This window comes from Scyliorhinus torazame, chromosome 29, assembly GCF_047496885.1.
Source record: "Scyliorhinus torazame isolate Kashiwa2021f chromosome 29, sScyTor2.1, whole genome shotgun sequence".
NCBI classification, from domain to species: domain Eukaryota; kingdom Metazoa; phylum Chordata; class Chondrichthyes; order Carcharhiniformes; family Scyliorhinidae; genus Scyliorhinus; species Scyliorhinus torazame.
In genome coordinates, this window is record NC_092735.1 from 11,722,492 (window position 1) to 11,865,752 (window position 143,261).

Below are 143,261 nucleotides of genomic sequence, written 5' to 3' on the forward strand. Positions count from 1 at the left end.
TACACTGAAGATTTGGGGACAGTGGAGACGGCATAGGGGAAAGACTGGAGCCTTGGGGGGGTCCCCGATAAGAAACAACCATAGGTTTGCCCCGGGGGGAATGGATGGGGGATATGGAATGTGGCAAAGAGCAGGAATAACGCAACTGAAAGATCTGTTTGTGGATGGGAAGTTCGCGAGTCTGGGAGCGCTGACCGAGAATATGGGTTGCCCCAAGAGAATGCATTCAGGTATATGCGACTGAGGGCTTTTACGAGGCAACAGGTGAGGGAATTCCCGCAGCTCCCGACACAAGAGGTGCAGGACAGAGTGATCTCAAAGACATGGGTGGGGGATGGTAAGGTGTCAGATATATATAGGGAAATGAGGGACGAAGGGGAGACTATGGTAGATGAACTAAAAGGGAAATGGGAAGAAGAGCTGGGGGAGGAGATCGAGGAGGGGCTGTGGGCAGATGCCCTAAGCAGGGTAAACTCGTCGTCCTCGTGTGCCAGGCTAAGCCTGATTCAGTTTAAGGTATTACACAGGGCGCATCTGACTGGAGCACGGCTCAGTAAATTTTTTGGGGTGGAGGATAGGTGTGCGAGGTGCTCGAGAAGCCCAGCGAATCATACCCATATGTTTTGGTCATGCCCGGCACTACAGGGGTTTTGGATGGGGGTGACAAAGGTGCTTTCAAAAGTAGTGGGGGTCCGGGTCAAACCAAGCTGGGGGTTGGCTATATTTGGGGTTGCACAAGAGCCGGGAGTGCAGGAGGCGAGAGAGGCCGGTGTTTTGGCCTTTGCGTCCCTAGTAGCCCGGCGCAGGATATTGTTAATGTGGAAAGAAGCCAAGCCCCCGGGGGTGGAGACCTGGATAAATGACATGGCAGGGTTTATAAAGCTAGAGCGGATTAAGTTCGTTCTAAGGGGGTCGGCTCAAGGGTTCACCAGGCGGTGGCAACCGTTCGTCGAATGGAAAAAAGAAGGCAGCAGCAGCAGCCCAGGATCGGGGGGGGGGGGGGGGGGGGGGGGGGGGGGGGAACCAGAAGGACTCTCAGGGTTGTTAATATATACTGTATAATATGTATAGGTCGTTGCGACAGATAATTATATATTGGACTGTTAAATTATATTTTTGGAGAGTGTTACTTGTGATAAGGCAGTTGCCAATTAGGGTTAGTTTTCATTTTTGTTATTTATTATTTATTCATTTTTTGTTTATAAAATAGGTCATTGTTATTTGTGTTGTTATAATATTGTGTAAAGGATGCACAATGTACTGTGTTGGTTGACCAAAACTTTTCAATAAAATATTTATTAAAAAAAAGAAATCCAGACTGAGGCGTTCAAAGGGACGGGAAGCCTTGATCAGGTGCGCACTATCCGGCCTGAAAAAATGCGGTTTGCACTCTGCACAGATGTGGCAGTTCCTTGTGACTGTACGGACCTCCTCCACGGAGTAGGGGAGGTTGCGGGACTTTATAAAATGGTAGAACCGAGTGACCCCCGGGTGGCAGAGGTCCTCGTGGAGGGTTTGGAGACGGTTAATTTGTGCGTTGGCACATGTGCCGCGGGATAGGGCATCGGACGGCTCGTTCAGCTTTCCGGGACGGTACAAGATCTCATAGTTGAAGGTGGAGAGCTCGATCCTCCACCTTAAGATCTTGTCATTTTTAATTTTGCCCCGCTGTGCATTATCGAACATGAAAGCTACCGACCGTTGGTCAGTGAGGAGAGTGAATCTCCTGCCGGCCAGGTAATGCCTCCAATGTCGCACAGCTTCCACTATGGCTTGGGCTTCCTTTTCCACTGAGGAGTGGCGGATTTCTGAGGCGTGGAGGGTTCGGGAGAAAAAGGCCATGGGTCTGCCCGCTTGGTTAAGGGTGGCCGCTAGAGCTACATCGGAGGCGTCGCTCTCGACCTGGAAGGGGAGGGACTCGTCGATGGCGCGCATCGTGGCCTTTGCGATATCCGCTTTGATGCGGCTGAAGGCCTGGCAAGCCTCTGTCGACAGAGGGAAGGTCGTGGTCTGTATTAGGGGGCGAGCCTTGTCTGCGTACTGGGGGACCCACTGGGCGTAATATGAAAAGAACCCCAGGCAGCGTTTTAGGGCTTTTGAGCAGTGAGGGAGGGGAAATTCCATGAGGGGGCGCATACGTTCGGGGTCGGGGCCTATTATCCCATTGCGCACTACATATCCCAAGATGGCTAGCCGGTTTGTGCTAAAAACGCACTTGTCCTCGTATGTGAGGTTCAAGGCTTTAGCGGAATGGAGGAATTTTTGGAGATTGGCGTCGTGGTCCTGCTGATCGTGGCCGCAGATGGTTACGTTGTCGAGATACGGGAACGTGGCCTGCAACCCGTGTTGATCAACCATTCGGTACATCTCCCGTTGGAAGACCGAGACCCCATTTGTGACGCCAAATGGGACCCTTAGGAAGTGGTATAATCGCCCGTCTGCCTTGAAGGCTGTGTACTTGCGGTCACTTGGGCGGATGGGGAGCTGATGGTAGGCGGACTTGAGGTCCACGGTGGAGAAGACCTTATATTGGGCAATCCGATTGACCATGTCGGATATGCGGGGGAGAGGGTACGCATCTAGCTGTGTGTACCTGTTGATGGTCTGGCTATAGTCTATGACCATCCTTTGTTTCTCCCCTGTCTTTACTACTACCACCTGTGCTCTCCAGGGACTATTGCTGGCCTGGATTATGCCTTCCTTCAGTAGCCGCTGGACTTCGGACCGAATAAATGTCCGGTCCTGGGCGCTGTACCGTCTGCTCCTAGTGGCGACGGGTTTGCAATCCGGGGTGAGGTTTGCAAACAAGGATGGGGGCTCAACCTTGAGGGTTGTGAGGCCGCAGATAGTGAGTGGGGGTATTGGGCCACCGAATTGGAAAGTTAGGCTCTGCAGATTGCACTGGAAGTCTAATCCCAGTAATGTGGGCGCGCAGAGTTGGGGAAGGACGTAGAGCCTGTAGTTTTTAAACTCCCTCCCTTGCACCGTTAGGGTCACTATGCAGAAGCCTTTGATCTGTACGGAGTGGGATCCTGCAGCTAGGGAAATCTTTTGCGCACTGGGACGGATGGTCAAAAAACAGCGTCTTACCGTGTCGGGGTGGATGAAGCTTTCTGTGCTCCCGGAGTCGACCAGGCATGGTGTCTCGTGTCCGTTGATCAGCACCGTTGTTATCGTCGTCTGGAGCGTCCGGGGCTGTGCTTGGTCCAGCGTCATTGAGGCCAGACGTGGTCGTAGTGCTTCAGCGTCTTCCTCGAACCCCGTGGAGCCGTCGATGCTGGGGTCCATTGTTGCCGTCCAAGATGGCGGCGGAGGTGAACAAAATGGCCGCCCCATGCATCGCACATGGCTGGGGGGTCACAAGATGGCGGCGGGGGTGGACAAAATGGCCACCCCCATGCGTCGCGCAGGGCTGGGGGGGTCCCAAGATGGCGGCGCCCCTCCTCCCCTCGTGGTGGCCGGGACCCAAAATGGCGGCACCTGCGGGTCGCACATGGGGCGCTGGGGGGGGGGGGGGGGGTTGGGGAGCATTTGGAACGCGCAGGACTCCTTCTTCTCCGGGGACAGCGGCAACCCCCCGGGACCAGCACACAGCCGCGAAATGGCCCTTTTTCCCGCAGCTCTTGCAAATCGCTGCGCGGGCCGGGCAGCGCTGCCGGGGGTGTTTCACCTGGCCGCAGAAATAGCAGCGGGCTCCCCCGGGACGACTTGGTGTCTGAACCGCGCAAGCCTGTGGGGGGGGGGGGGGGGTTTGTCGCGACGGGGGTCCACGGAGCGGTTGGGGCCGTAGGCGCGGGCGTTTCGCGCGGCCACATCTAGTGAGGCTGCAAGGGCCCGTGCCTCTGAGAGTCGTAGCGACTCTTTTTCTAAAAGTCTTTGGCGGATTTGGGGAGAGTTCACACCAGCCACAAATGCATCGCGAATTAACATGTCCGTGTGTTCAATCGCGTTTACCGGCGGGCAGCTGCAGGCCCGTCCCAAAATTAGCAGCGCGGCGTAGAATTCGTCTAGCGATTCTCCGGGACTTTGCCGTCTCGTTGCGAGTTGGTAGCGTGCGTAGATCTGGTTCACTGGGCGAACATAGATGCTCTTTAGTGCTGCGAACGCCGTCTGGAAATCCTCTGCGTCTTCTATGAGAGGGTAAATTTCCGGGCTTACCCTCGAGTGCAGGACCTGTAGTTTCTGGTCTTCTGTGACCCAGCCGGGGGCCGTTCGGAGGTAGGCTTCGAAACAAGTCTGCCAGTGTTTAAAAACTGCTGCTGAGTTCACTGCGTGGGGGCTGATCCTCAGGCATTCCGGGACGATCCTGAGCTCCATAGTCCTTTAAGCACGCTTAATAAATTGTAGCGCACAAAGACTCCCGAGAAACGAATAGAGGTGAAGTCGATGAGGCTTTATTAAGCGTGACTCGTTCCCCGCAGTTCAGCAACAGACTGGAGCTGCGGGGAGAATTCCTGGTTCTTATACTCCGCCTTCAGGGCGGAGCTAGAGATCAACAGCCAACCAGGACCCGGGATCTGTCAGCCAATGACATCACGGCTTCACAGTCCCACATGACCCCTAATGCATACTACCACATAGGTCAAGAGTTAATGTTCCCAATCTGATGAAAGAGCTTTCTCTATTAATTAAATCTAAGTTCCCACTCTTACATCCAGCCCATTGCCAGGTAAACACCAATTACCAATTGTTGCTAACTTTTGTTGGTTCCTAATTTGGCTCAGACACAGCAGTAAATGGTGCTCGTTGTATCTTTACTTAATTTGCTTTGTTTCTATAACCTTTGGTCTAGAGTTGCCAGGTATCTTTATACCGCCACGAGGTTCAAGTTCAAGTACTGATCAATAACTCAATACACTAGTTAGTAAGTTTCAAATCAAAACACATTTATTATACACAGTCAATCGCTACTCATGCATAAAACTCTACTTTCTAGACTATCTCTATACTATAGGCCTATCCTTAGCTTTGGAACTGGCCCACCAGGTCATGGGAACAAATGGCCTTTTGTTCAGGTCCTGAGTCTGCAGGCTTCAAAGCTGGTATGGACTGGTAGTTAGGAGCGCCTATCTCATAGCGAGCGTTGACTGGAGACTTACTTGGTTGATGTAGCAGCTAGGCAGGTCACTGTCAAGGGTCGGTTCGAGCTGCTGAGTGACCCTGCCAAGAAGAACGAATTGAACTTGGGGACTCTATTTTATAGTCCCCAGGGGCTTCACGCCCTTTTGGGCAGACCCCGTACCTGGTTCCAAGTGACTGGACTACGTTCCGATCACTTGGATCGATTTCTCCAATACTGGAGCTGTTCCCTGATCGCTGGGCGGTCCCTAAGTGTCCGTTGGCCTTCCTTTGTCTTGGCTCCTGCTGGCGCCGAGGAGTCTGGCTTGGCCTTGTTTACCTTAACTGTTTCCAATTGTTCCCGGGGATCGCTCATTAATATGCAGATGGCTGTTAGTTTCAGTGCTGTCTGGGTTTCTGCAAAGTTTAACATACAGGAAACTTTGCACTTGCTCGTTTTTGCCTGTGTCGGCTGAATTTCCCTGTAGTCTTTGCGGATCTCCATTTTAAGTCGGGAAGTGGCCAACCCAGGTGGCTACAGGCCCTCCTTGTGATCCCTAACGCGAAGCTTGAAGGATCACATAACTGCGTCGTCTTTATTCCCTGACCCAGCGAGCACTCTTCCATGGCCTCTACACTGACCATATCTATGTAAGAAAATTTTAACTGACAATTCTAAGAGGCACTATGTCACAACAGGGGCATGCATTACAACATTAAAAAACGGTACCTCTAACTATCTTCCATAAACTACACTCACTTAAACATCCAATCATACTAACTTCCTAACAATACAAAAATAATGGCAGCATTCACATTTTCCTCTGGCTTGGAGGTCAAACACAGAGTTGTACAATCTGTCTTTATTTACAATTGTAGATCCAGGGATTCGGGGGCCTGGTGAAAACCGAAAGTAGGGGATCTTATCCTGTATACCGGGGTGTGAGAGTGGTAGGCTCTCCTTCGCCATTTCCTCAAGTGGATAGTCTGCACGATGCTGCAGAATATCGCCAATGCTAGAAGGGATTCAATTACGTATGAAAGGGAGTACCACGTTATAAACCTATCACACCATGATGGTGTGTTGTTACTTGTCACTGGGCTCTGGGGAAGTGAATCATTGACGGTCAGGGGGTTTGGGGTCAGGGGGTTCGCGTTCGTGCGTAACCGAATACAAATTATAATGATAACGAAAAACACGTATGCAGTCTTCATTGTTCCCTTCTTTCTTCTCTTCTCTCCTTTTCGTCTCTTCTCTCTTCCTGGAGCTTCTGGAATTCTGTGGATCAAGCATAGTTTCTGTTACTCTCTTGTTTAATATCTTGTACGTTAGCATGTCTGTCTTTTAATGCCAATTTCCCTTTAAATTGGTCACCATGTTCATTTTAAAAAAAAAGCGAATATTTGGACTAGACATCTAAGAAAATACTGCCGCACTGCGAGCCGTCTCGCAGCCTGTGTGATTTACCATCCCAGTGTTTGAGGATGTAAATAGCATAGGGAAGCAACCAAAGGGTTGCCAGAACCAAAAAGAATTTTGAACGTAACGAGCCAAAAATGGGGTACGTATGGGCTGCGCGCGGGTAAGGTTTGGATGGAATCCCCGGGTAGGACGGTGATCAATGCCGTATGTGCTCTACCCAAGCGAAGCTGACCAGAGGGGGGTCCTCAGGCAGGGCGGAGACAAATGCGGTTTCTCCACTGCCTGAGCAACCGGCAAGAACGGGTAAGAATGTGGTCGTCGTGGGGGGCTGCCTCTCGTGATTACCTTCGAATCAGGAGAGTAGTTATGATTGTTGTCTGCCGACAGACTAGTTCCTCTGAACTATTGTCTGGGACATGCTTGTACCTTTACCAATTTTCTGTCAACAGACTAGTTCCTCTGAACTATTGTCTGCGACAAACTTGATCCTTTAACGATTTTCTGTCGTCAGACGAGTTCCTCTGAACTATTGTCTGGTACAAACTTGTTCTTTTAACAATCATTGGGCATCAAAGGGGTGGTGACGTGGGGCCGTGAAAATTTTTCCGATTTTACATACAACACTTAACAATAACACTAACAAACAAACATTCAACGAACATGGTGCAGGTTCCATCAGAAAGGACACCATTTCTCCAAAGCGGTTCCTTTTTTCAAACATCCTCTGGACACCTCAGTTATCAGTTGCGAACAGGGTCGCAAAGGGGTTCTCGTATAGGGAGTCAGACTCAATGTCAACATCTTCTCCCGGATGCCATACTCGTGAATGGATGAGGGTTGCCAAAGCTGCATGGTGTGACTTAGGGTCCAGCTCGTCGTTTCGGACGAGCCTGTACGAATTGTCACGGTGCCAAAAGGTGGTGTCTAATCCTGTGGGGACGGAGTCGGGGTTGTCATTGTAGGGCGGTGGTCTTTGGTTAGATCTGTCAAGGAATTTGATCAGGAAGGGATCACTCGAATCGTGTTCAGATTCGCTGGGTGTGGGGCCTGTTGCATGGGGATAGTAGGGAGATGTGCTGTGGCTATTGTCTGTGTCACAGTCGCTGTCTCTGCTGCAGCTGTCTGTGGGCGTTCCGGGGCGGAGTCTAGAGTTCGGGGGTGGAGTCGAGGTCCGTGGGTGGGGTGGATGTGTTGGGGGAGGTAGGGATACGTTGGCTGTGGGCGGGGCGTGGTCTGCTGCGTCGAGCATGACGTGGTGTACGTGGTTAGACTGCGAGCCATATGCCTTGAGTTGGTTAATATGAAACGACGCGGTCTTCCTGTTGGGGTACTTAATCTTATAAACGGAGGGGCTTACTTTGTCCGCAATGGAGTACGGACCCGAATACTTCGGTGACAGGAATGTGCTGGGGTTGCAAATGGAGAGCATGACCTGCTGTCCTACATCAAACTCAGTCGCATGCACTGTCTTATCGAAACAGGCCTTGCTCTGTTTCTTCCTGGTGCCTAATTTTACTGCGGCTGCTAGCTGAACCATTTTTACATTTTCAACCAATTGCTTGACTGCGTTCTCGTGTGTGAGGGCCGTCACTTCGGGGCTGGTCAAGTCAAGTCCTAATAAAAATTCTGTGCCTTTCATGGGGCGTCCGGTCATGAGAGTGTGTGGGGTGTATCCTGTGGATGTGGAAACAGTGTTTTTTTGTTTTTCTTTGTTGAAATCTTTTATTTAAAACAAATTTGTAACATTTACAGAGAAAAAAGGCCATATGCAAAAAGCCTTAACATATTGAAAACGAACAGTGGGAAAGAATAAACATATTAATAAGGCACTTCCCCTATCAGCTCTGTTTGTCCATGCCCCACGTGTTCAACTAAACTAATGTGGCTCTAACCCCCCCGCCGCCCCCCCCCCCCCCCCCCCCCCCTCCCCGGGTGCTGCTGCTGTCGGTTTCCTACGCTGTTCCCTGCAAGCGACTTTCTCCCCCGGGGGATCCCTGATCCCCCCCCTCTTGCCCACTTAAGTCTTCTCTGCTCTCCTTCCCGGCTGCCCCCCCCCCCCCCACAAACCCCCCCCTCCCCCGAGACTTGACCTGCCAGGTCCGCCCTGCGCTTGGCCCGAGCCCGCCCCTTCTCCTACTCTCCCTGGTGCCCCCTGACCTACGCTAGCTACGCTGACCCCTGCCCTTGGTGCCTGACTGTCTCCCGCCCGAGCACTCGGGCCCTCCCCCCACACACCAAGGACCCATTAACCTGATTGTATCTCCCCGAGCCCTTTCAAGTCCCTTAACCAACCCCTAGCCCATCCCCCCATCAGAGGCCCCGATCTCCCGCCAAAAGATATCAAGTGCAGGGCCCCCCTCTCTCTCTCTCTTGGCCAGCTCCGTTCCCAAATCCTGGTAGATGCGCACCTCGCAGTTCTCCCATCTGTTGCTCCTCTCCGCCTTGGCCCATCGCAGCACACGATCCCTGTCAGCAAGTCGGTGAATGCGGACCACCAAGGCCCTCGGTCGGTCGCCCGTCCTGGGCTTCCTTGCGGGGGCTCTATGCGCCCCATCTAACTCCAGGGGCCGAGGGAAGGCCTCCGGTCCCATCAGCGCCTCGAGCATACCCATCACGTATGCACCCGCATCCGATCCCTCGCAGCCCTCGGGGAGGCCAACGATCCTCAGGTTCTGCCTCCTGGCTCTATTCCCCAGCTCTTCCAGCTGCGCCTGCATCCTCCTCTGGCAGGAGTTCAGCTCCTCCACCTCGTGCGCCAGCTCCGTTACCGTGTCCGCCTGGCTGGAGAGCTTCACCTCGACCTCCCTGAGGGCCTTCCCTTGGACCGCCTGCGCCTCGACCATTCGGTCCATTACCGCCCTCATCGGGTCCAACGTGTCCCTCTTCAGTTCGGTGAAGCAATTCCTGAAAAACTCCATCTGCTGCTCCCTTGGCCAGTGAGCCTCCGCTCCCTGGTCCCTGCCGTCCGCCATGCTTCACCGCCCGGTCTGGGGTCCCCGCTGCTCCCTTGGCCAGTGAGCCTCCGCTCCCTGGTCCCTGCCGTCCGCCATGCTTCACCGCCCGGTCTGGGGTCCCCGCTGCTCCCGCTTCGATCCTTGCCGCTCCACTCGACCACTTCTGGTCCAACTGTCCATACCCCGGGGGGGGGGGGGGGGAAACTCTTCCCTTCATCTCCTCCACCGATTCAGGTCGCCAGGTCCCGAAAAAATCCTTTGAAACAGGTCCGTTTGCCCATCGTGGGCGGGAGCGATCCGACCTGCGACCTGCTTCCTCAAGGGCGCCACCGGAAGTGCCATGTGGAAACAGTGTTACGTAAAAACATTAGTGCAAAAGGGAGGACTGACTCCCAAGTGGTGCTGTTTTGTTCGACCATTTTCCTGAGGGTTGCTTTTAGGGTCCGATTCATTCGCTCCACGATACCACTTGACTGGGGGTGGTATACGATGTGGAATTTTTGGGTAATGCCAAATATTGTGAGGATGTTCTTCATGACACGTCCCGTAAAATGGGAACCTTGGTCAGATTCAATGCTGCGGGGGAGTCCCCATCTCGTAAAGATGTGGTGGGTTAAAATCTTTGCGGTAGTCTTTGCCGTGTTCATTCTAGGTGGGAATGCTTCTACCCATTTTGTGAATGTGTCTATAACGACGAAGACATACTTGTAACCATTCCTGGAAGGGGGCAATGATCCTATAATATCACTCTGGAGGTTAGTCCAGGGGCCATTAACGGGGCGGGTGTGGCTAAGCTGAGCTTTCTTTGCATATCTGTCCGGATTGTTTTGGGCACAGATAAGGCAATTTTCCACATAGTGCGTGACGTCTTCCTTTAAATTCGGCCACCAACAGAGCTGCCTGAGGTGGGCTGTAGTGGGGTCAATTCCCTGATGCCCATGACAATCATGGAACAAACAAATAAGCTGATTCCTGTCCTGTTCAGGAACCACATAAAGGGTGTCTTTTAGGATCACACCGTCATGTGTGGTCAGCGCATTTTTAAACCTATCGTATGGTTCTGGAAATTTTCCTTTTAGAATCTCCCTGAGATTACTGTCTTGCTTCTGGGCCTGCATTAAATCCTCGATATTAGTCTGTGAGACCTGAACTGCATTCACTGGGGCGCTTTCGGGGGGGTTCCAAAAATATCCATGTCTGGAACCTGCTTTAGCCAGTGCGACGGCTTTTACATTTCCCAGGGGGGAGGAACGGTGGTGACTGCGAACTTTAATAATGCCGAATATCCTGTCCTGGGCTTTGTCTAAAATGTGCTGGAGCAATGGGGCTGAAGGGAGGGGTTTTCCGTCCGTGGAAACAAATCGTCTTGCTTTCCACAGGGGTAGGAATTCTGTGAGGCTGTTACAGACATAGAGGCTGTCTGAGTATATGTCTGCTGGGCTGGGGGAGGAATCTGGGTGATCCACAATGTACCCTAGTTCTGCCACCTGCGCGCCTGAGTGGCCTGGTAGTTTTAACGAGATCTCTTCTAGGGCGTGTCCCTGCGCGTCCTCAACATATATGCTGCATCCTGTAATGCGCTTCCCGTCTAATACAGTAGAAGAACCATCCACATATATTCTCAAGGGTGCGCACGTGTCTGTGCGCTGGGGGCTCTGGGGTGAAATACCTATCTTTTTGGGGGGGGTTTTTGCAATAAAGGGGCCTGTGTTGTGGTGCGGTGAGATGATTACACATTCATGGGGGGTGCCTGGGTACTGAAGGTTGTCGGCTAGGAAAGTGTGGGTCTTGGTCCTTTTAACAGTGATGTCCCGTCCCTGCAAAAGAAGGGTCCATCTGGCTGCTCTAATCTGGCTTACTGTACCGTGCTTAAGTCGTCTGTCTAGTAAAAGTTGGGTGGGGAGGTGTTCCGTGAGGATTGTGATGGGGTTTAGTCCGGTGATGTATGAAAAGTATTGAACTGCCCAGAAAACTGCGAGCGGGTGCCTTTCACAGGCCGAAAATCCCTGCTCCACAGGATCTAAAACTCTGGAGGCGTAAGCTACCGGTCTTAACTGTTTGTGCTGTTCCTGGAGGAGCACGGCCGAAAGGGTACGATCTGTACTAGCTATCTATATAGTATAGGGGGAAAGCGGGTCTGGAACCTGTAGTGCGGGGGCTGCAATGAGTGCGCGCTTTAAAACATCTACAACATCTGTATGCCGCAGAAGCCATTCCCAAGGGGCTCCTTTCTTTAGGAGTTGCGAGAGGGGATCTGCTTTGGTGGCGAAACCGTCAATATGGTTTCGGCAGTAGCCAACCAGTCCTAAAAATGACCGGAGGGCTGAAACATTCTGGAGAAGAGGCAATTTGACAATCAAGTCAATTCTTTTATGCTCGATCTCGCGTTTACCATGCGCGATAATCGTTCCCAAATATACCACCTTGTTTTCCAAAATTTGGGCTTTTTGGGGGTTCACTTTGCATCCAATTTGCTGTAGGAGTTCCAGGAGTTCGGACAGAAGCTCGATGTGCTCTGCCTTAGTGTCTGTCTGCAGCAATAGGTCGTCTACATACTGGACCAGACATTCGGGGCGAGAACATTTCGATAAACCATTTGCCAGCTGTCGGTGGAAAATGGAGGGGGAGTTGTGGAATCCTTGTGGAAGGCATGTCCACGTGTACTGCTGATCTTTAAAAGTGAAGGCAAATTTGTACTGGCACGCTTTTGCCAATGGAATGGACCAGAATCCGTTACAGATGTCCAAAACCGTAAAATATCGTGAGTTGAGTCCCTGTTTGAGCATGGTCTCGGGACTGGTGGTTACCGTGGGGGCTGCTGCGGGGGTGACTTTGTTGAGTTCCCGGTAATCAATGGTCAGTCGCCATGATCCATCGGGCTTTCTCACTGGCCAAATCAGGGCATTATTAGTAGAGGCTGCCGATCTAAGTACTCCTTGTTCTAATAAGCTGTCAATAACCTTTGAGATTTCTCCCTCTGCCTCTTGGGGAAATCCGTACTGCTTCTGAGGTCTAGGGTCAGGTCCTGTTATTTGAACCGAACCAGCCATCCTGCCGCAGTCATGTTTATGGCTTACAAATGCGGTCCTGTTCTTTTGGAGAACTGCCCTAACCTGTTTGTCTGTGCTAATCGTGGTCGGGTCAAACCAAAATTCGCTGACTGCGCTAATCTTGTTTGCATACTCACCTACTGTGAGCGTTGCGGGGGCTCTTGCTGACTTTGTCATTTTCCAGACACATTGATTTACTGGGTCAAAAGAGTTCATGAAATCAATGCCCAAAATGTGTTCTGCTGTGTGGGGCAGATCGACCAAAACTATGGGGTGCCTTGTTGTAATGTTGCCAATTTGAATGGGTACACGGGCTGTGATGTGTCCCTGTTGTGAGTGGCCTGTGAAGCCGCTGAGGGTGATTGTGGCTGTAGTGGGCCACGTGTCTTTTTGGAACATGGTGGAGGAATTAATTGAGGTGCAGGACCCTCCTGTGTCCCAGAGAAATTTGATGGGCTGTCCCCGTATTTTCGCTGCAACTACTGGTCGGCCAGACCTATCCCAAAGGGTGTCGCAGACCCAGGTGGGGAAGCCCGAACACCGTCAGTCTGTTCCGTTCATGTCTGTCTGGTCTGAACGGGCGCTCACACAATGTATGGGCTTTGTCCTGTTATTATTCAGAGTGCCTGCCTGCTGGGCTTTCTGTGGCTTTCGTGGGGCATTGCACTCTCATGCAAAGTGACCTAATTGTCCACAGTTGTAACACTCCTGTTGTTTCTGTGGGGGGCTGTTCCTGCCTTCGTTCACCCATGCGGGGTTCTGGTGCGCTTTAACTGCTTGGATATCTGCCTCTGCCTGCTGTTCTTCGGGTTTCCTAATTGCGGGTTTGTTGTGGACAGATTGCCCTCAGGGACAACCTTATTAAAACCCACTTTTCGTTGTGCGCTTCTTCCGAGGGGTAATAGTTAGTACAAGCCTTTTGTCCTGCCTCTGTGGCATGGGAGATAAGGGTGCGGGTCCATTTGGCCATGTTGTCTGGGGACAAATGGGCGCGACTAAGTTGCCGAAAACGGCTGTAAAATGGATCCACAGGCGTCCAGCAAACGCTGTGGGGTGTTCTGTCTTCTTCTGCCTGCACTTATTCAGGCCTTCTACTGGGTCACCTCTGTTACAGGATCTCTGCAAGGGTGCCTCCTCCTACATTCTGTGGGTCGGGAAGGGCTGCTACAACCGAAGGGTCTAAGCTTAAAACTGTGAGCTTCACTTGCTCACGCTCATCCAGACCGTACATGGTCGCCTGCTGCTTCACTCTAGCAAAGAAGTGGTGGGGCTCTGAGGTGGGGAGGAACGGTGTGATCTTTTTGCACGCGTCCCGTAATTGGGTCACGGTTAAGGGGGTGGTGTAAAAGAATTCCGCATCTGGACTTCCGGTTGCGGCTATGCGGAGCTAAGTCGCACATTCGGCAGCTCCCGCAAAAAATGGACTTTTGAGCTCTTTTCAGGGCCCCCAGCGGCATTTTTACGACCTCTCCCGCTGTGGGAAGGAGAGTTCCCCGACAGTATATGGCTTTTACCAGGAGCGGGGCGACTAAAAAGGTGGTGGTGGACCCGAAGAAGGTGCGAGGGAAGAAGAACAAAATGGCCGCGGGCGGAGACCAGGCAGCGTGGAGGCAGTGGGCGGAGGAGCAGCAGGAGGTTATCCAGCGCTGCTTTAGGGAGATTAAAGTGGACCTGCTTGAGCCGATGAAGGCTTCCATCGATAAGCTGCTGGAGACACAGACGGCCCAGGGGGTGGCGATCCGCGAGGCCCGACAAAAGATCTCCGACAACGAGGACGAGACCTTAGGCCTGGCGGTAAAGGTGGAGGCCCACGAGGCGCTCCACAAGAAATGGCAGGAGCGGTTCGAGGATATGGAGAATCGATCGAGGCGGAAGAACTTGTGGATTCTGGGCCTCCCGGAGGGGCTGGAGGGGCCGGACGTGGGGGCCTATGTGGTCACCATGTTGAACTCGCTGATGGGAACGGGGTCCTTCCAGTGACCCCTGAAGCTGGAAGGGGCCCACAGAGTGCTGGCGAGGAGGCCCAAGGCTAACGAGCCTCCGCGGGCGGTGCTGGGGCGGTTTCATCGGTTCGTCGATCGGGAGTGTGTGCTCAGGTGGGCCAAGAAGGAGAGGAGCAGCAGGTGGGAGAACGCGGAGGTTCGAATATACCAGGAGTGGAGTGCGGAGGTGGCGAAGAGGAGGGCTGGGTACAATCGAGCGAAGGCGGTGCTGCACAGGAAGGGGGTGAAGTTTGGCATGTTGCAGCCGGCGCGACTGTGGGTCACCTCCAAGGACCGGCACCATTATTTTGAGTCTCCGGAGGAGGTGTGGGCCTTTGTTCAGGCCGAGATGTTGGACACAGATTGAGGGTCGGGATGGGCGATTGGGGACTGCGGTTGATATGTTACTTTTTGAGGGGGGGTCCTTTGCTCTTGTTTTTTTCTTTCTGGTTCGGTGAGGGTGGTTAGGGCGGGTTGGGCACTGTTTTGGTTGGGTTGGTCGGGGGGGCTCTTGGAGGGGGGTAAGCAAATGGAACAGGGGTGGATGGCCGGCAGTGTGATGGGGCCCCGCGGGGGAGGGGCAGGCCCGAGTCGGGGGTGAGGGGACTGGGCCTGTAAAAGGAGCTGCGTCAGAGGAGGGGGGGGCCGGGTAGGTGGTAAGCGTGGGCTTTTTCCCGCGCTGAAGACTGGAGGGGGCAGGGCCGGGAAGCGAGGGCTGTTTCCCGCGCTTGGGATGGAAGGGGAGGTGGAGAGCCTGCGGATGGGGAATGGAAGAGGAGGGTGTGTCACACAATGGGAGGAGTCGAAGGAGGGGCGGGAGTGGCTGGGGTCAGCAGGAGTCAGCTGACTTGCGGAAGTGCAATGGGGGTCCTAGCCGGAGGGGGGGGGGGGGGGGTGTAAACAGGCCGGGTGTGGGCGTGTGGTTGGCCAAGGAGGGGTTATGGCTAGTCGGCGGGGGAGGGGGCGGGTAGCCCCCTGATCCGGCTGATAACCTGGAATGTAAGGGGACTGAACGGGCCGGTCAAGCGGGCCCGCGTGTTCGCGCACCTGAAGGAGCTGAAGGCGGATGTGGTCGTTCTCAAGGAGACACACCTGAAGGTGGCAGACCAGGTAAGATTGAGGAAAGGGTGGGTAGGTCAGGTGTTTCATTTGGGGCTAGGTGCCAAAGATCGAGGGGTGGCGATCTTGGTGGGAAAGAAGGTGTCGTTCGAGGCGTCGAGCATTGTAGCAGACAATGGCGGTAGGTACGTAATGGTAAGTGGTAAGCTGCAGGGGGAGAGGGTGGTGCTGGTCAATGTGTATGCCCCGAACTGGGACGATACGGGTTTTATGCGGCGCATGTTGTGTCGGAACCCAGATATGGAAGTGGGGGGCCTGATAATGGGGGGAGACTTTAACACGGTGTTGGATCCGGCACTGGATCGCTCCAGGTCTAGGACGGGTAGGAAGCCGGCGGCGGCTAGAGTGCTGAGGGGGTTTATGGACCAGATGGGAGGGGTGGACCCTTGGAGATTTGCAAGGCCGGGGGCTAGGGAATTTTCATTCTTCTCACATGTCCATAAGGCTTATTCCTGAATCGACTTTTTTATTTTGAGAAGGGCGCTGACAGCGAGAGTAGAGGATACCGAGTGTTTGGCAATAACCGTTGTGGCACTTGGAGGTGGGGCTGTTGGCGGACGAGGAGGTGAGTGAGCAGGTCCGAGGAAGCATAGAGAGGTACCTGGAGGCCAACGATAACGGGGAGGTCCGAGTGGGGATGGTATGGGAGGTGCTGAAGGTGGTGGTGAGGGGAGAGCTGATCTCCATTAGGGCCCACAAGGAGAGGAGGGAGCAGAGGAAGAGGGAGAGGCTGGTGGGGGAGATGGTGAGGGTAGACAGGAGGTGCCTGAGGAAGGACTGTTGAGGAAGAGGCGCAGCCTCCAGGCCGAGTTCGACCTGGTGACCACCAGGAAGGCAGAGGTGCAGTGGAGGAAGGCCCAGGGGGCGATTTATGAGTATGGGGAAAAGGCAAGCCGGATGCTGGCACATCAGCTTCGGAAGCGGAACGCAGCTAGGGAGATCGGGGGAGTTAAGGACAGGGGAGGGAGTGTGGTGCAGAGTGGGGATGGCATTAATGGAGTCTTCAGGGAGTTTTATGAGGAATTGTATCGGTCCGAGCCCCCACTGGAGGAGGGAGGGATGGGCCGCTTTCTGGACCAATTGAGGTTTCCAAAGGTGGAGGAGGGACTGGTGGCGGAATTGGGGGCCCCAATTGGACTGGAGGAGCTGACCAAAGGGATAGGGAGCATGCAGGCGGGGAAGGCACCGGGGCCGGACGGTTTCCTGGTCGAATTCTACAAAAAATGTGGACATGTTGGGCCCGTTGCTAGTTAGGACCTTCAATGAGGCAAAGGAGGGGGGGGGCTTTGCCCCCGACAATGTCCCGGGCACTGATCTCCTTGATCCTGAAGCGAGACAAGGATCCCCTGCAGTGTGGGTCTTACAGGCCAATTTCGTTGTTAAACGTAGATGCCAAGGTGCTGGCAAAGGTCTTAGCCACGAGAATTGAGGAATGTGTGCCGCAGATGTTCCGCGAAGACCAGACGGGGTTCGTGAAGGGGAGGCAGTTGAACGCGAATGTGCGGAGGCTTCAGAACGTTATCATGATGCCGGCGAGGGTGGGGGAGGCGGAGACAGTGGTGGTGATGGACGCTGAGAAAGCCTTCGATAGGGTAGAGTGGGGGTACCTGTGGGAGGTGCTGAAGAGGTTCGGGTTTGGGGAGGGGTTTGTCAGGTGGGTCAGGCTGTTGTATGAGGTCCCGATGGCGAGTGTGGCCATGAACAGGAGGAGGTCTGAGTACTTTTGGTTGCACCGAGGGACGAGGCAGGGGTGTCCCTTGTCCCCCCTGCTCTTCGCACTGGCGATTGAACCCCTGGCTATGGCACTGAGGGAGTCGAGGAACTGGAAGGGGTTGGTGCGGGGTGGGGAGGAGCATAGGGTGTCGCTCTATGCGGACGACTTGCTGTCATATGTGGCAGACCCGGTGGGGGGAATGCCGGAGGTAATGAGGATCCTCAGGGAATTCGGGGACTTTTCGGGGTACAAGCTCAACATGGGGAAGAGCGAGCTGTTCGTGGTTCACCCAGGGGACCAGGAGAGGGGGATTGGCGAGCTCCCACTACAAAGGGCGGAGAGGAGCTTCAGGTATTTGGGGGTCCAGGTGGCCAGGAGCTGGGGGGCTCTGCATAGGCTTAATTTCACAAGGCTGGTGGAGCAAATGGAGGAGGAGTTCAAGAGGTGGGACGTGTTGCCGCTGTCCTTGGCGGGTAGGGTGCAGTCAGTCAAAATGACGGTGCTCCCAAGGTTTTTGTTCCTGTTCCAGTGCCTCCCTGTGTTTATCCCAAAGGCCTTTTTTAGGCGGGTCAACAGGAGCATAATGGGGTTTGTGTGGGCGCGAGGGACTCCGAGGGTGAGAAGGGTGTTCCTGGAGCGGGGTAGAGATGGGGGGGGGCTGGCGCTGCCCAACCTCTGTGGGTACTACTGAGCCACCAATGCGACGTTGATGCACAAGTGGGTGATAGAGGAGGAGGGGGCTGCATGGAAGAGGCTGGAGACGGCGTCCTGTGTGGGTATGAGTCTGGGGGCGCTGGCAATGGCGCCGCTGCCGCTCCCTCCAAGGAGGTATACCACGAGCCCGGTAGTGGCGGCTGCCCTCAAACTCTGGGGGCAGTGGAGGCGGCACAGGGGGGAAGTTGGGGCCTCGGTGTGGACCCCAATACAGGGGAACCACCGGTTCATCCCAGGGAGGACAGATGGAGGGTTTTCGGAGTGGCACAGGGCAGGGATACGAAGGTTGGGAGACCTGTTTGTGGACGGGAAGTTCACGAGCCTGGGGAAGCTGGAGGAGAAGTACGGGCTCCCCCCGGGGAACACCTTCAGATACTTACAGGTAAGGGCGTTTGCCAGACGGCAGGTGGTGGAATTCCCGCGGCTACGGCCACACACAGTACAGGACAGGGTGCTCTCGGGGGGGTGGGCGGGACTGGGGTAGATCTCGGAAGCTTACCAGGTGATGCAGGAGGAGGAGGAGGCCTTGGTGGTGGGGGTGAAAGGTAAGTGGGAGGAGGAGTTGGGAGAGGAGATTGAGGAAGGGATGTGGGCAGATGCCCTAGGGAGGGTGAACTCTTCATCTTTGTGCGCGAGGCTCAGCCTCATACAGTTTAAGGTGCTGCACAGGGCACACATGACCAGACAAGGATGAGCCGGTTTTTTGGGGGTGAGGACAGGTGTGTTAGGTGCTCAGGGAGCCCAGCAAATCACACCCATATGTTCTGGGCATGCCCAGCGCTGGAGGAATTTTGGAAGGGCGTAGCGAGGACGGTGCCGAGGGTGGTAGGATCCAGGGTCAAACCGGGCTGGGGACTCGCAATATTTGGGGTGGCAGAGGAGCCGGGAGTGCAGGAGGAGAAAGAGGCCGGAATTCTGGCCTTTGCGTCCCTGGTAGCCCGGCGGAGGATTCTTCTTCAGTGGAAGGATGCGAGGCCCCCAAGCGTGGAATCCTGGATCAACGATACGGCGGGGTTTATTAAGTTGGAGAGGGTGAAATTTGCCTTGAGAAGGTCGGTACAAAGGTTCTTCAGGCGGTGGGACCCGTTCTTAGACTTCCTGGCAGAACGGTAGACATTGGTCAATGGCAGCACCAACTCGGGGGGGGGTTACTTTATTTATGTTTATTTACACTGGGGGGTGTATATATTTGCTGTGTTGGCTTTGTGTTAAGTTGGGGTGTTAATTTATTATTTATGTATAGGGGGGAGGGGGGTATGGAGGGTTGTTTTTTGACTGTGTTTTGTATTTAACCCTGTTGGATTCCTTTTTCATTTTGTTATTGATATTCTGTGAAAACCTTAATAAAAATTATTTTTTTTAAAAAATAATTCCGCGTCTCCTTCCGATGTGACTGTGCGGTGGGTAGTTACTGGATTCATGAATGCCTGATCTATCTGTTCTGTGGGGGGTTGGGGTGCTTTTCTCTTTTGGGGCTTTCCTTGTGCACATGTTCCCTGTACATATCTCTGCGCGGTTTTGTTTAGTTCTTGCCACTCAGGGCCATCCTCTTCATCTAATTGGGATCCAAAGGTGCTCTGAAACCCATTTTGTACTGAAAGCAAAGACTGCAGTTCCGCAATCTGCTTCCTGCATTTTGAATGATCCACTGAGCTTTGTCTGTGCTCCGTGGTGGCAGCATGGAGTGCTCTTAACACTGCTTTTAAATCACTGCACTGCCTTTGCAATGCCTCTACCTGTTTCTCTGTCTCTTCTCTTACCAGGACTGCACGTTGCGTGTCCTGATAGGCCTTTTCATATTGGGTTTGGAAGCTGCTCAGATGCGCTAGACAAGACTGGTGTGCCCTCTTGGCATCATCCACCTCTCCGTCCTTTGCTGCCAACTTCCTTCTTAACTCTACGTTCTCTCTCTCGATCTCACTAACATCGACCTTGCTCATTCGATGTCTCTCTTCTATCTCTTTGCGGAGCATCCGAACGACCTCCTCTGTGCCTCGCAATTGTGCCAGACAGGACACGATTGCCATCGGCTTGCGAGCTTTCCCTAAGCTCTTCTTACGGATTTCGCTCAGGTTCTCCCACCAAGTATGTCCTATAATCCCGGGACCTGTTTCCTCATTGTCACAGAATTCACTCCAAAGGGGCCATCCTTTCCCTTTGAGATATTTCCTGATCTCTTCTTCTCAAACGGGACAGTGACCTACTCTGCTGCTGGTCGCTGCGACCACAAATTCTTGAGGGTTCATGAGGCGTTCCATTGCCTTCATTGCCATTTTTCCTATCTGAATGCTCTTTTAAATTCGGAACGAGGGGTGCTAAGGCGGTGCTGTAATCACGGGTACGGCGTTCGCTACTTTCCGGAATACAAACTCCCGACAGTTTTTCGCAACAAAAATCTATCAGTTTTACCTTATAGCCCTGTTAGTTACGCATGCATTAACACACTTCCGAATTACGAGGATTGATCAGAACTGCTTGAACACTTGTGACTGTTTTGTTCCCAATTGGATTCTCAATTCAAATTTTGGGTTCTCTCGGAGTGGTTAGGCCACTTCTCAGTCGACTCCCACCAGAGTCGCCACTTAATGTTGCTAACTTTTGGTTGGTTCTTAATTTGGCTCAGACACAGCAGTAAATGTTGCTCGTTGTATCTTTACTTAATTTTCTCTGTTTCTATAACCTTTGCTCTAGAGTCACCAGGTATCTTTATGATACCGCCATGAGGTTCAAGTTCAAGTACTGATCAATAACTCAATACACCAGTTAGTAAGTTTCAAATCAAAACACATTTATTATACACAATCGCTACTCATGCATAAAACTCTACTTTCTAGACTATCTCTATACTATAGGCCTATCCTTAGCTTTGGAACTGGCCCACCAGGTCATGGGAACAAATGGCCTTTTGTTTGGGTTCTAAGTCTGCAGGCTTCAAAGCTGGTATGGACTGGTAGCTAGGAGCGCCTATCTCGTAGCGAGCGTTGACTGGAGACTTACTTGGTTGATGTAGCAGCTAGGCAGGTCACTGTCAAGGGTCGGTTCGAGCTGCTGAGTGACCCTGCCAAGAAGAACAAATTGAACTTGGGGACTCTATTTTGTAGTCCCCAGGGCCTCACGCCCTTTTGGTCGGACCCCGTACCTGGTTCCAAGTGATTGGACTACGTTCCGATCACTTGGATCGATTTCTCCAATACTGGAGCTGTTCCCTGATCGCTGGGCAGTCCCTAAATGTCCGTTGGCCTTCCTTTGTCTTGGCTCCTGCTGGCGCCGAGGAGTCTGGCTTGGCCTTGTTTACCTTAACTGTTTCCAATTGTTCCTGGGGATCGCTCATCAATATGCAGATGGCTGTTAGTTTCAGTGCTGTCTGGGTTTCTGCAAAGTCTAATGCACAGGAAACTTTGCACCTGCTAGTTTTGCCGTTGTTGGCTGAATTTCCCTGTAGTCTTTGCGGTTCTCCATTTTAAGTCGGGAAGTGGCCAACCCAGGTAGCTACACAATACCCGAAGGTGTCTTACTTCAATGCTGTGTTGGTCACTTCAGATATCTGCTTTATCCGGAAATTGGAAATGTGCCATGTCCACAGGGACACAAAGTACCAACCTCTAGATAAAGGTGAAAAGAAAATGTACCCAATGTCACCCTCATTCTTAGTGTGTGGCTATATCAAGATGAGCCTATGCAAACACCTATTGTCTCTACATGTTGAGGTTCTACCTGTCCCTTGGGTTGCGAAGGTGGGTCTGGATTCATAGCTGTGGAACTCGCCAATTAATTGTACCCTGTCTTCGTGGAAAGGTCCTATGCAGAAAACACCTCTGGCCACAAGTCCATCGGGCAATGCTCTGCATTTAACCTCACGGCCCTGTGGGAAAAGAAGACGGTAGATCTTGTCGGATGCTTCCCAGGGCAGAGTGTCAAAGTCAATTGGCAGAATGACTCTTCACCAGATCTTTCCAACAAGCACCAAGAAATAGCTTGGCTGCTGGTGAGAGAGACCTTCCGTTAGATCCTTCCTGCATGCCCGGAGTCTCACTCCTTCGACATGTTGCCATCGAGACCGTTGTCCACCTTCTTGTGAACCTGGGTGTCCTTGTCCGTAAGTCGCTGAAGACAAACATGCAGGTGCAGCAGGAAGGTTAATGGAGCCGCATCTGGAGCAGAGAGAGCAGTTTTGTTCCCCTTACCTTAGGAAGGATATTATTGCCGTAGAGGGATTGCAATAAAGGTTTACCAGACTTGTTTTGGGGATGGCAGGACTGTCTTATGAAGAGAAGATTGGGGATTTTGCGTCTATTCTCTAGCGTTTTGAAGAAATAGAGGTGATCTCATTTAAACCTACAGAATACTTGAAAGAATAGACAGGATAGATGCAGGAAAGATGTTTTCCTTGGTTGGGGAGTCTAGAACCTTCCCGTCACTGGAAAGATTCTTTCTTTGAGTAATTACTCTTTCAAACCCCTTCATGATTTTGAACGCCTCTATAAAATCTCCTCCTTAGAAAATGTTCAATTTCTGAAGCTGTGCCTGATAAGGATACCTTCCCCCGCCAGGAATCTCCCAATAGATCATAGATCAAATAGGGTGATCACTCGCTCCTGCACTCCGACTTTGGCTGGGAACCATTGAAGTAGTCGAGTGTGGAAGTAACAAAGGCAGAAACGAGGTATTTTGTAGTAGATGGGCTGAGAGGGAGGGGTTGGGTAACATGCTCTTAAAGAGAAAGAAACTACCCAATCAGCTTCTGCTTAGCCCAGCAAAAAAAAAATCCTTTTCAAGTAGGCAACTAAAACCCCTTGGGAATTTTGAATAGCTCACCTGAGGAAGGAGCAGTGCTCAGAAAGCTAGTGATTCCAAACAATCCTGTTGGACTTTAACCTGGTGTTGTAAGACTTCTTACTGCGCCTACCCCAGTCCAACGCCGGCATCTCCACATCATTGATGGCAAAGGTTCTCACTTCGATCCTACCTCTGGAATTCTCTTTTGTCCACGTTTGGACCAAGCCTATAATGAGACCTGGAACTGAATGGTTTTCACAGAACCCAAACTGTGCATTAATGAGTAAGTTATTGCAGAGGGAATGCAATAACACCACCAGCTACTTTACTGATTGAGAATAGATTGATGGGGCAGGAATTGGATTTGTCCTTTTTTGTGGACGAGACACATGCCAGGACAATTTTCTGCTTTGTCAGGCAGGTGCCAATATTGGAACAGCTTGGCCAGTGGGCACGGTCTTCAGTCCTCCAGCTGAGATATTGTCTGTATCCTACGCTGCACCCACAGTGTGCTTGACGTTTTAAAAATTCAGCTTACGGGACGTGGCCATTGCTGGTTAGGCTAGCGTTTATTGCTCATCCCTAGTTGCCCTTTAGAAGGAAGTGCTGAGCTGCTTTCTTGAACCACTGCAGTCCCTGAGGTGTAGGTACACCCACTGTGCTGTTAGGTGGTGGTGGTGGGGGGGGTTCCAGGATCTTGCCCCAGCGACAGTGACGGAACGGACAATATATTTCCAAGTCTGGATGGCGAGCGACTTGGAGGGGAACCTCCATGTGGTGGGGTTTCCAGTCACTTCACATGGGAGTGCCTCGAATTGGCTGAAGGCGGGCTTCTGTGACTGTTGGGGACCTCGAGAGGAGGTCAAGACCGATCATCCACTTGGTACTTCTGGCTGAAAATGGGGGCGAACGTAATCGTCGAAAGCTTAGGGCCCAGAACTGGGTGAGGCACCAAGTGGAAGTGAAAATCCTTTGGCACTATTTCAACAAAAGTATCGCTTCTCGGCCTTTTGGCTAAGATGAGCGTGAGGTCAGGTGTAATGCCTGGATCTGGTATGTCTCTCTTGTGGGGACCATGAATTGGATTCAATTTGAATTGGTTTTTGGAGCAGGCAAGGAGCTGGATTAGGGGTTTTCCCCTGTCCACACTCTGTGCTCTGGCCTTGTAACGCTGATAAAGTAATAACAAAAAACAAAGGTAAATAATTCCGACGTACTGGATAAGAGTCCTCACTCAATCAACAACAGCAAGAAACTCCCATCCCCCTGGCCCCTTATCCAGCCCCATCGCTGCAAGACCCCTACACCACTATAAATTTGACCTTATTTCCAGTTCTCTTTAGTTTTCACAAAGAGTCATCCAGACTCGAAACGTCATCTCCGCTCTCTCCACAGATGCTGTCAGACCTGCTGAGGTGGTCCAGCATTTTCTGTTTTGTGTTTCAGACTCCAGCATCCGCAGTAATTTGCTTTTACCAGCAAAAAAGACAGATTAACTGACCAGTCATTTGGCGTGGTTGTCCATGCTCCCACCCCCCCATAGATAGTCCGCCATTGGCCAGCAGCGTGATCTTCAGGTCCCACCACTGTTAGCAGGGCATCCTTTTGTATACAACCACCCCCCCCCCCCCCCACCCCCCCGCACGATTGGAAGATCACACTGGTGGAACAGCTGTAACATTCTGGCCATTGTATCGGACGTTGAAGAGATATTGCCCAATGTGCTTCCTGCATTTGCTTCAAAAACCGTTCAGCCATAATTAATTGCCAGTTGTCACATTCTGAAACCTATTCAGAATCATCCACAGTTCAGAACTTCCCGAACAAAATGCTCAACTTATTAACTAATATATTAACCTCGCTGTTACAAGACAGGAGACAGACTCGGTCACAATCCATTCGACTAAGAATGTCTTATTTCTTGCTTGGAAACACAATGAAACTGGTGTATGCTGTTACAGGTAAGAAAAATAAATCAAATCTACAATTTAATAATGAATGACAAAAGTACACTTTCACCATGGCAATGAACTGCTTTAAGACATCCTACAGCAATGTAAACGGCAACTTAGCTCTTTCAGAGTAATCATGACTGAATAAGGCCATTCTCCCTCACAATCTTACCAAATTCTCCCGGTATGGCCGAGTGCCTCTTTTCCTCTCCCTCTCTGGAATGACAGAGGAGACACCCCTCTGGACTACTAAAGAACTACACACAGCAAGGCTGAGAAAACACCACCGTGGATCAGTTGGGGCGAATGGGCTGTTTCCGTCCTGTAAATTCGATGCAAACACACAAACGAATCCTCGATAGGATGAAGAGATTTACACTTTTAGACAAAAGCAAGGTGTTAGCATTAGTGCAATTAATCCAATGCAGCGGGCCCCTTGGAGGGGTATCGCTGAATTAGTTACAGTGCATTAGAACTTCGGGCAGTATGGCAAACCCAGCCCCCAAAGGAGGGGGGGGGGGGGGGGTGGTCTTGGACTGCCATGGCCAGAGGGGACCAATGACATTCGCCGTGGCTCAATCACACTATCGGCTTCAAGAATTTAATTTTCTGTGAACGAAGCAAAAAATCCAAATTTCCACACCCACTATATAGCCAGCAAGCTTTCACCATTTCGCAATTAATCTGCTGTCCATGTCTGTTATTTCAACAAACCACCAGCAAGGTAGCCAGCAAGCAAAATCATCTTGACATCTCAATTCAAGCCAGCAATTAATTTTACATGGCCATTAATGTTTCCCGTTAACAGATAGTTAAATTGGTTATTTACTGGTCAGACCCAGCTGTCTGCTTGTTTTGCTGCCGGTAACCGGGTGCTTCCCGCTCTTTAACCAGTGTCCGTGTTCCACCCTCATAGCTTGGAGGAGACCCCCATCCTGAGAAACTCGCTGATAATTCCTGCAACCCGGTCCGGCTGGTTCAGGTGGACGTGATGAGTCCCTTCGACTTTCTCCAATCGGAACTGCGGGAAAACGAAGAGGGAGGAATAGAGGATGAGATATTCGCGAGGAGAGTCAGGGTGGTAGAGTTTAACCAAGGAATAGTGAAAGAGTGAGAGAGCTACCCCTACCCCCCTTGGGAATAGGGGGAGAGGAGCAGAGCGTTGAGCTGGGGGGGGGGGGGGAGCGAGAGAGGGGCTGAATGGCCTTCTTCCGTGCTATAATTTTACGCAAGTTGCACACACAGTAGTTAGGGGAGAGTTGTAAACCATTAGGTTTGGTATTTTTATGATACAATATCTAGATGCTTTTAACTGCTATTTGTCAACACACTCTAACTGTGTGGCAGTGGTATCAGAATGACTAATGGAACTTTGTCCCATGGCAATAACCAACATTCAAAAGTAATTGAAAAACCCTAGCCCAGTAGTTCATAGAAACTCTACAGTGCAGGAGGACATTTGGCCCATTGAGTCCGTAATGACCCTTTAAAGAGTACCCCACCTAGGCCCTGGCGTTGAGAGGCAGCAGTGCTAACCATTGTGCCACCGTGCTCTGGCAACTTGTGGTTCTCCAATTTTTCTAAAAATCGGGGAGAATTATAGCTATCAGTCAGGAAAACACCAAACAACCTGTGGTTGATGGCACCCAGGGATTTGAGGAGAAGGATGCCCCACTCTCAACGGTGTGTGTCAGTTACCCATTTTGCTATCCTGCCGTCTGCTGTACCCGATTTAAGCCTGGATAATTTCCCCCCAAAATTCTGAACGTGCTGGTCCACACAACAAAGAGACTGTCACAGAAAACCCAGAGCTTGGAATTGACTAATAAAGCAAAAACCTAGGGACTAGGTTCCTTCACCCTCCTGAATGATTAGGTAGTTTCACAGTTACTTAAAACGTATTTTTAGATGTGGTCTTTTTTAAACATGGTTTGGCATCTTTTTTTTAAAATTTAGAGCACTCCATTTTTTTTCCAATTAAGGGGCAATTTAGCGCGGCCAATCCACCTGCCCTGCACACCTTTGGGTTGTGGGGGCGAAACCCACGCAATCACGGGGAGAATGTGCAAACTCCACACAGACAGTGACCTGGGCCGGGATCGAACCTGGAACCTCGGCGCCGTGAGGCAACAGTGCTAACCACTGCGCCGCCGTGCCGTCTCGTGTCTTTATGTTTTTTTAAAAAATGTATTTTATTACAAGAATGTATCAAAGCAGGTTACAGCAAGTAAACACCCCGGGAAACATACTTCCCAGCAATCAACTATACAGTCTGTACAGATTTTCCCCCTTTTTCACCCCCTCCTCTCCCCACCCCCCCACGACGAATAGCTCCTCAAACACTGTCACAAACATCCCCCACCTTTCTCAAACTCCCCTGCTGAGCCCCTTAACTCATACTTTATCTTCTCTTACCGCAGGAAGTGGTACAGGTCACCCATCCAAGCCGCTACCCCCGTGGCGATGCCGACTGCCACTCCAGCAAAATTCTCCGCCGTGCAATCAGAGCGACGAAGGCCATGACATCGGCCTTCCTCCTCTCCATGAGCTCCGGCTTCTCTGAAACCCCAAATATCGTCACCAAAGGGTCCGGGTCCACTTCCTTCACACTATCCTGGCTGAGACCGCGAACACTCCCGCCCAGAATCTTCCCAATTTTTCACAACCCCAAAACATGTGGGCGTGATTCGCTGGCCTCCGCCCACACCTCTCACACTCATCTGCTACCCCCTGAAAGAACCCATTCATTCTCGCCCGAGTCATATGCACCCTGTGCACCACCTTAAACTGTATCAGGCTCATCCTCGCACAAGAGGAGGTCCCGTTTATCCTTCACAGTGCCTCACTCCATACTCCCCAATTGATCTCCATTCCCAACTCTGCTTCCCATTTCTCCTTGATCTTCACCACCCGCTCGCCTACCTGCTCCCCCAGCCATTTATATATATCCCCAATTTTTCCCTCCCCTTCCACATCCAGATGCAGCAATCACTCCAGCAGGATGTATCCCGGCAACCCAGGGAATCCCCTCCAGACCTTTTGTGCAGATACCTGAACTCACGACCCCTCGGCAGCTCTACCCTCTCCCTTAGCTCCTCCAGACTGGCGAACCCTTCCTCCAAACACAAATCCCTCACCTTTACCAACCCCAGTTCCCTCCTCCTCCTGTATACACTGTCCATTCCCGCCCCCCCCCCCCCCCCCCCCCCGGCTCAAACCCATGATTCTCGCATAGTGGCGTTAGCACCAACATTCCTTCCACCCTAAAATGCCTCCTCAGCTGATTCCATCTCTTCACCGTGGGCTCCCTGAATACCTACTCGGAGCCATTAGCAATGCTGCCGTCACCATAGCCCTCAAACTAGACCCCTTACAAGATTCCTCCTCCATCCTAACCCACTCTACCCCTTCTCCTTCCCACCACCGCCGCACCTTGTCCGCATTCGCCGCCCAATAATAATGAAGCAAGTTCGGCAATGCCAAACCCCCCCTGCTGCCTCTGCCTCTGTAGCAGGGTCCTCCCCACCCTCGGCACCTTTCCCGCCCATACAAAGTCCTAGATGATCGTGTCCACTTTCCGAAAAAGGCCTTTGGTACAAAGATGGGGAGAGCCTGAAAGATAAACAAGAACCTCGGCAGAATATTCATTTTCACCACTTGGACGCTCCCCGCCAACGTTAAGTGCAGTGTATCCCACCTCCTAAGATCCTCCCTGGCCTCCTCCACCAGCTTCGTTAAGTTCCACTTATGGAGCCCCGTCCATTCCCTCGCTACCTGAATCCCCAAATACCTAAACCTATCCCTCGCTACCTTAAATGGCATCTCCCCTAAATTAGCCTGTTGTCCCAGCTCATTCACCGGGAACACCTCGCTTTTCCCTACATTCATGTCTTTACATGTTAAGCAGCAACTCTCTAATAAAGACAAGGTAGGGAGGAACTGCAGCGAGAGATCACAAAATGGCCAAGTTAAACCTGCTCATAATCCAGAAAGATGCAGCTACCAAAGATGATCTCAAAGCTGTTTACACAACAAAGCCCAAAGCGGTTAGAGACGCACTGATAATCCACACCTCAGTCAGAGTGTGAAAAGTCAGAGATGGTCACACACAGCGAGAGAAACAGTAACTGTGAGCACGGAAGCGTTGGAGTACAGACAACGCTCCATCAAGATGTGGTTTAGAAAGGAGCCATTGACAGTGTGCGCGTCGTATCGGACATAATCATAGATTATCATAGAATTTACAGTGCAGAAGGAGGCCATTCGGCCCATCGAGTCTGCACCGGCTCTTGGAAAGAGCACCCGACCCAAGGTCAACACCTCCACCCTATCCCCATAACCCAGTAACCCCACCCAACACTAAGGGCAATTTTGGACACTAAGGGCAATTTATCATGGCCAATCCACCTAACCTGCATAATCTTTGGACTGTGGGAGGAAACCGGAGCACCCGGAGGAAACCCACGCACACATGGGGAGGATGTGCAGACTCCGTACAGACAGTGGCCCAAGCCGGAATCGAACCTGGGATCCTGGAGCTGTGAAGCAATTGTGCTATCCACAATGCTACTGCGCTGCCCTAATGAGGCTGCTGAATGTCGACACTGACTGAGCAGTTTGATTGGGTAATTTATTGATCGCTAGATATCTGTGCACAGAAATCTGACGGAGAATGAACTCATCCATCTTTATGAGCAAATGAGCAAACAACTATCTCCTGGTCAATAAAGTGGGACAACAGGACACGGCCTCTCCAATGTCCTCGTGCACCGTTTAAAGTTATTGTCTGCTTTTAGAGTTCCACTTGGAGCATTCCTTGTTTTCTTATGCCATGATTACTGCAAGTTAACCTAAAGAGAAACTTTATAAAATAGCAGGAGAAATGAGAGGCGCAGAGGTGCGCTGTAATAGGAGGGAAGATAGGTCTTGCCCGTTTAAAGGTATTGGATTGTTCTCCAATTCAAAGCCTGTTCAGGTGGAATGACGTTTGTTCTTAAAGGGCCCGACTGCGGAGAGATGGGGTTTCAATCCTGACATCTGAGATGCCTCTTTTACCTGATTAGCCAGACTGTGGTATCCCTCCAGTATGAGACTAAATGGTGGCTTGTTCGGATTCCACTTCTCGTCCTTCAACAGTCCATCCTTGGCGCTGAAAACGAAAGAATGGCACAGGGTCACGGACATCAGGCTGCTGCTGTGGTGAGACCCGGGGGCTGAAGAATTACCCCCGTCAGCCCAGTAGAACCCCCTTTGTGCAGTGGAGACACCCATTGCTCCATCACCTGATTGGCTGCAGCACATTCTGTCTGAGGGAGGGATGACGGGGCCGGGGGAGGGGAGGGGGGGGGGGGGGGGGGGGTGAATTGTGGCCTGTCTCCCCTTTCCCAAGAGGCTAAATTATACTGGGGTTCACCTGCACAATCGTACTGAATGGCAGAGCAGGCTAGAGGGCGATATTGTCTTCTCCACCACATACTTCTTATGTTCTTATACTAACTCATCAACAGAAAGGTGGCAGGTCGCACAGTGCAGCACCGCAATGGAAGTGTTGGCTTAGATCGTGAGATTGGAATTCACAACCTCCTGATTCAGAGCCCAGGCCCCAGCCACCAGCTGGCCCCTTGGTAAACAGCCTGGGGGTGTCACGGACGGGCGATGTACGTACCCAATGAGGAGAACGGCCGCAGTGATATTCTTCTGAAGCTTCAGACACTGTTCGGTGGTGATCCTCAAAGGGGTGGGCTGGTGAGATTGAACAAAAACACAAGGAACCATTAATCTCAGCTTTTACCGACGGCGCTTTGTGTTTCCAGTCTGACAGGTCTGCTCAACAGGGCATTTGTGGATGAGGGTGGTTCAAGACAGATGAAAGAAGTTGTCTGGTGGCCTGGCTCATAATCAAAGGACCACAGGCACCCACAACGGTCTCTGAATCCCTTCCTGATCTTTGGCAGAGGAAGGCTGGGTCAAAGGAAAGCAATGAAGGCAGCTCCTGCCATCCTTAGTGCCAGGTACACAATGGTCGGAGGGGTGTGTGTGGAATGATCTGCCGACCCTGAACAGTCAGTGAAACACAGGAGAGGAGGCGACGGGGCCCTAGGGGAAGATGTCCACCACTATTGCTCCATTATTTAAGGGTAGGCGAGATAAACGAGGGAACTACAGACCCATTAGCCCAACGTCTGTTGTGGAAAAGTCACTGGAATCTGTTAAGGACAGAATGACTGAGCAGGGTAATGGGCAAGACATGTCTAATGGACTTAGATGATTAATTTTTTGAAGACTGCCAAAATGCACTTGATAGGGTTACACATAATACTTAAAAAAAGAATTGAGTAAACATGGAATTGGAGACAATCCGTTGGTTTGGATAGAGATTACATTAGGAGATAGGAGGCAGTTCTTAAAAAATCAATCACGGGATGTGTGGCCAGGCCCAGTATTTACTGCCCATCCCTGGTTGCCTGTCAGAAGGTGGTGGGTGAGCCGCATTCTTGAACCGCTACAGTCCGTGTGGTGTAGGTGCACCCTCAGTGCTGTTAGGAAGGGAGTTCCAGTGTCGTTATAAGCCATGTTGGTTGGGGTTTGTGTCTGGGGGGGGGGGGGTGGGGGGGGAATGATGGTTATTTTCATTGTGGGTTCTGTTGGATGTCATCGTTGAAAAGTGTTAAAATTATAAATGCCTCAATAAAATATGTTCTAAAAAAGGGAGTTCCAGGATTTTGACCCACCGACAGTGAAGGAGCAGCCGATTTATTTCCGAGTCAGGGTGATGAGTGACTTTGAGGGGAACCTCCAGACAGTGGGGTTCCCAGGTATCTGCTGCTCTTGTCCTTCTGGATGGTAGGGGTCGGGGGTTTGGAAGGAGCTACCTAAGGAACCTTGGCGAGTTACTGCAGTGCATCTTGTAGATGGTACACACGGCTGCCACTGAGCGTCGGTGGTGGAGGGTTTGAATGTTTGTGGAAGGGGGAGCAATCAAGCAGGGCTGCTTTGTCCTGGATAGTGTCAAGTTTCTTGAGTGTTTTTGGAGCTGCACTCATCCAGGCAAGTGGAGAGTATTCCATTACACTCCTGACTTGTGTCTTGTAGGTGATGGACAGGCTCTGGGGGGTCAGGAGGGGAGTTACTCTCCGCAGGATTCCTAGCCTTTGACTTGCCCTGGTCGCCACAGTACTAATTTGCCTAGTCCAGTTCAGTTTCTGATCAATGGTATCCTCAATGTGAAGGTGGGACTTTGTCTCCACAAGAACTATGTAGTGGTCACTCCAACCAACACTGTCATGGACAGATGCACCTGTGGCAAGCTGGTTGATGAGGATGAGGTCTAGTGTGGTTTTCCCTCTTGTTGGTTCCCTCACCACCTGCTGCAGTCCCAGTCTAGTAGGCATGACCTTTAGGACCCAGACAGCCCAGTCAGTAGTGGTGTTACCTCGCCACTCTTGGCGATGGACATTGAAGTCCCCCCCACTCAGAGTACATTCTGCACCCTTGCCACCCTCAGTGCTTCTTCCAAGTAGTATTCAACATGGAGGAGCACCGATTCATCAGCAGAGGGAGGATGGTATGTGGTAATCAGCAGGTTTCCTTGCCAGTGTTTGACCTGAAGCCATGAGACTTCATATGGTCCAGAGTCGATGTTGAGGACTCCCAGGGTAACTCCCTCCTGACTGAAGCCACCACCTCTGCTGGGTCTGTCCTGCTGGTGAGACAGAACATAGCCAGGGATGGGGGCGCCTGGGATATTGTCTGTAAGGTATGATTCCATGAGTATGACTATGTCAGGCTGTTGCTTGACTAGTCTGTGAGACAGCTCTACCAATTTTCGCACAAGCCCCCAGATGTTAGTGAGGAGAACTTTGCAGGGTTGAGAGGACTAGGTTTTCCGTTGTCGTTTCTGGTGCCTGTCGCTCGAGTATTACTGGGTGGTTTGCTAGACCATTCCAAAAGGCATTTAAGAGTCACCCACAATACTGTGGGTCTGGAGTCACCTGTAGGCCAGACCAGGTAAAGATGGCAGATTTCCTAAAGGTCTTAAATGAACCAGTTGCGTTTTTACAACAATCAACAATGTTTGGGGCCATCATTTGACTTTTAACGCCAGATATTTAAATTCCACCATCTGCCGTGGCGAGATTCAAACCCGGGGAGCATTAACCTGGGTCTCTGGATTGCTACTCCAGTGACAATACCACTGAGCCACCACCTCAGGTTGCCACAATGCAACAAGCGGTGAACCTCAACGGTTCATACAGGGCCTCCGGTCTTTCCACTATATGTATAAATGACTTAGATGAAGTAGTGAGCCAAACACCCAAGTTTGCTGACAATACTAATAGAACAAAGAACAAAGAACAAAGAAATGTACAGCACAGGAACAGGCCCTTCGGCCCTCCAAGCCCGTGCCGACCATGCTGCCCGACTAAACTACAATCTTCTACACTTCCTGGGTCCGTATCCCTCTATTCCCATCCTATTCATATATTTGTCAAGGTGCCCCTTAAATGTCACTATCGTCCCTGCTTCCACCACCTCCTCCGGTAGCGAGTTCCAGGCACCCACTACCCTCTGCGTAAAAAACTTGCCTCGTACATCTACTCTAAACCTTGCCCCTCTCACCTTAAACCTATGCCCCCTAGCAATTGACCCCTCTACCCTGGGGAAAAGCCTCTGACTATCCACTCTGTCTATGCCCCTCATAATTTTGTATACCTCTATCAGGTCTCCCCTCAACCTCCTTCGTTCCAGTGAGAACAAACCGAGTTTATTCAACCGCTCCTCATAGCTAATGCCCTCCATACCAGGCAATATTCTGGTAAATCTCTTCTGCACCCTCTCTAAAGCCTCCACATCCTTCTGGTAGTGTGGCGACCAGAATTGAACACTATACTCCAAGTGTGGCCTAACTAAGGTTCTATACAGCTGCAACATGACTTGCCAATTCTTATACTCAATGCCCCGGCCAATGAAGGCAAGCATGCCGTATGCCTTCTTGACTAACTTCTCCACCTGTGTTGCCCCTTTCAATGACCTGTGTACCTGTACTCCTAGATCTCTTTGACTTTCAATACTCTTGAGGGTTCTACCATTCACTGTATATTCCCTACCTGCATTAGACCTTCCAAAATGCATTACCTCACATTTGTCCGGATTAAACTCCATCTGCCATCTCTCTGCCCATGTCTCCAAACAATCTAAATCCTGCTGTAACCTCCGACAGTCCTCATCGCTATCCGCAATTCCACCAACCTTTGTGTCGTCTGCAAACTTACTAATCAGACCAGTTACATTTTCCTCCAAATCATTTATATATACTACAAAGAGCAAAGGTCCCAGCACTGATCCCTGTGGAACACTACTGGTCACAGCCCTCCAATGAGAAAAGCATCCTTCCATTGCTACTCTCTGCCTTCTATGGCCTAGCCAGTTCTGTATCCACCTTGCCAGCTCACCCCTGATCCCGTGTGACTTCACCTTTTGTACTAGTCTACCATGAGGGACCTTGTCAAAGGCCTTACTGAAGTCCATATAGACAACATCCACTGCCCCACCTGCATCAATCATCTTAGTGACCTCCTCGAAAAACTCTATCAAGTTAGTGAGACACGACCTCCCCTTCACAAAACCGTGCTGCCTCCCCAATATTAAATGAGTGGACAGAACTGTGGCAGATGGAGTTCACTGGGGGGAAAGTGAGATGTCATTCACCTCGGACCCAAGATAGTCCGATCTGGTGAGAAGCTCGGAAGTGTGGAGAATCTGAGAGAGTTTAGGGTCCCAAGTACAGAAATAACTAACAGCTGTTGAACAGGTATGCAAAAGATGTAAAAGGCTAATGGATCGTCAGCCTTTATTTTAAGGGGGGCGTGGAAGTAATGTTCCCCCATGCAGAGCTCTGGGTTAGACATAATGGTGGCATGGTAGTACAGTGGTTAGCACTCCAGGGTCTCAGGTTCGATTCCCGGCTTGGGTCACTGTCTGTGCGGAGTCCGCATGTTCTCCCCATGTCTGCATGGATTTCCTCCGGGTGCTCCGGTTTCCTCCCACAGTCCAAAGATGTGCAAGTTAGGTGGATTGGCTGTGCTAAATTGCCAAAAAGGGGTTGGGTGGAGTTGCTGGGTTACAGGGATGGGGTGGCGGTGTGGGCTTAAGAGGGGGTGCTCTTTCCAAGGCCCGGTGCAGACTCGATGGGCTGAATGGCCTCCTTCTGCACTGTAAATTCGATGATTCTATAATCCGGAGTAACTGTGTTCAAATCTGGGCACTCCCTCTCAGGAGAGGATGCAGTGCAGATTCACCAGATTGGGTGGCAATGATAAAAGTGTTAAATTACAGTTTACATAGGCTAGGTTAAGCTGCTAGCTAATGGAGGTGTTTAAGATAATATGCATACAGGTAGAGCAAGTAGTTACAAGAGCAAATGGAAGGTTGGTCTTTAATGGAAAGGATAATGGGGCATAAAAGTAGGTAAGTCTTGTACGGGACATTGATGAGACTGCACCTGGAGTACGGTGTACAGTTTTGGTCTCCTTATTTAAGGAGGTTGTTCAGCAAAGATTCACTCGGCTGATTCCTGGGGTGAAGGGGTCATCTCATGAAGAAGTATTGTGCAGATTGGGCCTACACTCATTGGGGCTTAGAACTAATGACCTGATTGAAACATATAAAGATTCTGAGGGAACACACGATGGTAGTGCATCTTCATCTTCTCAGGGTGATTAGGGGTGGGCAATAAATTATGGCCTAATATCCCCGTGAACAATTTTTTTTAAAGCATGATGTCAGCATTAAATTAGTCTTTGATTCAAACCACATCTCCCTCTCTCCAGTCTGATTATCATAGCTTAGCACGATCTGGGTTTGCCTTCGCTTTACAGTTTAATATCTTGGATCATTTCTGAGGCCGTTTCTCAGTCACTCTTTGGCCACAGAACAAATATTTGTATCTCTGATCCCTAGCGTACCCTGGTCTTTTGTGTGTATGTGGGGTGGGGGTGGGGGTGGGGGAGCAGTGGGTGCTTGTGAAGGGGAGTGAGGGGGTAGGGGTGGGTGGGTGGGTGGGTCGAGGGCAGCATGGTAGCATTGTGGATAGCACAATTGCTTCACAGCTCCAGGGTCCCAGGTTCGATTCCGGCTTGGGTCACTGTCTGTGCGGAGTCTGCACATCCTCCCCGTGTGTGCGTGGGTTTCCTCCGGGTGCTCCGGTTTCCTCCCACAGTCCAAAGATGTGCAGGTTAGGTGGATTGGCCAGGATAAATTGCCCTTAGTGTCCAAAATTGCCCTCAGTGTTGGGTGGGGTTACTGGGTTATGGGGATAGGGTGGAGGTGCTGACCTTGGGTCGGGAGCTCTTTCCAAGAGCCGGTGCAGACTCGATGGGCCAAATGGCCTCCTTCTGCACTGTAAATTCTATCTATTTAAAAGTGAAGTAATAGTTTGGCACCAGTGATGCACTTGCCAAAGTTAATGAGGGAACTCACCAGATTGATTCTTAAATCTCGGGTGAAGGCAAGACCTTAAAAGAATGACAACAACAATCAGAAGCAAATAAAATACAAATACAATTCTCAGTTTCTCTGGTAAATAAGTTAACATTTCTATGTTTCACTTTCAGAGAGCCTCACGCTTGTAAAAAGAACCACACCTGGGGATCTTTTAGAAAGGCCACACTCTAAAGGTTGTTTCGAAGGAAAGAGCTTGCATTCATCCAGCGCCTTTCCCACCCTCAGTACTTCCAAGTGTCGCCCAGTTAATGAAGTCCTTCTGAAGTGCAATAACTGTTGTAATGTCTGAAACCTGGCAAGCTCCCACAAGCGGCAATGAGATCAATGTTCCTCACTGGTTGATTTTGATGGCTAAGATTCTGGGCAGGAGATCGGAGAGAGAATTCATTCACGGGGTGTGGCCATCACTGAAAAATCCAGCATTTACTGCCCATCCCTAATTGCCCTCTAGGAGGCGGTGGCGAGTCACCCTCTTGAGTGGCTTGCTAAGCAGAGGGCAGAGGTTATATTCCCCATCTGCCATGGTGGGATTTGAACTCAATCTCTAGATCGTTAATACAGGCACCTGGATCACAAATCCAATACGATCATAAGACGTTGGAGCAGAAGTTAACCATTCGGCCCATCGAGTCTGGTCCTCCATTTAATGACATCATGACTGATCTGATGTGATAATCCTCAACTCCACTTTTCTGCCTTATCCCCGTAACTCTTGATTCCCTTACTGATTAGAAATCTGTCTGTCTCAGCCTCCACAGCTCTCTGAGGTAAAGAATTCCACAGATCCACTACCCGCAAGAGAAGAAATTCCTCATCTGTTTTTTAAAAAAAAAAATGTTTTATTCTTCTTTTTCACATTTTCTCCCAAATTTACACCCAACAATAAACAATAATCAGTAACAGATGTAATGTCAATCCCCAAATCAATAACAACGATCCCATCCTCCCACCAAACCCCAAACATTAGCTTGCAAGTTAACATAAACAAATGACAAAAAGGAATTTGGAATCACCCATAGTCACACATACAGTCCCCCCCCCACCCCCCTAATGTTCGATGTAATCCAATTCTCAAAAGTGCATAATGAATAATGTTCATGAATTGTAGAACTCCCCCATCCTTCTCCTCAGGTCAAATTTGACCTTTTCAGGTGTCAAGAATTCCAGCAGGTCCCCCCGCCACGCCAGGGCACAGGGTGGAGAGGTTAATCTCCACCCTAACAGGATCCGCCTTCGGGCGATCAACGAGGCGAAGGCTACAACATCTGCCTCCGCACCCGTTTCCAACCCCGGCTGGTCCGACGCCCCGAATATGGCCTCCACTGGGCCCAGGTCCAGTTTAGATCATAGAATTTACAGTGCAGAAGGAGGCCATTCGGCCCATCGAGTCTGCACCGGCTCTTGGAAAGAGCACCCTACCCAAGGTCAACACCTCCACCCTATCCCCACAACCCAGTAACCCCACTAAGGGCAATTTGGGACACTAAGGGCAATTTATCATGGCCAATCCACCTAACCCGCACATCTTTGGACTGTGGGAGGAAACCGGAGCACCCAGAGGAAACCCACGCACACACGGGGAGAACGTGCAGACTCCGCACAGACAGTGACCCAAGCCGGGAATCGAACCTGGGATCCTGGAGTTGTGAAGCAATTGTGCTATCCACAATGCTACCGTGCTGCCCACATGCACCACTTTAGAGATTACCCTAAACACCTCCTTCCAGTAACCCTGCAGCTTTGGACAGGACCAAAACATATGAACGTAGTCTGTGCGCCCCTCCCCCCGCAACGTTCACACACATCTTCTACCCCCTCAAAGAGCCAGCTCAACCTCCTCATCTGTCTTAAATGGGCAAGCCCTCACTCTGAGATTATGTCCTCTGGTCCTAGACTCTCACACAAGGGGAAACAACCTCTCCATCCACCCTGCTAAGCCCCCTGAGAATCTTCTAAGTCTCATAGGACCAATATAGTAACAGCGGATGTTGGATTTATTTTGCTACTCTCCTGAGAAGCCAAACAGGTTAAAATCTCATTGGGATTCTTTCAAGAAATAAAAATCGAGTTGCCACCACCGTTTGGCTTTGATTTTCAAAACACTTATGGCAAAGAGCGAGGATCTAGTTGAAAACAGAGTGAGACGACAGCGAGTGTAAGATGACGCTACAGAGGTTGGGAACAGACCACCAGCAGGACACCCAGAGACTGAAAAGCTGTTCCTACCGCTGATGGTCCAAGAAACCAGGGGGCACAGATTTACGATTTTTGGGCAGGAGATAGCAGGGGTTGTGAGGAATGAACTTTTTATTTTCAAAAAAGCAGTGAGCGGTAACCTGGCACTTGCTGCCCACAAGGCTGGCGGAAGCAATCAATGATTTCAATAGGAAATGTGGTGGACACTGGAGTTAAATAAACTCGCAGCGGCACAGGGATAGAGAAGGGCAATGGAACCGGCCCCACAGAGAGCCAACATGAACTCGGTGAGCCAATGGGCCTAGTTCTGCGCCGTTATGACTCCCAGGCGACACGTGGTTGGCACTGCTGCCTCAGTGCGTCAGGGACCTGGGTTCAATTCTGACCTTGCGTGACTATGTGGAGTTTGTACGTTCTCCCCGTGTCTGCGTGAGTTTCCTCCGGGTGCTCTGGCTTCCTCCCAGATAAGGTGGGGTTGGCCACGCTATATTGCCCCTTGGTGTCCAGGGATGTACAGGTTAGGTTACAGACACAGGGCGAGGGGGTGGGAGTGGGCCGAAGTAGAGTGCTCTTTCAGAGCGACGGTGCAGACTCAATGGGTCGAATGGCCTCCTTCTGCTCTGTAGGAATTCTATGATTCTATTCTATTCCTATCATGACTCCCCGGGGAAATTGTCCCAACAGTTTGGGGATAAAGCAAAAGTTCATTCCCATTCTGCCGAACCCTAACTGTACCTTCAGCCACCTCAGTAGATCCCCGTTGAAGCAGAATCTTGGCACTTTCCTCCGAAACCGATTCGTTCCCCTGCAGCAGCCTGAAGAAAGAGGGACGAGAGTCTGATTTTAAGAGAATCTTTAAGTTCAATACAACACACAATGGACAATATAAGCAGAGAGAGAGTGAACAGTTGTAATGTAATAGGTCTCGAGTCAGTGGGTCTTGTCACTTTTTAATCCCTTCATTCAGATCGATGTACCCATTCAAGCCTCATCTTGACATATCTTTCATTTCTTTACTACGAATACCGCTGAAAAGAGAGACCTGTCACTGAAGTTTTTGGTCTTGCACTCATCAGAGAAAGGACAGGATGCCGAACATCATTCGACCAAGGCAATTTATATCCCCAGAGAAAAATAATGTTGACTGGTTGGAAAGTAGATTCTGATTGGCCAAGGCGTTGCCATGGAGAAAGCAGTGGGGAACTATAGGCTCCACAAGTTCCCGGGTAACTCAAAAAAGGCGACGGCTTGAACATATTCCTTCTGTTTTCAGAGAAGGGGTCCCTGCGGACGAATTTTACGTTGCTTCTAGCAAACGTTCCTGAACCACGCTTTGAATTTGACTGATCATCTTTTTCTGCTGGGGTACCTATCAGCACACTTAGGATTGTTCAGTAGGTACTGCCCATTTGCAGAATCACATTTAATAGTAACCGTTTCGTTTGACGCACATTTACACTACCCCTCCCCCCACCTGCAGCTGGGTTAATACTAGCGCCCGTGGGATGATGCCTCTTAAGTGGCCTTGGATTGGCCACTCCAGCGCCTCAATCAAACACAGGGCAGGAAGGCCCCCCATGCACCTTTCCATCACGGACTTAATCAGGGTGGAGGTGGGAAATCCCTATTCCCCCAACCACCTGTCTGATGGAATGCCCCCTGCCCGCCACCAAACTTGCCACAGAGGAGGCAGAAGATTGTAGCCATGAAACTCTTTCTCCACAGGACTCCAGACCAGCTGAGTACTTCCAGCTTTTCCCCCCGGTTTTTCTCTACATTGCCAACACCCGAGAAATCAACCAGCAAGCTGCTTCCTAACTTGCAAGCCACTTTGTGGAATTCAGAGTTACGGGCAGCACGGTGGCTCCGGGTTCGATTCCTGGCTTGGGTCACTGTCTGTGTGGAGTCTGCATGTTCTCCCCGTGTCTGCGTCGGTTTCCTCCGGGTGCTCCGGTTTCCTCCCTCAAGTCCCAAAGACATACTTGTTCAGTGAATTGGACATTCTGAATTCTATCTCTGTACCTAAACAGGCGCCGGAATGTGGCAACTGGGGGATTTTCACTGTAACTTCATTGCAATGTTGATGTAGGTCTACTTGTGTTATTAATAAAGGTTCTAATTATTATAGTTAGTGCCGTATTGGCATTCTGCAATTGTCATCCAATTTCAACAGCAACTTCTCTACATTGCCTTCTTGGAGAAAAACACCCAAAGGACCTTCATTTAGGCATAATGATCAAAGAGGAAAATGCTGTGCCTGATTCGGGGCATTATATTTAGGAAGGATAGTAAGGCTTTGGAGAGGGTCATAGTGATTTACAGCACAGAAAGAGGCCCTTCGGCCCATCATGCCTGCACAGGTCATCAAGCACCTATCTATTCTAATCCCATTTTGCAGCATTCGGTCTTGAATGTTGTGGTGTTTCAACTGCTCACCTGGATGCTTGTGTGCACAGTAGCTAGCACTGTTGCATCACAGCGCCAGGGACCTGGGTTCGATACCCAGCTTGGGTCACTGCCTGTGTGGAGTCTGCACGTTCTCCCCGTGTCTGCGTGGGTTTCCTCCGGGTGCTCCGGTTTCCTCCCACAAGTGCAAAGATGTGCAGGCTAGGTGGATTGGTCACGTTAAATTGCCCTGTAATGTCCAAAGGTTAGGTGGGGTTATGGGTTACGGGGATAAGGTGGATGTGTGGGCTTAAGTGGGGTGCTCGCTGAAGGGCCGGTATATATTCGAGAGGCCGAATGGCCTCCTTCTGCACTGTAAATTCTATGCTTCTATGATTCTTAAAATGTTGAGGGTTCCCGCCTCTTTCAGGCAGCGAGTTCCAGATTCCCACCACCCTCTGGGTGAAATCATTTTCTTCCTAGCTGCCCTCTCATAGTTTTGTACACCTCAATCAGGTCCCCCCTCAGCCTTCTCTGCTCGAAAGAGAACAATCCAGTCGAACCAGCCTCTCTTCATAGCTTAAACGCTCGAGCCCAGGCAACATCCTGGTGAATCTCCTCCTCACCCTCTCTAGTGGGGAAGAGAATGGATACCAATTAGTTAAGTGAAATGAAATGAAAATCGCTTATTGTCACAAGTAGGCTTCAACTGAAGTTACTGTGAAAAGCCCCTAGTCGCCACATTCCGGCGCCTGGTATGGGAATTGAACCGTGCTGCTGGCCTGCCTTGGTCTGCTTTAAAAGCCAACGATTTAGCCCAGTGTGCTAAACCAGCCCCTACGTGGCAAGATTAGCAAGTCCTCTTTGGAACAGGGAAGTTTAAAGCGATATTCAACAGAGACATTCAAAATCATGAAGGTAATCAAGAGAATGAATCAGCTGAAATTAGCAGTCACTCGAGGACACAAATTTAAGCTGATTGGAAAAGAGCTCGAGGTGAATGGAGGAGATTTAAAAAAAAATTTTAAACACAGAAAATTGTGACTGAGATGTTTTACTTGAAGGCTGGTGGAGGCAGTCATTCAAATTTTAAAAAGAAAGGGGGATGTGATATTTAAAAAGGAAAAGAACTTTATCACATGTGACATATCACACATGTGACATATCACTGCCCACAATGGGCAGCATAATTGCTTCACAGCTCCAGGGTCCCAGGTTCGATTCCCGGCTTGGGTCACTGTCTGTGCGGAGTCTGCACGTTCTCCCCGTGTCTGCGTTGGTTTCCTCCGGGTGCTCCAGTTTCCTCCCACAGTCCAAAGATGTGCAGGTTAGGTGGATTGGCCATGCTAAATTGCCATTAGTGTCCAAAATTGCCCTTAGTGTTGGGTGTGGTTACTGGGTTATGGGGATAGGGTGGAGGTGTTGACCTTGGGTAGGGTGCTCTTTCCAAGAGCCGGTGCAGACCCGATGGGCCGAATGTCCTCCTTCTGCACTGTAAATTCTATATATGATATTGAACATTAAGTCTACTGGTGAATAATTCCCCCCCAACCCCCCACCGCCACCAAGCCCACAAAACCCAATTGCCTTAAATAGGCACAACCAGAGGACAATTAGAGCCTTATCTGGCTTGGCCGATTCCTGACGTGATTGCTCTCTAAAGATTATCAGATCTCTGGAAATCCCCTTCTCTTGCCCAAGGTTTCAAAATAAAATGCAGGCCAAGGCAAGATTTTTCTTTCCTTCCTCTTTGAAGGATGCTTGTTTCTCCGACACCCTAGAGTTTAAATCCCTTCATCGCCTGGCCTGCTTCCCAACCCTTCTTAAAAATCTACCATTTCGAACTATGGCGGTGATATTACAGAGGTGGAAGTCAGCGATCTCGTTGGGCAGGGTGGAGTATATGGTCGGAGGCTTCGCTCAGGGGTCAGAGAAGATGCCAAGACTGCAGAGGATCCTGGTTCAGTGGGTAGGAGAGGATTGGAAAGGTGGAAAGAGTTGGGAGATAGTGGTAGGGATCAAATTTCCCAGACAATTAAATGGTCCCACCTCTGCTGGTGGGATATAATAGATATCTGCCCAAGTCAAATGGTTGCCTTAATTGCCCGCGAGTAATTTGGGCTGGCATCTCAGCGTGGTACTGCGGGAGTACCGTATTGTCAGAGGTGTCGTCTTTTTGGCAGACAAGATGGCACGGACAAGATGGGCCGAATGGCCTCATTCTGTGTTGCAACTTTCCTATGATTTTACCTGCCTGCTCAAATGCAAGTAGAAATACCCCACAGCCACATTCAAAGATCGGGGAGATTTGGCCTTGTGTCCCAGTCAACATTCCCACCTATAGCACCGTCACCAAAACAGATGAACTGGTCAATCACCTCAGTTACTGCTGGTGGGCTAGGTGCACAGGAGAGTTAGGAGACAGGAGTGGGCCATTCAGCCCCACGAACCTGCTCCGCCATTCAATAAGATCATGGCTGAGGTCAAACTCCACTTTGCTGACTGCTCCTCATATCCCTCAACAGTCCAAAGATGTGCAGGTTAGGTGGATTGGCCATGATAAATTGCCCCTTAATGTCCAAAGGTTGATGGGGTTAAGGCAATAGGGTGGAGGATGGATTGGGCCTGGATAGAGTGCTCTTTCAGAGGGTCGGTGTAGGCCCAATGGGCCGAATGGCCTACAGTGTGGATTCTATGACACCCCCCACTGCTCTCTGGGGAAGGGGAATACCACAGACTAATGAGTCTCTGAGGAAAATAATGCCTCTTCATCACCATCTGAGTCAGTACACCACTTATTCTCAAATCCTGGTCCCAAATTCTAGTTTCTCCCACAAGTGGAAACATTCTCCCGGTACCCAACTTATCAAGTCTCCTCAGCATCTTTTTTTTAAATTTAGAGTACCCAATTCTTCTTTTTTTGAATTAAGGGACAAATTAATGTGGCCAATTCACCTATTCTGCACATCTTTGGGTTGTGGGGGTGAGAATGACAAGGGGAGAATGTACAAACTCCACATGGACAGTAACCCGGGGCCAAGATCATACCCGGGTTCTCGGCGCCGTGAGGCAGTAGTGCTAACCACTGCGCCACCGTGCTGCCCAAGTCTCCTCAGCATTTTGTGTGTTTTAAAAAGATCATCTCTCATTCTTCTAAATTTAGGAATGTAAGGATTTAGATGTCAGCAAATTGGCTGCCATGAGAACCTGTAGGACAACAGTACTTATAATAATAATCTTTATTAGTGTCACAAATAGGCCTATATTAACACTGCAATGAAGTTATTGTGAAAATCCCCCAGTCGCCACACTCCAGCGCCTGTTCGGATACACAGAGGGAGAATTCTGAATGTCCAATTCACCTAACAGCACGTCTTTTGGGACTTGTGGGAGGAAACCAGTGCACCCGGAGAAACCCACACGGACACAGGGAGAACGTGCAGACTCCGCACAAACAGTGACCCAAGCCGGGAATCAAACCTGGGATCCTGGAGCTGTGAAGCCACAGTGCTAACCACTGTGCTACAGTGCTGGCCAGAACTTCAGAAGTAAAGGGAAACTCTCAGAATGTCCTAACTATGACAGGTGCTATAAATGTGATTTCTCTCACTAGGTCGTGCCAGTTAACAATCTGACCCATTCCTAATTCCAGCCATACTACCAGTACCAACCTCTTTAGAGCTCCATCAGGCGTATACACTCTGGGAGAACCCGGCTCCTTCTCCAGCTTTAGAAGCTCATCGATTGCTTTCTGAAGTTGTTCTTGCACCGCATCCTGGTAATTAAAACAAAGTATTTCACAATGAAAGTTTAGCACAGGTACTCTCAACCTATCAAGAACCAGTTCCTCCCCAACTCCTTCCTGTATATAAAACAGCCCTTCGCTCCCTGTTCTCCCGACAGACGGCGAGTCAAGCAGCAAGAGAAGCCAGAATCATTGGCAATACCATTTCAATCTACACTGTCTCTTTGTAATTTTAAACACTTCTATCCAGTCACCCCACAATATCTCCTGCCCTAATGAAAACTGTCTCCATTCCACGCGATCAATTGGACAAAGACGAGAGTTGAATACAACTGAGGCTTTATTGCTCTGAGATGTGTGGCCTCCCACAGCAGCTGGCAAAATGGCTGCTGCACGGAGGACACACATAGTTATACTCCACCTACTGGGCGGAGCCAGCAGGCAGGACTACCGCCGTACCTGTAGTACAGGTCCTACCGTACATCACCTAATGTAGGCGCAACAGTGGTTTACCACAGCACCTGGGCTCACATTTGTTTTACTCATTGGGAAACACTTCAGGCAAAGGGTGGAACTCTCTTCTGCAAAGGACAACTGACGCGAGATCAACTGATAATTTTAAAACAGAGATTTGCCAAAAGCATTGAGGGATATGGGGCAAAGGTTTATGGGCTCAGATTACAGATCAGCCACTGAATGGCAGAACAGGCTCGATGGGCCTACTTCAGTTACTATTTTTTGGGATGTGGGTACGTATTTTCTAACCCATTCCCAATTGCTCTGGAGGCAGACCTTCTTAACAACCGAGGGGGGGCCTTGCTGGGACATTTCTGAGGGAAGTTAAGAGTAAATCGCATCACGGTAGGTTAGGCCTACTTATAGGCCAGACCAGATAAAGAATCTGAAGATCATCAGTGAACCAGCTGGGTTTTTACAATAATCCAGTCATTTCATGATCACCATTACGGACTTTTTATGCCAGAATGATTCAATTAATTGAATTTAAGTTCCCCAGGTGCTGTGGTGGGTGTTGAATTTAAGACCATATAGCAATAGTCTAGGCCTCTGGATTCCTAGTTCAGTAACATAACCACTCATCACTACACTACAGTACCTTATTTGAGGTTGGAGCAGAGTATTCACAACTTTGACATTGTGCTTGACCCCCCCCAGCTGAGCGTTAAACCCTGTTTCCCATACAGCCGTGAGACAATTTACATCCGTCGCTGTAACACAGCCTTCCTTCCCCAGCTTCCCGAGTGTTGGAACTTCTGTGGCCTCCAGACTCACCTCGGCCTCTGGAGGGTGTGACAAACACCAGCTTAAAACTCAGCGGCTTGCACCGTGTCCAGTGCTGAGTCTTGCTTGTGCACCAAACCCATCCCCTCAGCTCAGTCCGTGTGTCAGGATCTGGAGTGTGCACGGCTGGAAAGGGCGACAGAAGCAGTATCCTGAGTGCAGGACATGGTGGGGATGGACGTCAGAGACGCTACCACTTGCTGAGCGAGGGACCTGAAAGTCTACGAGGGGCGATACGGGCCTGTTCATGAACTTCCCGCTCTCGATTGCAGCACAGAGCAAGGATGCAGACGAAAACAGTGCATTCGCGAGCGGCAACCTTTCCAAGAAGCCTGACAGCACCGTCTGAATTTTGTTGTGTAACTCCGCCATTTTATTTTATTTATTCTTTCAGGGGGCATGGGCATTTGTTCCCTAACTGCCCTTGCTTGCTCGGCCACTGCAGAGGGCAGTTTAGCGTCAACCACATTGCTGTGGATCTGGAGTTACGAGTAGGCCAGATCGGGCTGGGTTGTCAGATTTCCTTCCCTGAAGGACATTAGTGAACCAGATGGGGTTTCATGACAATTCGTGATGGCGGGCGGCACAGTGGTTAGCACTGGTGCCTCACAGTTCCAGGGGCCCGGGTTCGATTCCGGCCTTGCGTCGCAGGGAGTTTGCACGTTCTCCCTGTGTCTGCGTGGGTTTCCTCCGGGTGCTCCAGCTTCCTCCCACCGTCCAAATATGTGCCGGTTAGGTGGATTGGCCACGGTCACTTGGCCAGGTGGGTGGGGTCACGGAGATCGGGTGGGGGAGTAGGACTAGGTAGGGTGCTTTTTTGAAGGGTCGGTGCAGACTCGATGGGCCAAATAGCCTCCTTCTGCATGTAGGGACTCATACCCTCAGGGGATTATCCTAGGTCTCCGAATTATTAGTCCAGTGACAGTCTACTGTGCAGCTGCCTTCCCCCATTGCAGGGAGATGGGTTGTTTCTGCTGGGGAGGAGAAAACAAGAAGTAGGGATCTATTGTGCAGACTGCCCTGGCCACCAGGCTGGATGTAGCCAGAGCATCAGGGCTGGAGGCAGCCATGTATGCAGCACTTTCAGCAAGCTCTTATTTTGTACGGAACATACCACCAGCTTGCTTTTACCCAGATTCCGGTCATATTTATTAAGGAAAGAGAATAAAACTTACAGCTGCAATTGGATAAAACCCGTATCCGTCCAGTATAATCAGCTTATCCACCAGCTTGGGGAAAATTGAACAGAACTACAAGCGAGAACACATGTTAGCGAATCAGAAAGAAAAAAGACACTGTTATAACTGTCACCAATGCACTATGGGGACTATCGCCTCATCTCACCCCGAGCTCTCTTGCTGACCATTGGTGACCCCTAGTCACTGACTTAGCAAATAGTGGAAACAGAGGGAGCAATTCCCGGGCCGCGTTGCGCTTGAGCGAGAGCACAACACGGCCGGGGAATAACGGAGAGCCCTCTCAGGAACTTCCCGGCAGCCTCTGCGCCTCCCGAGATTCAGCCAAGTCCCGTGAGGGGTTGGACTCGGAACTCCGCCAAAGGGGCATGACCAAACGGTGCTCCCGGAAGTAGGTCATAGACTTACTTCAGACCTCCCTACCCGGGGCCCACCAGGGAGGCTGCAGCTGAGCGTCGATCAGTGCTGGTTCACAAGAACATGGGCCACGCGGGATGGCACCCGGTGGGGGGGGAGGGGTCTCCCGGGCTATCGGAGACCTCTGGTCAGTGCTGTGTGAACCCCTGGATCTCCTCCGGAACGTGGGCACCTTGGTACTGCCCAGCTGACACCTTGGCACTACCAAGCTGGTTGGAGCACTCCCCAGGTGCCAGTGGAAGGGTGTCCAGCTGCCAGGGTGTCACTGCCAAGGGTCAGGGCATCGAGGGAGGCCATGCCCATGAAAGGAGGATGGAGGGGGCTTTGAAAGGCACGGGTGTGCAGGGCAGGCAAGTAGGGGCCTAAAGAGACACTCACGCCCCACGTGACCCCATTGCAGGGTGTCCTCACTTGGGAGATGTGGGGTAGTGGCCAGGTGGGTGTGGGGTGTGGAGTGTGGGGGACCCACAAGCTCACTTAGTTAGCGATCAGGGGCAAAATTCTCCTGTATCGGCGCGATGTCCGCCGACTGGCGCTCAAAACGGCGCAAATCAGTCGGGCATCGTGCCGCCCCAAAGGTGCGGAATGCTCCGCATCTTTGGGGGCCGAGCCCCAACCTTAAGGGGCTCGGTCAGCGCCGGACGAATTTCTGCCCCGCCAGCTGGCGGAAAAGGCCTTTGGTGCCCCGCCAGCTGGCGCGGAAATGACATCTCCAGGCGGCACATGCGCGGGAGCGTTAGCGGCCGCTGACGGCATTCCCGTGCATGCGCAGTGGAGGGAGCCTCTTCCGCCTCCGCCATGGTGGAGACCGTGGCGAAGGCGGAAGGAAAAGAGTGCCCCCACGGCACAGGCCCGCCCGCGGATCGGTGGGCCCCGATCGTGGGCCAGGCCACCGTGGGGGCACCCCCCGGGGCCAGATCGCCCCCCCCAGGAGCCCGGAGCCCGCCCGCGCCGCCTTGTCCCACCGGTAAGGTAGGTGGTTTAATCTACGCCGGCGGGACAGGCATTTTAGCGGCGGGACTTCGGCCCATCCGGGCCGGAGAATCACGGGGGTGGGGGGGCCCGCCAACCGGCGCGGCGCAATTCCCACCCCCGCCGAATATCCGGTGCCGGAGAATTCGGCAACCAGCGGGGCGGGATTCATGCCAGCCCCCGGGGATTCTCCGACCCGGCGGTGGGGTCGGAGAATCTCGCCCCAGGACACCCTTTCAAAATGGCGGCCCGATCTCTGGGTTCAGCTCCCCAGAGCTAAAAACAATTCTAAATGTGGGCTAAACAGGTGAGAAACTACCAAGGGTCCAGAAAAGTGACTAAGTGTCATTGAATAGCGGTGGGGAACTCGCCGGAAGAGCCGGCGGGAAACTCAAGCGCACTAGGAATTTTGAACACCTCAATAAGGTCACCTCTTAATATTCTCTGCTCTAAGGAGAAAAAGCCCAATATCTCTAATCTTTCCCTGTATTTAAAATTCTTCATTCCTGGTATCATTCCAGTAAATCTCCTCTGCACTCTCTCTCTCCAGGGCTTTAACATCCTTCCTTAAATAAGGTGCCCAGAACTGAACACAATACTCCAAACGTAGTCTGGCTAATGATTTGGAGAGGTGTAGTGTCACTTTACTCTATTTCTAAACCTATTAACCACATTAACAAATGTTTCAACTTGCCCGGCCACCTTCAGAGAATTATACACTTGAATCCCGGAGTCCCTCTGCTCCTGTACTCCCCTCAAAGTTGTACCATTGAGCCGATATTGTCTCCCCATCTTTCTTCTCCAAAAATGCATCACCTCACATTCCAGGGGAGACAGATGTGTGGCGGTATTGTCACTGGACTAGTTATCCAGAGACCCAGAGTAAAGCTCTGGGGTCCTAGGTTTGAATCCCACCATGGCAGAGGACAAAATATGAATTCAATAAAAATATAGAATTGAAACCCTAACGATGACCGTGAACCCATTGTCGAGTGTCGTAAAAACCCATCTGGTTCACTAATGTCCTTTAGGAAAGGACATCACCTGGTCTGGCCTACATGTGACTCCAGACCCATAGAAATGTGTTTGACTCTCAACTGCCCCTTCGAGGGCAATTAGGGATGGGCAATAAATGCTGCATTGAAATTCATCTGCCAGGGGCGGCACGGTGGCGCAGTGGTTAGCACTGCTGTCTTACGGTGGCGAGGACCCGGGTTCGATCCCGGCCCCGGGTCACTGTCTGTGTGGAGTTTACACATTCTGCCCGTGTCTGCGTGGGTCTCACCCCCACAAACCCAAAGATGTGCAGAGAGATCTTTGGGTCTATGTTCATATATCTTTGAAAGTTGCCACTCAAGTGGATAGAGCTGTGCAGAAGGCCTATGGTGTGCTAGCATTCATTAACAGAGGGATTGAATTTAAGAGCCATGAGGTGATGATGCAGCTGTACAAAACTTTGGTAAGGCCACATTTGGAGTACTGTGTACAGTTCTGGTCGCCTCATTTTAGGAAGGATGTGGAAGCTCTGGAAAAGGTGCAAAGGAGATTCACCAGGATGTTGCCTGGAATGGAGAGTAGGCCTTACGAGGAAAGGTTGAGGGTGCTAGGCCTTTTCTCATTAGAACGGAGAAGGATGAGGGGCGACTTGATAGAGGTTTATAAGATGATCAGGGGAATAGATAGAGTAGACAGTCAGAGACTTTTTCCCCGGGTGGAACAAACAAGGGGACATAAATTTAAGGTGAATGGTGGAAGATATAGGGGGGATGTCAGAGGTAGGTTCTTTACCCAGAGAGTAGTGGGGGCATGGAATGCACTGCCTGTAGAAGTAGTTGTGTCGGAAACATTAGGGACCTTCAAGCAGCTATTGGATAGATACATGGATTACGGTAAAATGATATAGTGTAGATGTATTTGTTCTTAAGGGCAGCACGGTAGCATTGTGGATAGCACAATTGCTTCACAGCTCCAGGGTCCCAGGTTCGATTCCGGCTTGGGTCACTGTCTGTGCGGAGTCTGCACATCCTCCCCGTGTGTGTGTGGGTTTCCTCCGGGTGCTCCGGTTTCCTCCCACAGTCCAAAAATGTGCAGGTTAGGTGGATTGGCTATGATAAATTGCCCGAAGTGTCCAAAATTGCCCTTAGTGTTGGGTGGGGTTACTGGGTCATGGGGATAGGGTGGAGGTGTTGACCTTGGGTAGGGTGCTCTTTCCAAGAGCCGGTGCAGACTCAATGGGCCGAATGGCCTCCTTCTGCACTGTAAATTCAATGATAATCTATGATTAATCTAGGACAAAGGTTCGGCACAACATCGTGGGCCGAAGTGCCTGTTCTGTGCTGTATTTTTATATGTTCTATGTTCTATGTGCAGTTGGGTAGTTGGATTGGCCATGCTAAATTGCCCCTTAAAAGGGCAGAGCGGTGACGCAGTGGGTTAGCACTCCTGCCTCACGGCGCCGAGGTTCCAGGTTCGATCCCGGCTCTAGGTCGCTGTCCGTGTGGAGTTTGCACATTCTCCCCGTGTTGGCGTGGGTATCGCCCCCACAACCCAAAGATGTGCAGGGTAAGTGGGTTGGCCACGCTAAATTGTCCCTTCATTGGAAAAAATTAATTGGGTTCACTAAATTTATAAAATTAATTAAATAATTAATTTATTAAATTGCCCCTTAATTGGAAAAAAAAGGAATTGGGTAATCTAAGTTTAAAAAGAAAGAAATTCATCTGCCAGGTGTCTGCCCATTTGGCCAATTTCCCCTTGACGTCGCTCAGCGTCATCCTCACAGTGGAGGCTCTTGCTCCATCAGGTTTGTTGCCACAGCTAGGTGGGCAGCTTGTTGGCATGCAGCCTTCACTTAAGACCTGGAGGAAATACTGAGGGCAAAGCAATACCCGCTGATGCAGCAGGTCACGTCAAGGGCACTGGCTCCCTCCTCACAGCTCCCTGGGCCACTCACAGCCCCCGACTCTGGGAAAAACAAAAAGCTGACTGATTTCGATAGTACATGACAGTGATTGCACCATGGGTACTGAAAGGGAAATTACACAATCAAACCACGGCTTTGTAATCCGCAGCACATTTTAAAACGGTTAAAATCTCAGCACTCACCAGGCCGCCAACATTCGCCCCTGAAAAAGAATGGCGGAGAAAAATTAATATCTGAACTAAAAGTGGCTAAAGTTTACAGCAGGGCAACGTTTGGCCCCACTGGCTCATGCTGGCATTTATATCCCACAAGAATCTCTTCCCACCCCTCTTCATCTAGGGCCGTCAGTATATCAGGAGAAACAGTCATTTGGTAATACAGAACTCGAACTGCTGGGGGGGAAAAAAAGACACGCTGCCAAAGCTTTTCATCTTGCACTGATCAGGACAGCTGGTAAGGAATTACCAATCGTAAACGATAATTCATATTGCATGAGAAGAGTCTGCTGATTGGTTGGCAAGCGGTCTCTGATTGGCGGAGACGTTACCATGGAGAATGCAGCACAGAACGGTTAATTGCCCAGCTTTGTTCAAAGTCACGTTTTTGTTTGCTGTCCGGTCTGAAAGACCCCGGACGCTGCGGCATTCCCTCAGTTCTGTACTGGGGGCGTCAGCATTAATTGTGTGCTCAAATCTGGAGTGGGGCTTGAACCTGCAATCTTCTGACTCACTTGTGTTAGGATACCGGACCAGACCCCAACTTTTGTTAGGATTCCAGACGAGAACCTCCAAAATTTTTCTTAATTTGTAAAGCTGTGAGGAAAGAATACTTCACCCCAGGAGTGATGGTGACTCTGACTAATAGGTATCTTTCATGTTCAAACAAACTTTAATTTAAACACAGAATTAACCACATTAGCTTGGTAATTTACTATCTACACTTGCCACTGATTCCAAATATACAATACAATACAGTTCAAATGCCACTTATAAATAAAGTTAACAAAACAGGTTACTTGCTTAGTTGTGTGGACTTTTGGAGAGGGTTCCTTTCTAGAGCAGATCCAGTGCACTTCTGCTCAACCCAACAGCTCAACATTTGGCAAAACCACTGTTCAATCTAAAATATTCTAATAAGACTGCAAAACAGACAGACAGACTTGGCTCCTTCTATTAATTATATCTGTATCCCACAAAATTCCGTGACCTGCTTTGCTAGGGCTAAACACCACTCCCCTCCTAAATTATCAATACTCCAGTGAATCTCCAGCAATCAAAACACAATTCCATTAGCCTTTTATCTGCAACTTAAGTAAGTGGTAGGAATCAATCACTACCTCACCTTTTACGACTCTTTAATTACAGCTTTAGTAGAGTAAGAAGTCTTCCTTATCTCTTCAGTCGCATGAGGAAGGAGCAGTGCTCCGAAAGCTAGTGATTTGAAACAAACCTGTTGGACTTTAACCTGGTGTTGTAAGACTTCTTACTGTGCCCACCCCAGTCCAACGCCGGCATCTCCACATCATAGCTCTAGTAGACACACTGCCTGTATGCATTTTAAACCAGGGTTTTTAAATAACATTACTGCCACAAAATGTGAAATAAAATATATGTCTATTTCTACATTTAGCAGACTTGACAATTACATATTACATTGGTCTCTAACCCCATTTCACCTGAAGACTACACCTGGTTTGGACATTGTATGTGCAGCGACAATAATGCCATTTTTGGATTAATTAGGCTGACCACTTACCCATGCTGTGGCTCAAAATGCTGAATCTATTCCAGTTCAAGGCTGTAATAAGAAAATGAAGAAAGATCAGAAGCACATTTGAAGCTTTAATTTCTCATCAATTTCCAGCCCTCCTCTCCTGCAAATGTCAACTCAACAGGGGCAAGTTCCATACATTTTTTAAAATTCATCTACGGCTTGTCGCTGGTTAGCCCAGCATTTATTGCCCATTCCTAGTTGCCCTTCAGAAGGTGGTGGTGAGCTGCCTTCTTGTACCGCTGAAGTACATCCACAGTGCTGTTACGGAGGGAGTACCAGGGTTTTCACCTGGCGGCAGTGAAGGTGCGGTCAATATATTTCCAAGTCGGGGTGGTGAGTGACTTGGAGGGGAACCTCCAGGTGGTGATGTTCCCAGGTGTCTGCTGCTCTTCTCCTTCGAGATGGTAGAGGTCATGGGTTTGGAAGGTGCTGCCGAAGGAACTTTGGTGAGTTCCTGCAGTGCATCTTGTAGATGGTACACACGGCTGACGACTAGGCGTCGGTGATGGAAGGATGGAATGTTTATGGAAGGAGGAGCAATCAAGCGGGGCTGATTTGTCCTGGATGGTGTTGGGCTTCGAGTGTTGTTGGAGCTGCACTCATCCAGGCAAGTGGATAGCATTCCATCACACCTGTCATGGGAGAGTACCTTTAAAAAATGGATGTTTAAGCAATGTACCTTTAAGAAAACAGTGATGTCAGAGAGTGGGTGGAGCTGAGCTCAGTTCAGCCATTTTGAAGTTTCAGTTTTGAGTAAAAGAGCTTGGGGTGTGTCTGTGTTTGCAGTGAGCTGGATTTGCTGTGATCTCTGCCATGAAAGACTATCTCTGGATCATTTGGGTGATTTAAACTCATAATAGTAAAGCCTTTAACCTGATGTGTTTTCTGTTTAAAGGTGTTAAGTCTTTCTTGGATTTTGAAAGGAATAACTGAAGGATTATTTCGTGTTGTAATGTTTTCGGGGTTATCTTTGAAGTAAGGGGTATTAAGAGAGCCAATGTATATTTAAGAGGTTAAATTGAGTTCATGGAATAAACATTGTGTTGTGTTTAAAAACCCACGTGTCCATAATTGAAATCCCACATCAAGGGGACAAGCCGTGTGCTCGGAAAAGCAACAAATCCATTAAAAGGAGAGGTTGGTTGAACTCCATGATACATTTTGGGGTTCTAAAAATGCCTCGCCCATAACAATTGGGGGCTCGTCCGGGATAAAAGTCTATCTATTGGATTGGCTTTTGTGAACTTAAAGACAGTGAAGGGTTGTTGCTTTTCCGGTGTGGTATTTTAGTTTAAGTGGGGAGAGTGTTGTGGACAATGGCTCTTTCAGAGGCTCAGAAGTTTTTGTGGGTGGAGAATGTCACACGTAGTACCTTACGGACAGAGACAAAAAGCAGACTGTTAGATTTGGCAAAAACATTGCAGTTAACATTACCTGACAAAATGCGAAAAGATGAGGTAATTATGGCGGTGGTTAAGCATTTAAAGTTGTCTGAGATAGAGTTTGACTCATGGGAAATGGCAAAAATTCAGTTGCAAATTAAACAAATGGAACATGAGAAAGAATTAAAGCGGCTTGAATACGAAAGAGAGAGAGCGGAAAAAGAGAGGGAAAGAGAGAGAGAGGAAAAAGAAAAGGAGAGAGAAGAAAGGAGAAAAGAAAGAATAGCCCAAGCAGAACAAAAAGAAAAAGGGAGATACAGATCAGGGAGAAAGATAAAGAGAGGGAGTTTGAACTTCAGACAATGGCCATAGTCAGTTAAAATTGGCAGACGTAAAGGGAAACGTACAGATGGATGATAGTGATGAGGATAGTGAGAAAGAGCGTCATAGTCGAAGGCTTGGTGGAATCTATTTAAATCTGTCCAAGCATTGCCAAGGTTTGACGAGAAGGAAGTGGAAGCCTTTTTCATTTCATTTGAGAAGGTAGCTAAACAAATTAAATGACCACAGGGCATGTGGGTGTTACTGATTCAAACAAAGCTGGTAGGTAGAGCTAGTGAAGTGTTTGCATCACTACCGGAGGAGGTATCTGGAATGTATGAGGAGGTGAAGAAATCCATCTGAAGTGCATATGAGCTAGTGCCTGAAGCTTACAGACAAAGGTTTAGAAATTTAAGGAAATAATTTGGTCAAACATACATGGAGTTTGAAAGGCTCAGAGTAATTTTGATAGGTGGATAAGGGCTTTGAAAATAGACCAAACGTATGAAGCTCTCAGAGAAATTATACTTTTGGAGAAGTTTAAAAATTCAATTCCTGATGTAGTGAGAACTCATGTGGAAGAACAGAGGGTTAAAACTGCAAGATTAGCAGCAGAAATGGCAGATGATTATGAATTAATTCATAAATCAAAGATTGGTTTCCAACATCAGTTTCAGCCGTTGAGGGATAGAAACTAGGGAAATACTCAAGTGGTAGCGGCAAAGGTGATCTGATGGGAGACAATAAAGAGAGTGTACCTCAGATTAAAAAAGAAATCCAGGAGGGTGGAAAAGAAATGAAAAGTTTCAAATGTTTTAATTGTAATAAACTAGGCCATGTAAAGTCACAGTGTTGGTGGTTGAAGAAAAGCACTGGGAAGGCTGATGTGGTAAAACAGGATAAGACAGTGGGATTTGTTAGAGTGGTAAAGGAAAGCCCAAGGGAAACGAAGGAGGTGCAAACGATTGTACAGCCTGTTCAAGAAGTAATTGTTAAGAAGGTGCCAGATGTCTTTAAAGAATTTACTTGTGTGGGTAAAGTTTATTCATGAGTATCAGGAGGAGCAGGTAAAGAAGTCACAATTTTAAGAGATACAGGGGCTAGTCAATCTTTAATGGTAAGAGATGAGGAACTATGTAGTTTGGGAAGAATGTTGCCAGAAAAGGTGGTGATATGTGGAATTCAGGGTGAGAGGAGTAGCATTCCATTATATAAGGTAAGGTTGGAAAGTCCAGTGAAGAGTGGTGAAGTGGTAGTAGGAGTAATAGATAAACTATCTTGTCCAGGAATACAGTTTATCTTGGGTAATGATATAGCTGGATCGCAGGTGGGAGTGATGCCTACAGTGGTTGATAAGCCAGTGGAAAATCAGTCAACTGAAGTGTTGAAGGACGAATATCCTGGGATTTTTCCGGATTGTGTAGTAACAAGGTCGCAAAATCACAGGTTAAGACAAGAGGTGAAGTCAAAGAGTTAAGATGAAGTTGAAGTGCAATTATCAGAAACGATTTTTGATCAGATGGTTGAAAAAGAACAAGAACAGGTAGAGGATGAGGTGGATATTTTTTGTTCAGGAAAATTGGCGGAGTTACAACAGAAATAAATAAATCAGATGTATCAGAAAGCATACACGGAAGAGGAATCTGCGTGTATACCAGAATGTTATGAAAATGAAATGAAAATCGCTTATTGTGTCACAAGTAGGCTTCAAATGAAGTTACTGTGAAAATCCCCTAGTCGCCAGATTCCGGCGCCTGTTCGGGGAGGCTGGTACGGGAATTGAACCGTGCTGCTGGCCTGCCTTGGTCTGCTTTAAAAGCCAGCGATTTAGCCCAGTGTGCTAAACCAGCCCCTGTATTACCGTAAAAGTGATGTCTTGATGAGAAAATGGAGATATATGCAGGCAGATGAAAAGTGGGCAGAGGTTCATCAAGTAGTATTGCTAGTAGGATATAGAAAGGAGGTGTTGCGAGTTGCACATGAGGTACCAGTCAGAGGTCATTTGGGAATAAGGAAAACTCAAGCTAAAATCCAGAAACATTTTTATTGGCCTGGACTACATAAAGATGTAGTTAAATGTTGTCAATCATGTCACACATGTCAAGTGTTCGGGAAACCTCAAGCAGTGATAAAACCAGCGTCCTTAATACCCATTCCAGCATTTGAGGAACCTTTTACAAGGGTCCTTATTGATTGTGTAGGACCGCTTCCTAAAACAAAAAGTGGGAATCAATATCTTTTGACTATAATGGATGTGTTTACTGGTTTCCAGAGGCCATTCCAGTACGTAATATTACAGCTAAAAGGATTGTGGAGGAGTTACTTAAATTCTTTACTAGATATAGACTACCCACAGAAGTTCAATCGGATCAAGTATCAAATTTTACTTCAAAGTTATTCAAAGAAGTTATGGATAGCTTAGGAATAATACAATTTAAATCAACTGCGTACCATCCAGAATCGCAGGGAGCGTTAGAAAGGTGACATCAGACATTAAAGACACTGTTGAGGGCGTGTTGTCAAGATTATCCAGAGGATTGGGATAAAGGAATCCCATTCGTATTGTTTGCAATTAGGGATGCACCTAATGAGTCTACCAAATTTTGTCCTTTTGAACTAATCTTTGGTTATGAGATAAGAGGACCACTTAAATTGATTAAGGAAAAATTGGTGGGTGAGAAATTGGAAATTACATTATTGGATTACGTGTCAAATTTTAGGGAATGATTAAATAGAGCAGGTGAATTGGCTAGACAGCATTTGAAAGTTGTACAAAATGTGATGAAATGGGTAGTGGACAAGAAATCCAAAGTTCGTAGTTTTGCCAGTGGGGATAAAGTTTTAGTGTTGTTACCAGTGGTAGGGGAGCCTTTAAAAGCTAGGTTTTGTGGACTGTATAAGATTGAAAGGAAATTAAGTGAGGTGAATTGTGTGGTAAAAACACCAGATAGAAGGAAGACTCACCGAGAGTGTCATGTGAATATGCTTAAAAGGTACTTTGAAAGGGAAGGAGAGAAAAAGGAGGTTTTAATGATTCTAACTCAAAGTGACGAACCAAATCCAGATGACTGTGAATTTGACATGCCTCAAATTAAATTGGAAAATGAGGATGTTCTCAAAAATTGGGATGAATTGTTAAGTTACCTTCCAGAGGAAAAATGAACTGACCTGAAAGAGTTATTGATATTACATGGGCAAGTTTGTAGAGATAAATTGGGAAGTACTAAAATGGCTATACATGAGGTAGATGTGGGAAATGCTGTTCCTATCAAACAACATCCATACAGACTTAATCCTTTAAAATTGGCACAGGTTAACAGAGAGATTGAGAGTATGCTGAAGAATGGCATAATTGAAGTGTGTTGCAGCCAATGGAGCTCACCCATAGTGATGGTACCTAAACCAGACGGTACCCAATGGTTGTGTGTGGACTATCGAAAGGTGAATGCAGTTACAAGAACGGACTCTTATCCTATCCTACGTTTGGAGGATTGCATTGGGAAAGTGGGACAATCTGCTTTTATTTCCAACTTCCAGACATGGAAAGAACATTTAAAACATTGTATGCAGTTCTTCGATCGACTTCAGGCGGCGGGTTTGGTGATGAACCTCGTCGAAAGTGAATTTGGAGAAGCCCGAATCACTTTCCTTGCGGAGTTTCCGATACCCTCAAGACAAAGGGAAATAATGCGATTTCTTAGCATGAGTGGATTTGATCGAACAGCTGTGCAAAGATTTTGTGGCGTGATTACTCCACTGATGGAATTGCTGAAGAAACGTAAAAAAATTCAATGGACAGCGGAATTTCAACAGGCATTTGACTGCCCGAAAGCTGTGATCACCAATGCTCCTGTATTGGAGAATTGCAAGGGACTCTGTGGTCAGATTGAACTAAAGTATCTGATTCTAAAGAGAAATGCCAAGGAGTAGAGGAATGGGTGGATCGTGCAGAGACTTTGTTCAAAGAGACTGTCAATCGAGAAGGATTTCGGATGGAGGAAGAAAAACAAAGAAAAATGCACTATATTATTATACCTGTTTGAGTGTGTTGTTATTTTTGGAAAACGGAAAAGTATTTTTACTGTGTACATTTCTTAGTGGATGGTACAAAAGTGAAATATGAAACCATCTTGAAGTTGATGGGTTTTTTTTCTTGGAGGGAGGGTGTCATGGGATTGTACCTTTAAGAAATGGATGTTTAAGCATGTACCTTTAAGAAAACAGTGATGTCAGAGAGAGTGTTGAGCTGAGCTCAGTTCAGCCATTTTGAAGTTTCAGTTTTGAGGAAAAGAGCTTGGGGTGTGTCTGTGTTTGCAGTGAGCTGGATTTGCTGTGATCTCTGCCATGAAAGACTATCTCTGGATCATTTGGGTGATTTAAACTCATAATAGTAAAGCCTTTAACCAGATGTGTTTCTGTTTAAAGGTGTTAAGTCTTTCTTGGATGTTGAAAGGAATAACTGAAGGATTATTTAGTGTTGTAATGTTTTCGGGGCTATCTTTGAAGTAAGGGGTGTTAAGAGATCCAATGTTTATTTAAGAGGTTAAGTTGAGTTCATGGAATAAACATTGTGTTGTGTTTAAACACCCACCTGTCCATAATTGTAATCCCACACCTAGGGAACATGCCATGTGCTCGGAGAAGCAACAATAGCATTAAAGGGAGAGGTTGGTTGAAATCCATGATACATTTTGGGGTTCTGAAAACGCCTCGCCCATAACACACCCCTGACTAGTGCCTTGTAGGTGATGGACAGGCTTTGTGGAGTCAGGAGGTGGGTTACTTTCTACAGGATTCCTAGCCTTTGATCTGCTCTGGTAACCACCGTATTTATATGGCTAGTCCAGTTCAGATTCTTGTTAATGGTAACCCCCCAGGACGTTAGTAGTTTAGCATTTTCTTCAAGCACCTTTGCTGGAGCCTGGGTGTCATGTGCTGCAGATTATGGGATGTTGTCACAGCTCTCCTCCCCCTCCCTCCCCACACACAGCCTGCAGTGGACATTAAGACTGTGATTGGAGGGGTCGGTTGAAATCTTCCCGCCAAAACCAAGTAATGCTGAAACATCTCTGTTCATATTTAAAGAGGAAAGAAATTGCATTTAGAATTTGGATCCTCGGACTTCCGGGTGCGGCTATGCAGAGCTAGGTCGCATATTCGGCAGCTCCTGCTTGGAACGGACTTTTGGGCTCTTTTACAGGGCCCCCACGGCATTTGTTTGACATTTCCTGGTGTGGGAAGAAGGCGGCAATATTCCCCCGACAGTGTCCCCCAGGAAGGGTATGTCTCTTGGTTGCCAGACACACGCAGAAACAGTGAAAGATTTGGCTGCAACTACAGGATAAACAGGGCCTCTTCCAGCATGCAGGCGGGGGAAGGGCAAGCTTAAAGCTGCAAGCTGACCTGAGGGCCTGTATCAAAGGTGAATTCTAGCAGCAGAGGGAACAACTGTGAAAAGACCTCATCAAGGCCACTGAAGGGACTTCCGGTTGCGGTGATGCCTAGCTAGCCGCACGCTTCGGCGGCTCCAGCTCCGACGGACCTTCGGGCTCTTTTAAGAGCCTCAACGGGGAATTTTTCGACGACGCAACCCGGTGTGGGGCGTGTGAGAAGGGAGTCCCCCCCAAACGAAGGAGGAAAAAACCGGCGGCGGCGGCTGCAGCGCGAGGAATCGTCGACCAAAGGGTCAGAAAGAGAGAAGTACAAGATGGCGGCGGAGAAAGCGCAGGCGACATGGGGGCCTGAGCATGAAATTGTGAGACGGTGCGTGGAGCTGCTGAAGAGGGAGGTGCTGACCCCGTTGCTACAGGCAATTGAGGGGCTCAAGGAGACATTAAAGACCCAGGAGACAGAGCTCCGTGTGGTGGAGCAGAAGGTGACAGATATTGAGGACGAGATCCTGGGCCTGGCGGTTAAGACACAGACGCACGAGGCACTTCATAAAAAGTGTACTGAAAGGATCGAAGCCCTAGAAAATGGAGCGCGAAGGAAGAACCTTCGGATACTGGGTCTCCCTGAGGGTGTGGAAGGAGTGGACTGTGGAGCGTACGCAAGTACGATGCTGAGCTCACTGATGGGTGCTGAGGCCCCTACGGGCCCCTTGGAGGTGGAGTGGGCAAATCGGATTCCGGCGAGAAGACCAAAAGCGGGAGAACCACCCAGGGCGATAATCGTGCGATTTTACCGCCTTAAGGATAGAGAAGAGGTCCTGAGATGGGCTAAAAAGGTGCGGAGTAGCAGATGGGAGAATGCAGTGGTACGGGTATACCAGGATTGGAGTGCGGAGGTGGCGAGAAGGAGGGCGAGCTTCAACCGAGCCAAAGAGGTGTTGCATAAAAGGAAGGTGAAGTTCGGGATGCTGCAGCCGGCAAGACTATGGGTCACGTATCAGGAGAGACACCATTATTTCGAGACGGCGGAGGAAGCATGGACCTTCATCAAAGAAGAGAAATTGGATCGGAACTGAGGGACTGATGCTGCAGGAAATGATATTGTTAATGTTACGGTGGAAGTTAATTGAGAAGTAAACAGGGAAGGGGGGAGACATTGGGGAAATGTGGGCGCCGGTGAGGGGGGAAAGACGGGACATAGTTGGAGAATGGTGAAGGGGAGGGGGAGGGGAAAGGGAGCTGCGCCATAAGAGGCGGGTCAGGTAAAGGGATGTTCCCGCACCAGAAAGAATAAGGCGGGAAGACAGGCGCAAGGCGGATGGGAGTTCCCCACATGGGGGGGGTCGAGGAGTGAGCAGGAGTAGCCGGGGTCAGTTGAAGTCAGCTGACTTACGGAAGTAATATGGGGGGAGCAATCAAGCTAGAAAGAGATCTAGCGGGGAGGGGAGGAGGGAGGGAGAAGGGGGGGGGGACAACTGGGTTGCTGCTGCGGAAATCCAAAAGGAAATGGCTAAAGAGTGGGTGGGCGGGGATGGTGTGCGACGCTGGGGGAGCGAGCGGGAGCGCGGAGGCGGGATATGGGACTGGCCTAGAGAAGGTAATGGCTAGTCGACACGGGAGGGGGGCAGGTAGCCCCCTAGTGAGGCTGATCACGTGGAACGTGAGAGGCCTGAACGGACCGATAAAAAGGGCCCGAGTGCTCGCGCATTTGAAAGGACTAAGGGCAGACGTGGTTATGCTCCAAGAGACGCACCTAAAGGTGGCGGACCAAGTTAGGCTAAGGAAAGGATGGGTGGGACAGGTGTTCCACTCAGGACTGGACGCAAAGAATAGAGGGGTGGCCATTTTGGTGGGGAAACAGGTCGCATTTGAAGCAAAGAACATCGTAGCAGATAGCGGAGGTAGATATGTAATGGTGAGTGGCAGGCTGGAGGGAATGGAGGTCGTGTTGGTTAACGTGTATGCCCCAAACTGGGACGATGCGGGATTTATGAGACGGATGCTGGGGCGTATACCGGACCTGGAGGTAGGAAACTTGATTTTAGGAGGGGACTTTAATACGGTGCTGGACCCGGGGCTAGATAGATCCAGCTCAAGGACCGGAAGAAGGCCGGCAGCGGCCAAGGTACTTAAGGGGTTTATGGACCAAATGGGGGGAGTGGATCCATGGCGATTTCTTAGACCTAGGGCTAGGGAGTTTTCCTTCTTCTCCCATGTCCATAAAGTGTACTCCCGGATAGATTTTTTTGTTTTGGGAAGGTCGTTGATCTCTAGGGTGGAAGAAGCTGAGTACTCAGCCATAGCGGTTTCGGATCATGCCCCACATTGGGTGGACCTGGACTTAGGAGAGGAAAGGGAGCAGAGAACACTCTGGCGATTAGATGTGGGACTGATGGCGGATGAGGGAGTGTGTGCAAGAGTGCGGGGGTGTATTGAGAGATACCTGGAGGTCAATGACGACGGCGAGGTCCCTGTGGGAGTGGTATGGGAAGCACTAAAAGCGGTGGTCAGAGGAGAGCTGATCTCCATTGGGGCCCACAAAAGGAAAACAGAGGCCAAGGAAAGGGAAAGATTACTGGGGGAGATTTTAAGGGTGGATAGGGAATTTGCAGAGACCCCGGAGGAGGAATTGTACAGGGAGAGGAGACGACTCCAGACGGAATTTGACCTTCTGACCACCAGAAAGGCGGAGGTACTGTGGAGGAAGGCACAGGGGAGGAGGTATGAATATGGGGAAAAGGCGAGTCGCCTGTTGGCTCATCAATTGCGAAAGAGGGCAGCAGCGAGGGAAATAGGAGGAATTAGAGACGAAAGGGGAGACACGGTGCGAAGGGCAGGAAAGATAAATGAGGTGTTCAAGACCTTCTATGAGGAACTGTATAGGTCTCAACCCCCAGAGGGAGAGGAGGGGATGCGGCAGTTCCTGGACCAATTGAGGTTCCCGAAAGTGGAGGAGCGGGGGGTGGTAGGCCTGGGGGCACCGATTGGGGTGGACGAGGTTATTAAGGGACTGGGAAGCATGCAAGCAGGGAAGGCCCCAGGACCAGACGGGTTCCCGGTGGAGTATTACAGAAAATATGTGGACTTGTTGGCCCCGTTGATGGTGAGGACGTTCAATGAGGCCAGGAAAGGGGGGACTCTACCCCCGACGATGTCGGAGGCGACGATATCGTTAATTTTGAAGAGGGATAAAGATCCGTTGCAGTGCGGGTCCTATAGACCCATTTCATTGTTGAACGTGGACGCCAAATTGTTGGCAAAGGTACTGGCATCGAGGATAGAGGACTGTGTCCCGGGGGTGGTGCACGAAGACCAGACAGGGTTCGTAAAAGGGAGACAACTGAATGTTAACGTGCGACGACTATTAGGGGTGATAATGATGCCCCCAGTGGAGGGGGAGGCAGAGATAGTGGCGGCAATGGACGCAGAGAAGGCATTTGATAGGGTGGAGTGGGAGTATTTATGGGAAGTGTTAAGGAGGTTTGGGTTTGGGAACGGGTTTATTAGCTGGGTTAGACTTCTTTATGGGGCTCCAACGGCAAGCGTAGTTACAGGTCGACATAGATCGGAGTATTTCCGACTATATAGGGGAACAAGACAGGGATGCCCGCTATCTCCATTGTTGTTCGCGATGGCAATTGAACCTCTGGCCATGGCGTTGAGAGACTCCAGGAAATGGAGAGGGGTGATTAGAGGGGGAGAAGAACACCGAGTCTCGTTATATGCGGATGACCTATTGTTATACGTGTCGGACCCAGCGGGGGGAATGATAGAGGTTATGCGAATTTTGAGGGGGTTCGGGGATTTCTCGGGGTATAGGCTAAACATGGGGAAGAGTGAATTATTTGTGATACATCCAGGGGACCAGAGTAGAGAGATAGAAGGCTTGCCTCTAAGGAAAGTGGAAAGAAACTTCCGATACCTGGGGATTCAGATCGCTAGGAGCTGGGGAACCTTGCACAGACTTAATCTGACACGGTTGGTAGAACAAATGGAGGAGGACTTCAAGAGGTGGGACATGCAGCCTCTATCGCTGGCGGGCAGGGTGCAAGCAATTAAGATGATGGTCCTCCCGAGGTTCTTATTTGTATTTCAATGTCTCCCTATACTAATCACTAAGACCTTTTTTAATAAAATAGACAGGAGCATCACGAGCTTCGTGTGGGCAGGGAAAGTTCCGAGAGTAAGGAGGGGGTTCCTTCAGCGTAGTAGGGACAGAGGAGGATTGGCACTACCGAACTTGGGCGATTACTATTGGGCCGCCAATGTGGCAATGATACGTAAATGGATGATGGAGGGTGAGGGAGCGGCGTGGGAAAGACTGGAGAGAAAGTCCTGTAAAGGGACGAGTTTAGAGGCGCTGGTGACGGCGCCGCTACCGATCTCACCTAAAAAGTTTACCACGAACCCGGTGGTGGCGGCAACATTGAATATCTGGGGACAGTGGAGGCGACAGAGAGGGGTGCGGGGAGCCCTGGTGGGGTCCCCAATCAGGAACAACCATAGGTTCGCCCCAGGAAGAATGGATGGAGGATTTCAGAGCTGGTTCCAGTTGGGAATTAGGAGGGTGGGAGATTTATTTATAGATGGGACTTTTGCGAGCTTGGGAGCATTGGAGGAAAAGTATAAGTTGCCCCGGGGAAATTTCTTGAGATATATGCAGGTGAGGGCATTTACTAGACAACAGGTGAGGGAATTTCCATTGCTCCCGACACAGGGGATACAGGACAGGGTGCTTTCAGGGGTGTGGGTCGGAGAGGGCAAGGTGTCAGAGATTTACCGAGAGATGAGGGAAGAGGGGGAGGAGTCGGTGGGCGAACTAAAAGGAAAGTGGGAAGAAGAACTAGGGGAGGAGATAGAGGAGGGTATGTGGGCTGATGCCCTAAGCAGGGTAAATTCCTCTTCCTCATGCGCCAGGCTTAGCCTGATTCAATTTAAGGTGCTACATAGAGCACACATAACGGGAGCAAGATTGAGCAGGTTCTTTGGAGTGGAGGACAAATGTGGGAGGTGTGGCGGGAGCCCGGCAAACCACGCACATATGTTTTGGGCATGCCCGGCACTGGAAGGGTATTGGAAGGGAGTGACGGGAGTGATTTCGCGGGTGGTGAGGGCCCGGGTCAAACCAGGCTGGGGGTTAGCTCTATTTGGAGTTGCGGAAGAGTCGGGAGTGCAGGAGGCGAAAGAGGCCGACGTTGTGGCCTTTGCGTCCCTAGTAGCCCGGCGCAGGATCCTACTCATGTGGAAGGAGGCGAAACCCCCCGGACTGGAGGCCTGGGTAAATGATATGGCGGGGTTCATTAAACTGGAGCAGATAAAGTTTGCCCTGAGAGGATCGGCTCAAGGGTTCACCAGGCGGTGGCAGCCATTTCTCGACTACCTAGGGGAACGTTAGAGGGAAGACAGATGACCAGCAGCAGCAACCCAGGGGGAGGGGGGGGGGGGGAGGGGGGGTTTAGTTTAGGTCAAAGATAAAGGGGTTTTGTTACTTGTGTATTGTTTAAAATTTCTGTATTGTTATTGTTGCGTTTGCTTTGTAAGAGGGGAAAAATTGTTGTTTGGGAAAAAATTTTCAATAAAACATTTATAAAAAAAAAAAAAAGAATTTGGATCCTCAGGCTGTCCCAAAATGCTTCACAACCAGTGAAGTATTTTGAAAGTGCAGCCACTCTCTGTAGGAAACTTGGCTGCCAATTTGGCACAGCAAGATCCCAAAAGTAACAACAAGATAACGATCCTGGCGTTGCTCGAGGTATAAATATTGGGCAGGACTCGCCTGCTTTTATCATAGAATTTACAGTGCAGGAGGAGGGCATTCGGCCCATCGGGTCAGCACCGGCTCTTGGAAGAGCACCCATTTAAGCCCATGCCTCCACCCTACTCCCGTAACCCAGTAACTCCACCTAACCTTTTTGGACACTAGGGGCAATTTATCATGGCCAATCCATCTAACCTGCACATCTTTGGACTGTGGGAGGAAACAGGAGCACCCGGAGGAAACCCACGCACATATGGGGAGAACGTGCAGACTCCACGCAGACAGTGACCCAAGCCGGGAATCGGACCTGGGACCCTGGAGCTGTGAAGCAGCTATGCTAACCACTGTGCTGACGTGCTGCCTCTTTCTTTGAAGAGTGGGGTGGGATCATTTCCATCCACCTGAGAAAGCAGAGGGGGACTCGGTTTGACGTCTCAAATTTCAGGCAGTGCTCCATCCCCTCGGCATTGGAGCATCAGCCTGGATTACGGTTTTCCTGTTCAGGTCGATGCTAAAAATCGCACCTCACTATTCAAGGAAGAGCGGTGGAGTTCTCTTTGGTGTTGTGGCCACGTGATCCTTCAGCCAAGATCACCAAAGAAAATTTACTCTGGTCATTAACTTGCCTGGGCTGTGGAGATTTGATGCCTCATTTCCCCCATCACGGCCGTGACTGCACGTCTTTTTTGCTCCACATGCCCCACCCCAACTCTTCAACAGCTTAAAACCCACCTCGCTCCAGCTCTGAAGACGAGTCATATTGGGCTCAAAACTGAGCTGAATAAAGGTGTCCCCCTCCCTCCCCCTGCCAAACCCATTCGAGAATCTGAAACTTACCATCCGTTACTCTCCGCATGTCAGCAACGTATTCCGTGAAGTAATAGGGTATACCAGGGGGCCGGTGGGACGACACACCATGGCCAGGGAAGTCAAACGCCACGTAATAAAATTCTGAAAGAGGAAAGAGTAGTCACTACACGTAGGGTTAATTCACTGATTTGGGGGCTATGTCCGGAGGATCCGTGGCGTTTTACATGGGAAAAATCAACACCGCCCCAGCGCAGATCCTCCGACCGGTGAGGGGCGAGCAGCTGCGGCACGTAAAACAGCCGGCCTCCACTAAAGCCGGGTCTGTGGTCGCGCATGCGCACAGCGATGACATGCAGCGGTCGCGCCGTACAACATGGGGCTGGCCGTGCGCGGACCCGACCTACTCAGATTGTAACCCCCCTGGACAACCTCCGCCAGACCCCCGGCCCTCGCCGAAGCCCCCCCCGGCCAGCGGCACGGCTCTCGCCGGACAGTGGCGGCGCTGGACACGGTCCGCAGCCGCCACGCCGGGTTCGCGCACGGCACCGCTATGAACTCGGCCCATCGGGGGGCGGAACATCAGGGAGGGCCTTCAGGTGACGTCCTGAGGCCGTCCCAACGGCGCACTGCCCGATGATGCGTTTTGAAGGGGGCGGAGCTTTTCCAGCTGCGTAAAACAGGCGCCGGCCCCGATTTGGTCGTGAAAATGGATTCTCCGCCCGATCACCGATTACGAAATCGGCTTCAGGAACGGAGAATCTCGCCCGTAGTCTCTGCAGAAGAATCGTTTTCCCCGGTGAAATGAAGTTCACTTCTCAGTTAGGCCCAGCGATGGCCAACTCCAGGAGCACAATTTTCGGAAAGGTCTGAGCTCATTAACTGTAACTGATACAGATCCACATTCTTTCATGGGACTGGGGCATCGCTGGCTAGGCCTGCATCTGTTGCCCATCCCTAATTGCCCTGCTCGTCCATTTCAGAGAGCGGTTATGAGGCAGCCACATCACTGGAGTCACCTGTAGGCCAGACCAGGTAAGGACGGCAGATTTCCTTCCTTGAAGGACAATAGTGAACCAGATGGGTTGACACAGCAATCAGCAACAGTCTCGTGGTCGCTATGGCTGAGACTAACCATAATAATGCAGATTTTATTCATTGAATTTAAATTCCACCAGCTGCAGTGAGATTCAAATCCACGTCCAAAGAGTGTCAGCCTGGGCCTCTGGATTTTTAGTCCAGTGGCATTACCATTATCCCATCATCTCCCCGCTGCCAGTGAACGGAGCAGCTCCACCCATTAGGAAAGGTTGAGTAGGCCGCTGCTCCTCTCTAGAAGAGAACGGCTAGTGGGGGATCTGTGGAGGTCTTTAAGATTATGAAGGGGCTTCATAGGGAAGGTGCAGAGAAGATGTTTCTCATTCGTGTAGGTGACCAAAACTAGGGGTCGTAAATTTAAGGGGGGAGTCACCGACGGATCCATTGTTGAATTCAGGAATGCTTCACCCAGAGTGGTGAGAATGCAGGACTGACCAGCACGAGGAAATCCAATCCCAGTCTCTTCCCACACCTAGTGATGCCCGATGGCCCCCACTGTTAGGAGAACGCGAATCGGCGAACAGCCAAAGAGGAGAATTATTTTTATGCAGCACGTGGAACAAACTGCATCCTTAACGGAGTGGGAAGTTTAGAATTGGGGAGACGAGGACGTTTGTGCAGGGGGGGGGGGGGGAGGAAGAGCTTCTTTGTGTCTTTCACACTCGTAGCAGTTTGTGTGGGTTTGAGGCAGTAAACGGAGCAGCAGACCGTTAACACCAGCGTCTCCGGGGAGAAGCCGGGGGACGTGGCGGGGCACACCAGACAAAACGAGGGAAAACTCAAAAGTGACACAATTCTCAGCAGAGTGCGCGGCGGCGTGGCTAGATTACAGCCAGATTACTGATTTCATTATTGCTGAAGAGAGACACATGTTGCCAAAGTTTTGAGTCTTGTACTCATCAGGACAACCACAAGAATGCCAAACCTCAAACCACCACCACAATTTTAACAATAGGAGAAAAGGGTACTGATTGGTTGAAAAATTGATTCTGATTGCTTTTTCGACGTCAACGTCTTGGCCAATGGGGAACTTTAGGCTCCCCCTGCTTACAGGTAATTCAAACATGGTGCAAGGCTGGTCCACATTCTTTTTGCTTTCAGGGAACAGGTTCCTTCATGTGAATGCGTCACTTCTAGCAAGTGTAAACGAGCCACATTGCAAGCTCAACTGATTATCTTTAATTGATTGTTGGTACAGCTATTAACGGGATTGTTCAAGTGCTGCCCAATCGCGGAAACACATCTGACAGTAGACGCTTTGCTTTGGATTTTGCAAGCGCGGGCTGGTTGAGTATGTTTTCTTTCCCTGTGCCTATTATAAACAGCTGGAGGAACATGTTGTTAAGCCCTGTCATGTATAAACTTCAATGCTGGGGCAATGCCAGTCACAAAGGCTGATGTCCCAACGATGGCCAGATTGAATCGAAAAGCAGGTTCCCCCAGCTGCTACAGGCCGTTCTCAACCTGCCCACGTTTCCAAAACTCATTCTTCCCGACAGCAGCTGTTGGCAATGATTCTCTCTGCCTCTCCTGTTTCTATAATTGTCCCAAGTTCATCTCCTTTCACCTTGCACCATCATCCCTTTCATCATTTAATCTCGCCAACCTTCGAGCCTGAAACGTCCCTGCCCTTTTGTTCCTTCCTCCCCTCTCCCGGCCCCTGTTTAAAACCTGCTTCATCTCTAACCTTTTCCAGTTGAGGTGACGGGTGATCAAACTTTAAGACCATAAGACGTAGGGGCAAAAGTTGGCCATTCGGCCCATCGAGTCTGCTCGGCCATTCAATAAGATCGAGGCTGATCTGATACAATCCTCAACTCCACATTCCCGCCTTATCCCCATAACCCTCAGCTCCCTTATTGATAAAAATCTATCAGCTTGAACATACTTAACGAACCAGTCTCTGCGACAAAGAATTGCACAGATTCACTACCCTCCGAGAAGGGATTCCTCCTCATCTCGGTTTAAATGGACGACCCTTTACTCTGAGATTATGCTCTCTGCTCTTAGACTCTCCCGGAAGGGGAAACAACCTCTCAGCATCGACCTTGCCAAGCACCCCCGAGAATCCTATATGTCTGAATAAGGTTGCCTCTCCCTCCAACGAGTACAGGCCCAACATATATAAACTGAAACGTTAACTGTGTGTCTCTCGCCACAGATGCTACCAGTTCTGCTGAGTGTTTCCAGCATTTTCTGTATTTATTCGGGTGACTGTCTGTGTGGAGTTTGCACGTTCTCCCCGTGTCTGCGTGGGTTTCCTGCGGGTGCTCCGGTTCCCTCCCACAGTCCAAAGATGTACAGGTTAGGTGGATTGGCCGTGATAAATTGCCCCTTAGTGTCCAAAAGTGTGCAGGTTAGGTGGGGATATGGGGATAGGGTGGGGGAGTGGGCCTAGGTAGGGTGTTCTTTCAGAGGGTTGGTGCAGACCCGATGGGCCAAATGGCCTCCTTCTGCACTGTAGGGATTCTATGGAAGCCAACCCAGGATCTTCCCAACACTACGAACCCACTCCAGCACACAATTTATAATCCCAGTGTAACTCAAGGCTGTACTGCCGGAGGTGCCGTCTTTATGATGAGATGTTTTTAAAAATAAATTTAGAGTACCCAATTATTTTTTTCCAATTAAGGGGCAATTTAGCGTGGCCAATCCACCTACCCTGCACATCTTTGGGTTGTGGGGGCGAAACCCACGCAGACACGGGGAGAATGTGCAAACTCCACAGGGGCAGTGACCCAGGGCCGGGATCGAACGCGGGACCTCGGCACCGTGAGGCAACTGTGCTAACTACTGCGACACCGTGCTGCCCGCAAATCTTTTTTATGCCGTAGATCACAGCATACAAGTTGACCCCATTTCCTCGGTCCCTTCAAATATGTTCCAAAATGGTGGCCACCCACAGTTGCAAAAACATGATAAAGGTTCATTCCCGAAAACAAAAACTCTGGTCCAACTATTTCTGCAACTCATGAAGGCACTCGAGAGTCAAGAGAAAAGAGAAGCAGAATCGCAGAACTCTCGAGGATAATGAATACTTAAAAACAAAGGGATTTGCTTTCTATTCTGCCTTTCGTAACCGCAGGACATCCCAGTGCATTGTACAGCCAATTAAACACTTTTGGAGTGCAGTCTCTGGTGTCAGGATAACTTTCCTGCTCATCTATGAAATAAAGCCATGGCATCTTTTCTTTTACGCCAATTTGAGGGAGTAGACAGGGTCTCACTCCCAAAGGTCAACCTCTGACAGTGCAGCATTCCCTCAGTACTGACCCTCTGACAGTCCGGCACTCCCTCAGTACTGACCCTCTGACAGTGCGGCACTCCCTCAGTACTGACCCTCTGACAGTGCAGCACTCCCTCAGTACTGACCCTCTGACAGTGCAGCACTCCCTCAGTACTGACCCTCTGACAGTGCAGCACTCCCTCAGTACTAACCCTCTGACAGTGCAGCACTCCCTCAGTACTGACCCTCTGACAGTGCAGCACTCCCTCAGTACTGACCCTCCAACAGTGCAGCGTTCCCTCAGTACTGACCCTCCAACAGTGCAGCGTTCCCTCAGTACTGACCCTCTGACAGTGCAGCACTCCCTCAGTACTGACCCTCTGACAGTGCAGCACTCCCTCAGTACTGACCCTCTGACAGTGCAGCACTCCCTCAGTACTAACCGTCTGACAGTGCAGCACTCCCTCAGTACTGACCCTCTGACAGTGCGGCACTCCCTCAGTACTGACCCTCTAATAGTGCAGCACTCCCTCAGTACTGACCCTCCAACAGTGCAGCGTTCCCTCAGTACTGACCCTCCAACAGTGCAGCGTTCCCTCAGTACTGACCCTCTAACAGTGCAGCACTCCCTCAGTACTGACCTTCTGACAGTGCAGCACTCCCTCAGTACTGACCCTCTGACAGTGCAGCACTCCCTCAGTACTAACCCTCGGACAGTGCAGCACTCCCTCAGCACTGACCCTCTGACAGTGCAGCACTCCCTCAGTACTGACCCTCTGACAGTGCAGCACTCCCTCAGTACTCACCCTCTGACAGTCCGGCACTCCCTCAGTACTGACCCTCTGACCGTGCGGCACTCCCTCAGTACTGACCCTCTGACAGTGCAGCACTCCCTCAGTACTGACCCTCTGACAGTGCGGCACTCCCTCAGTACTGACCCTCTGACAGTGCAGCACTCCCTCAGTACTGACCCTCTGACAGTGCGGCACTCCCTCAGTACTGACCCTCTGACAGTGCAGCACTCCCTCAGTACTGACCCTCTGACAGTGCAGCACTCCTTCAGTACTGTGCTGTAGGGTCCGTTGGTGATCTTTGAGCTCTGGTCATGGACGATAGTCATCCATATTTAGTGTGGCCAATCAACCTACTCTGCACATCTTTGGGATGTGGGGGTGAGACCCACGCAGACACGGGGAGAATGTGCAAACCCCACACGGACTGCGACCTGGGGCTGAGATCGAACCCGGGTCCTCGGCGCCGTGAGGCAGCAGTGCTAACCACTGCCGTCCGTAAGGCCTCCTCAACAGGACGCAACCCCCATCAGCACCTCCCTGCACACACTTACACACAGAAACAGGAGATCATTCATCCCCTGCAGCCTGTTCGTCCAGTTAATTAGAACATGGTGGATCTGTACCTCAATTCCATTAACCGGCCTCTGATACCCAAATCCAACAAAATCTATCCATCTCGGTCGTGACAGCTCCAGTTGATCCACAACATTTTTTTGCGGAAGGTGGAGAATGGAATAAGTGGTTCAGATTTCCACTCCTGTTTGTGAAATGCTTGCTGACATGAACTCCTGAAAGGCCCAGCCCCAACCTTCAGGCTAAGTCCCCTTGTTCTGAGATGATCAGAGGATTGGATAGGGTGGACAGTGAGAGACTTTTTCCTCGGATGGTGATGTCTAGCACGAGGGGACATAGCTTTAAATTGCGGGGAGATAGATATAGGACAGATGGCAGAGGTAGGTTTTTTACTCAGAGAATAGTAAGGGCGTGGAATGCCCTGCCTGCAACAGTAGTGGACTCGCCAACATTAAGGGCATTCAAATGGTCATTGGATAGACATATGGATGATAAGTGAATAGTGTAGATGGGCTTTAGAGTGGTTTCACAGGTCGGCGCAACATCGAAGGCCGAAGGGTCTGTACTGCGCTGTAATGTTCTATGTTCTGCACACTCCCAAGAGGGAATCATGTTTCCTTATTTGTTTGTGGGACATGGGCATCACTGGGTAGGCCCAGCATTTATTGTCCATCCCTAATTCCCCCCCTTGGGAAGGTGGTGGTGAGCCGCCTTCTTGAACCCGCTGCAGTCCAGGTGGTGTAGGTACACCCACAGTGCTGTTAGGGAGGGAATTCCAGGATTTTGACACAGTGAGAGTGAAGTATTAGCTGACGTATTTCTAAATCAGGATGGTAAGTAGACTTGGAGGGGAAGTTCCAGATGGTGGCGTTTCCATGTGTCTGCTGCTGCCCTTGTCCTTCTCGAACCTCCGGATGGTGGTCCAAAGATGTGCAGGTTAGGTGGACTGGCCATGCTAAACTGCCCCTTTGTCCAGGGATGTGCAGGCGAGGTTACGGAGTTACAGGGATGGAGTAGAAGAGTGGACCTGGGTGGAGTGCTCGTTTGGAGGGTCGGTGCTGACGTGATGGGCCAAATGGCCTCCTTCTGCTCTGTAGGGATTCTATGATTCGAGTGGTTGTGGGGTTAGAAGGTGCCGTCTAAGGAACCTTGGTGAATTGCTGCAGTGCATCTTGTAGATGGTATACACGGCTGCCACTGTGCGTCTGTGGTGGAGGGAGTGGATGTTTGTAAATGATGGGGTGCCAATCAAGGGGGGCTGCTTTGTCCTGGATGGTGTCCAGCTTCTTGTGCGTTGTTGGGAGCTGCACTCATTCATCTCTTAAATGTCTCTCTGTATTTACCCGACTGAATCCTTTTAATACATTCCTCGGTTAAATCACCTCTAATCTTCTGTATTCAAGGGAATACCAGTCTACTCTGTGCAACCGGTCCTCAATTTAACCCTTCAAGCTCAAGCATCTCTGGTAAAAATGCAATATGTCCACTCCAAGGCCAAGATAACCTTTTTTAAGGTGGAGAGCACAACATTGAGCACAATTACTCCAATTTTAAAGGTCTGTAACATGGAAGCGTCATTTCCTCACTTTTGTATTCAATAAAAATGTCTTTATATCGAGCTTTTAATGTAATCTGTCTCAAGGCACTTCAATAGAGCATCAGTGAACAAATTTGACTTAGAACCACACAAGGCAGCTGAGGAAAAGCTTGGTCAAAGAGGTAGGTTGTAATTAAGGTGGATCTGAAAATGAAGAAAGAGTGGTGGGGAGATTTGGGCAGGGAATTCCAGAGCCGAGGGCCCAGGCTTAAAATCGAGTCCGGAAATGGAGGATTACAGGTGTTTCGGAGAGTTGTAGGGGTGGAGGAGGTTACAGCCATAGGGAGGGTGAGGGTATGGAGGGATTTAAAAAATGTTTAAACTTTAACATTGAGCTGTTACTTAAGCAGGCGTCAAGTGTAGTTCAGGGTGCACACGGGAGCATGATTTGCTGCTGGCTAGGACATGGGCGGAATGAGCTCGTTTCTAGACTAGGTTTTAGACTCTGAAGACATCCAAGAGCTATGGAGAAAGTGCGCGAGTTAGTGTGGCGGCACAATGGCTAGCACTGCTGCCTCACAGCGCCAGGGACCCGGGTTCAATTCCGGCTTGGGTCACTGTCTGTGCGGAGTCTGCACGTTCTCCCCGTGTGTGCGTGGGTTTCCGCCGGGTGCTCCGGTTTCCTCCCACAGTCCAAAGATGTGCAGGTTAGGTGGATTGGCCAGGATAAATTGCCCTTTTGTGTCCGGAGATGTGCAGGTTAACTGGGGTTATAGGGAGGGATAGTGGAACTAGGTGGGGTGCTCTTTTGGAGGGTCAGTGCAGACTCGATGGGCCAAATGGCCTATTTCTGCACTGTAGGGATTCTATGGATTCTTTAAAGGACCAGCCACAATTGTGCTGAATGGCGGAACAGGCTCCAAAGGCTGGAAGGCCTACTCCTATTTTCCATGGTCTACAGAGGGAAGTGTAAGGCAGGGGGGTGGGGAAGTCAGTCAGGAGACCACTGGAATGGGTGAGTCAAGGAGTAACAAAGGCAAAAAATTAGGGTTTCGGCAGGGGATGAGCAGAGGCAGAAATATCCAATTCAACCCTCTTGAGATAAAATTCATTGGCCTTTTCGATTATCTTAAAAAAAGCTGGTGCTTTCTGTCACAAAATCAATGATACTCACCTTCTGGAAGTAACGGGATAAGACGGTCAAAAGTATTCGCATTATCGGCCCAGCCATGCAGACACAATACTGGCCGCCCACGGGGATGGTTCCAAGCCTTGGCCGCGATGTGGCCCCAGGGGACGGGGAAACTCAGTTCACAGCAGAGACCTGTGTGAAAAGAATAAGTGGGAAAGCACTCTGAGCAACAGTAGAGCAAAGGTGGTGTAGTGGTTATGTCACTGGGCTAGCAATACAGAGAGGCACAGGCGCTGGGGACATGGGTTCAAATCCCACCACTGCTGTCAGTGCAATAATAATCCTGGTCTCGGTAATGGAGACTGTGAAACGTGTCAATTTGTGGTCTAAGCCCATCCGATTACCATTTGGGCCTTACCGGGTCTGGTGTCTCCCATGGCAACATGGTTGGCTGTTAACTGCCCTCTGAAATGGCCTGAGCAAGCCACTCTGTTCACGGGCAATTAGGGAACGGGCAATAAATGCCAGTGATGCCCTCATCCCATGAAAGGATTTTAAAAAAACACAGAATATCATCCATATAAAAATGTACACGTTCAACATTAATGTGGCACTGTCTAACGGCCAGCGGGGGAAGCCTGGTCCGCATAGAAAGCTTCTAATCTTAGCCAAGCACAGAAAGAAGAGGCCAAGGAGAACATCACCTCCTTATTGGTTATTGATGGCCACAAATACATTAGCAGTTGATTATGGGGAGTCTCCAAGAGGAAATACTTTTTTCCGATTTGTTCATGGGCGTTGAGTTCACAGAAGCAGCCACACAGGAAACAAAGGGAACGAAAAAAAGTTTGTTTACAGAGGTACGAAAATATAATATACACAGGTCCCAGAAGGTCGCCCGGCTCACGTCCGGGCAGGGTTTTTATATTCTGTAGTATTTTTATATTAAGCTCAAACTCCACGAGACTCGTGGGGAGCCTAATCGACTCGGCTCCCTGGGCCTCGTGTAGCTGCCGCTGGCTAGGCCAGCATTTATTACCCAACCCGAATTGCCCTCAAGGTGGTGGTGAGCTGCCTTCTTGAACCGCTGCAGTCCACGTGATGTAGGTACACCCACAGTGCTGCTAGGGAGGGGGTTCCAGGAGTTTGGCCCATCGAAGGATGGCCCACAGAAAGATGGGACAGCTGTCTGTGCCCTCGGGCAGCACGGTAGCACAGTGGTTAGCACTGTTGCTTCACAGCACCAGGAACCTGGGTTAGATTCCTGGTTTGGGTCACTGGCTGTGCAGTGTCTGCTCGTTCTCCCCGTGTCTGCAAGGGTTCCCTCCGGGTGCTCCGGTGTCTTCCCACAAGTCCTGTTAGACGTGCGTGTCAGGTGAATTGGACATTCTGAATTCTCCCTCCGTGTACTCGAACAGGCTCCGGAATGTGGTAACTCGGGGCTTTTCACAGTAACTTCATTGCGGTGTTGATGTAAGCCTACTTGTGACACTAATAAAGATTATTATTACGAGGAAAGCTGATGGAATAGGTGCTCCCCCTTCCCTCTGTGACAAGGTAACACTGCATTCCACAATTCTCTACCACACTTGCTCAGTGAAAAATCTACAGCAGGCACAGAAGCAAATTTCACAATTTTTATCAAACCTTGCAACTCAATAGTAGCAAAAATGAAATGAAAATCATTTATGGGGCAATAAAAAGATCCCCCCGGGACTTCCGGGTGCGGCGATGACCAGCTGAGTCGCACGTTTCGGCAGCTCCCAGTGAAACGGACTTTTGGGCTCTTGATAGGAGCCCCAACGGCAATTTTGACGGCTAAAAACACTGTGCGGTAAACCAGAAGGGAATCCCCCCTGGACACGGATGAAAAAAGGAGGAGAAAGTGGCCGGATTGCAGTGGATCCTTTAGAACAGCGGCAAGGAAGGCAAGCAAAAACCAAGATGGCGTCGGAAGGTGGCAGTTTAACATGGGGCCCTGAACAACAAGAGTTCTTGAAATGCTGTGTGGAAGAGCTCAAAAAGGAAATGAAGAAAGAGCTGTTGGCCCCGATATTACAGGCGATTGAAGGGCTAAAGGAGGAACAAAAAACCCAGGAGCGGGAGCTTCGGGTCGTGAAGGCAAAGGCAGCCGAGAATGAGGACGACATACAGGGCCTGGTGGTGAAGACGGAGACGCATGAGGCACATCAGAAACGATGTGTGGAAAGGTTGGAGGCACTGGAGAACAACGCAAGGAGGAACAACCTGAGGATTCTTGGTCTTCCTGAAGGTGTGGAGGGAGCGGATGTCGGGGCATATGTGAGCACGATGCTGCACTCGTTAATGGGAGCGGAGGCCCCGGCGGGTCCGTTGGAGGTGGAGGGAGCATACCGAGTGATGGCGCGAGGGCCGAGAGCAGGAGAAATTCCCAGAGCCATAGTGGTGAGATTCCTCCGTTTTAAGGATAGAGAAATGGTCCTTAGATGGGCAAAGAAAACTCGGAGCAGTCAATGGGAGAACGCGGTGATCCGCGTTTATCAAGACTGGAGTGCGGAGGTGGCGAGAAGGAGGGCGAGCTTTAATCGGGCCAAGGCGGTGCTTCATAAAAAGAAGATAAAATTTGGAATGCTGCAACCGGCAAGACTGTGGGTCACATATCGAGGGAGGCACCACTACTTTGAGACGGCGGATGAAGCGTGGACTTTTATTGTGGAAGAAAAACTGGAATGAGCGGGTTATTAAAAAGAACGTTTGAACAAAGTGGTGGGGCGAATGTGGGGGGCAAAGAGGTTCCCGCGCTATGATAATCATGGCGGGAATAGAGAAGCAGGAAGGAGGGGGCGTCGCACGGTGCGAGCCGAGGTCACGGGGGGAAGCCGAGGTCGGCCAGAGTTTGCTGACTTCTGGGAGCAACATGGGGGGAGTAATTACGCTAGCGGGGGATCTAGCGGGGGGGGTGGGAGGGGGGAATTACTGGGTTGCTGCTGCTGGGGAGAGGGGGGAGCTGATATGGGAGGGGATGGGCGGGGGGGCACCGCCTGGGGGAGATACAGCTGCGTGGGAACTGGGTGAGGAGCTGGAAAAAGGTGATGGCTAATCGACAAGGGGGGGGGGGGTGGTAGGAAGCCCCCCAACCCGGCTGATCACGTGGAACGTGAGAGGGCTGAACGGGCCGATAAAGAGGGCACGGGTACTCGCACACCTTAAGAAACTTAAGGCAGATGTGGTTATGTTACAGGAAACGCACCTGAAACTGATAGACCAGGTTAGGCTACGCAAAGGATGGGTGGGGCAGGTGTTCCATTCGGGGCTAGATGCGAAAAACAGGGGGGTGGCTATATTAGTGGGGAAGCGGGTAATGTTCGAGGCAAAGACTATAGTGGCGGATAACGGGGGCAGATACGTGATGGTGAGTGGCAAACTACAGGGGGAGACGGTGGTTTTGGTAAACGTATATGCCCCGAACTGGGATGATGCCAATTTTATGAGGCGGATGCTAGGACGCATTCCAGACCTAGAGATGGGAAAGCTGATAATGGGGGGAGATTTTAATACGGTGTTGGAACCAGGGCTGGATAGGTCGAAGTCCAGGACTGGAAGGAGGCCGGCAGCAGCCAAGGTACTTAAAGATTTTATGGAGCAGATGGGAGGTGTAGACCCATGGAGATTTAGCAGACCTAGGAGTAAGGAGTTCTCGTTCTTCTCCTATGTCCATAAAGTCTACTCGCGAATAGACTTTTTTGTGCTGGGAAGGGCGTTGATCCCGAAGGTGAGGGGAACGGAGTATACGGCTATAGCCATTTCGGATCACGCTCCACAGTGGGTAGACTTGGAGATAGGGGAGGAAACAGGAGGGCGCCCACCCTGGAGAATGGACATGGGACTAATGGCAGATGAGGGGGGGGGTCTAAGGGTGAGGGGGTGCATTGAAAAGTACTTGGAACTCAATGATAATGGGGAGGTCCAGGTGGGAGTGGTCTGGGAGGCGTTGAAGGCGGTGGTTAGAGGGGAGCTGATATCAATAAGGGCACATAAAGGGAAGCAGGAGAGTAAGGAACGGGAGCGGTTGCTGCAAGAACTTTTGAGGGTGGACAGACAATATGCGGAAGTACCGGAGGAGGGACTGTACAGGGAAAGGCAAAGGCTACATGTAGAATTTGACTTGCTGACTACGGGCACTGCAGAGGCACAATGGAGGAAGGCACAGGGTGTACAGTACGAATATGGGGAGAAGGCGAGCAGGTTGCTGGCACACCAATTGAGGAAAAGGGGAGCAGCGAGGGAAATAGGGGGAGTGAGGGATGAGGAAGGAGAGATGGAGCAGGGAGCGGAGAGAGTGAATGGAGTGTTCAAGACATTTTATAAAAATTTATATGAAGCTCAAACCCCGGATGGGAGGGAGAGAATGATGGGCTTCTTGGGTCGGCTGGAATTTCCCAAGGTGGAAGAGCAGGAAAGGGTGGGACTGGGAGCACAGATCGAGGTAGAAGAAGTGGTGAAAGGAATTAGGAGCATGCAGGCGGGAAAGGCCCCGGGACCGGATGGATTCCCAGTCGAATTCTATAGAAAATATGTGGACTTGCTCGCCCCGGTATTGACGAGGACCTTTAATGAGGCAAAGGAAAGGGGACAACTGCCCCCGACTATGTCTGAAGCAACGATATCGCTTCTCTTAAAGAAGGAAAAGGACCCGCTACAATGCGGGTCCTATAGACCTATTTCCCTCCTAAATGTAGATGCCAAGATCCTGGCCAAGGTAATGGCAATGAGAATAGAGGAATGTGTCCCGGGGGTGGTCCACGAGGACCAAACTGGGTTTGTGAAGGGGAGACAGCTGAACACGAATATACGGAGGCTGTTAGGGGTAATGATGATAGCCCCACCAGAGGGGGAAACGGAGATAGTAGTGGCAATGGATGCCGAGAAAGCATTTGATAGAGTGGAGTGGGATTATTTGTGGGAGGTGTTGAGGAGATTTGGTTTTGGAGAGGGGTATGTTAGATGGGTGCAGCTGTTGTATAGGGCCCCAATGGCGAGCGTGGTCACGAATGGACGGGGATCTGCATATTTTCGGCTCCATAGAGGGACAAGGCAGGGATGCCCTCTGTCCCCATTATTGTTTGCACTGGCGATTGAGCCCCTGGCGATAGCGTTGAGGGGTTCCAAGAAGTGGAGGGGAGTACTTAGAGGAGGAGAAGAACACCGGGTATCTTTGTATGCGGACGATTTGCTACTATACGTGGCAGACCCGGCGGAGGGGATGCCAGAAATAATGCGGATACTTGGGGAGTTTGGGGATTTTTCAGGGTATAAATTGAACATGGGGAAAAGTGAGTTGTTTGTGGTGCATCCAGGGGAGCAGAGTAGAGAAATAGAGGACCTACCATTGAGGAAGGTAACAAGGGACTTTCGTTACCTGGGGATCCAGATAGCCAAGAATTGGGGCACATTGCATAGGTTAAATTTAACGCGGTTGGTGGAACAAATGGAGGAGGATTTCAAGAGATGGGATATGGTATCCCTGTCACTGGCAGGGAGGGTGCAGGCGGTTAAGATGGTGGTCCTTCCGAGATTCCTCTTTGTGTTTCAGTGCCTCCCGGTGGTGATCACGAAGGCTTTTTTTAAAAGGATTGAAAAGAGCATCATGGGTTTTGTGTGGGCCGGGAAGACCCCGAGAGTGAGGAAGGGATTCTTACAGCGTAGCAGGGATAGGGGGGGGACTGGCACTACCGAGCCTAAGTGAGTATTATTGGGCCGCTAATATTTCAATGGTGAGTAAGTGGATGGGAGAGGAGGAGGGAGCGGCGTGGAAGAGATTAGAGAGGGCGTCCTGTAGGGGGACTAGCCTACAGGCTATGGTGACAGCCCCATTGCCGTTCTCACCGAGGAACTACACCACAAGCCCGGTGGTGGTGGCTACACTGAAGATTTGGGGACAGTGGAGACGGCATAGGGGAAAGACTGGAGCCTTGGGGGGGTCCCCGATAAGAAACAACCATAGGTTTGCCCCGGGGGGAATGGATGGGGGATATGGAATGTGGCAAAGAGCAGGAATAACGCAACTGAAAGATCTGTTTGTCGATGGGAAGTTCGCGAGTCTGGGAGCGCTGACCGAGAAATATGGGTTGCCCCAAGGGAATGCATTCAGGTATATGCAACTGAGGGCTTTTGCGAGGCAACAGGTGAGGGAATTCCCGCAGCTCCCGACACAAGAGGTGCAGGACAGAGTGATCTCAAAGACATGGGTGGGGGATGGTAAGGTGTCAGATATATATAGGGAAATGAGGGACGAAGGGGAGACTATGGTAGATGAACTAAAAGGGAAATGGGAAGAAGAGCTGGGGGAGGAGATCGAGGAGGGGCTGTGGGCAGATGCCCAAAGCAGGGTAAACTCGTCGTCCTCGTGTGCCAGGCTAAGCCTGATTCAGTTTAAGGTATTACACAGGGCGCATATGACTGGAGCACGGCTCAGTAAATTTTTTGGGGTGGAGGATAGGTGTGCGAGGTGCTCGAGAAGCCCAGCGAATCATACCTATATGTTTTGGTCATGCCCGGCACTACAGGGGTTTTGGATGGGGGTGACAAAGGTGCTTTCAAAAGTAGTAGGGGTCCGGGTCGAACCAAGCTGGTGGTTGGCTATATTTGGGGTTGCACAAGAGCCGGGAGTGCAGGAGGCGAGAGAGGCCGATGTTTTGGCCTTTGCGTCCCTAGTAGCCTGGCGCAGGATATTGCTAATGTGGAAAGAAGCCAAGCCCCCGGGGGTGGAGACCTGGATAAATGACATGGCGGGGTTTATAAAGCTAGAGCGGATTAAGTTCGTCCTAAGGGGGTCGGCTCAAGGGTTCACCAGGCGGTGGCAACCGTTCGTCGAATACCTCGCAGAAAGATAGATGGAATGGAAAAAAGAAGGCAGCAGCAGCAGCCCAGGATCGGGGGGGGGGGGGGGGAGGAGGAACCAGAAGGACTCTCAGGGTTGTTAATATATACTGTATAATATGTATAGGTCGTTGCTACAGATAATTATATATTGGACTGTTAAATTATATTTTTGGAGAGTGTTACTTGTGATAAGGCAGTTGCCAATTAGGGTTAGTTTTCATTTTTGTTATTTATTATTTATTCATTTTTTGTTTATAAAATAGGTCATTGTTATTTGTGTTGTTATAATATTGTGTAAAGGATGCACAATGTACTGTGTTGGTTGACCAAAAATTTTCAATAAAGTATTTATAAAAAAAAAAGATCCCCATATTAATCATGAAAAATGAACTAATTTTATGTTCAAACTCTTTATAGTTATTCAACCTTTTCTCTGCACCTTTTCGTGGTCCTTGGGTGTCAAAGTTACATACAGAAGGTTGAGACGTGGTGTACGGTGCAGAAACAGGCCATTCACCCATTCACCCCAGTGCTAACCATCGTGCCACCCATCAACTGTATCTGTTCACTTCAGTCTCTCCCTGTGATAGTGGGTTACACATTCCCACCTGTCACCATGCAAAGACGTTTCTCCCGAATTCCCTCCTGGGTTCCTTGGTGACTTATCTTCGAGTGGCACACTGTTGCTTCACAGCGCCAGGGACCCGGGTTCGATTCCCGGCTTGGGTCACTGTCTGTGCGGAGTCTGCACGTTCTCCCCATGTCTGCGTGGGTTTCCTCCGGGTGCTCCGGTTTCCTCCCACTACCCCCGAAAGACCTGCTTGTTGGGTGAATTGGACATTCTGAATTCTCCCTCTGTGTACCCGAACATGTGGCAACTAGGGGATTTTCACAGTAACTTCATTGCAATGTTAATATATGCCTACTTGCGACGCTAATAAAGATTATTATTATGTTGGCGGCCTCTTCCCCACAAGAAGGAACATCGTCACTCTATCCGCTCTATCTTGGGCAGTACGGTAGCACAGTAGTTAGCACAATTGCTTCACAGCTCCAGGGTCCCAGGTTCGATTCCGGCTTGGGTCACTGTCTGTGCGGAGTCTGCACATCCTCCCCGTGGGTGCGTGGGTTTCCTCCGGGTGCTCCGGTTTCCTCCCACAGTCCAAAGGTGTGCAGGTTAGGTGGATTGGCTATACTAAATTGCCCGTAGTGTCCAAAATTGCCCTTCGCGCTGGGTGGGGTTACTGGGTTATGGGGATAGGGTGGAGATGTGAACCTTGGATAGGGTGCTCTTTCCGAGAGCCGTGCAGACTCGATGGGCCGAATGGCCTCCTTCTGCACTGTAAATTCTATGTAAATCTATGTAAATCAAAGATGTTCATAATTTTTTAAAAACCACATCCGGCTCACCTATCAGCTTTCTCTCTCTCTCTCCCCCTCTCTCTCTCCCCCCCACCCCCACCACACACACATACACACACACACTGAGAAGAGGCCCAGCCTGTCAATAGACACGCATGCACATTTCTGGTATCATCCTTGCAAGTCGAATGAATGATCAGCTCACCAGCTTGAACCAACATGATTTTAGCAGAAAAGCAGCTCGGGAACAAAAATGGATTAAAGCGACACGTCTCGTTGCTATGGTGAGAGTGACTTGTGTCAGAACCTTTGGGGTTTATCAAGTCCCACCCACAGATTAATGCGCCCCCACCAACTCTTACCTTTGACGGCTGCTGTGGAAATACATTTTGAAAAGAAAGGCATTTGCTTCACTGGCCGCGGGAGGGGATCCGGATGAAAATCTATTTAAAGGGAAGAAGAGCACAGCAAATTAATCGGTCAACCCAAGGGCTAAAATAAAAACACCTTCCTCAACCAAGCTCTGCCTTAAATAGGAGGAGGCCTTTCGGCCCATCAAGTCGGCTCTGCCATTCAATACTATCTCCATATCATTTTAAGTTGTTGGCAATCTCGGGTTTAAACATACTCAGTGACAGCTGCCTGGGGTAGAGAGTTTCAAAGATTCACCACCCTCTGAGTGACAATATTTCTCCTCATCTCAGTCCGAAGTGACTTTTCCCTTTATTTTGAAATTGTGCCACCTTACATAAGAACATAAGAACTAGGAGCAGGAGTAGGCCATCTGGCCCCGCGAGCCTGCTCCACCATTCAATGAGATCATGGCTGATCTTTTGTGGACTCAGCTCCACTTTCCGGCCCGAACACCATAACCCTTAATCCCTTTATTCTTCAAAAAACTATCTATCTTTATCTTAAAAAACATTTAATGAAGGAGCCTCTACTGCTTCACTGGGCAAGGAATTCCATAGATTCACAACCCTTTGGGTGAAGAAGTTCCTCCTAAACTCAGTCCTAAATCTACTTCCCCTTATTTTGAGGCGATGGCCCCTAGTTCTGCTTTCACCCACCAGTGGAAACAACCTGCCCGCATCTAGCCTATCTATTCCCTTCATAGTTTTATATGTTTCTATAAGATCCCACCGCATCCTTCTAAATTCCAACGAGTACAGTCCCAGTCTACTCAACCTCTCCTCGTAATCCAACCCCTTCAGCTCTGGGATTAACCTAGTGAATCTCCTCTGCACACCCTCCAGCACCAGTACGTCCTTTCTCAGGTAAGGAGACCTAAACTGAACACAATACTCCAGGTGTGGCCTCAATAACACCTTATACAATTGCAGCCTAACCTCCCTCGTCTTAAACTCCATCCCTCTTGCAATGAAGGACAAAATTCCATTTGCCTTCTTAATCACCTGTTGCACCTGTAAACCAATGTTTTGCGACTCATGCACTAGCACACCCAGGTCTCTCTGCACAGCAGCATGTTTTAATATTTTATCATTTAAATAATAATTCCTTTTGCTGTTATTCCTACCAAAATGGATAACCTCACATTTGTCAACATTGTATTCCATCTGCCAGACCCTAGCCCATTCACTTAAACTATCCAAATCCTTCTGCAGACTTCCAGTATCCTCTGCACTTTTTGCTTTACCACTCATCTTAGTGTCGTCCGCAAACTTGGACACATTGCCCTTGGTCCCCAACTCCAAATCATCTATGTAAATTGTGAATAATTGTGGGCCCAACACTGATCCCTGAGGGACACCACTAGCTACTGATTGCCAACCAGAGAAACACCCATTAATCCCCACTGTTCGCTTTCAATTAATTAACCAATCCTCTATCCATGCTACTACTTTACCCTTAATGCCATGCATCTTTAACTTATGCAACAACCTTTTGTGTGGCACCTTGTCAAAAGCTTTCTGCTCCCCGTTATCTACCGCACTGGTAATGTCCTCAAAAAATTCCACTAAATTAGTTAGGCACGACCTGCCCTTTATGAACCCATGCTGCGTCTGCCCAATGGGACAGTTTCCATCCAGATGCCTCGCTATTTCTTCCTTGATAGTAGATTCAAGGCTTGTTCTGTACTCCTCACTATACCTTGTTCTGGACTCCCTAACCCAAGGGAATCACCTTACCCACATCTACCCTGTCTATCCCTATAAGTATTTTCTAGGTTTCAGTGAGCTCACAGAGATGGAGATAGGTTCTTGATTAATAAGGGGATCAGGGGACTTCCAGTGGCAGCTATAAAGGAGTAAGTCGCACATTTGGTGGCTCCCGCTCTAGTCGGACTTTTGGATCTTTTCCCCTGATTTTCTACCGGACTTGAATTGTAAAACTGATGACAGAGGCAATTGTGTACTGAATTCCCACACCGGTGCACGGAGAGAAGGACTAGAAGTGCTCGTAAAGGCAGAAACAGAAAGACAGAGAAGGCTTGGGCTGAAGCTGCAGCGGGAGACAGCATGGCGGAGGACCGGACCTCTGGTTTGTCGACCCAGCGGTCAACGGAGCAGCTGATGCAAGCTATTCAGGAAGGCTTTGCTAAAGCAGAAACGGGACTGCTTGGACTCGATAAAAGGGTCATTTGAGCGGCTGGAGCTTAGATTAGACGCCCAAGATCGGGCGATCCAGAAGGTAGAGAACGCGCCGGCTGAGCAGGAGGAACATCAGACTGCGGTGGAGCTGGAGGTGGGGATGCTGAGAGACCAGCAGAAGAAGCTCCTGGAGACGGAGGAGGACCTAGAGAATAGGTCCCGCCGACAGAACTTGAGAATCGTTGGGCTCCCGGAGTGGTCCGAAGGAGCGAACACTGGGGCATACATCACAGACATGTTTGAGAAGCTGCTGGGGGATGGGCATTCTCCCGGCCGTTGGAGGTGGACAGGGCTCACAGAGCACTCGCGAGGGTGGTGAGATTCCACAGGTACTTGGATAAGGAGCGCATTCTACAGAGGCCAAGCAGACACGGAGCTGTAAGTGGGACAACAGTATCCTATGGGTTTACCAAGACCTGAGTGTGGAGGTGGCCGGGAGAAGAGCAGTCTTCAACCAGATTAGTTTGTCCTTTTTAAGAAAAAGGTGAAGTTCGGACTGTTGTTTTGAGTCGCCTGAGGACGCGCTGGACTTCGCGAAAAGGAAAGGACTGGTGGTGGACTGAGAACTTTTGAACTTTGCTGCAATGTTCTTGAGGTTTTTTTCTGTACTTTTAGAAAAAAAAAGCTTCTCGTTTTTCATTTTGTGGAAGCTGTTTGTAATGCCTTTTGCATTGATTTGGGACTAGTGGTAGAGCTGAGTGAGTTAAGGTTTTCATTTGCACTGTTGGGGGATGGAGGTGTGCTTGTTTTGATCTTGGTGTTTTTCTGTCGGGCAATTGTGTGGGGATTGTTTGGTGTTGGAGTATGTTTGTATAAGCGGGGGGGGGGGGGGGGACAATGGAACAATAGGTGGGAGACTATCCGGCGCCAGGGATGGGCGCCACCAAGCTAGCTGGCCGGACTAGCTCACGGAAGCGCAGTGGGGGGGGGGTGTGCATACGTTCGGTTTTATTAAAGGGGTTGGTGTTACTGGGGGGGGGGGGTAAATGTTCTGCTGACATGGGAGGGACTTGGGCTAAGGGACAGAGAGGAGGTTGGGGGCAGAGGCTGCCTGGGGGCGGACCAGTGGCGGCACGGAGCAAGGGCTGGAGGCGGGCCCAAAGAAGGGGATGGCTAATTGGCGAAGGGGGGGGGGCAATGAGCCCCCCCAACTAGGCTGATCACCTGGAATATACATGGGTTAAATGGGCCGGTCAAGAGGGCACGTGTGTTCGCGCATCTTAGGAGACTGAAGGCGGACCTGGTAATGTTGCAGGAGATGCACCTTAGAGTAACTGACCAGATTAGATTGAGGAAAGGCTGGGTCAGTCAGGTCTTTCACTCGGGACTAGGCTCAAAGACTAGAGGGGTCGTGATCCTGATCAATAAGCGGGTGGTGTTTGAGGCGGGTAGAATATTCTCGGATGTGGGAGGTCGGTACATTCTGGTCAGTGGGAAACTGGAGGGGGTGCAGGTGGTATTAGTAAATGTGTCTGCGCCACATTGGGATGATGTGGAGTTTATAAAGAGGATGCTGGGGAAGATACCGGACCTGGACTCGCACAGGTTGGTCATGGGAGGGGACTTTAACACAGTTATTGACCCTGGCTTGGGCCAGCCAAGCTCGAAAACGGGCAGTGGCAAAGGAACTAAAAGGGTTCATGGAGCAGATGGGGGGTGGATCCATGGAGATTTGGGCACCCGAGGGTGAAGGAGTTCTCCTTCTACTCACACGTGCATAAAGTGTACTCCCGGATAGATTTCTTTATTTTGAGCAGGGCCTTACTGGCAGGGGTGGTGGACACGGGGTACTGGGCGATTACAATCTCAGACCATGCTCCGCACTGGGTTGACCTGCAGGTTAGTAAAGACAGTAACCAGCGCCCGCACTGGAGGTTAGATGTGGGACTTTTGGCTGACGAAGGGGTGTGCGAGCGGCTGAGGAAATGTATTCAGAACTACCTGCAGGTCAACGACACGGGGGAAATTTCAGCAGCGATGGTCTGGGAGGCACTGAAGGCGGTGGTCAGGGGGGAGCTGGTCTCGACACGGGCCCACAGGGAGAAGGTAGACAGGGCAGAGACAGACCGACTGGTAAAGGAGATACTACAGATCGATAGGAGGTATGCGGAGACCCCATAGGCAGGGCTTTTAAGGGAACGGCGGAGGCTACAGGCGGAGTTCGGCATTTTAACCACAGGGAGGGTGGTGGAGCAGCTGAGAAAGGCGAGGGGGGCGATCTATGAGCATGGAGAGAAGGCCAGCAGCTTAGAAAGAGGGAGGCAGCCAGGGAGATGGGAAAGTAAATGACGGAGATGGGAACCTGGTTGGAGATTCAGTAGGGGTGAATAAGGAGTTTAGTGATTTCTACAGTGGGCTGTACAGGTCGGAACCCCCTACGGGGCCGGAGGGGATGAGGCACTTCTTGGAGGGGCTGAATTTCCCAAAGGTGGACGGGCTGGGGGCCCCGATCGGGTTGGAAGAGACAGTGGAGGGTCTGAAGGCCATGCAGTCGGGTAAAGCCCCGGGGTCGGACAGGTACCCAGTGGAGTTTTATAAAATGTTCTCTGGGATATTGGGGCCGGTGTTGATGAGGATGTTCAATGAGGCAAGGGAGAGAGGGGTGCTGCCCCCGACGATGTCACAGGTCACGATTCCGCTGATTCTGAAGCGGGACAAGAACCCGGAGAAGTGTGGGTCCTACAGGCCGATATCCCTGTGGAATGTGGATGGTAAATTGCTGGCCAAAATGTTGTCCTCCAGGTTTGAGGATTGTGTTCCGGACGTCATTGGGGAGGACCAGACGGGGATTGTTAAGGGAAGGCAGTTGGTGGCCAATGTAAGAAGGTTGTTAAATGTGATCATGATGCCCCCGGAAGGTAGGGAGGTGGAGGTAGTGATCGCAATGAATGCAGAGAAGGCTTTTGGTCGGGTAGAATGGGAATATCTGTGGGAGGTATTGGGACGGTTCGGATTCGGGCGGGGCTTTATTGACTGGGTCAGGTTGCTGTGTCAGACTCGTGTGGCAAGCGTACGGACGAATAGGACAACATCGGACTATTTTAGACTGCACCGGGGGACGAGACAGGGATGCTCCCTCTCCCCACTGTTTGCGCTAGCTATAGAGCCGTTGGCAATTGCTCCGAGAGCCTCAAGGGGCGGGGGGGGGGCGGGGGGCGGGGGGGGGGGGGGGGGAGCACAGAGTCTCGCTCTTTTTTTTAACAAACAATTTATTGAGGTATTTTTTGGCATTGTAAACAGTTACAGATTACAGAAATGTGCAAACATCAATATAAAACCAATACTTCAATCAAACCATAATGCATATACCCGCTCCTCTCCCATAAACACCACCCGCCTATTTATCCCTCCTACTCTACTCTAATCTCCCCCGCCCCCCCCCTTCTGACGTTTACTCTCCTGCGAAGAAGTCGATGAATGGTTGCCACCTTCGGGCGAACCTCAATACAGATCCCCTCAAGGCGAACTTGATTTTTTTCCAGACCCAGAAAACTCGACATGTCCGAATGCCATAGTTTGGTCTTCGGGGGCTTTGGGTCCCTCCATGCCAGCAGTATTCGTCGCCGGGCTATCAGGAAAGCAAAGGCTAGAACGTCGGCCTCTTTCTCCTCCTGGACTCCCAGGTCTTCCGAAACCCTTAAAATTGCCACCTCTGGACTCATCACCACCATTGTTTTCAGTACCCGGGACATGACACCCGCAAATCCCTCCCAGTACCCGGTACAATGGTCTGACCCAATTAACCAGTCCCTCCCCGAACCCAAACCTTCCAAGCACCTCCCACAAATAGCCCCACTCCACTCGGTCGAAGGCCTTCTCAGCGTCCATTGCCACCACTGCCTCCACCTCCTTGCCCGTCGGGGGCATCATGATCACATTAAGCAATCCTCTCAAGTTAGCTGTCAGCTGCCTGCCTTTCACAAACCCGGTCTGATCGTCCCCAATCACCTCCAGTACGTAGTCCTCAATTCTTTTTTTTTTAATAAATATTGTATTGAAAATTTTTGGTCAACCAACACAGTACATTGTGCATCCTTTACACAATATTATAACAACACAAATAACAATGACCTATTTTATAAACAGAAAATGAATAAATAATAAATAACAAAAATGAAAACTAACCCTAATTGGCAACTGCCTTATCACAAGTAACACTCTCCAAAAATATAATTTAACATTCCAATATATAATTATCTGTCGCAACGACCTATACATATTATGCAGTATATATTAACAACCCTGAGAGTCCTGGTTCCTCCCCCTCCCCCCCCCCCCCCCCCGATCCTGGGCTGCTGCTGCTGCCTTCTTTTTTCCATTCCATCTATCTTTCTGCGAGGTATTCGACGAACGGTTGCCACCGCCTGGTGAACCCTTGAGCCGACCCCCTTAGAACAAACTTAATCCGCTCTAGCTTTATAAACCCTGCCATGTCATTTATCCAGGTCTCCACCCCCGGGGGCTTGGCTTCTTTCCACATTAACAATATCCTGTGCCGGGCTACTAGGGACGCAAAGGCCAAAACATCGGCCTCTCTCGCCTCCTGCACTCCCGGCTCTTGTGCAACCCCAAATATAGCCAACCCCCAGCTTGGTTCGACCCGGACCCCCACTACTTTTGAAAGCACCTTTATTACCCCCATCCAAAACCCCTGTAGTGCCGGGCATGACCAAAACATATGGGTATGATTCGCTGGGCTTCTCGAGCACCTCGCACACCTATCCTCCACCCCAAAAAATTTACTGAGCCGTGCTCCAGTCATATGCGCCCTGTGTAATACCTTAAACTGAATCAGGCTTAGCCTGGCACACGAGGACGACGAGTTTACCTTGCTTAGGGCATCTGCCCACAGCCCCTCCTCGATCTCCTCCCCCAGCTCTTCTTCCCATTTCCCTTTTAGTTCATCTACCATAGTCTCCCCTTCGTCCTTCATTTCCCTATATATATCTGACACCTTACCATCCCCCACCCATGTCTTTGAGATCACTCTGTCCTGCACCTCTTGTGTCGGGAGCTGCGGGAATTCCCTCACCTGTTGCCTCGCATATGCCCTCAGTTGCATATACCTGAATGCATTCCCTTGGGCCAACCCATATTTCTCGGACAGCGCTCCCAGACTCGCGAACTTCCCATCCACAAACAGATCTTTCAGTTGCGTTATTCCTGCTCTTTGCCACATTCCATATCCCCCATCCATTCCCCCCGGGGCAAACCTATGGTTGTTTCTTATCGGGGACCCCTCCAAGGCTCCAGTCTTTCCCCTATGCCGTCTCCACTGTCCCCAAATCTTCAGTGTAGCCACCACTGGCTTGTGGTGTAGTTCCTCGGTGAGAACGGCAATGGGGCTGTCACCATAGCCTGTAGGCTAGTCCCCCTACAGGACGCCCTCTCCAATCTCTTCCACGCCGCTCCCTCCTCCTCTCCCATCCACTTACTCACCATTGAAATATTAGCGGCCCAATAATACTCACTTAGGCTCGGTAGTGCCAGCCCCCCCCCTATCCCTGCTACGCTGTAAGAATCCCTTCCTCACTCTCAGGGTCTTCCCGGCCCACACAAAACCCATGATGCTCTTTTCAATCCTTTTAAAAAAAGCCTTCGTGATCACCACCGGGAGGCACTGAAACACAAAGAGGAATCGCGGGAGGACCACCATCTTAACCGCCTGCACCCTCCCTGCCAGTGACAGGGATACCATATCCCATCTCTTAAAATCCTCCTCCATTTGTTCCACCAACCGCGTTAAATTTAACCTATGCAATGTGCCCCAATTCTTGGCTATCTGGATCCCCAGGTGACGAAAGTCCCCTGTTACCTTCCTCAACGGTAGGTCCTCTATTTCTCTACTCTGCTCCCCTGGATGCACCACAAACAACTCACTTTTCCCCATGTTCAATTTATACCCTGAAAAATCCCCAAACTCCCCAAGTATCCGCATTATTTCTGGCATCCCCTCCGCCGGGTCTGCCACGTATAGTAGCAAATCGTCCGCATACAAAGATACCCGGTGTTCTCCTCCTCCTCTAAGTACTCCCCTCCACTTCTTGGAACCCCTCAACGCTATCGCCAGGGGCTCAATCGCCAGTGCAAACAATAATGGGGACAGAGGGCATCCCTGCCTTGTCCCTCTATGGAGCCGAAAATATGCAGATCCCCGTCCATTCGTGACCACGCTCGCCATCGGGGCCCTATACAACAGCTGCACCCATCTAACATACCCCTCTCCAAAACCAAATCTCCTCACACCTCCCACAAATAATCCCACTCCACTCTATCAAATGCTTTCTCGGCATCCATCGCCACTACTATCTCCGTTTCCCCCTCTGGTGGGGCCATCATCATTACCCCTAACAGCCTCCGTATATTCGTGTTCAACTGTCTCCCCTTCACAAACCCAGTTTGGTCCTCGTGGACCACCCCCGGGACACATTCCTCTATTCTCATTGCCATTACCTTGGCCAGGATCTTGGCATCTACATTTAGGAGGGAAATAGGTCTATAGGACCTGCATTGTAGCGGGTCCTTTTCCTTCTTTAAGAGAAGCGATATCGTTGCTTCAGACATAGTCGGGGGCAGTTGTCCCCTTTCCTTTGCCTCATTAAAGGTCCTCGTCAATACCGGGGCGAGCAAGTCCACATATTTTCTATAGAATTCGACTGGGAATCCATCCGGTCCCGGGGCCTTTCCCGCCTGCATGCTCCTAATTCCTTTCACCACTTCTTCTACCTCGATCTGTGCTCCCAGTCCCACCCTTTCCTGCTCTTCCACCTTGGGAAATTCTAGCCGATCCAAGAAGCCCATCATTCTCTCCCTCCCATCCGGGGGTTGAGCTTCATATAATTTTTTATAAAATGTCTTGAACACTCCATTCACTCTCTCCGCTCCCCGCTCCATCTCTCCTTCCTCATCCCTCACTCCCCCTATTTCCCTCGCTGCTCCCCTTTTCCTCAATTGGTGTGCCAGCAACCTGCTCGCCTTCTCCCCATATTCGTACTGTACACCCTGTGCCTTCCTCCATTGTGCCTCTGCAGTGCCCGTAGTCAGCAAGTCAAATTCTACATGTAGCCTTTGCCTTTCCCTGTACAGTCCCTCCTCCGGTGCTTCCGCATATTGTCTGTCCACCCTCAAAAGTTCTTGCAGCAACCGCTCACGTTCCTTACTCTCCTGCTTCCCTTTATGTGCCCTTATTGATATCAGCTCCCCTCTAACCACCGCCTTCAACGCCTCCCAGACCACTCCCACCTGGACCTCCCCATTATCATTGAGTTCCAAGTACTTTTCAATGCACTCCCTCACACTTAGACACACCCCCTCATCTGCCATTAGTCCCATGTCCATTCTCCAGGGTGGGCGCCCTCCTGTTTCCTCCCCTATCTCCAAGTCTACCCAGTGTGGAGCGTGATCCGAAATGGCTATAGCCGTATACTCCATTCCCCTCACCTATGGGATCAACGCCCTTCCCAGCACAAAAAAGTCTATTCGCGAGTAGACTTTATGGACATAGGAGAAAAACGAGAACTCCTTACTCCTAGGTCTGCTAAATCTCCACGGGTCTACACCTCCCATCTGCTCCATAAAATCTTTAAGTACCTTGGCTGCTGCTGGCCTCCTTCCAGTCCTGGACTTCGACCTATCCAGCCCTGGTTCCAACACCGTATTAAAATCTTCCCCCATTATCAGCTTTCCCATCTCTAGGTCCGGAATGCGTCCTAGCATCCGCCTCATAAAATTGGCATCATCCCAGTTCGGGGCATATACGTTTACCAAAACCACCGTCTCCCCCTGTAGTTTGCCACTCACCATCACGTATCTGCCCCCCTTATCCGCCACTATAGTCTTTGCCTCGAACATTACCCGCTTCCCCACTAATATAGCCATCCCCCTGTTTTTCGCATCTAGCCCCGAATGGAACACCTGCCCCACACATCCTTTGCGTAGCCTAACCTGACCTATCAGTTTTAGGTGCGTTTCCTGTAACATAACCACATCTGCCTTAAGTTTCTTAAGGTGTGCGAGTACCCGTGCCCTCTTTATCGGCCCGTTCAGCCCTCTCACGTTCCACGTGATCAGCCGGGTTGGGGGGCTTCCTACCCGCCCCCCGCCTTGTCGATTAGCCATCCCCTTTTTCCAGCTCCTCACCCGGTTCCCACGCAGCTGTATCTCCCCCAGGCGGTGCCCCCCCGCCCATCCCCTCCCATACCAGCTCCCCCCTCTCCCCAGCAGCAGCAACCCAGTAATTCCCCCCTCCCAACCCCCCCGCTAGATCCCCCGCTAGCGTAATTACTCCCCCCATGTTGCTCCCAGAAGTCAGCAAACTCTGGCCGACCTCGGCTTCCCCCCGTGACCTCGGCTCGCACCGTGCGACGCCCCCTCCTTCCTGCTTCTCTATTCCCGCCATGATTATCATAGCGCAGGAACCAAGCCCGCGCTTCTCCCTTGGCCCCGCCCCCAATGGCCAACGCCCCATCTCCTCCAATTCCCGTCCTCCCCCCATCACCACCTGTGGAAGAGAGAAAAGTTACCACATTGCAGGATTAGTACATAAAACTCCTCTTTCCCCCCTTTTTAACCCCCCTCTTCGCCCCCCACATTCGCCCCACCACTTTGTTCAAACGTTCCTTTTAATAACCCGCTCATTCCAGTTTTTCTTCCACAATAAAAGTCCACGCTTCATCCGCCGTCTCAAAGTAGTGGTGCCTCCCTCGATATGTGACCCACAGTCTTGCCGGTTGCAGCATTCCAAATTTTATCTTCTTTTTATGAAGCACCGCCTTGGCCCGATTAAAGCTCGCCCTCCTTCTCGCCACCTCCGCACTCCAGTCTTGATAAACGCTGATCACCGCGTTCTCCCATTTACTGCTCCGAGTTTTCTTTGCCCATCTAAGGACCATTTCTCTATCCTTAAAACGGAGGAATCTCACCACTATGGCTCTGGGAATTTCTCCTGCTCTCGGCCCTCGCGCCATCACTCGGTATGCTCCCTCCACCTCCAACGGACCCGCCGGGGCCTCCGCTCCCATTAACGAGTGCAGCATCGTGCTCACATATGCCCCGACGTCCGCTCCCTCCACACCTTCAGGAAGACCAAGAATCCTCAGGTTGTTGCTCCTTGCGTTGTTTTCCAGTGCCTCCAACCTTTCCACACATCGTTTCTGATGTGCCTCATGCGTCTCCGTCTTCACCACCAGGCCCTGTATGTCGTCCTCATTCTCGGCTGCCTTTGCCTTCACGACCCGAAGCTCCCGCTCCTGGGTCTTTTGTTCCTCCTTTAGCCCTTCGATCGCCTGTTGTATCGGGGCCAACAGCTCTTTCTTCATTTCCTTTTTGAGCTCTTCCACACAGCATTTCAAGAACTCTTGTTGTTCAGGGCCCCATGTTAAACTGCCACCTTCCGACGCCATCTTGGTTTTTGCTTGCCTTCCTTGCCGCTGTTCTAAAGGATCCACTGCAATCCGGCCACTTTCTCCTCCTTTTTTCATCCGTATCCAGGGGGGTTTCCCTTCTGGTTTACCGCACAGTGTTTTTAGCCGTCAAAATTGCCGTTGGGGCTCCTATCAAGAGCCCAAAAGTCCGTTTCACCGGGAGCTGCCGAAACGTGCGACTCAGCTGGTCATCGCCGCACCCGGAAGTCCGTAGTCCTCAATTCTAATCGCCAGGACCTTGGCCAGGAGCTTGGCCAGGACCTTGGCATCCACATTGATCAGGGAGATTGGCCTGTATGACCCGCAGGATTCCGGGTCCTTGTCCCGCTTCAGTATCAGCGGGATGGTGCCTTGCGACATCGTCGGTGGCAGGGTCCCTCTGTCCCTTGCCACATTAAAAACCCTTGTCAGGACCGGTCCCACTATCTCCGAGAACTTCTTGTAAAACTCTACTGGGTATCCATCCGGTCCCGGGGCTTTCCCCAACTGCATGGCCTTTAGGCCCCTCAATACCTCCTCCGCTCTAATCGGGGCCTCCAGCCCATCCACTAGTCCCCTGCCTACTTTTGGGAAGGTTAGTCCGTCCAGGGACCTTTTCATCTCCTCCGGCTCTTCCGGGGGTTCTGAAGTGTACAGCTTACTATAGAAGTCCCGAAATACCTTATTCAGTCCTGCCGGGTCCTCCGCTCTGCTCCCCTCCCCATCAACCACTCTACTTATTTCCCTGGCCGCCTCCCTCTTCCTGAGTTGCTGCGCTAGCAATCTGCTGGCCTTCTCCCCATGCTCATACACCACTCCCCTCGGCTTCCCAAGTTGTTCCACGGCCCTATTCGTGGATAGCACCTCCAGTTCCGCCTGCAATCTCCGTCTCTCCCTGAGTATGTCCTCCCCCGGGGACCCCGCATGCTCCTCGTCTATCCGGTGAATTTCCCTAACCAATCTGTCCATTTCTGCTCTGTCCGCCCCGACCCTGTGAGCCCGAATTGAGATCAGCTCCCCCCTCACTACTACCTTCAGCGCCTCCCACAGGGTCGCTGCTGAAACCTCCCCCGTATCGTTCACCTGCAAGTAATTTTGCATACACTTCCGCAGTCTCTCACATATCCCCTCCTCCGACAACAGTCCTACGTCTAACCTCCATTGCGGGCGTTGGTAATTCGCCCCCCCCCCCCTCCCCGGCCTGCAGGTCCACCCAGTGCGGGGCATGGTCCGAGATAGTGATCGCCGAGTATTCCGCAATTCTTTACCTCCCCTACACAGTCCCTGCTCACGATAAAAAAATCAATCCTAGAATATACTTTATGAACATGCGAATAAAACGAGTAGCCCCTTCCCGTCGGCCGTCTGGCTCTCCATGGGTCCACAGCCCCCATTTGCTCCATGAACCCTTTCAGCTCTCTTGCCATTGCTGGGAGTCTGCCCGTTCTGGGACATGACCGGTCCAGCCCCGGGTCAAGGACAGTATTAAAGTCTCCCCCCCCCCCCCACCTGACTCCCTTGACTAGCCAATCGGCTAGCCCGGTGACTCATCGCTCCGGCGCCCCCTTGTCTCACTCCCATTGTTTCCCCGACCTCATCGCCCCCCTCCCCAGCACAGCATCCCCCCCCTCCGACCCACTGGAGCAGTCTCACTAAGATGGGAAAGATCAAACAAGATGTAAACATCAAACAGCAACGCGAGGCTGCTCCGGGTACGATACAGTTCCAGCTGTGTACACAGAAAAGTGTTAACCCACGTCCCTTTCTGAGCACCAAAAAAAGATATATAACACCGCAATAACCCAGTACCCGTACATCCCCATCCAAAACAAACATCAAAACCATAGACAAAAATGAAACAAAAGCCCCCAAACAACATCTTTAATCCCCATTGCTGACCGGCCACCCTTTTGTTACAATACCGGCTCCAGCGCACTCAGAGAGCCCAACAACAGGTACCCACCACAACAGAAGAAAAAAAAATGAGAGAAAGAAAAAAACAACAGAAAAAAGGAAAAAGACCATTCGAAAGGGGGTGGATACCCTGGGGGGGGGGGGGGGATACCCTCCCCCCACATCCCCCACAGGCAAAAACTGCCCACAAAAAATACACCACAAGGCACCTTTAAAGCAGTAAACAGTCGACCTGCAGTCCAGGCCCAGTAGGCGCCCCTTCAACCAGTAATTCCCGGATCCTAGCTTGCGTCCGTGGGTCCTTTTTTCGAGATCAGCCCCTGATCCCTCACAAAGTCCATCGCTTCTTCGGGCTCGGAGAAGTAGTGGTGTTCACCCTGATGCGTAACCCAAAGATGGGCCGGGAAGAGCAGACCAAACTTCGTGCTTTTTGAACAACACCTCCTTAACTTGTTTAAAGGCTGCTCGCCGCCTGGCCACCTCCTGGCTTAGGTCCTGACAAATGCGAAGGACACTGTTATTCCACGTGCTGCTCTTAGCCCACTGCAGCACCCGCTCCTTCTCCACAAACCTGTGGAACCTAATCACCATCGGACGGGGGGCCCCCCCGGACGCACCTGTCTCGCCTGTACTCTGTGTGCCCCTCCAGCTCCGGCGGTCGTGGACAGGCTTCAGCCCCCATCAGCTGCAGCAACAGGTCCGCCACGAACGCTGTGGCATCAGCTCCCTCCGCCCCCTCCAGGAGGCCGATTATCCTCAGATTTTGTCTGTGGGCTCTATTTTCCAGCTCCTCTACTCTGTCCAGCAGTCTGCTCTGTCTCTCCTTCAACCCGTCGACTTCTAGCGCAGCAATCGTCTGTGCGTCCGCCTGCTCCTCCACCGCCTCCCCCAGCTCCTTAACTTTTTTGTCCTGGGCATCCAGTCTCTGGTTCAGCTGATCCACTGCCTTCTGAAGTGGGTCCACGTTATCCCCCTTCAACGACTCAAAACTGCTCTTTATCACCTGCGGCATGTTTTCCAGCGCCTGCTGGATCGCCGGGTCCGAGGTCCACAGGTCCGCCATCTTTGCTCCCGGGTCAGCTTCCCCTGCACCTTGCCTTTGTCCCTTCCTCTCCCGTTTGCGGTGCTTTCTGCTCTCCCGCAGTTCCATGCAGCTCTGCTCGCTCCTTAGCCCCCCCGTGGCCATCCTTTAACAGCCCCGCAAAACCGGGGAACCAGGTCCTCACGGAGTGAGAGCCCCGTTCTATGTTCTATGAATGTGCGGCTCACTCACTCATTGCCGCCACCGGAAGTCGTCTCAGAGTTTCGCTCTTTGCAGTCGACCTGCTTCTGTATGTATCGGACCCATTAGAGGGGATGGAAGAAATCATGAGGTTTCTAGGGGAATTTGGCCGGTTTTCGGGGTATAAGCTAAATATGGGGAAAAGTGAGATGTTTGCGGTCCAGGCGAGGGGACAGGAGAGGCGATTGGGGGAACTGCCGTTTAGATTAGTAGGGGGAAGCTTTAGGTACCTAGGCATTCAAGTAGCACGGGAATGGGACCGGCTGCATAAATTAAATCTGGCCTGATTAGTAGACCAAATGAAGGACGATTTTCGGAGATGGGACGCGCTCCCGTTGTCACTGGCTGGAAGGGTGACAGTGAAAATGACGGTCCTCCCGAGATTCCTGTTTGTATTTCAGTGTCTCCCAATCTTTATTCCACGGGCCTTTTTTAAACGGGTCAATAAAGTGATCACTGGCTTTGTTTAGGTGGGCAAGACCCCGCGAGTAAGGAAGATAATGCTTGAGCGGAGTCGGGGAGAGGGCGGGCTGGCGCTGCCAACTTTTAGTAACTATCACTGGGCAGCGAATATAACCACGATCAGGAAGTGGGTGGTGGGGGGAGGGTCGGCATGGGAGCGTATGGAGGCGGCTTCTTGCAAGGGCACCAGTCTGGGGGCGTTGGTAACTGCGCCTCTGCCGCTCCCGCCGGCGTGGTACTCCACCAGCCCCGTGGTGGTGGCGGCCCTGAGAGTCTGGGGACAATGGAGGAGACATGTGGGAGCATCGGTCTGGGCCCCAATCTGTGATAATCACCGGTTTGCCCCGGGAAGTATGGATGGAGGGTTCCGGATATGGCAGAGAGCAGGGATTGAGAGGATGGGGGATATGTTTATAGAGGGGAGCCTTCCGAGTATGAGGGCGCTGGAGGAGACGTTTGGGTATCTGCAGGTGCGGGACTTCCTACGTAAACAGATGTCAACCTTCCCGCTCCTACCGTTAAGGGGGATTCAGGACAAGGTAGTTTCCAGAGGGTGGATCGGAGAAGAGAGTGTCTCTGACATTTACAAAGAACTTATGGGGTCAGAGGAGACGCAGACCGAGGAGCTGAAGCGCAAGTGGGAGGAGGAGCTGGGAGGAGAGATAGAGGATGGTCTATGGGCCGACGCGTGAGTAGTCAACACGTCTGCAACATGTGCCAGGCTCTGCCTGATACAATTCAAGGTCGTTTATCAGGCTCATGTGACAGTGGCCCGGATGAGCAGATTCTTTGGGGTGGAAGGCAGGTGTGCAAAATGTGCGGGAGGACCAGCGAACCATGTCCACATGTTCTGGACATGTCCGAAGCTGAGGGGATTCTGGCAGGGGTTTGCGGATGTCATGTCCACGGTGTTAAAAACAAGGGTGGCACCGAGTCCAGAGGTGACGATTTCCGGGGTGTCGGAAGACCCGGGAATCCAGGAGGAGAAAGAGGCAGACGTTCTGGCCTTTTCTTCCCTGGTAGCCCGGAGACGGATACTATTAGCCTGGAGGGACTCACAGCCCCCGAAGTCGGAGACCTGGCTATCGGACATGGCTCGCTCTCTCTGTTTGGAGAAAATCAAGTTCGGTCACTGTTAGGGTTCGCCCGGAGGTGGCAACCGTTCGTCAACTTCTCCGCGGAAAATTAATCGTCAGCGGGGGAGTATTTTCCTGCGAGCAGCTCGAACACATCACTTAATACATGAAAATAAAAGAAAATAAAAAGAAAATACATAATAGAGCAACACGAGGTCCACAATGTAAATACATAGACACCAGCATCGGGTGAAGCATACAGGAGCGTAGTATTAATCAGGTCAGAGAAACATATCAGCCATGATCGAATGGGGGAGCAGATTTGATGGGGCCGAATGGCCTAATTCATAGAATCATAGAACCGCACAGTGCAGAAGGAGGCCATTCGGCCCATCGAGTCTGCACCAATCCTTGGAAAGAACACCCTACCTTTTTTTAAATAAGTTTAAAGTACCCAATTCTTTTTTTTCCAATTATGGGGCAATCCACCTAACCTGCACATCTTTGGACTCGTGAGAGGAAATTGGAGCGCCCGGAGGAAGCCCAGACACAGGGAGAACGTGCAGGCTCCGCACAGACCGTGACCCATGTGGGAATCGAACCCGGAACCCTGGAGCTGTGAGGCAGTACCGCTAACCACTGCTTATCCGTGCCGCCCCTACTCCTATGCCTTATGGCCTTATACCGTCCTGATTTTGAACACTTCAAACCACCTTTGGACGACCCTCGACAGAACAGTCGAGGCTTCCTCACTCTCTCCACATCACCGAAACCCCTCATTACTGGGACTATTCTGGTAAACCTTCCGGAAAGGAACACGAGACTCCGGCTGAGGCCGAACCCGTGCTTTGCTCCAAGTTTAGTTTAGCTTCTTTCATTTCTGTAGCCTCCTCCTCTTGGGTGAATGGAGTCAAGGCTCCCATCTGCTTTGCCTCAACTTGCCTCAGGACTTGTGTACAGCCAACCCCCTCAGGATTTCTTTTCCAAAAACATATTCAATTCAAAGCATTTGTAAAAGGTAAATCACAAAACAATTCAAATTTGATATTTCACCAGCAGCGCTGTCCAGAGAGACCCCTCACTGTGGAGGTGACTCACTTGCGCTCAGCCTTTACCTGGAAGGTCCTCCACCCACGGGGCCGGAAGCGTCAATGATGTGCGCATGCGCACGGCAACACCCACTAACGTCCCCAGTGACCAATCAGAGCCCGGTATCCCCCCCCCCTGGAGGAGGGACAGATTTCTATTCAATCGGCCGCGGCACCCCATTTGATTGACACCGCCCCGTCCAATCACTGGACAGCTGGCGTGAGGCGGGAACCTCAGTCAGCAGCCAATTGAGGTCGGGTTTCAAAAATAAACTGCCTTGGTCAACAGAGAATCACATTAAACATTCCCCTCAATGACCAGGGCCCTGTGCCTCCACCTTCTGCCAACAGGAGGCGCTAACATGGCGCGGTTCCCCACAAACCCAACAGAGGGCGCAATGGCGCCGGTTTAGAGAGAAAGAAACACAGGGCTGTCGATTTATTGCTGAATCTCTTCCTTTGAAGGGCAGCACGGCAGCACAGTGGTTAGCACTGCTGCCTCACGGCGCCGAGGTCCCAGGTTCGATCCCGGCTCTGGGTCACTGTCCGTGTGGAGTTTGCACATTTTCCCCGTGTCTGCGTGGGTTTCGCCCCCACAACCCAAGAGTTGTGCAGGGTAGGTGGATTGGCCACGCTAAATTGCCCCTTAATTGGAAAATAATGAATTGGGTGCTCTAAATTTTTTTTTTAAACTCTCTTCCTTTGACAGCACCAACCAAACCTACCTAGCGTCCAGAAAGACGGGGACAGCAGACTCACGGGGGCCATCATCACCTGGAGGTACCCTCCAAGTCACTCGCCATCCCGACTTGGAAATATATTGGCCGTTCCTTCACCGTCGCTGGGTCAAAATCCTGGAACTACCTCCCTAACAGCACAGTGGTTGTACCTACTGCAATTATGCATGGACAATAAATGCTGGCCGTGCCAGCGATGACTGCATTGCGTGCAGATTTTTTTTTTTAACTCCTAGCTGGACAGTCAAATTAAATTTCATGCAGAGAATGTGACATAAACGAAGTGGCCGTCTACGTTTTATGTCCTCGAGGGCTTGTGGGGAATGGATATGGTGGATCCAGACGGATGGTTCGCTGAGCAGCCAGTCAGTCATCTGGCAGAACGCCTCATCATCAGAACTTTCAAACAAGCACCAAGGCCTAATCTGGCTGGTGGTGGGAAAGGCCCACCCTAGTCAGGTCCTTCCTACAGGCCCAGAGTCTCACCTCATCCGCACGTTGCTCTCGAGGTGACTGTGGTGGGGGAGAGACCCACTGTCCACCTCCTTGTGGAATGTGCCTTTGCAAAGAAGATCTGGAGAGAGAGATGTTTTTGTCGAGGTCCATCCTGGGCAGTTCCGTGACGCAGGACTCCGTGCTCTACGGGCTGTTCCCAGGGACACACATCACCTGCTGCTGAAGGATCAGCAAATCGGTGAAAAACCCTTCTTGATCTGGCATAAACCTACGGGTCTTACAGAGCGAAAAGCTGCCAATGATTAAGTGTTGGAGACTGGCACATTCCAAAGCCCCCAAATAGATGTTGAGGGCGGCACTAAAGCTGGGGGCAGCCGCCACACAGGTGCAATGGGGGACGGTCATTGCTTAAAGTCCTCTTGCTGCAGCCCATCGAGGGACTGGATACTGTGTAACACGCCTTGGGCGGAATGCACCGGAGAATGTTTGACATGAAATGTAACTGTACATTGCTCATGTGGCCTGTAATGGAGAGTGGAGTGAAGCACTTCATGTACTGGAGGGAGATAGAGAACTTAGTGGCCTGGTGCAATGACAACAATCTCGCCCTCAATGTCTGCAAAACAAAGGAGCTGGTCATCGACTTCAGGAAGCAAAGTGCCGCCTACACCCCTGTCAGCATCAACGGGACCGAGGTGGAGCTGCTTCAAATTCCTCGGTGGAAACATCACCAACAATCTGTCCTAGTCCACCCACATCGACCAAGAAAGCACAACATTGCCATTACTTCCTCAGGAAATTAAGGAAATTCGGCATGTCCACATTGACTCTAACCAACTTTTATAGATGTACCATAAATGGGCATCACGGTGGCACAGTGGTTAGCACTGCTGCCTCACAGCACCAGCAACCTGGGTTCAATTCCGACCTTGGGTGACTGTCTTTTTTTTTGTTGGAATCAATCAAGTTATATTTAATCAGAATTACATTCACATCTGCCCACAATTAATGATGCTAACAGTACTACTAGTTTTGCCTTCACCGCTGCCCAATTTCTCCATCTTCTTCACCACTTCGTAGCCTTCTACGACCTTACCAAATACAACATGGAGTATGTGCAGTGCAGATAAAGAACTAGGAGCCATTTGTATTTGGTCCAGCATTGGCCATGGACAAGATACCAGCCCCTGTGTGCTCCAGCTTGAAATTCTCATCCTTAAACTTTCCACCGTAGATCGACTTCCCACCAGTGCCGTCGTGCTTTGTGAAGGCACCACCCTGGCACATGAATTCAGGAATGATTCTGTGGCATCTCGAGCCCTTGTAACCAAACCCCTTCTCACCAGTGCACAAGGCACGGACGTTTTCTGCAGTTTGTGGGACCACATCAGCCCTGAGCTCAATAACGACGCGGCCCAGCGTGTTGCCACAAGCGGCGATGTCCAGGGAAACTCGTGGCTTCTCACTGGTGGCCATGGCGAGGCGGCGACCATCTGCCCAACTCCCGGCGCCGGTGTCCTCGGGTGACTGTCTGTGTGGAGTTTGCACTTTCTCCCCGTGTCAGCGTGGGATTCCTCATAATCTCTAACACTATGCAGGGGCTGTTTAGCACAGGGCTAAATCGCTGGCTTTGAAAGCAGACCAAGGCAGGCCAGCAGCACGGTTCAATTCCCGTACCAGCCTCCCCGAACAGGCGTCGGAATGTGGCGACTAGGGGCTTTTCACAGTAACTTCATTGAAGCCTACTTGTGACAATAAGCGATTTTCATTTCAAAGGCCTATACTTAGCTTTGGAACTGGCCCACCAGGTCAGGGGAACAAATGGCCTTTCGTTCGATTCTGAGTCTGCAGGTTTCAAAGCTGGTATGGACTGGTAGCTCGGAGCGCCTATCTCGTAGCGAGCGTTGACTGGAGACTTACTTGGTTGGTGCAGCTACTAGGCAGGTCATAGTCAAGGGTTGTTTCGAGCTGCTGAGAGACCCTACCAAGAAGGACAAATTGAACTTGGGGACTCTATTTTATAGTCCCCAGGGGCTTCGCGCCCTTTTGGGCGGACCCCGTACCTGGTTCCAAGTGGCTAAGTTCTGATCACTTGGATCGATTTCTCCAATACTGGAGCTGTTCCCTGATCGCTGGGTGGTCCCTAAGTGTCCATTGGCCTTCCTTTGTCTTGGCTCCTGCTGGCGCCGAGGAGTCTGGCTTGGCCTTGTTTACCTTAACTGTTTCCAATTGTTCCCGGGGATCGCTCATCAATATGTAGATGGTTGTTAGTTTCAGTGCTGTCTGGGTTCCTGCAAGTTCTGATTACAGGAAACGTTGCACCTGCTTGTTTTTCCTGCATTGGCTGAATTTCCCTACATTCTTAGCGGATCTCCATTTTAAAGTCGGGAAGTGACCAACCCAGGTGGCTACATTCCCTCTTTGTGATCCCTAACGCGAAGCGTGAAGGATCACATAACTGCGTCGTCTTCACTCCCTGACCCAGCGAGCACTCTTCCATGGCCTCTACACTGACCATAACTATGCACGAAAATTTTAACTTACAATTCTAAGTGGTGCTATGTCACAACAGGGTCATGCAGTACAGCATATATATAAAAAACGGTACCTCTAACTATCTTCCATAAACTACACTCACTTAAACATCCAATCATACTAACTTCCTAACAATACAGAAATAATGGCAGCATTCACATTTTCCTCTGGCTTGGGGGTCAAACACAGAGTTGTACAATCTTTCAGTTGCAAATGAGACATATTTCTTTATTTACAAATGACGCAAAACGAATGTCCTTTATTGTAGATCAAGGGGTTCGGGGGCCTGGTGAAAACCGAAAGTAGGGGATCTTATCCTGTATACCGGGGTGCGAGAGCGGTAGGCTCTCCTTCGCCATTTCCTCAAGCGGATAGTCTGCACGATGCTGCAGAATATCGCCAATGCTAGAAGGGATTCAATTATGTATGAAAGGGAGTACCACGTTATAAACCTATCACACCATGATGATGTGTTGTTACTTGTCACTGGGCTCTGGGGAAGTGAATCATTGACGGTCAGGGGGTTTGGGGTCAGGGGGTTCGCGTTCGCGCGTAACCGAATACAAATTATAATGATAACGAAAAACACGTTTGATGTCTTCATTGTTCTCTTCTTTCTTCTCTTCTCTCCTTTTCGTCTCTTCTCTCTTCCTGGAGCTTCTGTAATTCTGTGGATCAAGCATAGTTTCTGTTACTATCTTGTTTAATATCTTGTACATTAGCATGTCTGTCTTTTAGTGCCAATTGCCCTTTATAATTGGTCACCATGTGTGACTCCCTCATTTAAAATTTAAAAAAAAAGCGAATATTTGGACTAGACATCTAAGAAATACTGCCGCACTGCGAGCCGTCTCGCAGCCTGTGTGATTTACCATCCCAGTGTTTGAGGATGTAAGTAGCAGAGGGAAGCAACCAAAGGTTGCCAAAACCAAACAAAATAATTTTGAAAGTAACGAGACAAAATGGGGTGCGTATGGGCCGTGGCGGGTAAGGGGAGAAATTCTCTGGAAACGGCGCGATGTCCGCCGCCTGGCGCCCAAAACGGCGCAAATCAGACGGGCATCGCGCCGCCCCAAAGGTGCAGAATGCTCCGCATCTTGGGGGCCGAGCCCCAAACTTAAGGGGCTAGGTCGGCGCCGGACGAATTTCCGCCCCGCCAGCTGGCGCGGAAATGACATCTCCGGGCGGTGCATGCACGGGAGCGTCAGCGGCCGCTGACGGCATTCCCGCGCATGCGCTGTGGAGGGAGTCTCTTCCGCCTCCGCCATGGTGGAGACCGTGGCGGAGGCGGAAGGGAAAGAGTGCCCCCACGGCACAGGCCACCGTGGGGGCACCCCCCGGGGCCAGATCGCCCCGCGCCCCCCCCCCAGGACCCCGGAGCCCGCCCGCGCCGCCTTGTCCCACCGGTAAGGTAGGTGGTTTAATCTACGCCGGCGGGACAGGCATTTTAGCGGCGGGACTTCGGCCCATCTGGGCCGGAGAATCGCGCGGGGGGGGCCCGCCAACCGGCACGGCGCGATTCCCGCCCCCGCTGAATATCCGGTGCCGGAGACTTCGGCAACCAGCGGGGGCGGGATTCACGCCAGCCCCCGGCGATTCTCCGACCTGGCGGGGGGTCGGAGAATCTCGCCCAAGATTTGGATGGAATCCCCGGGTAGGACGGTGATCAATGCCGTATGTGCTCTACCCGACCGTAGCTGACCAGAGGGGGGTCTTCAGGCAGGGCGGGGGCCGACGCCGTTTCTCCACTGCCTGAGCAACCGTCAAGAACGGGTAAGAATGTGGTCGTCGTGGGGGGGCTGCCTCTCGAATTAGGAGAACAACTATGAGTCGGGTTCCGTCGACAGACTACTTCCTCTGAACTATTGTCTGGGACAAACTTGTACCTTTAACAATTTTCTGTCGACAAACTAGTTCCTCTGAACTATTGTCTGGGACAAACTTGTTCCATTAACAGCCGGGGGGCGTTAAAGGAGTGGTGACGTGGGGCCGTGAAAAACTTTCGAATTTACGAACAACACTTAACGTTAACACTAACGAACAAACATTCAACAAACATGCTGCAGGTTCCATCAGTAAATTACATTTGGACTGGGGTGTAACTAGCATATGGAGGCAGTGTAGAGTGACCGAAGAAGAGAGGAAGAAGGAGCGAAACAAGAATGAAGTGGCATTGCTGAGGTATCGCTGCCATGAGAAGTGGTGGGTAAGCGCTCCCAGTTTGCATGGGGCAGCTGGGACCTTGCAGCTGCTGTGGGTGGTGGTCTCTTTCATATCTGGGGGCGAGTCTAGCTGGTGGGGGTCTCCTGCAATCTCGGGCGAAGTGTCCTGACTGCCGACAGTTGTAACATGACCCCTGGGGCACGTAAGGTGGAGCAGGCTCTCTGGGGTATTGCTCCCTTGGGTATGGTTCCCTGGGTGGGGGGGTCGGGGCTGTTGGTGTCTTTGCTGGTTCGGGAGGCATTTGTGGGCTGATCCCGTTGCTGTTTCAGGGGGGCTTGACATTCTCATGTGAAATGTCCTAATTGTCTGCAATTGTAACAGTCTTGAGATTTGGGCTGGGGTGGGCTGTTCCTGCCCTCATTCACCCATGCGGGGTTCTGGTGTGCTTTAACTGCTTGAATATCTACCTCTGCCTGCTGTTCTTCGGGTTTTCTAATCGCGGGTTTGTTGTGGACAGATTGCTCCCAGGTGCGGGACAACCTTTTTAAAACCCACTTTTCATTGTGCGTTTCTTCCGAGGGGTCATAATTAGTACAAGCATTTTGTCCTGCCTCTGTGGCATGGGAGATAAGGGTGCGGGTCCATTTGGCCATGTTGTCTGGGGACAAATGGGCACGGTCGAAGTTTCCGAAAATGGCTGTAAAATGGATCCACAAGAGTCCAGCAAACGCTGTGGGGTGTTCTGTTTTCTTCTGCCTGCACTTATTCAGGCCTTCTACTGGGTCACCTCTGTTATAACCGATCGCGTCTAGGATCGCTGTGTGCATCTCTGCAAGGGTGCCTCCTCCTACATTCTGTGGGTCGGGAAGGGCTGCTACAACAGAAGGGTCTAAGCTTAAAACTGTGAGCTTCACTTGCTCACGCTCATCCAGGCCGTACATGGTCACCTGCTGCTTCACTCTAGCAAAGAAGTGGTGGGGGTCTGAGGTGGGGAGGAACGGTGTGATCTTTTCGCATGCGTCCTGTAATTGGGTCACGGTTAAGGGGGTGGTGTAAAGGAATTCCGCATCTCCGTCCGATGTGACTGTGCGGTGAGTAGTTACTGGATTCATGGGTGCCTGATCTATCTGCTCTGTGGGGGGTTGGGGTGCTTTTCTCCTTTGGGGCTTTCCTTGTGCACATGTTCCCTGTACATATCGCTGCGCTGTTTTGTTTAGTTCTTGCCAATCAGGGCCATCCTCTTCATCTAATTGGGATCCAAAGGTGCTTTGAACCCCATTTTGCACTGAAAACAAAGACTGCAGTTCCGCAATCTGCTTCCGGCATTTTGAATGATCCACTGAGCTTTGTCTGTGCTCCGTGGTGGCAGCATGGAGTGCTCTTAACGCTGCTTTTAAATCACTGCACTGCCTTTTCAATGCCTCTACCTGTTTCTCTGTCTCTTCTTTTATCAGGACTGCACGTTGTGTGTCCTGATAGGCCTTATCGTATTGGGTTTGGAAGCTGCTCAGATGCGCTAGACATGACTGGTGTGCCCTCTTGGCATCATCCACCTCTCCGTCCTTTGCTGCCAACTTCCTTCTCAATTCTACATTCACTCTCTCGATCTCACTAACATCGACCTTGCTCATTCGATGTCTCTCTTCTATCTCGTTGCGGAGCGTCCGAACGACCTCCTGTGTGCTTCGCAAATGTGCCAGACAGGACACGATTGCCATCGGCTTGCGAGCTTTCCCTAAGCTGTTCTTATGGATTTCGCTCAGGTTCTCCCACCAAGTATGTCCTATACTCCCGGGACCTGTTTTCTCATTTGAACAAAAGTTACTCCAAAGGGGCCATCCCTTCCCTTTGAGGTACCTTCTAATCTCAACTTCCCAAACGGGACACTGACCTACTCTGCTGCTGGTCGCTGTGACCACAAATTCTTGAGGGTTCATGAGGCGTTCCATTGCCTTCATTGCCATTTTTCCTATCTGAATGCTCTTTTAAAATTTGGAACGAGGGGTGCTAAGGCGGTGCTGTAAACACGGGTACGGCGTTCGCTATTTTCCGGAATACAAACTCCCGACAGTTTTTCGCAACAAAATCTATCAGTTTTACCTTATAGCCCTGTTAGTTACGCATGCATTAACACACTTCCGAATTACGAGGATTGATCAGAACTGCTTGAACACTTGTGAATGTTTCTGTTCCCAATTGGACTCTCAATTCAAATTTTGGGTTCTCCTGGAGTGGTTAGGCCACTTCTAAGTCGCGTCCCACCAGAGTCGCCAGTAATATGTTGCTAACTTTTGGTTGGCTCTTAAATGTTGCTCGTTGTGTCTTTACTTAATTTGCTCTGTTTTATAACCTTTGCTCTAGAGTCGCCAGGTATCTTTATGATACCACCACGAGGTTCAAGTTCAAATGCTGATCAACAACTCAATACACCAGTTAGTAAGTTTCAAATCAAAACACATTTATTATACACAGTCAATCACTACTCATGCATAAACTCTACTTACTAGACTATCACTATCACTACAAGGCCTATACTTAGCTTCGGAACTGGCCCACCAGGTCAGGGGAACAAATGGCCTTTTGTTCGATTCTGAGTCTGCAGGCTTCAAAGCTGGTATGGACTGGTAGCTAGGAGCGCCTATCTCGTAGCGTGCGTTGACTGGAGACTTACTTAGTTGGTGCAGCTACTAGGCAGGTCACTGTCAAGGGTTGTTTCGAGCTGCTGAGAGGCCCTGCCAAGAAGGATGAATTGAACTTGGGGACTCTACTTTATAGTCCCCAGGGGCTTCTGCCCTTTTGGGCGGACCCCGTACCTGGTTCCAAGTGATTGGACTGAGTTCTGATCACTTGGATCGATTTCTCCAATACTGGAGCTGTTCCCTGATCGCTGGGCGGTTCCTAAGTGTCCGTTGGCCTTCCTTTGTCTTGGCTCCTGCTGGCGCCGAGGAGTCTGGCTTGGCCTTGTTTACCTTAACTGTTTCCAATTGTTCCCGGGGATCGCTCATCAGTATGTAGATGGTTGTTAGTTTCAGTGCTGTCTGGGTTCCTGCATGTTCTGATTACAGGAAACGTTGCACCTGCTTGTTTTTCCTGCGTTGGCTGAATTTCCCTGCATTCTTAGCGGATCGCCATTTCAAAGTCGGGAAGTGGCCAACCCAGGTGGCTACAGGATCTGGAATGCGCGGCTGACAGTGTGGCACAGGCAGAGCCAATTGAAGCTTTCAAAAGAAAATTGGGTCAATAGCTGAAAAGGCACAGACATTACAGGGCTATGGGGAAATGGCACGGCAATGGAACTAGGTGTTCCTTCAGAGGGCCAGTATAGACACAATGGGCTGAATGGCCTCCTCCTGTGTGGTGACTATTCAATTATAGATTTTAATAAGGGGACGGAGAGGGAGGAAGGAGAAAAGGGAGGTTCTGCGATAGGGTGGAGGAGGAGGAAAGACAAAATACGTCATGGTGCAAAAGAGAACAGGAATGGTTGTAGGAAAGGGACAAAATATTTTCCCAGAGCGAGCGGGAGTGGCAGGATATTGAACAGCTGTGTCCGAAAGCAAAAACAGGAAAAACATGATCGAGGAGGTTGGGAAGGGCTGATCTGTCCTTGCGTTGCTCCCTCGCTCTACACTCGAAACACATCTTCCCCATCGCTGACCATCACCCGCTGGCCTCTCTGACCACCTCCTCATTCCCAATCCTACCCAAAACCTGACTCCAAATCTGCTTCCATCCGACACTTTATTCCTTGTTTCCCGAAATAAAGTAAGTTAGCAATCGGGCTGCAGTCGGTCTCTCCCGGTCCCGTATCCACATCAGCCCAGCTGTGGTTCTGCTCACGTTCTGGCCAGAGGAAGACCTGTCCATAAATCGGCTGAACAAATCCGCAGGTCGGCGGGGGACGGGCTCTGAGATTTGACACCGGCCGAGTTCCTCCAGTCAGCACCGATGCCGAGCTTCTCGGGCATGTGGGGGTGGAGGTGGGAGTGGGAGATGGATGGAGGGTGGGTTGGTGGGGTCGTGGAGATGGTGTTGGCCGGGGGGAAGGTGGATGGTTTGGGGTTAGTGGTAGGTGGTGTTGGCTGGGATGGAGGTGATTGGGGGGTGGGTTGGGGTTAATGAAGGTGGGTGTTAGCTGTGGGGGGGGGGAGACGGATGGAGGATGGGCTGGGCGTAGTGGAGTAGGTGGGTGGTGTTGGCTGGGGGGAGGTGGTTAGGGGTGTGGGTTGGGGTTAATGGAGGTGCGTGTTGTCTGGGGGGAGATGATGGAGGATGGGTTGGGGGTAGTGAAGGTGGTGGGTGGTGTTGGCTGGGGGAGGGGGAAGTGTTTAGGGGGTGGGTTGGGGTCAATGGAGGTGGGCGTTGGCTGGGGTGGTGTTTGAGGGGTGGGTTGGGGTCAATGGAGGTGGGCGTTGGCTGGGGTGGTGTTTGAGGGGTGGGTTGGGGTTAATGGAGGTGGGCGTTGGCTGGGGGAAGGTGAATTGGAGTGGTGTGAGGGGGTAATGGAGGTGTGTTGACTGGGGAGGGGGTGGGGTGGGTTTAATGGAGGTGGGTGTTGGCTGGGGAGGGGGTGGGTTGGGGTTAATGGAGGTGGGTGTTGGCTGGGGGAAGGTGAATGGGGGTGGTGTGAGGGGGTAATGGAGGTGTGTTGACTGGGGAGGGGGTGGGGTGGGGTTAATGGAGGTGGGTGTTGGCTGGGGAGGTGGATGAGGGGGTGGGTTCAGGGGGTGTTTGGATTAGTGGATGAGGGGAGGGAGGGCGGGTGAGAGCAGTGTTGCTTATTCAGCACATTTACATTTAAATACATTTTGAGGAATTCCCGACACATCTTCTGCTGTTAATCACTTTTAACTCAGGTCCTATGCCTGTGATTAACCACATTACTAACCTGGAATTAATCTTTGGCAAGTTCAGGGCTACAATGGTGTGGTCAGTGTTGGCGGAATCCAGGCAGCAGATCCCTGTCCATCGGAAGTTTGAAATTCCCGGGTAAGCACGTGAATCTTTTGGTTTACCACACAAATTAAACCAACAATCTGTGGGCTAAATTAAAAATGCAGTTCCTTGAAGAGATACTACATCAAAGTAAACACAATCGCAAAAGAAACTTAAACCGTCAAAACAAAATGTGATTAAAGGGATCAATAATGCATCCCAGTCCCCGAGGTGCCCACCAGGCACGGGGTAAGCACCGTACATGTGCACCCAATTTACATTTTCCAATTAAGGGGCAATTTAGCGTGGTCAATCCACCTACTCTGCACATCTTTGGGTTGTGGGGGCGAAACCCACGCAGACACGGGGAGAATGTGCAAACTCCACATGGACATTGACCTAGAGCCGGGATCGAACCTGGGACCTCAGCGTCTTGAGGCAGCAGGGCTAACCCACTGCGCCAACGTGCAGTCCGACTTCCTCTGAGTCCAGATTATCGACAGTCACAAACGTCTAAAGGTTGTGATGCTCGATCAATAGCTCCAGAAGCGAGATTGGAGACAATTGAAGGCTTTAATACACTAGATGTTTCCCCCAGCAGCGAAGGTACAGAAGGCAGCTGCTGGGGAGACACGGGCTCTTATACTCCGCCTTACTGGGCGGAACCAGTAGGCAGGTTTAACCAATGAAAACAGTACCTCCTACACCAATGGTCTTACAGCATTACAGGGTACCGTAATACCTCTAATACCGACTACCACATTCACCCCCTGTTAAAAAAAAGTCCGGCGGGGATTCTGGCCTCACATTACACAGTGGTAGAGGTTAAGGTTTTGGAGGTATCTGGTATACATCAGTACAGTGGTTTTGCCTCGTTACATCGTAACTATTTACAAAATTTATTTACAGTTCAGAATGAAGCAATTAGTCGATCGGGGGCCCTGGTCGTCCTCTGCAATCGTCGTAGCTTCGGCGGTGATGCAGGCGCCGGCTCGGGCATCTGTGGCTCTGGGAGTATGGTTTCTGCTTCTTCGGCAGCTTCATCACCCCTAGACGGGACCGGTGGGAGGACCGATCCACCTAGGAAGGGGGCGGCTGTGGGGTGCACCGGTGGGAGGGAGGATGGGATTGGTGGTGGGGGTGTGTGTGGGGATCCAGCGGGCGCCAGGTCCCATAGGGAGACCGTTTCCTGTCGGCCGTCGGGGTACGCCACGTAGGTGTACTGAGTGTTAGCGTGGAGGAGGTGGACCCTCTCGACCAATGGGTCCGACTTGTGCGCCCGCACGTGTTTGCAGACCAGGATGGGTCCAGGAGCTGCCAGCCAGGTTGGGTGCGAGGTCCCGGAGGAGGACTTCCTCGGGAAGACAAGGAGACTGTCATGATATCCACATCAGCATATCATGGTGCAATCACACACACACTGATGGACAGGTAGTTGGACCAACCAACACATACATAACATCGCAGCCAATCACCAGTGAGAGCACGCGCACTATAAAACAGGGAACACCACAGTTCCCGTTCATTCTACCAGGAGATAGCTCAGAGCACAGAGCTCACAGCGTGTCACTCAGACATACACCATGTGCCTCACCAAGATAGCGAAAGGGCTGGGTCCACAGGTTAGCTGGTGAAGCACGAACCTCAGCCAGCAGTTATTAGCTGTTATTGTACAAGACAATAAAACAGAGTTGTGCCATTTACAACCATGTTGGTTCATTTGTGCATCGGAACACCCAACACGACAGAGACATTCGTGAGGCGTTTGATTGGTTGTGGTACACAGCAGTGACGGATGGAGTGGAGGGCGTCCTGGAGGACCTCCTGCCAGCAGGAGACTGGGAGATTCCTGGACTGTTCCGTTCTCCCTCTCTACCTGTCCATTTCCCCAGGGGTTGTAACTGGCCGTCCTGCTCGGGGCAATGCCCTTGCTGAGCAGGAATTGACGCAGTTTGTCGCTCATAAAGGAGGACCCCCTATCGCTGGGTCTGTAGGCAGGGAAACCGAACAGCGTAAAGATACAGTGGAGGGCTTTTATGACGGTGGCTGCGGTCATGTCGGGGCAGGGAATGGCGAATGGGAACCGGGAGTACTCGTCAATCACGTTCAGGAAGTACGTGCTGTGGTCGGTGGAGGGGAGGGGGCCTTTGAAGTCCATACTGAGGCGTTCAAAGGGACGGGAAGCCTTTATCAGGTGCGCTTTCTCTGGCCTGTAGAAGTGCGGTTTGCACTCCGCGCAGTTTTGGCAGGTGGCTGTCCTGACCTCCTCGATGGAGTAGGGCAGGTTGCGGGTTTTAATGAAATGGAAGAATCGAGTGACCCCCGGGTGGCAGAGGTCCTCGTGGAGGGCTCGGAGGCGGTCCACTTGTGCGTTGGCACATGTGCCGCAGGACAGGGCATCAGGAGGTTCGTTTAGCTTCCCGGGACGATACAAGATCTCATAGTTGTAGGTGGAGAGTTCGATCTTGTCGTTCTTTATCTTGCCCCGCTGTGCATTATCGAACATGAAGGCCACCGACCGTTGGTCAGTGAGGAGAGTGAATCTCCTGCCGGCCAGGTAATGCCTCCAATGCCGCACAGCTTCCACTATGGCCTGGGCCTCCTTTTCAACTAAGGAATGGCGGATTTCTGAAGCGTGAAGGGTGCGTGAGAAGAAGGCCACGGGCCTGCCCGTGTGGTTGAGGGTGGCCGCCAGAGCTACGTCAGACGCGTCGCTCTCGACTTGGAAGGGGACGGACTTGTCGATGGCGTGCATCGTGGCCTTTGCGATGTCCGCTTTGATGCGGCTGAAGGCCTCTGTCAACAGGGGAAAAACTGTGGATTGGATTAGCGAGCGGGCCTTGTCTGCATAGTTGGGGATCCACTAGGCATAATAAGAGAAAAATCCCAGGCAGCGTTTCAGGGCCTTGGAGCAGTGAGGGAGGGGGAACTCCATGAGGGGGTGCATGCGTTCAGGGTCTGGGCCTATAACTCCATCATGCACTACGTAGCCAAGGATGGCTAGACGGTCGGTGCTGAACACGCATTTATCCTTGTTTTATATGTTAGATTAAGGATTTTTGTGGTATGGAGGAATTTTTAGAGATTGGTATCGTGGTCCTGCTGTGCATGGCCGCAGATGGTGACATTATCGAGGTACGGAAACGTGGCCCGCAAACCGTACCGGTCAACCATTCGGTCCATCTCTCGTTGGAAGACCGAGACTCCATTAGTGACACCGAGGGGAACCCTTAGGAAGTGGTAGAGCCGCCCATCTGCCTCGAAGGCAGTGTATTTGCAGTCGCTAGGGCGGATGGGGAGCTGGGGGTAGGCGGACTTTAGATCCACCGTGGAAAAGATCTTGTATTGTGCGATCCTGTTGACCAGATTGGATATGCGGGGGAGAGGGTACGTGTCCAGCTGCGTAAACCTGTTGATGGTTTGGCTATAATCGATGACCATCCTACGCTTCTCCCGGTCTTTACAACCACTACTTGAGCACTCCAGGGACTGTTGCTAGCCTCAATGACACATTCTCTCAGTAACCGCTGGACCTCCAACCTAATGAAGGTCCTGTCCTGGGCACTGTACCACCTGCTCCTGGTGGCGACGGGTTTGCAATCCGGGATGAGGTTCGTAAACAGGGAAGGCGGATCGACCTTGAGGGTCGCGAGGCTGCAGACAGTGAGGGGGGGTATAGGGCCGCCGAGTTAAAAAGTTAAGCTCTGGAGGTTGCATTGAAAATCTAACCCTAGGAGTGTGGCAGCACAGAGGTGGGGAAGGACGTAGAGCCGGTAATTTTTAAACTCCCTTCCCTGGACCGTGAGGTTCGCTATGCAGAACCCCTTGATCTCCACTGAATGAGACCCGGAGGCCAGGGAGATTTTTTGATTAATTGGGTGAACGGGGCGAGAACAGCGCCTTACCGTGTTGGGGTGTATGAAGCTCTCCGTGCTCCCAGAGTCGATCAGACAGGATGTTTCATGCCCATTGATGAGCACGGTCATTGTTGCAGTCGAGTGTTCGGGGCCGAGACTGATCCAGGGTCACCGGGGCTAGTCGTGGCAGAAGTTGGATGTTCTCCTCGGGCGGTGTGTGGTCATCCAAGTCGGGGTCCTGAGAGTCCAGCCAAGATGGCGGCGCCCACTGGCCGCACATGGCTGGGGATGCACAAGGTGGCAGCGCCCATCCATCACACGTGGTGTCCGAGAGACAAAATGGCGGCGCCGGCTGGCCGCACATGGCCCGTGGAGAGGGTTGTGGTGGCGGTCCTGATCCCCCCCAGCGACCGCCCGGGCCTGGCATACTGCCACAAAGTGGCCCTTTTTGCCACATCCTTTGCAGAGGGATGAGCAGGCTGGACAGCGCTTGCAGGGGTGCTTGGCTTGCCCGCAAAAATAGCAGCGGGGCCCCCCGGGGTTGCCTGGCAGTCTCGCAGCACAAGCTTGTGGGGGATGCATCGGAGTCGGTCGCTGGGGGGGTTCCATGCTGCCCAAGGGGCTGCCGCGCGGTCGGGGACGTAAGCACAGGCGTTTCGGGAGGCCACATCCAGGGAGCTAGCAACGGCCCGTGCCTCCTTGAGGCCCAGTGTCTCTTCCCCCAGCAATCGCTGGCGGATTTGGGAGGACAGCATACCTGCAACAAATGCGTCCCGGATCAAAGGTTCTGTGTGGTCGCTGGGCGAAACTTGTTCCTCCCCAACACCAGGAGCGCACGGTAGAACTCCTCCAGCGATTTCCCCAGGGATTTGTCGCCTCGTCGCTAGTAGATGTCGGGCATAGACTTGGTTTACAGGGCGAATATAGTGTCCTTTCAGCAGATTCATTGCGGCCTCGAAATTGTCCCCGTCCTCGATGAGAGTGTAGATCTCTGGGCTCGCCCTCGAGTGCAGAACTGCTGCTGGGGAGACACGGGCTCTTACACTCCGCCTTACTGGGCAGAACCAGCAGGCAGGCTTAACCAATGAAAACAGTACCTCCTACACCAATGGTCTTACAGCATTACAGGGTACCGTAATACCTCTAATACCAACTACCAGAGATTGGCCTCAAATTCAATCAGCCATCAGATTGGAAGGGTATGAGCTGCAGGAAAGTCAGGAGTTGGCCACCAGATGGCAGTGCAATTGCAGCCTGGCCCTTGTGTGCGTGTGTGAAAATCTTGGTCCAGAGCTTGTTGAAAGATTAACTTGAGTGAAGGACGTTTGCTGTATTAAGCAGCAAATTGGGCAGAAATTAGTAGCGAGGAAGAGATTCTCTGTCAATTGCAAATCACCAAAAGTGGTTGGCCAGTTTGTGATTAGCTTCTCTAATTTTTCAATGTAGGTGAATCTGTACATAAATTGTCTGCTGAATGATAAGACTAATAATTATCAGCTGAAATATCCTTTGACTGGGAGATAAACTGTTAATGACGACCAGTCAATCACTTTGACCCAGTAAACAATTCCAAGTGTGGAGCCACATTCCTTCAAGCGATGAGCTGTCTCAGGAGATTTAAAACATTTTTTTAACTTTTCTGATTCTTTCCCTCCCTCTTTAAATCCAGTCTTATTCTCCTTCTATTTATTTCTCTTCCTGTATCAGATTTGAATGTTGCTGAAGATTTTCGTCTGCGTTAATCAAGGAATTGGGGGTAATATATGTAGTGCGGATTGAGGATCGGTTAATGGACAGAAAACTGGCGGTACCAATAAACAGAACTATTTCAGGTTGACAGATTGTAACAAGTGGAGTGTCGCAGGGATCAGTGCTGGGACCTCACATAGTCACAGTAGCTCTGCTGCCTCACAGCGCCAGGGACCCGAGTTCAATTCCGGCCTCGGTGACTGTGTGGAGTTTGCACCTTCATCCTGTGTCTGTGTGGGTTTCCTCCGGATGCTCCGGTTTCCTCCCACAGCCTAAAGATGTGCAGATTAACTTCCGGTGACGGCGGGCGGGAGGCGGCCGCACAATGGAGGGCTCCCGTTCGGGAACGGCATTTTCGGGGCTTTAAGCCCGGTCCCAGGGTCCACCGAGGTGGCAAAAGCAGGGAGAAGGCACAGTAAAGGAAAATGTCGAGGGTGAGCAAACAAACGGCCGTAAAAAAACCAGCTGAAGGTCCGTCGGGGAGTGGAAAGGTCACCGCGGGGTCACCAAGGAAAATGGAGGCTGGAGCACCAGGGGAGGCCGCATTGCTTACGGCTGAAGAAATAACTACAGTGATGGCTGCGGAATTCAAAAGGCAGTTTACAAAATACATGGAGTCAATGAGGAAGGAGATGAGGGAGGTTTTGAGTGTGCTGGTGGAGGAGGCGGTTTCCCCGGTGACAAAGGCGGTGGCGAGCGCAGTGGCGGAGGTGTGAGAGCAAAGGGAGGCGCTGAAGGAAGTGGAGGAGACGTTATTGCAACACGGTGATCAACTTACCTCGATGGGGAAGGAGATGGACATTAACAAGGATCTGCGAGGAAAAATGGAAGACCTGGAAAATAGATCCAGGGGACAGAACTTGAGGATCGTGGGGCTGCCCGAAGGAGTTGAAGGACCGAGGCCGACTGAGTATTTTGCCGCGATGCTGGCAAAACTACTGGGGGAGGGGGAGGATCCCTCCCGATATGAACTGGATCAGGCTCATCGGTCGTGGAGGCCTGTACCAAAGGCGAGTGAGCCGCCAAGGGCAGTGACTCTGTGCTTCCGTAGGTACAGTGTGAAGAAGAAGGTCCTGAGCTGGGCCAAGCAGAAGCGGATGGTGCAGTGGGCTGGAGCTGGTATACGTGTATACCAGGACTTTACGGTGGAGCTGGCAAGGAGGCGGGCTGCCTTCAACCGGGTGAAGAGGGCACTGTACATTAGCAAGGTGCGGTGCGGCATTGTATATCCAGCGAAGCTGAGGGTGACTTACAAGCTCAGGGACTTTTATTTTGGAACGGCGGAAGCAGCGGAGGAGTTTGCGAAGGCAGAAGGACTGTGGCAGAACTGACAAATTGAGGAATGGCCATGTGCCAATGTAACCTCATGACTGTATTTTCTTCTTTTTTGTTTCACTGCGCGCGGGTGTAGGGGCTAAAGGAGCCAATGTTGTATATACTTGGACAAGGGAAGTGATGGGACTTTCACTCGAAATGAGGTCTCTTTGGGGTGTAGGTGGATATGCGGGGTTTGTGTGCTAAAAGGGGATCTTTGGGCTTTCCTGGGGCCGGGCAAGTGGGAAAGGGACCCGGGCGGGGGCCTCCACGCTGGCCGGTTTAAGCCGGCCAGTGAACGGGAGTGAGGTGGGGGGAGGGGCTGCGGCCATCGGAGCCTGGCAGAACAGGGTCCGAGTGGTCTAGCCGGGGTGGAAAGTTGGGGGGGAGGGAACCAAGGTTAGGGGGAGGAGTTTTACAAGAGGCAGTGGACGGAAGGAGTTGGAGAGGGGGGGGGTGTACAACTCTTGGGTATCATGTACGGTACTCCTTCAGAGGTTGGATGGCGTTGAGTGTGGGGGGGGGGGGAGTGGACTCTATAGGTTAATGGTGACCATGGGCGGTCCCGGACTCCTTTTTCTTTTTCTCCTTTGTTTTTTGTTGCCACCGTGGGAGGGTTTGGTTTATTGGATGCATATATTGACAGGTGGGCCGTTGTTTGGGGTGGTGGGAGGATGGGATCGTTGTTATTGTTAAGGGGATTGATTTTGTATTTGTTACCGATTACTGTCTGTGGGGGGGGGGGGGGAGTAAATTCTGAAGGAAAAATGTGAAAATGGAGAATAAAAAAGAATTTTTAATAAAAGATGTGCAGATCCTGTCGGGATGCATAGAAACCCTACACTGCAGAAGGAGCCATTGGCTCTGCACTGACCTTTCGAAAGAGCACCCCACCCATGTCCAGTCCCCCCGTCCACCCCGACCTATCCCATTATGTAATCTGCACACCCCTGGACACTAGGAGCAATTTATCACGGCCAACCCACCTATTCTGCACACCTTTGGACTCTGGGAGGAAACCGGAGCACCCGGAGGAAACCCACGCACACACGGGGAAAACGGGAAAACTCCACAGACAGTGGTCCAAGGCCGGAATCGAACCCGGGTCCCTGGCGGTGAGGCAGAGGTGCTAAACCACTGTGCCTCCGTGGACTGTAATCTATCTCTGCCCCCCCTTTCTATCACTATCCTTCTCTACTTATCTCAATGTTTATTGCTCTCCTCACCGTGTGAGTGTAGAAAGGTGTTTTCCTTCAATTGGACTCCAATCTTGCATCTGTCCATACTGAGGCCGATGATTTCAGATGAAGTTTATTGGATGCGAGTTGTAGATACTGACAGCAGATGGCGACGTTGCCTTACAATGGCAGTCAGGACCGGGTGGGTGTGAAAACCTGGCCCAGAGTTTGTTGGAAAAATGATTGAGTGAAGGAGGCTCGTTGTTCTTCACGGGCAAATTGGACAGAAATTTGGAGCGGAGCAGAGGTTCGCCGTGAATTGCTAAATTGCCACCAGGCCAGGCCAGTTTGTTTCAGCTCTGCTGTTGCTTCGTCATTCCAAACCTCTCCAGAATGCCCATATTAAATTGCAAGTTTTTCAAATTAAAAGCCCTTTGGGGAAAGGGCCACTGAGGACTTCCAGGTAAGCAGCAGCAAACTGTGTGAAGCCCCTCGAGTTGAATGCACCAGGCTGTGCTTGACATGAAATGTAAATGAATGTTGCAAATATGGGCTGTAATGGTGGGTGTGGCGAGACAGACATTTCATGATTAGGATCAAAAGGCTCTTTGCACTTTGTATAATGTGCAAATTTGAACTGTTATGTGACGTAATCAGCACAGGGCTAAGTAGCTGGCTTTGAAAGCAAACCAAGGCAGGCCAGCAGCACGGTTCAATTCCCGTACCCGCCTCCCCGAACAGGCGCCGGAATGTGGCGACTAGGGGCTTTTCACAGTAACTTCATTTGAAGCCGACTTGTGACAATAAACGATTTTCATTTCATTTCAGTGGAAGTAGATGTTCTTTCAGAGGGCCAGTATAGGCACAATGGGCTGAATGGCCTCCTCCTGTGTGGTGACTTTTCAATTATAGATTTAGATAAGGGGACGGAGAGGGAGGAAGGAGAAAAGGGAAGTTCTGCGATAGGGAGAAGGAGGAGGAGGAAAGACAAAATACGTCATGGTGCAAAAGAGAACAGGAATGGTTGTAGGAAAGGGACAAAATATTTTCCCAGAGCGAGCGGGAGTGGCAGGATATTGAACAGCTGTGTCCGAAAGCAAAAACAGGAAAAACATGATCGAGGAGGTTGGGAAGGGCTGATCTGTCCTTGCGTTGCTCCCTCGCTCTACACTCGAAACACATCTTCCCCATCGCTGACCATCACCCGCTGGCCTCTCTGACCACCTCCTCATTCCCAATCCTACCCAAAACCTGACTCCAAATCTGCTTACATCCGACAATTTATTCCTTGTTTCCCGAAATAAAGTACGTTAGCAATCGGGCTGCAGTCAGTCTCTCCCGGTCCCGTATCCACATCAGCCCAGCTGTGGTTCTGCTCACGTTCTGGCCAGAGGAAGACCTGTCCACAAATCGGCTGAACAAATCCGCAGGTCGGCGGGGGACGAGCTCTGAGATTTGACACCGGCCGAGTTCCTCCAGTCAGCACCGATGCCGAGCTTCTCGGGCATGTGGGGGTGGAGGTGGGGGTGGGAGATGGATGGAGGGTGGGTTGGAGGGGTCGTGGAGATGGTGTTGGCCGGGGGGAAGGTGGATGGTTTGGGGTTAGTGGTAGGTGGTGTTGGCTGGGATGGAGGTGATTGGGGGGTGGGTTGGGGTTAATGAAGGTGGGTGTTAGCTGTGGGGGGGGGGAGACGGATGGAGGATGGGCTGGGCGTAGTGGAGTAGGTGGGTGGTGTTGGCTGGGGGGAGGTGGTTAGGGGTGTGGGTTGGGGTTAATGGAGGTGCGTGTTGTCTGGGGGGAGATGATGGAGGATGGGTTGGGGGTAGTGAAGGTGGTGGGTGGTGTTGGCTGGGGGAGGGGGAAGTGTTTAGGGGGTGGGTTGGGGTCAATGGAGGTGGGCGTTGGCTGGGGTGGTGTTTGAGGGGTGGGTTGGGGTTAATGGAGGTGGGCGTTGGCTGGGGGAAGGTGAATGGGGGTGGTGTGAGGGGGTAATGGAGGTGTGTTGACCGGGGAGGGGGTGGGGTGGGTTTAATGGAGGTGGGTGTTGGCTGGGGAGGGGGTGGGTTGGGGTTAATGGAGGTGGGTGTTGGCTGGGGGAAGGTGAATGGGGGTGGTGTGAGGGGGTAATGGAGGTGTGTTGACTGGGGAGGGGGTGGGGTGTGGTTAATGGAGGTGGGTGTTGGCTGGGGAGGTGGATGAGGGGGTGGGTTCAGGGGGTGTTTGGATTAGTGGATGGGGGGAGGGAGGGCGGGTGAGAGCAGTGTTGCTTATTCAGCACATTTACATTTAAATACATTTTGAGGAATTCCCGACACATCTTCTGCTGTTAATCACTTTTAACTCAGGTCCTATGCCTGTGATTAACCACATTACTATCCTGGAATTAATCTTTGGCAAGTTCAGGGCTACAATGGTGTGGTCAGTGTTGGCGGAATCCAGGCAGCAGATCCCTGTCCATCGGAAGTTTGAAATTCCCGGGTAAGCACGTGAATCTTTTGGTTAACCACATAAACTAAACCAACAATCTGTGGGCTAAATTAAAAATGCAGTTCCTTGAAGAGATACTACATCAAAGTAAACACAATCGCAAAAGAAACTTAAAACGTCAAAACAAAATGTGATTAAAGGGATCAATAATGCATTCCAGTCCCCGAGGTGCCCAGTAGGCACGGGGTAAGCACCGTGCATGTGCACCCAATTTATATTTTCCAATTAAGGGGCAATTTAGCGCGGCCAATCCACCTAGCCTGCACATTTGTGGGTTGTGGGGGCGAAACCCACGCAGACACGGGGAGAATGTGCAAACTCCACACAGACAGTAACCTAGTGCCGGGAATCGAACCTGGGACCTCAGCGCCTTGAGGCAGCAGTGCTAACCACTGTGCCACCGTGCTGTCTGACTTCCTCTAAGTCCTGATTATCGACAGACACAAACGTCTAAAGGTTGGCCTCAAATTCAATCTGCTATCAGGTTGGAAGGGTATGAGCAGGGGTTGGCCACTAGATGGCAGTGCTACCTTACAATTGCGGCCCTTGTGTGCGTTAGTGAAAATCTTGGTCCAGAGCTTGTTGAAAGATTAACTTGAGTGAAGGACGTTTGCTGTATTAATGAGCAAATTGGGCAGAAATTAGTAGCGAGGAAGAGATTCTCTGTCAATTGCAAATCACCAAAAGTGGTTGGCCAGTTTGTGATTAGCTTCTTGTTATAACCTGCCTGCTTATTATGGGTTGGGGACTAACGACAATCCCACAATCCTGTGGGAGTATGAGCTTCCCCAATGAGGAGGGCGGAGAAATCATTAGCAGATTCCCTGCATATATAAAGCTGGCCAGTTTGGAACCATCCAGTGTCATGATATTCAAACACACACATCATGATAGACACACCAACAGACAAATCAGAGCATACAACACCACAACCAATCACAGAAAGATATAAAAGCACAAACACGACACCTGGTGGTCAGTATTAGCTGGAGACGAGGACCGGGACAGACCTGCTACACGACACACTCAGGGAGACAGCACGTGCAGAGTATCCAGAACGAACTGTAGATAAGAGTTAAAATAAAATAGAGTTGTACCACATACAACTGTGTTGGCTCATCTGTGCACCAGAGAACCCAACACCACATGGTACAGGAGTGGATCGATACCTGCCGGCATACCTCAGTGTACAGAGACAACCAGCAGTGCCCAGGCAAAATGATAGAGCTCCCGGTTCCGCAGCCGCTCCAGTGCCACGGCGATCTCCGCGAAAACGGGCGGCGATTCCGGCAAGTGTTCGAATTGTTCCTGGTGGCAGCTGAACTCCAAGACCTGGATGATAGCGAAAAAATTGAATTTCTCCTCACCATCGCCGGTGCAAGGGCAAGAGAAATATTCACAAGGTTCAGGTTCTTCAGGAGGCAGCAAAGGTACGATTACCAGGCAGTCCTGGACAAATTCTCTCAAGTACTGTGAAGAAAACGCAATCCAATCGGCAAGTAAAGGTAAGAAAAGCGGCAGTACTCACCTCGTGGCCGGGATCCCGGAGCCCGAATTCCCAGAGGCCGAAATCCCGGGCCTGAGAGAGGGCTGGGTCGAGGTCGGCGGCCACCTTGCTAAAGGTATCACGCTAGCACAGTTGCGCGAGCAGTGCGCAGAACCGGAAGTTTCGTTTGCGCATGCGCGAGAAGCTGCGCATGCGCAGTCAAGAAAACGGCCATCGGTAAAGGAACAGCGATCTGAGCATGCGCAGTTGCTTCCTACGTGCTACATACCGAGCGTCAGGATGTCAGAGGCCCCAGACCGCACCAATTTAAAGGGGAAACGTCCCAAATCAAAAAAAACAAAAATCTGTTAAAGCTGTAAAACAACCTTCCCTCACCTGGAATGACAGCACATTGCCGCAAATTGACCCAGGAGATGAATTTGACCTCCGAAGAACCCTGCAACAAGCAGTTACCTACGCACAAGCCGATGATTCCGACCTCGAATACTTCAATGACGATCTTTACAGTGTTTCCGGACCTCGCGAGCCCAATGATAGCTCCGTGGTCCTATACGACTATGACTCGGACGAACCTTTCGTGTTGCACATTGGCGGCCCCCACATTGAATCCGACGCAGATGCGGATTCATTTTTCGGATTTGAGGATCTTCAACCCAGCAGATATGACGTCCCAACTTATCAGTACCGGATGATGCTGCAGCCTGACATTAACAGACAGGGAGCGCTGCAAGCACACAGAGAGCGGCCTGCTGCCACACAGAGCATGGTCCACGTCCCGCTCAACGTTCCTGACTCTATGAAAGAAGACATGCAAGACTCCAGAGCGCAGTCCTCGCATGAACCAGAAGTGACTCCAGAGTCACAAGCCTCCACAGCGAGCTCGTGGACAGACTCCACAATTGCAGAAACGCAAGACTCCAATGTGCGGTCCTTGCAGGAACAAGACCATGAGGGTCTAGCAACCTCTCCTGACCAACCAGCGGCAGACGATGCAAGTCTGCCATGCTCACGTGAACAGCAAGAAGGCTATAACAGCCTACCATGCTCCACTACACAGCAGCATGACCATGACGGTCTCTCATGCTACAATGAAGGGCACAGCGCTGAAGACTGTTCCAGCCCAACTGAAGACAAGCCAAAGGAATCTTTGTGATCATTATAGCCGAACAGAGATTAATAATGCTGCACGGTCACAGAAGGATGCTGAGGATTTGCTAAAGAAATTAATTGAATGTTTAACTTGCAAGGAGCAGACTGAGAATTGCCAGTGTTTTAGTACGGATCGAAAAAATGGACAAGACATTGATCCTCAGGTAATGGAAATAACACAACCTGAATCATATCTACAGCAGGGACAAATGTCTCCTTTCAACACAACGCCGCAAAGTCCCAACTTCGGAGACCAGCAGTTAGTCAGTAATGACTCTTCAAACCTTGAGGGGAACATTAATTGCATTGAACCTATACACACTCCACTGATAAATGAGCAGAACATTGGAGCAAGAATCCTGAGGACACCGACATCGAGTAGCCAGATAACGAATTTAAAACCCGCAGCAGTTTCAAGTGAACCAAGTATGCTTTCCACTAATGGTGAAGATGCAGATAAGGTCGACCCGATTATCCATTGTACCACACTAACCCCAGTGATTAAGCAGTTATGTATGGGGAGTATAATGTGGGCAATTGAGAACAGTAAAAGAGAGACTGTGACCATGCCAGTCCCAGCAAAATCAGACCCAGAGACCATGAAGGCATGTACATTAGACAAAGATACATATGAGGTACCTGAGAAGAAAAGTGAAACGGAATGTTCTTTGGAAAATAGTACAATGTCGATAGAAACATTGGATCCTATATTCGAGACCATACATATGGGAGAATTTGGGGGTAATAAACAAGGTTCTGCAATGTCTGGGGGAAGATTTAAAATTCCAAAGAAGAAAAGCCCAAATGAAGGACAACGGCAAGACAATGACAGTCCACCGACATGGTGTGCACCACCAGATGAAAACTCTGACAATTTACCCAACCCTAGTGAACAGCAAGCTGCTAATGAGGATCTATCCACGGGATGTGAGACGAGTGACGACAGCATCCCACTTCCCATGCAAAAGGTGCAAGGTGACAGACCTCGCCTAGTGCGTACCGAGGCACTCAACGATCACGGTGGGACCACTGACGACTGCGGTGGCGGCGCACCGCTTACACCCTCGATGGCTCGAGCCTCTCCACTGGTTGGTGCATTCCTGCATGTTCCGACTCCAGAAGTGCAGCTTCAGGGAATCTCGGCTGCCTCCAGTGAACCTGTTGGGACTCCGGACGGGGAGCATCGACGGAAGGCAGACCGGACTCCAGATGGGGAGCAGCCAAGCGCCGACTCTGATTCGCGCACGCCAGACCTTGCTCCGGACGGGCGGTGTCGCGGCCTCGGTGATGGCACGCTCAGGGTGACGGTGGATGCCACGGCAACAGGGAATGGATCGCGTGGCAGTCCCACTGGGTCGGCAGTGGCGACCAGCACCGGCGGTCCAAGACGGACACACCAATTCGCGCCATCGCCAGACGTTGATGCGAGCAACAATTCTCTCTCCAAGGCGACATGCTTCGACGTTTCTCTGCGGAGTCGCCCTTCCGGCACAGCAGGTGGCCGGAACCAGCGTGCACGGTCTCGGCCAACTTCCACATCTGGCATAAGTCATCGCCTTGCATGATATTAGTGATGGTGCTTCTTCGATGGCAACGACCCATCGGCTACAAGATGCCGTCCACCACAAACATAAAAAGAAAAAAGACTCCACCTTGTTCCTGGCATGCAGGGCGGATGGATTGGTGCGTAGGCGCAATCAGCGAGCTTTGCGCCGCCTTCCACGCTCGCAACTGAACCGTACGCACACGCCGGATCCTCCACTGATTCCCAAGGATGACTTTGTGGAGATGCCACGGATCATGCCCCTTCCATCGCCACCAGAACCAAACCACAGCCAAGGCAACACTAACAAAGATGTTGAATGTTATATTTGCACGAATGAAAAACCAAGCACTGCACGAAGTACAACAAATGGAAAAGTAGAGACTTCGACAACAGCATCACCTCCAATAGTCCAAGGTGAACCAGTGTGAACCCAAATCTCCACAGCTGAACCGGCTTGAGGACCAGCCTATTCTTGAGGCGGTCACCCATTAGACTGGACTTATAACTGCAGCACGGTAGCATTGTGGATAGCACAAATGCTTCACAGCTCCAGGGTCCCAGGTTCGATTCCGGCTTGGGTCACTGTCTGTGCGGAGTCTGCACATCCTCCCCGTGTGTGCGTGGGTTTCCTCCGGGTGCTCCGGTTTCCTCCCACACTCCAAAGATGTGCAGGTTAGGTGGATTGGCCATGCTAAATTGCCCATAGTGTCCAAAATTGCCCTTAGTGTTGGGTGGGGTTACTGGGTTATTGGGATAGGGTGGAGGTGTGGACCTTGGGTAGGGTGCTCTTTCCAAGAGCCGGTGCAGACTCGATGGGCCGAATGGCCTCCTTCTGCACTGTAAATTCTATGATGATAACGCTGTTCATACGTTCAAAAAGTCAAACACTTCTGTATTATAACCTGTTGTTGTTTATCGTTCCAGATATCGTCTGACCGGACCACTGTTCAAGTTTTTTTCTCTCGCATTCATGTTTTGTTATGGTACAACCTTGTTAGTGTGACGCACCCGACATCGCCCCATGTAAATAGTTACGTCATATACACACGCTGTACCCAACACACACACACACTCTTAGATGCACTCACGACACGATTATATTTATAACCACGTAGGCACATATCTTTGTAAAAAGGGGGGATGTCATGATATTCAAACACACACATCATGATGGACACACCAACAGACAAATCATAACACACAACACCACAACCAATCACAGAAAGATATAAAAGCACAAACACGACACCTGGTGGTCAGTATTAGCTGGAGAGGAGGACCAGGACAGACCTGCTACACGACACACTCAGGGAGACAGCACGTGCAGAGTATCCAGAACGAACTGTAGATAAGAGTTAAAATAAAATAGAGTTGTACCACATACAACTGTGTTGGCTCATCTGTACACCAGAGAACCCAACACCACAGCCAGGAAGGAGTGAGCAGCAAGCGAAGTTGCTGCTGCTGCTGGTGTATATATATGTTATTGTAAATAAATGTTATTTCTACCTGCTGCTATAGGTGGCGGACTCAATGGAGGGGATGGTGGAGGTCATGCAGACTCTGAAGGAGTTTGGAGAGTTCTCGGGCTACAAGCTTAATGTAGAGAAGAGTGAGCTTTTTGTATTACAGGCAGGAGACCAAGAAAGAGGGATAGGGGACCTACCGATGAGGAGGGCGGAGAGGAGTTTTCGGTATCTGGGGATCCAGATAGCCAGAAGTTGGGGGGCCCTACATAAACTGAATTTGACGAGGGTGGTGGAGCAAATGGAGGAGGATTTTAAAAGATGGGACATGCTCCCGCTCTCGTTGGCGGGTAGGGTGCAGTCGGTCAAAATGGTGGTCCTTCCGAGGTTTTTGTTCGTGTTTCAGTGCCTCCCCATCGTGATCACCAAGGGCTTTTTCAAGAGAGTAGGTAGGAGTATTATGGGGTATGTGTGGGCGAATAAGACCCCGAGGGTTAGGAGAGGGTTCTTGGAAAGCAACAGGGACCGAGGAGGGTTGGCTTTGCCAAACCTAGAGAGTTACTACTGGACAGCAAACGTGGCGATGATCCGCAAGTGGGTCATGGAGGGAGAGGGGGCAGCATGGAAGAGGATGGAGATGGCGTCCTGTAAAGGAACGAGCCTGGGAGCGTTGGTAACGGCACCGCTGCCGCTCTCGCCGACAAAATACACCACAAGCCCGGTGGTGGTGGCAACACTAAGGATCTGGGGCCAGTGGAGAAGGCACAGGGGTGCAATGGGAGCATCGGTGTGGTCCCCGATCAGGGGTAACCACCGGTTTGTCCCGGGGAAGATGGACGGGGGTTCCAAGGCTGGCATCAGGCGGGGATAAGAAGAATGGGGGACCTGTTCATGGACGGGACGTTTGCGAGCCTAGGGGCACTGGAGGAGAAATTTGAGTTACCCCCGGGAAATGCATTTGGATATATGCAGGTGAGGGCTTTTGTGAGGCGACAGGTGAGGGAATTTCCGTTGCTCCCGGCACAAGAAGGGTGATCTCGGGGGCATGGGTCGGGGAGGGCAAGGTATCGGAAATATACCAAGAGATGAAAGAAGAGGGGGAAGCGCTAGTAGAAGAATTGAAAGGTAAATGGGAGGAGGAGCTGGGGGAGGAGATTGAGGAAGGGCTATGGGCTGATGCCCTGGGCAGGGTTAATACCTCCTCCTCGTGTGCCAGGCTCAGTCTGATACAATTTAAGGTGGTTCACAGAGCTCACTTGACGGGGGCGAGGTTGAGCAGGTTCTTTGGGGTAGAGGACAGATGTGGAAGGTGCTCAGGGAGCCCGGTGAACCATGTCCATATGTTTTGGTCATGCCCGGCACTGGAGGGGTTCTGGAGAGGAGTGGCGGGAGTAATATCCCAGGTGGTGAAGGTCCGGGTCAAGCCAAGCTGGGGGCTAGCACTATTTGGAGTAGTGGATGAGCCGGGAGTGCAGGAGGCGAAAGAGGCCGGAATTCTGGCCTTTGCATCCCTAGTAGCCCGGCGAAGGGTCTTGCTAATGTGGAAGGAGGCAAAGCCCCCCAGCCTGGAGGCCTGGATTAACGACATGGCTGGGTTCATAAAATTGGAGAGAATTAAGTTTGCTTTGAGAGGGTCTGCGCAGGGGTTTTACAGGCGGTGGCAACCGTTCCTAGAATATCTCGCGGAGCGTTAGAAGAAGGTCGATCAGCAGCAGCAGCAACCCTGGGGGGGGGGGGGGGGGGGGGAAATGAGAGATTGTTTGAGGGGATGGACGAGCGGGAAATGGCATGGAGGGTGTGGGGGAACGCTATGTGCGGCCAAGAGCCAGTGTATAAAGCTATGTAAATATACCATCTTGCCTTGTATATATCTTGCTCAGGGAGATTTTGCGTTATTTTGTTACGGGGGGGGGGGGGGGGGGGGGGGGGGTTACTGTTTGTAAGGGGAAAAATTGTGTTGTTAAAAAACCTTAATAAAAAATATATTTTAAAAAAAAATGTTATTTCTTTGTATCCTTAAAACTCGTTCTGGATTCTTCATGGCCCTCACAAAACTGGCGACGAGGTGAATAGCTGTCTACACTGCTGAAGCCACCTCCCTGGATTTTTGTTGGATACAGGTTGGAAGTTGTTTCCTATTATACCATGCCTCTGTATGGACGTTTGGATGTTTTTGATGCTGCGCTGGAAAGCTGGAACCAGTACACACAACGGATGCGTTACTATTTCTGGGCAAACAACATCACCGAAAACGAGCGCCAGGTGGTCATATTGCTCACCGCCTGCGGGCCGCATACGTTTGGGGTGATTAGGAGCCTTACGTACCCAGCTGCGCCGCACACCAAAACGCTTGACGAACTTGTGAATATAGTGGGGCAACATTTTAACCCAACCCCGTCCACGATTGTCCAGCGTTACCGGTTTAATACCGCTGAGAGGACCCCAGGAGAATCCCTTGCCGATTTTCTATCCAGGCTACGCAGGATTGCGGAATACTGTGACTATGGTGAGACCTTGTCAGAAATGTTACTCGGCCGTTTGGTTTGCAGTATTAACAATGCGGCCACCCAGAGAAAGTTGTTGCTAAACCAACATTTACTTTTCAACAGGCCATTCAAATAGTATTGTCCCGAGAGAGCGCAGAACGAGGAGTGTAGGAGCTACAGGGAATGGAAGTGCATGCCTTGGGGCGCAACACCTTCCATCCGAAAATGTCCCCCCGCACTCCTGCGGTACCTTGGGCGAGGCAACGTCCGGACCGACGCCAGTGGCCGTCGGACATTCCTCCCCGTAGGGAGCCTTCTCCAGAACCAATGGATGAGGAGCCATGTCCGTGTCAGACTTGTAGGCGCCGACCCCGTCGCGGACGCCGGTCCTGGGGGCGCCAGAGGCGCCGTCGTTCCGACCGAAACTGGGACCAGCCTAGGGGCCGTAACTGGGACCAGCCCAGAGGCCGTACCTTCCATGTGGATGAACCTGCGGCGACTACTCCCGAGGACATGGAGATGGAGGACGACTGCCTGCAGCTGCATTGTGTGGCAGCTCCCCGTGTGGCCCCCATTAAGGTGACAGTACGAGTCAATGGTCACCCGCTGGAGATGGAGTTGGATACTGGCGCAGCGGTCTCCGTGATCGCCCAGAGGACATTCGACCGCATCAAGCAGGGTATACAGACCCTTACATTAACCGACTCACAGGCCAGGTTGGCCACCTACACGGGGAACCACTGGACATTGCAGGAACTACAATGACCCCTGTTGTCTATGGACGCCAGGAGGGGCGTTTCCCACTTATCGTGGTGCGCGGCCATAGGCCCAGCCTGTTGGGTCGGGACTGGTTGCGCCATTTGCGGCTGCAGTGGCAGCACATCCTCCAAACAGTTTCTGGAGGGTTGACTGAGGTGCTTGGACGATACCCAGATGTATCCCAGCCCGATTTGAGGAAAATAAAAGGGGCCGTCGCCCGTATCCAAGTCGAACCAGGAACCACGCCGTGCTATTTCCGGGCGCGCCCGGTGCCTTACGCCTTGCTCGAGAAGGTAGAAGGGAGCTCACTCGTTTGGAGACATTAGGTATTATCAGACCCGTCTGTTTCGCTGACTGGGCAGCACCAATTGTACCTGTAATGAAGCCAGATGCCACAGTTCGCTTGTGCGGCGACTATAATCTTACAGTGAATACGGCTTCCCGACTCGACCGATATCCAATGCCTCGCATAGAGGATCACTACGCAAAGCTTGCAGGCAGACTCTCGTTCACAAAATTAGATACAAGTCATGCCTACCTACATTTGGAGCTGGACCCTGCCTCCCGGCCATATGTAACGATTAATACACTCCGGGGCCTGTACGAATATACACGTTTGCCCTTTGGAGTATCCTCTGCCTGCGCTATTTTTCAACGTGTTATGGAGGGCATTTTGAGAGGTTTACCGTGTGTTGCTGTGTGACTTAGATGACATTTTGATCACAGGGACTTCAGAGCAGGAACATTTGGAAAATCTGGAGGCTGTCCTTGGACGCTTTTCGGAGAGGCTGGCGTCCGTTTACGTCACACAAAGTGCGTCTTTCAGGCGAAGGAAGTAGTCTACCTGGGTTATCGGGTGGACCGCGAAGGTTTGCACCCCGTCGCAGAGAAGGTGCGTGCAATTCAACAGGCCCCCGCCCCGACTGACACTTCGCATCTTCGTTCTTTTCTCGGCCTCGTAAACTATTACGGGAAGTTCCTCCCCAATCTGGCAAATACGTTGGCCCCGTTGCACCTTCTGCTAAAGAAAAATCACACCTGGGTTTGGGGTCAGCCGCAAGAAACCGCTTTCCAGCGGGTAAAACAACAATTGTCGTTGTCTGGGTTACTAACCCACTATGACCCTGGAAAGCCTTTGCTCGTTACATGTGATGCATCCCCGTATGGTATTGGGGCCGTCCTGCCCCACAAGATGGAGAACGGGGCCGAGTGGCCGATAGCTTTCGCCTCCCGCACATTGACTGCAGCGGAGAAAAAGTACGCGCAGATCGAGAAGTAGGGCCTGGCAGTGGTCTTTGCGGTGAAACGCTCCCACCAGTACGTGTACGGCCGCCACTTCACTATCGTGACTTTAAGCCTCTGCTGGGACTTTTCAGAGAGGATAAGCCAATACCGCCCATTGCTTCCGCACGGATCCAGCGCTGGGCTTTGTTGCTCGCTGCATACGAGTATTCTCTGGAGCACAAACCAGGAACGCAGATAGCGAATGCCATCGCACTGAGCCGATTGCCTTTATCGACCGGCCCCATGTCGACCTCCACGACCGGTGAGGTGGTTGCAACCCTAAATTTTATGGACACCTTGCCTGTCACGGCATCACAGATCCGTGAGTGGACCCAGACGGAGCCAGTCCTCTCAAAGGTTCGGCACATAGTCCTGTATGGTGGGCAGCATAGACAGCTCCCAGGCGAGTTGCGGGCATTTTCCTCCAAGCTGTCAGAATTCAGCGTGGAAGACGGCATCCTCTTGTGGGGGACGCGTGTGATTGTCCCGGAAAAAGACCAGGAGCTGATACTAAGAGACTTGCACAATGGGCATCCAGGTGTGACCAAAATGAAAATGTTGGCCCGGAGTTATGTCTGGTGGCCAGGCCTCGACACCGACATTGAGAAGGTGGCCCAAAACTGCTCCATTTGCCAGGAGCATCAGAAGCTTCCGCCGGCCGCGCCCCTACATCACTGGGAATGGCCAGGGCGGCCTTGGGCACGCTTGCATGCAGATTTCGCAGGCCCTTTTCAAGGATCCATGTTCCTTCTATTAATCGATGCCCAGTCTAAATGGCTAGAGGTGCATAAGATGCTAGGCACAACGTCCTGCGCAACAATTGAAAAGATGCGTTTGTCGTTTAGTCCGCATGGCCTCCCCGAGGTGCTGGTCACGGATAACGGCACTCCATTCACCAGTGAGGAGTTTGCGAGGTTCATGAAGATGAACGGCATACGCCATATCCGCACCGTCCCTTACCACCCGGCTTCCAATGGGTTGGCGGAGCGCGCAGTGCAGACATTCAAACAAGGCCTAAGGAAGCAGTCTTCCGGGTCAATGGACACGAGACTGGCTCGCTTTTTGTTTTCGTATAGGACCACCCCCCATGCGGTGACTGGGGTAGCTCCCGCAGAACTCCTAATGGGCCGGAGACTTTGCACCCACCTTAGCACGGTTTTCCCAGACATTGGCGCTAAAGTACGCCGCACACAAGAATGGCAGGGACAGGGTTTTCCTCGGCATCGGCCAATTCGGCAGTTTGCGCCCGGTGACCCAGTGTTCGTTCGGAATTTTGCTGGTGGTGCCCAGTGGGTCCCTGGCGTAATCTTTCGCCAAACGGGCCCTATCTCTTACCAGGTGCAAGCCCAGGGTCGTCTCCAGCGCAAACATGTAGACCACATTCGGTCCAGAAGACTATCCCTTCCAAAGATTCCCCGCCCCCGGAGCTCATTTCTACAGCCACAGAGACCAGACACAGTGGAAAGTATTCCTCACAATCTTCCTCTGGTGCCTCACTCAAAGCCAGCGCAGGTCGTTGCAGAACCGCGCGGAGATAGAGACGCCGAGATGACGGAGGCAGCAGACTCTGACTCCAAGATGGAGACACAGGATGCCTCAGAGGGGGAATCTTCGGGCCCACGGGCTGTGGATGTACGACCGTTGCGCTGTTCATCATGGGAGCGCCGGTCTTCGTCTTGTTACACGCTGCCCGATCCAGCGCCTCGTGCAAATGGTGTCTGGCCTGCGGCAAAACGAGTCCGACGCCCTCCTTCACCAGGGACTTCGGTGGATTCCTTGGACTTTGGGGGGGGGGGAGGGATGTTATAACCTGCCTGTTGGCTGAGGTAGATTAGGGGTGGTTTGGGGTTAATGGAGGTGGGTGTTGGCTGGGGAGGTGGATGAGGGGGTGGGTTCAGGGGGTGTTTGGATTAGTGGATGGGGGGAGGGAGGGCGGGTGAGAGCAGTGTTGCTTATTCAGCAGATTTTCATTTAAATACATTTTGAGGAATTCCCGACACATCTTCTGCTGTTAATCACTTTTAACTCAGGTCCTATGCCTGTGATTAACCACATTACTATCCTGGAATTAATCTTTGGCAAGTTTAGGGCTACAATGGTGTGGTCAGTGTTGGCGGAATCCAGGCAGCAGATCCCTGTCCATCGGAAGTTTGAAATTCCCGGGTAAGCACGTGAATCTTTTGGTTAACCACATAAATTAAACCAACAATCTGTGGGCTAAATTAAAAATGCAGTTCCTTGAAGAGATACTACATCAAAGTAAACACAATCGCAAAAGAAACTTAAAACGTCAAAACAAAATGTGATTAAAGGGATCAATAATGCATCCCAGTCCCCGAGGTGCCCAGTAGGCACAGGGTAAGCACCGTGCATGTGCACCCAATTTACATTTTCCAATTAAGGGGCAATTTAGCGTGGCCAATCCATCTAGCCTGAAGATTTGTGGGTTGTGGGGGCGAAACCCACGCAGACACGGGGAGAATGTGCAAACTCCACACGGACAGTGACCCAGAGCCGGGATCGAACCTGGGACCTCAGCGTCTTGAGGCAGCAGTGCTAACCACTGCGCCACCGTGCTGTCTGACTTCCTCTGAGTCCTGATTATCTTTATTTTTTAGTTGAGGAAATTTTTATTTGGAAGCATCAGAAATGTGACACCCAACTGTGTGCACGTCTTTGTGAATAGGCATACATCTTACTACTGGAAACATTTACATGTGCCCCAGGATGTTAAAAACACAAGTAGAACTCACTCCCAATACCAGTACACAAAAGTAGGATTATGATCAGATCCAATCTTTAACCAATTATTACGTCCAGGGAGATCTGAGCAAATACAATTACTGACAGTGCAATAATCTACTATATCATGGGGACTCCAGAAATCTTGCTCCATAATAACAATGTATGAACATTTAAAAATCTTTTATAAATAAAATTAAAAGTGGAAGAAATAAAAACATTACAATCCTAATTGAATCAGAGTGCTCCTCAACAATAATATGGATTGGAAATTGCACATGTGTTTCGGAGCCACTGAACCCAGCTCTTAAAACCAATACAATTCAATACCTAAATACACACAGGACAATCACTAACATACATTGCGCATTTACAAGAGATTGACTACCAAAGTGGCACAACTGTACACATTCTGGAGTTAAGACCATTAGAATGACGGAGCTTAATGCTGTATTTGCAGGCTTTATTTTGTGGAAAGGATCAGAGCAACAATCAGGCCATAAAGTCCCAACACTTCGGCAAAAATGAGGATCAGGATCATCCCAACAAATAACCTTGGCTGCTGTGCAGTTCCTCGTACACCAGCATCACCTACTATGCCAATAGCAAAGCCAGCAGCAAGACCACTCAGACCCACGCTCAAACCAGCACCCAGCTGAAGGAAGCTCTTGAATAATGTTATCTTTTCGGTGAGTGAGTTGGCAATTAGTACTGCCGCCACCAGTCCATAGATGGCAATAATACCCGCCATCACAACGGGAATGATGGACTTCATGATTAGCTCAGGCTTCATGACAGACATAGCAGCAATGCCTGTTCCACTCTCAGCAGCACCTAGAGCGCTAAAAACCATGGCAGCAGAGGTGCCCATCACGGCGAAAAAGGGCGGGTATTCGGGAACTTCAGTGGTGGACATCTTGTCGGCTACCCGTGCAGAACTAACACTAACTACCGGTGATCTATATAAAGCGGGTGGCTTGTCGCCTTTTTTTTTATTCTGCTCGCCTCTTTTCTCCCCCAACTTGGTGCTTTTCTTTCTCGTTCTGTTTCCCCCAAAACCTCCGGTTCCCCAACACCACCGCCGCCCGTCACACAGGGAGAAGCTTTGCTCCTGCCCGACCCTAAATACAAACTGCTGAGTCCTGATTATCGAGTCACAAACGTTGGTTGGCCTCAAATTCAATCAGCCATCGGGTTGGAAGGGTATGAGCTGCAGGAAAGTCAGGAGTTGGCCACCAGATGGCAGTGCTACCTTACAATTGCAGCCTGGCCCTTGTGTGCGTGTGTGAAAATCTTGGTCCAGAGCTTGTTGAAAGATTAACTTGAGTGAAGGACGTTTGCTGTCTTAAGGAGCAAATTGGGCAGAAATTAGTAGCGAGGAAGAGATTCTCTGTCAATTGCAAATCACCAAAAGTGGTTGGCCAGTTTGTGATTAGCTTCTCTAATTTTTCAATGTAGGTGAATCTGTACATAAATTGTCTGCTGAATGATAAGACTAATAATTATCAGCTGAAATATCCTTTGACTGGGAGATAAACTGTTAATGACGACCAGTCAATCACTTTGACCCAGTAAACAATTCCAAGTGTGGAGCCTCATTCCTTCAAGCGATGAGCTGTCTCAGGAGGTTTAAAACATTTTAAAAACTTTTTTGACTCTTTCACTCCCTCTTTAAATCCAGTCTACCCACGCAGACATGGGGTGAACAGGCAAACTCCACAGACAATCACCCAAGGCTGGAATCGAACCTGGGTCCCTGGCGGTGAGGCAGAGGTGCTAAACCACTGTGCCTCCGTGGACTGTAATCTATCTCTGCCCCCCCTTTCTATCACTATCCTTCTCTACTAATCTCAATGTTTATTGCTCTCCTCACCGTGTGAGTGTAGAAAGGTGTTTTCCTTCAATTGGACTCCAATCTTGCACCTGTCCATACTGAGGCCGATGATTTCAGATGAAGTTTATTGGATGCGAGTTGTAGATACTGACAGCAGATGGCGACGTTGCCTTACAATGGCAGTCAGGACCGGGTGGGTGTGAAAACCTGGCCCAGAGTTTGTTGGGAAAATGATTGAGTGAAGGAGGCTCGTTGTTCTTCACGGGCAAATTGGACAGAAATTTGGAGCGGAGCAGAGGTTCGCCGTGAATTGCTAAATTGCCACCAGGCCAGGCCAGTTTGTTTCAGCTCTGCTGTTGCTTCGTCATTCCAAACCTCTCCAGAATGGCCATATTAAATTGCAAGTTTTTCAAATTAAAAGCCCTTTGGGGAAAGGGCCACTGAGGACTTCCAGGTAAGCAGCAGCAAACTGTGTGAAGCCCCTCGAGTTGAATGCACCAGGCTGTGCTTGACATGAAATGTAAATGAATGTTGCAAATATGGGCTGTAATGGTGGGTGTGGCGAGACAGACATTTCATGATTAGGATCAAAAGGCTCTTTGCACTTTGTATCGCACTTTGTATAATGTGCAAATTTGAACTGTTATGTGACGTAATCAGCACAGGGCTAAGTAGCTGGCTTTGAAAGCAGGCCAGCAGCACGGTTCAATTCCCGTACCCGCCTCCCCGAACAGGCGCCGGAATGTGGCGACTAGGGGCTTTTCACAGTAACTTCATTTGAAGCCTACTTGTGACAATAAACGATTTTCATTTCATTTCAGTGGAAGTAGATGTTTCATAGAATTTACAGTGCAGAAGGAGGCCATTCGGCCCATCGAGTCTGCACCGGCTCTTGGATGAGCACCCTACCCAAGGTCAACACCGCCACCCTATCCCCATAACCCAGTAACCCCACCCAACACTAAGGGCAATTTTGGACACTAAGGGCAATTTAGCATGGCCAATCCACCTAACCTGCACATCTTTGGACTGTGGGAGGAAACCGGAGCACCCGGAGGAAACCCACGCACACACGGGGAGGATGTGCAGACTCCGCACAGACAGTGACCCAAGCCGGAATTGAACCTGGGACCCTGGAGCTGTGAAGCAATTGTGCTATCCACAAGGCTACCGTGCTGTTCCTTCAGAGGGCCAGTATAGACACAATGGGCTGAATGGCCTCCTCTGTGTGGTGACTATTCAATTATAGATTTTCACCCCCCAAAATGGTTTTGAAAATTTATTGCCCATTTAATTGGCAAAGGAATTTAAGCCTGACTATCTGTGTGAATGCCCTTTTAACAATGTGCTGATTAATGATTACCAATCAACCTCTCTCCCAGAAAGTGAGTCATTTCCAAGCATGGAGACTCATTCCTTCAGGTCGCGAATGGTTTCAGGAGTTTTTTAAAAAGAAATGGGAAATTTTATTTATTTTCCTCTTTGTCTACTATTTCTCTCCCTCTTTTTCTTTTTTTTTCCAATTTAGCGTGGCCAATCCACCTACCCTGCACATCTTTTTGGGTTGTGGGGCTGAGACCCACGCAGACACGGGTGGAATGTGCAAACTCCACGCGGACAGTGACCCGGGGCCGAGATCGAAACCGGGTCCTCGGCACCGCGAGGCAGCAGTGCTAAACACTGCGCCATCGTGCTGCCCACCTTTCTCCCTCTTTCAATCGAATATTTCATTCCCTCACTTTCTTTTCTTCTCTATACCTGACTTGAAATTGAATTTGCTCGCTCTAATTCGCCCTGTTTCTCAATCCTCCCTCAGTTTGTTTCTCAATCCCGACACCGCACCGGTTAAGGAGCTTGCGTTTGTCCTGTTGCTCATTAAGCTCCCAGATGGGGTGGTAATAAATGGCTTCAACTCTGGATGAGCTGGGCGGCACTGAGGACCCGGGTTCGATCCTGGCCCTGGGTCACTGTCCGTGTGGAGTTTGCACATTCTCCCCGTGTCTGTGTGGGTTTCACCCCCACAACCCAAAGATGTGCAGGGTAGGTGGATTGGCCATGCTAAATTGCCCCTTAATTGGAAAAAAAATAATTGGGTACTCTAAATTTATGAAAAAAGACCTCTGGGTTGTCTCCTGTGGTCTTGCCATGAAGCACCATGTCCATAATGCCAGGGACCAGGGTTCGATTCCGGCCTTGGGTGATTCGGTGGAGTCTGCACGTTCTCCCCGTGTGTGCGTGGGTTTCCACCGGGTGCTCCGGTTTCCTCCCACAGACCAAAGATGTGCAGAATAGTTGGATTCGCCATGATAAATTGCCCTGAGTGTGCAACGTTGGGTGGGGTACTGGGTTTCTTGGGGAGTTGGCTAGGGAGGGTGCTATTTCGGAGAGTGGGTGCAGACTCGATGGGCCGAATGGCCACCTTCTGCACTGTCGGGATGCTATCATTCTTTAAAATCTTCGGTCGACCTGCTTCGGACTCTGACAGGAGGTTCACCTCGGCCCAGTTTAGCTTCTCCCCGTCCATGTTCTCCCCGTTTGGACAGTTTCCTTCTCCTGGTCTCCCTCTGCCTCTCCTTTTTCAATTCGCCTCTGAGTTGTCTAAATCCTGCCTGGTTCTCCCTTGTACTATCAACCCGGCCTCCAACATATGCTCCTTCCGCACCCCCCCCCCCCCCCCCCCTCCCACCCCCCCCCCCCACCACCTTTTCCGCTTCAACTTACTCTCTACCTATTTCATCACCCAGGCGTCACTGCCTTTCCCGCATTGCAACCGTGGCGACACTTCAAGAGTTACTTTGTTGTCACCGAGGCACTGTGGAACACCGGAGCGGTGCTCGGTGTTACTTCACGGCCAATCTTTTGTTCTCTTTTCCACAGCGAGCGGCAGCTCCCAACGGAAGGCTTTGTGCTTGTGTTGAATCAGGCCACTGCGATAGGGAGCACTCTGGGAGGGTGGGGGGGGGGGGGCTTTATTTCTGGAGTTGACTGCATCTGCTTCCACCCGGGGCACTCACTCTTATTTACAACACCAGTCTATCTACAGGTTGCAATCAGATGCCTCTGAATTGACATAACCTTTAAGCAACTGGTCTCTGCATCCCCTATCCTCGGAATGTTGGGGTTTTGGAATGTTAATGTCATCTCAAACATGTTCAGATTGTTGGTTTGAAGAGCATGGTCCTGGCTGGGTCATTGCACATTCCAGGGTGACAGGCTGGCGGTGCGAGCTCCTAATCGACAGGAGGTACAAGTGCTGCACACTTGGTGCATTGCCCTGAACGTATGAGGAGGAACAGGGGCCATAGTCACTGTGTGAACTGTTGGTAGCTGGTGCAGGGTCCGCCTATCAATTTTTATTTATTTTAAAATAATTTTTATAGGGCGGCATGTGGCGCGGTGGTTAGCACCGGGACTGCGGTGCCGAGGACCCGGGTTCGGATCCCGGCCCTGGGTCACTGTCCGTGTGGAGTTTGCACATTCTCCCCCTGTCTGTAGGGGTTTCACCCCCACAACCCAAAGATGTGCAGGTTAGTTGGATTGGCCCCTTAAATGGAAAAAAAAAAGAATTGGGTACTTTAAATTTATAAAAATATTTTTATTGTTTTCTTGCATTTGATTGTGACAACATTGCCAAAAGGAAAAGAGTAAAAATACGAACAGAAAAGACCAAACGCCGAAAGGGAAAACGGGTATGAATACAGCACGGTGGCGCAGCGGTTAGCACTGTTGCCTCACAGTGCCGAGGTCCTAGGTTCGATCCTGGCTCTGGGTCACTGTCCGTGTGGAGTTTGCACATTCTCCCCGTGTCTGTGTGGGTTTCGCCCCCACAACCCAAAGATGTGCAGGGTAGGTGGATTGGCCACGCTAAATTGCCCCTTAATCGGAAAAAATGAATTGGGTACTCTAAATGTTTTTTTTTAAAGATATGAATACATAGGAAGCAGATAGTTAAGTCTATTAACACTGGGCCCCCAGCAGTAGGTTACCACAACCGTACATGTGGCCCCATGGTATAAAAAACATACCAGGGGCGTGTCTGCAGCCACCCAGGCGAACTCTGATGTTATTATGGCCGCACCCTTGGGCTCTCTTTCCATCGGTATCCTTTGGTTCCTCTGCCTGCTTCCCCCGAACTCTTGGTAGTGTCTTCCCTTCGCTCTTCCCCTATCCCCCCCCACCACCACCTCCCTTCTCTTCTTCCTTTGTCTGTTTCGGTCCTCCCTCTCCCCTCCCTTATTGGTTGCTGGTCACGAGCAGGCCCTCAAACAGATTGGTAAATTGCTTCCATGTATCTTTTCCGATTTGAGGAATCCGCTATGTCGGACAGCCAGTCTGCGTCCTTGGGTGGCGCCGTTAATCTCGGGTCCATCTATAAGATTTAGGATGCATAGGATGGGGAAGGAAACTGCAGGGGATGGGCACAATTAAAATGTGGAGCTTGTTCAAGGAACAGCTACTGTGTGTCCTTGATAAGTATGTACCTGTCAGGCAGGGAGTGGTCGAGCAAGGGAACCGTGGTTTACTAAAGTAGTTGAATCAATTGTCAAGAGGAAGAAGGAGGCTTATGTAAAGATGAGACGTGAAGGTTCAGTTAGGGCGCTCGAGAGTTACAAGTTAGCCAGGAAGGACCTAAAGAGAGAGCTAAGAAGAGCCAGGAGGGGACATGAGAAGTCTTTGGCAGGTAGGATCAAGGAAAACCTTAAAGTTTTCTATAGGTATGTCAGGAATAAAAGAATGACTAGGGTAAGAGTAGGGCCAGTCAAGGAGAGTAGTGGGAAGTTGTGCGTGGAGTCCGAGGAGATAGGAGAGGCGCTAAATGAATATTTTCGTCAGTATTCACACAGGAAAAAGACAATGTTGTCGAGGAGAATACTAAGATACAGGCTACTAGACTAGACAAGATTGAGGTTCATAAGGAGGAGGTATTAGCAATTCTGGAAAGTGTGAAAATAGATAAGTCCCCTGGGCCAGGTGGGATTTATCCTAGGATTCTCTGGGAAGCTCGGGAGGAGATTGCAGAGCCTTTGGCTTTGATCTTTATGTCGTCATTGTCTACAGGAATAGTGGCAGAAAACTGGAGGATAGCAAATGTTGTCCACTTGTTCAAGAAGGGGAGTAGAGATAACCCCGGTAACTATAGACCAGTGAGCCTTACTTCTGTTGTGGGCAAAGTCTTGGAAAGGATTATAAGAGATAGGATTTATAATCATCTAGAAAGGAATAATTTGATTAGGGATAGTCAACACGGTTTTGTGAAGGGTAGGTCGTGCCTCACAAACCTTATTGAGTTCTTTGAGAAGGTGACCAAACAGGTGGACGAGGGTAAAGCAGTTGGTGTGGTATATATGGATTTCAATAAAGCGTTTGATAAGGTTCCCCACGGTAGGCTACTGCAGAAAATACGGAGGCATGGGATTGAGGGTGATTTAGCAGTTTGGATCAGAAATTGGCTAGCTGTAAGAAGACAGAGGGTGGTGGTTGATGGGAAACGTTCAGCCTGGAGTTCAGTTACTAGTGGTGTACCACAAGGATCTGTTTTGGGGCCACTGTTGTTTGACATTTTTATAAATGACCTGGAGGAGGGCGTAGAAGGATGGGTGAGTAAATTTGCGGATGACACTAGAGTCGTTGGAGTTGTGGACAGTGCGGAAGGATGTGCAGGTTACAGAGTGACATCGATAAGCTGCAGAGCTGGGCTGAGAGGTGGCAAATGGAGGTTAATGCAGAAAAGTGTGAGGTGACTCGTTTTGGATGGAGTAACAGGAATACAGAGTACTGGGCTAATGGTAAGATTCTTGGTAGTGTGGATGAGCAGAGAGATCTTGGTGTCCATGTACATAGATCCCTGAA

General features: G+C 50.7%; 2 protein-coding genes and 1 pseudogene across 4 annotated transcripts; all 3 read right to left on the bottom strand.

Moving 5' to 3' along the window:
* Nucleotides 1–24,745: 24,745 nt before the first annotated feature.
* Nucleotides 24,746–120,618, bottom strand: serhl (serine hydrolase like). 3 transcript variants are annotated; one of them, XM_072492066.1, is made up of 13 exons: nucleotides 120,199–120,614; nucleotides 83,754–83,834; nucleotides 75,211–75,360; nucleotides 66,839–66,952; nucleotides 53,133–53,174; nucleotides 51,560–51,579; nucleotides 47,045–47,119; nucleotides 44,497–44,600; nucleotides 39,176–39,255; nucleotides 36,221–36,255; nucleotides 30,408–30,484; nucleotides 29,798–29,891; nucleotides 24,746–25,763 (listed from the first exon to the last, which is right to left on the bottom strand). In XM_072492066.1, the coding sequence occupies exons 1-13, from the start codon at nucleotides 120,254–120,256 to the stop codon at nucleotides 25,653–25,655; spliced, it is 1,041 nt and encodes a 346-aa protein (XP_072348167.1). In that variant the 5' UTR covers nucleotides 120,257–120,614; the 3' UTR covers nucleotides 24,746–25,652. The 3 variants fall into 3 exon arrangements, with proteins under 3 accessions (XP_072348167.1, XP_072348169.1, XP_072348168.1); XM_072492068.1 differs by lacking the exon at nucleotides 120,199–120,614 and adding an exon at nucleotides 101,254–101,284; XM_072492067.1 differs by lacking the exon at nucleotides 47,045–47,119 and having other exon boundaries at nucleotides 120,199–120,618.
* Nucleotides 103,370–103,900, bottom strand: LOC140403728 (peptidyl-prolyl cis-trans isomerase-like; annotated as a pseudogene).
* Nucleotides 120,619–136,019: 15,401 nt separating the features above from the next.
* On the bottom strand, nucleotides 136,020–136,508 carry LOC140403865 (V-type proton ATPase 16 kDa proteolipid subunit c-like). The gene has a single exon (XM_072492070.1). The coding sequence runs from the start codon at nucleotides 136,491–136,493 to the stop codon at nucleotides 136,041–136,043; it is 453 nt and encodes a 150-aa protein (XP_072348171.1). The 5' UTR covers nucleotides 136,494–136,508; the 3' UTR covers nucleotides 136,020–136,040.
* Between the last annotated feature and the right edge of the window lie 6,753 nt (nucleotides 136,509–143,261).

Bases quoted from the DNA above. Each gene is read 5' to 3' on its own strand.
- serhl (XM_072492066.1), bottom strand. From the start codon at position 120,256: ATGGACAGATGCAAGATTGGAGTCCAATTGAAGGAAAACACCTTTCTA. The intron at 51,580-53,132 runs GTAAGTGGTCAG...ATTCTTTTTCAG, and splicing joins CATTTTGAGCCACAGCATGG to GGGCGAATGTTGGCGGCCTG. The intron at 47,120-51,559 runs GTGAGTGCTGAG...TCTCGCTTGTAG, and splicing joins GGGCGAATGTTGGCGGCCTG to TTCTGTTCAATTTTCCCCAA.
- LOC140403865 (XM_072492070.1), bottom strand. From the start codon at position 136,493: ATGTCCACCACTGAAGTTCCCGAATACCCGCCCTTTTTCGCCGTGATG.